Source organism: Misgurnus anguillicaudatus, chromosome 6 (assembly GCF_027580225.2).
Source record: "Misgurnus anguillicaudatus chromosome 6, ASM2758022v2, whole genome shotgun sequence".
Classification (NCBI taxonomy): Eukaryota; Metazoa; Chordata; class Actinopteri; order Cypriniformes; family Cobitidae; genus Misgurnus; species Misgurnus anguillicaudatus.
Genome location: NC_073342.2, coordinates 18,376,852 through 18,492,207, shown reverse-complemented (window position 1 = coordinate 18,492,207; position 115,356 = coordinate 18,376,852). Strand labels below are relative to the sequence as shown.

The 115,356-nt window shown below is 38.1% G+C and overlaps 3 protein-coding genes across 3 annotated transcripts; all 3 read left to right on the top strand.

Moving 5' to 3' along the window:
• Positions 1-25,761: 25,761 nt before the first annotated feature.
• Positions 25,762-48,075, top strand: LOC141364316 (probable polypeptide N-acetylgalactosaminyltransferase 8). The gene is made up of 11 exons (XM_073868647.1): positions 25,762-26,040; positions 26,550-26,784; positions 29,262-29,428; positions 30,028-30,211; positions 30,304-30,501; positions 31,072-31,186; positions 35,251-35,436; positions 35,532-35,669; positions 40,824-40,919; positions 42,685-42,852; positions 46,805-48,075. Exons 1-11 carry the CDS (start codon positions 25,869-25,871, stop codon positions 46,937-46,939), a joined length of 1,794 nt encoding a protein of 597 aa, XP_073724748.1. The 5' UTR covers positions 25,762-25,868; the 3' UTR covers positions 46,940-48,075.
• A 16,746-nt stretch (positions 48,076-64,821) lies between these two features.
• LOC141364317 (probable polypeptide N-acetylgalactosaminyltransferase 8) lies at positions 64,822-81,055 on the top strand. Its single transcript, XM_073868648.1, has 11 exons — positions 64,822-65,039; positions 65,337-65,571; positions 72,178-72,344; positions 72,819-73,002; positions 73,079-73,276; positions 75,888-76,002; positions 76,134-76,319; positions 76,415-76,552; positions 78,159-78,254; positions 78,604-78,771; positions 78,896-81,055. The coding sequence occupies exons 1-11, from the start codon at positions 64,868-64,870 to the stop codon at positions 79,028-79,030; spliced, it is 1,794 nt and encodes a 597-aa protein (XP_073724749.1). The 5' UTR covers positions 64,822-64,867; the 3' UTR covers positions 79,031-81,055.
• A 5,570-nt stretch (positions 81,056-86,625) lies between these two features.
• Positions 86,626-102,551, top strand: LOC129434016 (probable polypeptide N-acetylgalactosaminyltransferase 8). Its single transcript, XM_073868649.1, has 11 exons — positions 86,626-86,805; positions 87,109-87,343; positions 91,353-91,519; positions 95,768-95,951; positions 96,027-96,224; positions 97,870-97,984; positions 98,327-98,512; positions 98,608-98,745; positions 100,956-101,051; positions 101,428-101,595; positions 101,736-102,551. The coding sequence occupies exons 1-11, from the start codon at positions 86,634-86,636 to the stop codon at positions 101,868-101,870; spliced, it is 1,794 nt and encodes a 597-aa protein (XP_073724750.1). The 5' UTR covers positions 86,626-86,633; the 3' UTR covers positions 101,871-102,551.
• The last annotated feature ends 12,805 nt before the right edge of the window (positions 102,552-115,356 follow it).

The following is a 115,356-nucleotide window of genomic DNA, read 5'->3' as shown; positions in this document are numbered from 1 at the left end:
ATAACAACAAGGTTCAGAGTTCATGTAGGTAGTATGTAGCACATTATTGTCTTAAATATTCATTTCTAGGAGAAGGAAATTTGTATTTCCTTTTTATCCAAATCAATTATGAAATAAAAATCACAAGAACTTATTTATAAAATTTTGTATATAAACATCTTTAATACATAGTATTCACCACACATTAGTGTAACAACAACATGTGTAGATGTGTTGACAACGAAACTGTTTTTTTTCCCTGATTTTTATATCTAAATATCAATACATTTTGACAACAACAGACCTTCAAGAATAAGACAAACTAAAGTGTTAAACAAAATGTATAGAATAACTTTCTATGATGACAAATACTGTATTGATATGTATAATGGCATGTTTTTAAACAGACATACTACTGTACAGCATCCTCAGACACCCAGGAACTTCTTGCCACTATAAAGGAAAAAAAAACAATTTAGTTGTACACAGTGTTGTTTAAAAAAACAGAGTGCCGCAGGGGTGACCTACTTTTGTAGGCTAACCCGGAAGTTAGCAGTACAATGTTTCCCTTTCTAAAAAGCCCATTTATTATCCCATAGACTTTTGATTCAAATATGAATAGGCTTTTTATTGAGGGAACCAGTGTTCCGCTAATTTCTGTGTTAGGCTACAAAATAAGCCATACCTGCAGCACACTATTAAAAAGATTCTGTCATCACTCGCTCTCATGTTGTTACAAACCTGTTTAAACTTATTTGTTCCGATGAACACAAAGAAAGATATTTTGAGAAATGTTTGTAACCAAACCATTCATGGACATTTACTTTCATGGTATTCTTTTGTCCTACCATGGAAGTGAATGGGGTCCATGAAGGTTTAAGGGCACACTCACACTATCCAAACCAAACTGCGCTCGGGCGCGTTTGACCCCCAAAGCCTGGTTTGTTTGAAAAGTGTGATTGCTCTGTTCCGCGCCCGGGCACGGATTGGTTAATCGCGCCACGGCCGGGTTGCAGAGGTGGGCCAGAGCCCGGTTCACTTGGGCTCAGGCGCGGAAGGCTGTGGTGTGAGCGCATTCGCGCCTTAACGCGATTCAAAAGGTGAAGACGTCAGCTGCGCGACCACACTCACCTTCATCTGCCGCCGTAAAAACCTTCTGATGCGCGCAGCGGGGTTACGTCAATGTCCGAGCTGCGCACCTGACAGATCAACTAAGGAATATGATGACATGTGAGAAGGCTGTCTGTAATCGCGCACCAAACGACTCCGAATAAAAAACACAGACTTATTATTATGGTGGGTTCCAGTGTTAAGGGAGAGCTTTACTTCCTGCTTTTTTCAAAACAATCGCATTTTAATGACGAAAGCGCACCCGGTCGGACTCGGATCGACAAAAAGTACAGTGTGAGCGCGTGCACCTGGGGGAGTAGGGAGGGGTGACAATCGTGCTGGGGCATGGTTTGGTTTGGTTTGGATAATGTGAGTGCGCCCTAAATAACCAATAACCAGTAAACTCGAGTGGATTTAATTTAGCAACTATCAATATTAAAATAAAAGTAATTTACCACAGCTGTGGTCTCTGGCCGCAGTTGCGGGGTTGCTGACAGTAGTCGCAGGGCCTCTGATGGTAGTGGTGGACTCTCTGGCCACAGTTGCGGAAACGCTGACTGTAGTGACAGGGTGGTTGATTGTAGTGGTGGGGCCTATGATGGTAATGGCAGGGTCTCTGGCCACAGTGGTGGGGTCGCTGACTGGAGAGGCGGGGTCTTCGGCTGCAGCGGTGGGGTCTCTGACCATAGTGGTGGGGCAACTGACTCTAGAGGGGCAACCTGTAGAAAATTGCAGAGAACCATTAGACATATCAATTACAAAAATAGTGTATAATGAAAAAGTCAGATTAGTGTTACATTGAGTTATGACGTCCACATTGCCATGAGTTAAACCATATAATTAATAAACAATAACTAAAACATCATACAACCAACATTTTCTGGAGGGTCAAGGGCAAACATGTAGGTAAACAAGTTAATAGGTGGTCAAATGTATAAATACATTGGCCAACCTCCAAAAACAGCCTCATATAGTCGCATGATAGGTATTAAAAGATGGCTCTGAATACGTTTTTTACCTTAAATTTTGGTAGAGTGGTGCAGGATTCTCTGCAAAGTTATAAATAACATTGGTAAGACACCAAGTATTTCCAACTTGTGGAGCTGAGAAGAGAAAACAAAATAGACTAAACCAGAGTATCCAGTCAAACAAACATAATAAGAAAACAAATATAAGTATGTAGTGCAAATATGAGTATCTATTTATTAATATTGAAATAAATGAAACTTACCAGCAAGTCTATAGAATTAATCATTTTGCAGAAATTGCCATCTTTTTTATTTGGTTGCCCACTGTCCATCAAATGACTGATATGGAGTAACTGCAAGACAAAAACAATGATTGGACATGAAAGGTATTAAAAGATAGGTAAGTGTTGTGATAGCGCTGCTTTTATTACAAATTAAAAGGCTAAACTACAGTGACTGTGTTTAAACCATGGCAATGGTTTGTGTTACTGTGCTTTAACTGAATACAACACATTAGTACAGTTACTGTGCTAAAAGCATATATGCAATGCTTACTGTACCATATACCACAGTAGACCTACCATTGTAAGGTTTGTGTTTACTAAAAAAAAGGGTTTGGTACTATGCATTAAGCACATGTACCACAACAGAAATAACTTTACTATGGTAGCAGCACGATACAGGTTGTGTTTTCTAGACTTTAACTAAAAATAACACACTAAATCTACAGTTACTGTGGTAAATGCATGGTAAATGCAATGCTTATCAGGCTTTAACTTCAAACATCGCAGTAAATACACCCACCTAAAGGATTAGGAACACCATACTTATACTGTGTTTGACCCTCTTTTGCCTTCAGAACTGCCTTAATACTACGTGGCATTGATTCAACAAGGTGCTGAAAGCATTCTTTAAAAATGTTAACCCATATTGATAGGATAGCATCTTGCAGTTGATGGAGATTTGTGGGATGCATATCCAGGGCACGAAGCTCCCGTTCCACCACATCCCAAAGATGCTCTATTGGGTTGAGATCTGGTTACTGTGGGGGCCATTTTAGTACATCGAACTCATTGTCATGTTCAAGAAACCAATTTGAAATGATTTAAGCTTTGTGACATGGTGCATTATCCTGCTGGAAGTAGCCATCAGAGGATGAGTACATGGTGGTCATAAAGGGATGGTCATGGTCAGAAACAATGCTCAGATAGGATGTGGCATTTGAATGATGCCCAATTGGCACTAAGGTGCCAAGGAAACATCCCCCACACCATTACACGACCAGCCTGCACAGTGGTAACAAGGCATGATGAATCCATGTTCTCATTCTGTTTACGCCAAATTCTGACTCTACCATCTGAATGTCTCAACAGAGACTCATCAGACCAGGCAACATTTTTCAACAATTTTGGTGAGCTTGTGCAAATTGTAGCCTCTTTTTCCTATTTGTAGTGGAGATAAGTAGTACCCGGTGGGGTCTACTGCTGTTGTAGCCCATCCACCTCGAGGTTGTGCGTGTTGTGGCTTCACAAATGCTTTGCGGCATACCTCGGTTGTAACGAGTGGTTATTTCAGTCACAGTTGCTCTTCTGTCAGGTTGAATCAGTCCATACCACACTCAAAATTGCTTAAATCCTTAAAACCTTTCTGTGGCGTTTAATCAGACCCAAAAGTCGCGCGCACAAAAACCATGCGCGAGGGTGAGATACATGGCGCAGAAAACTATTCGCACGCGGAAAAAGCATCCTCGCGAGAGCGCCCCTCCGCTCAGCGCGCACAAATGCAGTCACGTGAGCAAGGGTTTGGATGAGCACTTGCTCGACTCTCTCTATGGTCTCACAGCTGCACCACACGCGCTCGCTCGTGATTACTTTCGCGACTTTGGGGGCGGGACATTGACTGATGTCTCTGCATCTGTGATTGGTTGTTTGATTTGATTAGTGACATGCATGATCTCTTGGTCCATAATCCATCTCCAGTCAATCTAGGTAGAGAAAACATGTTTTAATATGATCATCATTATGTCGAAGTAGGTAATCTATGTTAAAACATTAGTCTTGTTTAAACCATGCAAACATAACCAAACAATATGCCCCTTTTTAAGGTATGTATTTTGTTTGTTGTTTAATATGTAGATAATTTAACAACCATATTATGGCAAATGAAATGAAACTCAAATACAACAACAGAGTAAAATTAAATGCTATTTTAACCCTGAAAAGATACAGAATGGCTACAAAAACTAATATATATATATATTGGAGTATATATATTTGGAGTTCAAATTTAGTTTGTTTATATATATGTACAGGACTATACTAAAGTTTGCTAATGCTAAGTCTGAACCAACTCTGTAACCTGACAATGTCAATATGTAGCCTATAGTATATATTGCAGGATGATAAACAGTAAACAAAATATATAATAAAATTGGCATTATTGTTTGGTTTGCAGCCTATTGTATGGATCAAACAAGACAACGAATCACTGATTAAATCAACCAACCAATCATAGGCACGAAGACATCAGTCAATGTCCCGCCCCCAAAGACCCAAAAGTCATATTGATCGAGCGAGCGTGTGTGGTACAGCTGTGAGAGCATAGAGAGAGTCAGAGTCGTGCAAAAGCTCATCCAAGCCCTTGCTCGCGTGACTGCATTTGTGCGTGCTGAGCGGAGGTGCGCTCTCGCAAGGATGCTTTACACAATTGTGTTCTGCTTTTTAGCGCTCGAATAGTGTTCGCGTGCTCGTATCTCTCACTCGCGCGTGGTTTCCGTGCGTGCTGGGTCCGATCAAACGCCATACCTTTCTTTCCCATTCTGACATTCAGTTTGGAGTTCAGGAGATTGTCTTGACCAGGACCACACCCCTAAATGCATTGAAGCAACTGCCATGTGATTGGTTGATTAGATAACTGCATAAATGAGAAATTGAACAGGTGTTCCTAATAATCCTTTAGGTCAGTTCCCAACTTCAGTCCTCAAGGTCCCCCTCCCAAAATGTTTCAAATGTCTCCCTATATGAAACACCCGATTCCACTCATCAGTCTTGTTCCAGAATGTTTAAAACGTTCCTTAATTAACACACTAACAAGCTAATGAACTGAATCAGCCCTTACAAAATTTAACCATGGTTTTTACTACAATAAAAAAAAACATGGTTACTGCAGTAACTACAATAACCATGGTTTAACTATGGTTTTTGAAAACCTTGGTGGTCAAAACCACGGTTATTTTGTCGTTACCATGGTTTTCAAAAACCATAGTTAAACCATGGTTATTGTAGTTACAGTAACCATGTTGTTTTTGTTTTTTTTTTAATTGGAATAAAACCATGGTTAAATTTTGTAAGGGCTGATTCAGTTCATTAGCTTGTTAGTGTGTTAATTAAGGAACGTTTTAAACATTCTGGAACAAGACTGATGAGTGGAATCAGGTGTTTGTCAAAACCATGGTTGTTTTGTAGTTACCATGGTTTTCAAAAACCATAGTTTAACCATGCTTATTGTAGTAAAACCACGGTTTTGCTCATAGTAATCAATACACAAAAAACATGGTTACTACACTTTTACCACAATAAAACCATGGTTAGTTTTCGTAAGGGAGGTGTTATATATGAAGACATCTAAAACATTCTGGGAGCGGGGGCCCCGAGGTGAGAGTATACACTGCTACCGTGGTAAAGCATGGTAAATTCGACGCGAATCGGATTTTAGCACGCAGTAGCCGAAATATACTGTTACCGTGGTAAAGCATGGTAAATTCGACGCGAATCGGATTTTAGCACGCAGTAGCCGAAACTGTTACCGTGGTAAAGCATGGTAAATTCGACGCGAATCGGATTTTAGCACGCAGTAGCCGAAATATACTGTTACCGTGGTAAAGCATGGTAAACTCGACGCGTATCGCGTTACCTTTATCCTAATATGACTATTATAAACTGGTCGAATCTGCATCACGTCACGTAAAAGCTGAAGATGGCATTTAATCGCTTTAGTTACGATGTGCTGGTTTAAAATCATTTTGAGATACAATAAACCTAAGCAGAACTGACAGATATAAAACAGCGATTGAATTGAACACGTATAACCTGATTTATATAGAGTAATAAACATTATATCAAATTAAAGAGACTTAACTTACCAACATGCGTTGTTAAATCTCGCGATGTAATGTAATGCAACTCCTAATTATGTCACATGGAGTTCTTCTCTTTAGCGACCCCAGTGGACGTTTATTTTTCAAAACTGTAGCAATACGTACCTGTTAGTACATATTTGTGGTCCTGCAAAAAAGTGTACAGAGGTACGTATTTCCCATGAGACCAGGTTGGTTAATGCTCATTGGGTGAATTAACACACATCATGATTTTCAACGTGCCACCTATTGTCTACACAAGCACCACCCTTCTGAATGATGGTAACCACAAAACTCAAAGAAGAAACAGAAACTCTTCTGCAAGACATTTTTGATTGGGAATGTATTTAAAGCAGCTCTTCCCAGGTCAAAAAGACATAGGCCTAGTATTAAAAATATACTTAAAATACAAATCGTATGTTTAAAATACGTTTGTATTTCCAACATACTTATTTGAAGAATATTGAGAATATGTTTAATTGCATTTTTACATATTTTTTAAAAGTGTACTAGAAGTACACTGATAATAAATATATCCTTAATTGCATTTTAAAGAAATATGCTAAACTTAAGCATATTTTAATGTTAATATTTAGTGTACTAACTGACTTCTGAAAGAAGTCATTGATGTATTTGTTGTAGTGGTACATGACAGCACAAATAGGATATTCTTCCAGATAACTGTATAGGGGGCGACTAATCTACACTAAACCCAAAGTGTTGCAAGTTTGATCCCAGTACATTATCTTGTATCTAGTGTATTATAATTGCAGTGTTTCCCATACATTGATTTATTTGTGGTGGCCCACCACAGAATCAACACTGGCCCTCACAAATAGAATTTTCTTGATTACCATTTACATTTTTATTTCACTATTTAAAACAGCTTAATTCGGCTTAAAATATAATTTGATATATAATACAGATCAAATACAGATACAGATCAAAGAGTAGAAGTGAAACATATTTCAGGTGCCAGAACTAGATCAAACGCAAACACGACATGATGACGTCACATATATGCTAATTAGCGGGTGACGTCATCACCACCACAGTCTCCTCAAAATCCTGTGGGAAACACTGTAATTGTCTTTCTTCAGACATGCGTTGGTTTGGTAAAGCTGTACCTCTGATTTTAATGGCCAAAAAGACAGTCAAACAGCCTGTTCATTTAAGTCCATTTCACTAATATGTCTCAAATGTAATAGTTAATAATTTTTCTTTATTTTTACCCATTTAACACTTAGTGGTTATATTTACTACCTTACAGCCTTGATGTCCATTTTAAACAAATTTACCTTGATGTACTTAAAGGTGGTGGATGTGGCCAAAGCCATTGTCAATGCCATCAAAGACAATGATGCTAATGACAAAATGTGTTGTTCTGCCCTCACAATGGCGTCACTCTTCCCAAAGTTACACAGACAGATAAACTCTTTCCAAGCTTGTGGGAGAATGCTGCTTTATTCCACACCACGATGTATATGTTGAAAAACAGAGTGAAACTACAGAAAGGAGATGTAAATAGTACTTAGTTATGAATAGGGTAGCTTTCCATTAATGTATGGTTTGTTACATGTAGGATAGGACAATATTTGGCTGAGATGCAACTATTTGAAATTCTGCAAATCTCCTTTTTAAGTTGTCCAAATAAAGTCCTTAGCAACACATATTACTAATTATAAATACATTATATTTACAATACAAAATGTGTCACTGGAATGGTACCCTTTCAAAAAGTGGTACATATTAGTACCACACAGGTTCATATCTTTTTTAAAGGGTATACATTTTCTGTAGAAATTACAGTATTACTGGCAGTTGTTTGTATACCTACTGAAGTTACTGAAGGGAAAAAACAGAAAAAGGTTGATGAGGATTCCCATTCTGGGAACCAGAAATCCTCATCAACCTTTTTCTGTTTTTTTTTTTTTGCATGAGGCTGTTATTTTATAGATTTATTCTGTAAAGATAAAGACTTGTTAATGTTTAATGTTCATTTAACTTTGAACAAACAGCAACACACATTTAAGTAAGTTACTTGCAAACAGGTGCATAATTAGTAAGGTTATAATCGTTAACGAAAACGAACGAATAGGAGGGAAAAACATGGTCATTAACTGAAATAAAAATTAAAACAAGCCATTACAAAAACGATAACTAACCAAAACTGTAGGTGTGTTTGGCAAAACTAAAGCAAGTTCACGAAAGGTTAATATCTTGTGAACACCTTTACACAAGCACACATTAAAAAGTGGTACAAAAATATTTTTAATTCTGAGTATAATTTTGTCAGTCATGTCGACCCGAGAAGCGTTACTTTAGAAAGTTAACTAGTTGCAAGTTTGAGGTAAACTGCACTTGGGTATTGGGTTGTCGATGTTAAAACACTATTATTTAAATATTAAATAATGTTATGTCATTTGTTTACTCGAACGTTTGCTGCTTCAATCCAGATGAGTAGGCTTTTGTATAGAATAAATTTAGTACAGGGTGGGAAAAAAACCGCCTTGGTATTTTATAGGGTGTGTATTCTGTAAATATTTTGAATACATGCGGTTGATCATGTATGTCTTATTTAGTCTGTTGGCTCTTTATGTTTTTACTGGCACCCGTCACTTACACATTTTGTAGTTAGCCTACTTCGGAGTGTTGAGACTGTTTACATATTGTATTTATGCGCTTATGTACATTTTATGTACCGGTTTTATTTTTTAATTAATATTTTCTAAAATTGTATGATGTTTTTGTTTGAGTTATTATTACACAATACTTTTCTGATCTTTTTAAATCTTGCCCCTGACAAATAACCAAAGTTACAAAAAAGACTAAAACTAAACTAGCAAACCCACTTTAAAAACGAATTAAAACTAAACTGAATTTAAAAACAAAAAGTAAAAAAATGCCATATAATAACCTTGCCGTGCAATAAAAACTTTTGTACCTTTTTTCTGAGACTGCAATGTAATTTCTTTTCCATTTTATTTGTGTTGCTAAATTTAAGCTACATTCGTATAGTTTCCTATGTAAAATACCATAAAATTATATTTAAACTCGGTTCCGTTGTCATACTTTTACCTATACGCACAAAACGGGACTGGAAACGTGCGTAAGACCCACGCAAAGGGGAAGACATGATCAAAAACCCAATCATTATATAACTGCACAACACTGTATAAAACAAAATGTTTTCCTGTGCATATATTACTGTGCATATAATCAAAAAGTCATTTAGCTCTCGGACAATCGTTACTCTCTTTCATTGTTATCAGACCTATAATGGTATTTATAACAAAATCGACATGAAGAAACATTTACATCTTTAAATTTGATCTCGGGTGGAGGACACCACTAATTCATGCTGTGATTTTGGCAAGGTGTTAACGATTCATCAACGGTTCAGCTGCATTCATGAGGTGTTTGACTATTTATGGTTAAAAACAGGCGTGTACAGGGCAGGATAAGAGGCTGATCTACGTACGCACACTTGCAGGTTTTTAAACTGAACATTGCTTACAAGTGTGCATGCCCAGAGTTTTTTTTTTGTAATATCTGTGTGACTACTATGTGAGCTTTTAGGTTCATCATTGTCAATAACTATTCTGGCTATTCTGGTCTATTTAATTAATAAATTGAATAAATCCACTGCCCTGGCCCACCACTGCCGAGGCCACACATCTTGATGTATCTAAAGTTTCTCTAAAGACAAAGAATCAGACATTTAACAAATGTACTGGGTTTACAACCATCTGATTTAATTCCTGGCTGGGAAGATGCTGGGTTTGTCTACCCATCCAAAAGAACAAATTACATTAATGTCTGTGTTGATGCAGATTATATGTCTAGCTGTGTTAGCTATCCCTATAGCTAGCTTTTCAATAATGTGTTTTATTCTAATTACATTTTTAATTGTCCCTTTAGTTGCAATGAAAGGTTTGCAAATCCTTTTTATTAAAAAAATAAAAAGTGTTAGAATTTAACTTCTAATCAGGTCTAGGAATATGTTTCGTAGTCTGAAGATCTGAGCAGAGCAGCAGAGAGTTCTGATATATATCAGGGGCTATAAAAGATACTGACACCAAATCAGTTCAAACATAGACCAAAGTTTATTAGACAGACTTCACATTATAGGGTACAGAAAGGTTATGTTTAAGATAATCGCGTGAGCAGCTATTTGGCAGAGAACAATCGCGTGATCGGTACCTTGCCAAGCAAGTCTGGATACAGATATAAAAATAATCATTTATAGACAGCTATACAATGCGAACGAGGAAGTGGAGATTGGAACTGGGAAGTCTGGTCAAACTTCATGACTTCGACTGATCAGTCTCAACTTAGTAAGCAAGTTAAGACAAAAGTTATCATTGGTTGTCATGATTCTGCCCTCTTGTCCTTGTTTTAGTATTAGTCACGAGGCAGGATCATGACAGGCCCACCATGTTTTGTGTGAAAGCACTGGCCTTGTTAATTTAAGCCATGTGCTTTCTGTCTCGTCTCCTGACCCCGCCCACTTGTTTCCTCATTAATTATCCCATTATTGTTTGATTCATGTCACCTGTTCCCCTTTGATTTGCTTCCGTATTTAATACTCTTGTGTTTGCTGTCCTGTGCTCGTTCGTTTTGTACCTTTCATGTGAGAAGTTTGTTCTGTTGTCAAGTCCAAGTCGAGTGAAGTTTATTGTCATGGTCTTGTCTTGTCTAGTTTATATTGAAGTTTAGGTAGTGATGGGGAAATGAAGCTTCAAATGAAGCACCGATACTTCTCTTACTGTTTCGACCCATGATTGGAAGCCTCAATGAGGGTGTCGAAAACAGCGCCATCTTTTGGTTAATAAAACATATAGCAGTTGCTTCTGGAAAAAGCTCCGTCAATGAAGCAACAAGCTGATAAAAATTCAGCTGAATCTATTATGTGTACAAATAAAGCTTAGACAACATGTGTCTGAATGGTCAATATACAGTTGTGTTCAAAATTATTCAACCCCAACTGAAATTGATTGTTTTGGCCGGTTTGACATTGATTTTGATCATTCAGTGATTTGATCAATTCCTGCTTACAATTACATCAAAGAGGCATGTGTAGGTCAGACAAATATAACATAACATTTATAATGAAATAACCACAAATGTCTTTTCTGTGCTCACATCATTATCAGTTTTATTCAACCCCCAAGTGACATTCAATCTTAGTACTTAGTACAACATCCTTTTACAGTTAAAACAGCTTTTAAACGTGAAGCATAGCTTGACACAAGTGTCTTGCAGCGATCTACGGGTATCTTCGCCCATTCATCATGGGCAAAAGCCTCCAGTTCAGTCACATTCTTAGGCTTGCGCACTGCAACTGCTTTCTTTAAGTCCCACCAGAGGTTCTCAATCGGATTTAAGTCTGGTGACTGCGATGGCCACTTCAAAATGTTCCAGCCTTTTTTCTGCAACCATGCTCTAGTGGATTTGGAGGTATGCTTGGGATCCTTGTCCTGTTGAAAGGTCCAACGTCTCCCAAGCCTCAGGTTTGTGACGGACTGCAACACATTGTCATCCAATATCTCCTGGTACTGAAGAGAATTCATGGTACCTTGCACACGCTGAAGTTTCCCTGTACCTGCAAAAGCAAAACAGCCCCAAAGCATGATTGACCCCCCACCATGCTTCACAGTAGGCAAGGTGTTCTTTTCTTCATAGGCCTTGTTTTTCCTCCTCCAAACATAGCGTTGATCCATGGGCCCAAACAGTTCTAATTATCCCAAAACTTCTGTGGTTTGTCCACATGACTTTTGGCATACTGCCGTCGACTCTTCTTATTCTTTGGAGACAGCAAGGGGGTGCGCCTGGGAGTTCTGGCATGGAGGCCTTCAGTACGCAGGGTGTGCCGTATTGTCTGAGCAGAAACTTCAGTACCCACATCTGACAAATCTTTTCTCAGTTCCTCAGCAGTCACACGGGGACTTTTTTCCACTCTACGCTTCAGATAGCGCACAGCAGTCGCAGTTAGCATCTTTTTTCTGCCACGACCAGGAAGCGTTTCAACAGTGCCCTTTGCCTTGAATTTGCGAATGATGCTTCCTATGGTGTCTCTTGGTATGTTTAACATCTTTGCAATCTTCTTATAGCCATTGCCCTTCCTGTGAAGATTAATCACCTCTTCTCTTGTCTTCCTGGACCATTCTTTTGACTTCACCATGTTTGTAACCACACCAGTAAATGTTTAGAAGGAGTTGAGTATCACAGTCATTTTAAAGCTGCCTAATTGGTGCTTATTAGGCTTTATTGCTGTTCCCTGACATCCACAGGATGCATCCACAATACCTGATTGAAAACACTTCAATGAACCTCTGTTCTTCAGAGTGGTAGTTCTTTAAGGGGTTGAATAATTGTGTCAATGAAGAATTCACAAAAGAAACATTTACTACTATATTACAAAACCAATTGATGTCATTTTAGTTGCATATGGTTCTTTAAGAAGTCATTGTAGGATTTCATTCTGAATACAATTACAAATGTACACTAAATTCCCTAAAACCCTTAACAGCATTGGGGGGTTGAATAATTTTGAACACAACTGTATATATAAATTCCAGTATGAGTTAATATTCATATGATTCAATACTGTATTGTACAGAATAATGTTCACGCGCACATAATAACACACGTGCACACAAGTATAAGTAAATACAATACTATATATACAGTATTATGTGGGACCAAGATGTGAATGAGGCAAATAACTCTAGGGTTCGAACCTTCTGAAACGCAAAGCGAAGCGCGCACGTGACTGAGCAGAAAGTGAAGCGTCGTTTGTCATTGGTCACGTGATTATAACGTTAGATGTGTTCGACTTCATGCGGCGCTGCGCAGACCGATCGGTGGGTGACTTGAAGCAGTGCATTCCGGTTAGTATTTTTGTCCGACTTCAGCTGGCGCTGCAGGCACGTGATTGTGTCATATGGTTTTTAAGTACCGCGAGAGCGGTTCGAGATCAGCCGCTGGAGTCAGCCAGCGCAGCTCGTGAAGAGGAGCTGCACGGGCTGTAATGACGACACAGCTGTTTCACGATTGGTCGGATTCACCACATGACAAAAATCACGTGTATTTCGTGTTTATTTTCACGCCCTCAGTTCCACAAATTATCACAAATCTGTATTTTTATAACAGTTAAAGCTATTTTCATGTAGTCACGATGTTATATTGTGTCATCTTAATCAAAATAAAATGGATAAAAAACATAGTCCCAACTACATTGGTATTTAAATAATATGTGCTTATGTTGAACTTTATTCTTGTAAAAACAGATGCTGTAAGCCTCTTCAGTTCCACTCATGCACGGACATTCAAAACAGTATAATTCACTTTTTATGTAGTTTACATCTACAAATCATGTTTAATGCGATTAAGCAAGCAAACGGCACGTGATCAGCCATGCCTGACGTAAATGCCGCAAACTACGGGAACCACTGCGCGTCCGACTTTACGTCTCCGTTTTCAGCTCCTCCCCGCCTGCACACGGCTAATCTCGCCGATTGGTTACATACAGCCACAGCCGATGTCGAACACACCTGTTACCAACACAAGCTTCGAATCAAAGCTTCATCTGGCACGCCCACTTTTGCTCGACACAAGCTCCGAAGCCTCGCTTCAAATGTAACATCACTTAGTTTAGGGTTTGATCTGTCTAGTGTTAAGTATCTTGTTTATGTTGTTTGCCCCTCGTGGGTTTTTGTTTTCCTGTTTTGTTTGTTAATAAAAGTGTCTTTTGTGAAACTGCTGTCTGCATTTGGGTTCTGTCCACCATTCCTGACATTGGTTCATTAGTCATATGAGGATAACAATAAAGTGTGTATATATATATATATATATATATATATATATATATATATATATATATATATATATATATATATATATATATATATATATATATATATAGGGTTATATAAAAATATACAAATATGGGGTGTGGGGGAACAAGCTTTAAATTCAAACAATGGCCCCTTTGAGACACATCCGTGGATCACACCTGTTCACACCCATATCAAAAGAAAATAAATGCATTCACTTCGTGTTTGAAAATCACAATTTGCATCACAGGTTGTTCGGGTTCACCTTCTTTACACTCTTAAGAAAAATGGTTCTATATAGTACCAAAAAAGAGTTCTTCAGCTTGTAACAATAGCAGCACCCTTTTTGGTGCTATAGAACGCTTTTTTGGATGGTTCTATATAGAACATTGCCTTGAAAAGCCTTGAACACCCCTGACCACTCGGTGAGTTTCACGTCTTTGTAAACGAAAGTTTAATGCATTTTAGGAAGGATTGTTCCAGTGCACCTATATTGTAGAGGTGGGAGGTGAAACAACAAATGTGCATCGCATATGTCGAAATTTCATTAAAAACGTTCTATTTCATCATAAACAATCTGAAAACAGGGCTTTAAGTGTACCGAACTTGTCCTGTGATATTAGCCTGCATGGAGTTTGCTTAGATACTGTATGTAAAACATAATTTGACAGAAGTTTTAATATGATTCAAGCGACCTGTTTTGTCAGTAAATTAGGCTAATGCTTGGTAAAAGATTTATTCATGAATTTCCCTGACGTCTCTCTTACCCGTGAATGTGTCACCTGGACTCACTTTCCTATCTTCACCTCATCAACACTGTCACAGCTGTTCTCCATTTGCTCCTCCCTACATTTGATAATGCATTGTCTCTTGTCTTCTGGTTGTCGTGACAGTCGGCGGCATGTGTGTATGAAATCAATCTGAACGTGTTGAAAAAGGTGTCTCAGGATATGGCAGCGCGTCATGTTTTGTTTGTCGGTGCGGGTTCACTTTTGCACACGTAAGACATGAGTCCAAAATTAATTTGGTAGTTTCGTGTACATCTGCAATAAAACAATCAAATGAATTATTGCTTGCATCACTTTTGCACTACATGTGATATTACCATGGTTTATCTTATTAAGATAACCAATCCCAATTTTGGAAATGCTACTCTCTCTTTTACGTCTCTCACGATTCCCCTTTCATCCGGTGCAAATTCATGCTTGCTCCAGCATTTGAGATCAGTAGGTGTCGGTTGACTCGGACTGCCCTGTTTTGTCTTAGTGTTTTCATTGCATTGATGCTGTCACATACAACAGGCATTCCACTATGTTCACAATGTTGAAAGATTAAAGGGCGTATTGCAGGATTAATTTTTCAATGAACTGCAATTTGCTTGTTGGTAATAAACAGTGTTGGGCAAGTTACTTCCAAAGTGTAATACATTATATATTACAAATTACTGTCATTTGAAAGTAATTAGTTACATTACAATATTACTGTCTCTGAACTGTAATGAGTTACACTACGTTTGCATTACTTTTGAGTTACTTTCATCAAAAGAACAGAAGTATGACTAGGCATTATAAAATGTTAAAATGTAGTTTGTTGCTGCTTATAAATCTAGAAGTTATGTGTTGGCCCTCGAGCTTTGAATAGGCAAAGTGAAGATTTATGGCAAAATACAGTAACAATCACTGTCAGAATCAAAAACATAGACAAATGATCTCGTAAAAGTCTGGTAAATTATGGTACACATACCAAACACAATAGAGCCCACTATAATGCAACCTATAGCCTAATAACATGGCAAGACACGCAACCTCTTTTCATTTCTATTCTTAAAGGAATAGTCTACTCATTTTCAATATTAAAATATGTTATTACCTTAACTAAGAATTGTTGATACATCCCTCTATCATCTGTGTGCGTGCACGTAAGCGCTGGAGCGCGCTGTGACGCTTCGATAGCATTTAGCTTAGCCCCATTCATTCAATGGTACCCTTTAGAGATAAAGTTAGAAGTGACCAAACACATCAACGTTTTTCCTATTTAAGACGAGTAGTTATACGAGCAAGTTTGGTGGTACAAAATAAAACGTAGCGCTTTTCTAAGCGGATTTAAAAGAGGAGCTACATTTTAAGGCGTAATAGCACTTTTGGGAGTACTTTGACTCGGCGCAGTAACACCCTCCCTCTCCCATTATGAGAGTGAGAAGGGGAGCGGACTTTTCAGGCGAGTCGAAGTACTCCCAAAAGTGCTATTACGCCATAAAATATAGTTCCTCTTTTAAATCCGCTTAGAAAAGCGCTACGTTTTATTTTGTACCACCAAACTTGCTTGTATAACTACTCGTCTTAAATAGGAAAAACGTTGATGTGTTTGGTCACTTCTAACTTTATCTCTAAATGGTACCATTGAATGAATGGGGCTAAGCTAAATGCTATCGAAGCGTCGCAGAGCGCTCCATCGCTTACGTGCACGCACACAGATGATAGAGGGATGTATCAACAATTCTTAGTTAAGGTAATAACATATTTTAATATTGAAAATGAGTAGACTATTCCTTTAAGTGATCACTCTTAATTCAGATTCACAGCACAAACCTGGCATGCACTGGATTGACACAATTTATCAAAAAGTGCTATTGGAGGATCAGGCCTCAAGAAATACAGCTCATTTCAGTACAATATAAAGATAACATGTAGGCTAACATATAATTGCTTAATAAAACACAGACAAACAGAGTAACACTGCTTTTTGCCAAACAATGAATATAGGCTCCCATACAAAGGCTGGTAAAACTTTAAACAGTGATGTTTAAATGTACTAAATTATATTTAGATAACCATGTTTAAGTCTTCACTAATGTTATGTTGTAGTTTAGATTGCTGTTAATAAAACTGTAGATAGCATAGGAATAGCCTAGCACTGTAATTATAGCAAAGCTTACCTTGTCATTGCTGGTGTGATATGGATTTTACTGGCAACATTTCTAAAAGTCTCTTTAATTATGAGGTTCAAGCAGCACAGGAGACCGATAGAAACTATCTGTTGCTTTTACTTAGTGCTCTTATTCGCAAAGTATGCGTGTGCGGCGCTACCGGACCTGATTGCGACCACTTTAGTCAATGCTTACGGCCGCGGACTTTCACATGTCTATATTTGACGCGCACCGCGTCCAAATCGCATTTCAAATACAAAGTTAAAGTAAAAATTAACATGTTGCATACAGCACGTGGAAAGACATACGCTGCGTCCCAAACCACCTACCTCCATACTATATAGTAGGTAAAGAGTGCGAGACGTAGTGCTTTTCGCCCACTATATGGAAGTATGCGGTTTGGGACGCAGCCATAACTATTTTACACGCAGCCTTTTCATGTGTGGATGCTGGTCGCGCGCATTGGTCAAAAATAAAAAAATTAAAATAACACAGTCTAATTTTGAAATGCATTGTTGTAACGCGCTCGTTACTAAGACTGTAAGGAGTAAAATATTACCAAAATGTTATTAGTAATGCGTTATATTACTGTGTTACAGCAAAAACTAATATATTACTGTAATATATTATATTTTGTAATGCGTTACTCCCAACACTGGTAATAAACATTTAAACTGTTATCCATTGTATTTTATGTTGTTGGGTATCACAAAACGGAATATAATACGAAAAAGTTCAATTAATTTCCTTTCCCCCCACAACGCACTGCATTACGTCACATTGGGGAGAGAATTTAACAATTAACATACTCGTGCTTGCAGGCTTGAGGGGGACCATGATCGTGCCTAAAATGGGTGTATGCTATCTTCAGCACAAACGGATTCAGGCAGCATGCCTCAAATGCTGGAAGCGGAGTGAGACACGTCAGGTCGCAGGGTAAGCTCCTCGACCAGCGTCCAAAACGCACACACGTCCTTACAACCAGTAGCGGAGTAGCAATTGGGAGAATCGGGACTTTCCCGTTGGGCCGGTCTGAGAATTCGTTATACATTGCAAGTTATATTAGCAACACCGTCCGGGGGCCTGGTCAAACTGTGCAGCCTCTCTGCTCAAAAAAGTATATAAAAGTGCTCAACCCGTTCGGCATATCCAACCATGTCAAGGATTTATAAAAATACGAGGATCAGTGAGCGGTCCCTCCCAAAATGGCATAGCCTGTCGTCCTTTCATGTAAAATGCCGCCGAACACCTGTTTATTGCAGAATGTATGTAGTCGGATCCGAGTGCGCTGCAGCTGCTGACCGGTGCTTTTGCATATAAAATGATCATGTGATTCGTTATGATCGCATAAACAATATATGAAAGCATCCTTTTATTTCACAAAACTATATTTTAGATTTTATTTGATAGACTAGTAAGTGTGGATTAAGGATCTCTACACTGTAAAAAAAATCTGTAGAAATTACAATGTTGTTGCAGCTGGGTTGCCGGTATTTTACCGTAGATTTAAATTTATGTTATTTACTGGCAAGAGTTTGCTCAAAGTCAAATACATTTTAAACATCAACAAGTCCTTATCTTTACAGAACAAAACCATACAATAACAGCCTCATGCAAAGCATTCTGGGAACCAGAAATCATCATCAACCTTTTCTGTTTTTTGCTTCAGATTTTGTTTCCCAGAATGTTTTGCTTTATGCTGTTTTTTTGTTTTACTCTGTAAAGACAAAGTCTTAAATGTTAAATGTTCATTTAACTTTGAACAAAATGTTGCCAGTAAATAACATAAATTTAAATCTACAGTAAATTACTGGCAACCCAGCTGCAATTTCTACGGATTTTTTTTCAGTGTACACTGTAAAAAAAAATCAAAAGAAATTACAGTATTACTGGGTATTACTGGCAACTAGCTGCCAGTAACTTACTGTAGATTTTACATTTATGTTATTTACTGAAAACAGATTGTTCAAAGTTAAATGAACATGAAACATTTTCAGTTTTTATCTTCTACAGTAAGTTACTGGCAACCAGCTGCATAATTACAGCAATTTTTTTACAGTATCATAAACTCCAAAAAATGAGAGTTAACTTGAGTGACAGCTAAAAGTCATAAAAATAGAATGTCAACTGATTAACAACTCATAAAAATGGCTGTTAAACATGATTGACAGTTAAAATGATGCCCAAAACTGTCTGATATGCACTCAAAAAAACTTTAACTTTTGCCAATTTTACTTAATCCTTGCGATTACTTAAAAAAATGTTTTTTAACAAAGTGAATTTAATTTAATCTAGTTCATTCAACAAAAAAGTGTGTCTTGTCAGCTTTACTTAAAAATTATTTGTTCAGCCAACTTAACATTGTTGCATAAAAGTAACATGTTAATAAAAACATGTTTATTTCACAAAACAATATATGTTATATCTTATTTGATAGACTAGTAAGTTTGGATTAAGGATGTTTAAAATCTCTAGCCTGGTGGTCAGGACATGCAAATCAGCAGATTTGCAAAGGTTTATTTATCTCCACATATATCATAAATAATAATTAGCATGGTAACTTTGGAGTATACCACATTTTATATATCCTACAGTGTATACAGTCATTTCTGTATTATATACATAAGTATTAAATGGCAATATGTCTCATCTATCTCTATGGCTCTGGCTGAGGGAGGCTTTCATCCACTTCTCCCCAACGTGACGTCATTGCCAAATTACGTAAAAAAACGTTAATACCAAAAAAATGGTCTTTAAAAATGATATACATTTCTTGAGTGATTCCAACAATGGTTAACCTGCAACACGCCCTTTGTTGAGTTAAGTCTAAACAATCTGTGTTATGTTGGCAAAAGATAAAAACAAAAGATTGTCTAAACAAATAGAGCTAAGATCACCTAAGGCTTAGTTAAAGAATTCAAATTGTTGATGATCAGGGTTTGTTTGCATAACAAGTGATGTTTAAATCAGTGTGGTAACAAAACAAATCAATTAATCAAATAAAAACTGTCGGAAATAATGTTTGAAGATTCAATGTTGCCTTCTGTGTCAGCAAAAAATTTAAGATGTTAACAGCACTTCTTAGCAAACAAATGTATTTCAGTTTACCATTGTTTAGATATTATTAGCTTATGTAAACATGAAGCCAAAACACTGCCTGGAAATGTAAATTGTGTAAACTGATTGAAAGTTAATGTTAAATTCATGCCTATTTTGTAAATAAATTAAAGTTTGTTAAAAATTTTCTTAAAATCATCTCGGTGAGTTAAAAGTCTTAGGCAAAAATGTTGGCATGATTCGGTTTTTAATGTGACAATCACAATTAAGATCAGGTTATGTATGTGGATTTAGCTTTTCATATTAATGCAGGTCCCCTTTATTTTTACAACACAGAAAGACATAAGATAAAGACAAATTACATTTCTAAAAATGTTTTACGGTTCTCTGTGAATAATCGAGAAAAGATGTAAAAAGATCAAAAACATGAATAGAGTCACACTTTGTCTGAACAAGACGTCAAAATGACTGAATCTATGGCATCTATCTTTTTTTAGAGCTGAAACCAAAACATAATAAATAAACCGCATTGACGTAAACATGTAAAAAGAAAATGAAACTATTATGTACTTGTTTTCTTGTTCTGTGGCTTTAAAGGTGTACTGTAAAAAAACTAAATGTTTTCAGGTGTAAGGTGTGTCCCCAGATATTACAACACACACATTTAAAGTAACCTAATTTACAAAAGGTGTTAAAATCATTATTTTTTAAAACAGCTTGGGCCCCTCAAGAACATGTATTGTGGGGGCATGGATGCTTTTAATGAGGGTTCAAGGGTTCAAGAAACCCTAAATCTAAGATCAAGCTTTAATTTTGTCAGAAGTGTGACTCTGGAGAAAGGACAAGTTGGGTATTTTACACTTAAAGCCCTGTTTTCAGATTGTTTATGATGAAGTGGAGCGGTTTTGACTGGGATTTCGACGTGTGGTGCTGGCCCGAGAATTTTCGGGTGTTTCTTGTATCACCTCCCACATCTATAGTGGCTGTAGGTGCACGGGAACAATCCTTCCTAAAATGCATTAAACTTTCATTTACAAAGACGTGAAACTCACCGAGTGGTCAGGGGTGTTCACTGGTATGCTCACACAAAAATCGCTGCAAAAGATTCCAACAGGTTTTATTGTAGTTTTTGCCAACTCCATTGACTTGTATTAGATGTGCTGTGAGGGTATTACTCCGCGCCGAGAACGTTGTTTCTATTCTTGCTTTTGGCAAAGGCGGATTATTGCCACCAACTGGGCTGGAGTGTCTATTATTCAAGCTCTCAACGGAAGAATATACGGGTGTGAGGCGTTTGAAAAAATAGGTCCACAAGTTTACAAGGAATGCTAAAACACCTGTTGGAGGGCATCTTTTGCAGCGATTTTTGTGTGAGCATATCAGTGAACACCCCTGACCACTCGATGAGTTTCACGTCTTTGTAAACGAAAGTTTAATGCATTTTAGGGAGGATTGTTCCAGTGCACCTATACATCCATTCTAGAGGTGGGAGGTGAAACACAAACACCCGAAAATTCTCGGGGCAGCCGCATATGTCGAAATTTCAGTAAAAACCGTTTTAACATTTATTTTATCCATCAAGGCTGTAGAAACAGTCACACAAAGAGCCCATGATGAGTTGTAAGAGCTCTGCTACAGTACTTCACATTTTCAAAAAACATCATTCTGTTTGATTTATAAGCTTGTTTCCTCATGGGGACTTCAAAATGTCACCACAAGGTCACAAAACACTGGTATTCCTATCTTTGTGAGGACAATTGGTCCTCACAACGTGATAATTACCAGGTACACACACACACACACACACACACACACACACACACACACGCACGCACACGCACGCACACACTAGCTGCCAGTAACTTACTGTAGAATTTACATTTATGTTATTTACTGGCAAAATTCATACTAATGCAGGTCCCCTTTATGTTTACAACACAGAAAGACATAAGACAAAGACAAATTAAATTTCTATGAATGTTTTAAGTAGGGCTGCACGATTTGGGTAATTTCCCCATTGCGGTTATTGAAGCTAATATTGCGATGTGCAATTACGATTATACTAAATGGTATCATGAGTCAACTTGATGAGTTTTAAGGAAAATCCACACACAGTTTAGCTTAAATTTGTATTTGTAAAACTGGAAATGTTTTCGTATTGCCACGTGATGTAGCAACTGCTCAGTGTCAGTAATCCTAAATCCAAAATACCGCCATTCAACAGACGTTGAGTTATTTTTTAGCTACCAGATCACTGTCAACCTCCTCTGCATCCATCTTCGCTCTGGTATAAGTGATGACGCACACCACACACGTGCATGTTACACGTGCACTGCCTTTTTTTGTTCTTTTTTCTTTCTTTTTTTAAACAGCAAGGGAAATCATCAAACTGTTATCAGAAAGTTTGTGTAAACAAGTCCACACATTTATTTATTTAATATAATAGCAACATTTTGCTGTCATATAATCGCACAGGCTGACATCGCGATTGCGATTGCAATGCGATTAATTGTGCAGCACTAGTTTTAAGGTTCTCTGTGAGTAATCGAGAAAAGATGTAAAAAGATCAAAAACATGAACACTGTCACACTTTGTCTGAACAAGACATCAAAATGACTGAACCTATGGTACAGTATCTATCTTTTTTTATAGCTGAAACCAAAACTTAATAAATAAACCGCATTGACATAAACACGTTAAAAGAAAATGAAACTATTATGTGCTTGTTTTCTTGTTCTGATGTAGGCTTTAGATGTATGCTGTGAAAAAACCAAATGTTTTCAGGTGTAAGGTGTGTCCCCAGATATTACAACACACAAATTTTAAAGTAACCTAATTTACAAAAGGTGTTAAAATCATTATTATAAAGATAAAGCTTTAATTTTGTCTGAAGTGTGACTCTGGAGAAACTCAATCTTAAACATTTATTTTAAACAGTCACACAAAGACCCCATGATGAGTTGTAAGGAAGGTGGCTGTGGAGAGCGCACGCACGCACGCACGCACGCACGCACGCACGCACGCACGCACGCACACACACACACACACACACACACACACACACACACACACACACACAGGGAAAGACCATAAAAATTACAGACAAAGACAACCCCCCAAAAATACCAAACAACTTCACTACACTGTAAAAAAAATCTGTAGAAATTACAATATTACTGGGTATGACTGATCCCTGTCAATAACTTACTGTAGATTTTACATTTGTGTTATTTACTGGCAACAGTTTGTTTAAAGTTATATGAACATGAAACATTTTCAGTCTTTATCTTCTACAGTAAGTTACTGGCAACCAGCTGCATATTTACAGCAATTTTTTTACAGTGAACTCCAAATAATGAGAGTTAACTTGAGTGACAGCTAAACGTCATAAAAATAGAATGTCAACTGATTAACAACTGATTAAATGACTGTTAAACCGGATTGACAGTTAAAATGACTGACGTGCACTCAAATAAACTTTTACTTTTGCCAATTTTACCTAATCCTTTCATGTCGCGATTACTTAAAAAAAAATATTTAACAATGTGAACTTACAGTACAGTTTTTTTCTATTGCTAAACGCCAGTGGGCACAACTGGAGTCACATGTGCAAAACTCTAACTAGTCTGCACAGCAGCAGTTCATGTGGACCAAACTCTAGTTCGTTTTTCATTGCTTGAACACAGTTTTCAAAACTCTACACACTTATCCCGTGACTTTAAACACAGCCTGCACAACACTGTAGATTTACAGCACTTTGTTCAAATGCTAACACACTGCTGTCAAAAGCATGCACAAAAAATTCACTAACACAACAAAACGCACTGACAAACTAAAATAGTATATGATATATTATGACCCACTGTAAAAAACAACAACAACAACATAGTAATTATAACTTAAGTGTTTTTTTTTTTGCAACATGAACTTCAATGTTTAATTTGTGTGACTTTACCAAAGCATTTGATTTATATTCATATCTATTCCTTTTGCAAGCCGTTTCAGGGCAGAGCACGTGAGCGGAGCGTTGAGCGGTGCGGTAATACCATCAGAGCGCCTTTTTCCGACAATTCCGCTCGCTCAGCACCGCTCGTTGAACCCAGAACGCACTTTGATAATTTGCTAGTTCGAGAATCTGAAAAAAAAAACGTCTAAGTTATGGAATTCAAGCCTTATACATAAATGTAAAGTACAAATCAAAGTTAAGATTGGACAGGAATAAAACATTGAAAAGGAATGCAAGTGCGGAGAGTCTGTAAAAGTTAGCAAATATTCATCCTGGTTAAATAAAATAGTTTTAACTCAATCCAGTGTTAAATTAACTCAGCACTCTTTATATTTCCATAAACGCCGTCATTTTAACTCTGCTAAATTTGCTGTGTACCCTGTAGTTATGAAATACTTAAAGAAAAATGTTCCATATATTCTTACCCCCTTATTACCCCAAACTTAAAATATAACTACAAGTACGTACTGTAAAGGTACTCTGTTGTTACAAATAGGTACGCTGTAAATTCGGTTTAATTGCGCTGTACTTTGCGTGTCGTAAAGTAAAGTGTTACCGAATTATTATTATAATATTTCGTAATTACTATTACAATTATTATTACTTCAAATTATGAATTAGCCTAGTAAAACATGTGGATGTCGTGGAAACAAATTGTTAATTTGAATTATATCCGAAGCTCCGTATCAAACTGGATCTTAGCTAACAAACAACTATTTATAAATACAGAACAACACACTACAGGAGAAGTAACTACATCATTTTAAAATATTATTTAAAAAAAACTTAACCGAACCATTAAGCAGACATAGAATTTAGATGTAGACAACAGTAAATAATAATAATAATAATAATAAATAATTATTCTTCTAAATATCAATAAGCGTCATTAATAATAAAAATAATAATACATATATTACAAATTGTCATGCAATTATTAATGTGCCTTTAATCCCACTCTTTAAACTCCCAAATAAAAAAAAATATTTCTTTCCATTTCCCCGGTTTCTCTTTGGCGTCTTCCATGTGTCAATGGCGTAAAATGAGGGCATGGGGGAAGCAGAGACTTGAATTTATATGAGCATGTTATTCTAATGACGATTGTTTTCAGCCGCGGCATTTATGAAGAAAAGGGAATTGCTTACACCTGAAGTTCAAAGTTACGCACAGTTTCATAAGACTTTCATCTCATTTGATTTTGCAGTTGTGGTTATTGTTGTTCTGTCACCCTTTTGCAGAAGTGTAGCACCATTAGATAGGTGTGTGTATGTGTGTGTGTGTGATAAGTGGCCAAGTAGGAGTCAATGAACTTGTTCTGACATATTTTAGAACAAAACAAACAAAGAAACTGTTTAGTTTGGAATGTACACTGCATGTCAAATATGTTTGTGATATGTAAACTGTAATTAAGAAAAGGTCTGTACGAGTTTTATAGAGCAGCTGCACTCTGTATTATGGACTTATTAAATCCTGATTAAAGGCGGTGGAGTTTATAAAATGGCACTATATACATTTATTGTCATCACATTTGTTTACATTTTTCATGTACAGTTAACTCAGTTGTTCTTTGTTGACTCAAACTGCTAACTTAATATCTTATGTAAAATGAACTAAATTCTGGTTTGTTGAGATTACTTTAACAAATTGCGGGGTCCATAAATCATATTTGAGACACAGTCTGTGATACAACTCAAATGTGTCAACTTTGACAATACAATTTATTGTAAACCACTCCCAGGTCTCATATCAGATATTCATATTAACAGTCAACTGCACCTGTGGACAGACACCCTTATCTACAGGCACTCTTACATTAAGAGTGAATCACAAACATCAGGAGAGATTTAAAATGCGGATTGTTGCAAGGGTCGGTGTTTTAGTTTTATGTCTCACAGTCTACTCTTTAATGTATTTAGCATTTTTTAGACATCAAGAGGGGTCTAATGATAAGATACAAAGGCCAGAAGATCTGGAAGTCCTTACAAGACTGAAGAGAATAGAAAATCAAGTTTATAAAATAGGTGAGTTTATGACACTTCACTGACTGTATACTACTACACTACAAAAAATACTTTTTTGTTGAATCAATTTGGATTTACAAGTCATTTCAACTTACTATTATTTATCTTGACTAGCGATGAGTTGTTATAACTACAGGTGAGTTGTTATAACTTATAAAATATAGTTGAGAAAAGTCAACTTAAAAAAGTTGTGACAACTCCTCTCTGTTGACATGACTTGTAAATGTGAGTTGATTTAACAAAAAAAATTAAGGCAGCAAAGTTTTTTTTACAGTGTATGCAATATGTTGACTAAATTACATAGCCTACCATTTACTAAAATGTCCTCTAAATTTATATTGCAAACATTCTTAATATTTTATTGTATTTGTGATCTTAAAGTTGAATGTTGTTTTATGATATTTGTTTAAGTCTGGTATGACTAGATTTTGAGAAATATTGATAAATATTATTCCTGTTAAAATGTAAAGACTTCTCATTTGTAAACCTTATTTGTTTTTTTATTTTAGTCGAATCTATAGAGGTTAAAAATGAACAATTAAAAAAATCTCATGTGGAGCAGAAAACAGCAATGAAAGTTAAAAAGTTGTATCCACAATCACAACTCTTCAGTTCGTGGGGAAATGAACTTTCAGAGGAAGAACAGATACAAGCAGAAAAGCTCTTTCAGGATTATGGATACAATGTGTTCTTGAGTAACAGATTACCATTAAACCGAACAATCCCTGACACTCGAGACCACAGGTAACTTATTTCTGTTTATTAATGCCCAGATTTATGTAACACTGCCTGGCATGCACCTGGATTAAAAGGCGTTAAATATAAATAAGTAAAAAGCGAAAATTGGATCTACTTCAAAATAACTTGCTTAAATTACATAAAATGACTTCAATTGGTAACACTTAAAATATTTAAGTTTTATCAACTTAAATTGTGCTACCTTAAGTGTAACAATCTTCATTTTTTCATTCAATTGGTAAAACTTAAATATTTTAAGTGTTACCAATTGAAGTCATTTTACAATTCCTAACACCTACAAAATGTACGCTTTTGCACTTTAAGTAAAAAATTTAAGTTATGTGTTACCAATTGAAGTCTTTTTTAAGTCAATTCAACTTTAACTTTTACGAGTGTTATATGTAAAGTATTGTGTGAACTACTTTATATAATTATTTATTTAAAAAATGGAGTCTAGTTATCAAAGTGTGAAGAGTCATCTAGTGCAAACCCATCTAGGGCCCTATTTTAACGATCTGAAACGCAAGTCCGAAGCGCAAAGCGCAAGTGACTTTGTGGGCGGATCTTGGGCGCTGTTGCTATTTTCCCGGCGGGAGAAATAAGTCTTGCGCCGGGCGCAAATCAATAAGGGGTTGGTCTGAAGTAGGTTCATTATTCATAGGTATGGTTTGGGCGTAACGTCAAATAAACCAATCAGAACGCTATCCAACATTCCCTTTAAACGCAAGGGCGCAAGTTCCATGGCGGGTTGCTATTATTATGACGGATTTGACATGCGCACGCCAGGAGCAGTTCACAGCCGAGGAGACCCACATTCTTGTGCTACACAGAGCAGTCAAAGACAGAGAAGTTGTTTTGTATGGGAGAAACCCGCCCAAATCAGCGTCGGTTAAACAACGTGAGAGGAAATAGCCGCAATTGTCTCATCAGCTGCGCCAAGCACTACAATGATGTCAGGAGACGGGGGGATCCCAAGCTTGCCAGCATAAATCGGGCACGCCGGGCACACAGGAGGACATCCGTGCGTCCACCCTCACCGCTGAAAGGGTTTGGGGGCTTTGAAATCGGACACAAGAAAAGCAAGCAAGGTCCAACCCAAAGTACACTTACAAATCAAGATCACATACATGAAGGTTTCTTATGAAAACATTTTAATTATTATTTAGATAAAATAAACGTAATACAGCCACACAACAAACTTATGAAAATATTTTAATCATTATTTGCATGATAATTGTTTAACGCTGCCACATAAAATAAATAAAAACTATCACCACAATGCTCACCACAATGATTTCCCTTATCTCATGTCTTAATATTTTTTATTTATTTTATAACAATTTATGATTTAATGATTTCCCTTATCTTATATTTTTTATTGTAACAATTTATGATTTGCAAAAATAGCTGTTGCATCTGTGTAGATTAGATAAGCAATGCGCGTTGTGCACGCTATACATTATGGTCAAGCATGCGCTCTTAAAATAGCATAATGAACCACGCGCAACGCGCCACTGACTTTAGACTAGTTTTTTTTGGTTAGTAGCGCAATTGTTTTTTGAAACTGCAAAATAGCATAAGAGATGGTTTGCGCCGGAGCACGCCTCCTTTTTTGCGCTGAACCGCCCAGGGAGCGCAAGTTCATTCCCTAGTTTGCCAACGTGCGTCTGTGGAGGGAAAAACCCGCTGTGCGCCAGTGCAAAATACGAAATGATACATGCGTCACTGACAAAGTCAATTGCGCTGGGTGCAAGATAGGGCCCATAGTCTTTAATATTAACTTTTGCATAAAATCATGTAAACAACATTCTGTGAAATAACCTTAATATATTAACCAAATAAGATCATGCCAAAGGTTGCAATCAATGTATAATTGACAATTGAAATCAAACTTTGATCTCTTCATTAAATTATGAGACTTTAGTCTGATTTTATTTACATTTAGGAATTTTGACATTTTGGCATTTTATCCAAAGCGACTTACAAAGATAGGAAATCAATCAAGGGATTTGGCATAAGGAGGCAATAATACAAAAGATGTTTATACCAAGTTACAAGCTTTCACAATTCTGAAACAATACCTTTTTTTATATAAAAGAGGTGTGTCTACAGTTGGAAGGAGTGAGACAGGTCTATAGTTGTTTGTGAAAGAGGGGTTGAGTGTGGCTTTTTTAAGCAGGGGCGTGACCAGGGCCTGTTTAAACGTGGATGGAAATGTACCAGGGAATATGGAGGTGTTGATGATGTGTGTGAGTGTCGATGCAAATGTATCCGAAATGGCCTGTAAGAGATGGGTGGGAATTGGGTCTACGTGCCGGGTTGGAGAAAACTTTAGAAACTTTAGTGTCGGTAAAAGAGAAAGAGGAGAAACAGATGTGAGATGTTAGTGGTTCACAGACAACCTGGATTTTTTCAGATTGTATCCTTAAAAGTTAAATATTGCAACTGACATCCTAACTCATTTCAAATGTACAAAAATGCAGGTGTGCTAAGAAGATCTACCCTAAAGACTTACCTACCATCAGTGTGGTTTTGGTTTATTTAAATGAGGCTTTGTCAATCATACAGAGGGCTGTCTGCAGCATCATTGACAGAACGCCTTCTCATCTACTAAAGGACATCATCTTGGTTGATGACTACAGCTCCAATGGTTTGTTATTAGGCGTATAATCCTCATTTTCAATAGCTATTTTCTATCATCAACATGTGATTTGTGTTCGGCCTATTAACGTGTATTACCGTAGACCATTTCAGATTCATGAATATGTACCAAATTGCCTTAGCCCTAAATGTCTTTTATGGAATTCATAACATTATTTTATGCTTATTGGTAGCTTTTGACAAAAGGTTTGTCTCTTTATTAAGATACAAAAGAAAATACAGTAAATGTTTTCAGAACAAAGTATTTTCTTCAGGTAAAAATTTGTATTTACCTCTCTTGGTACTAAACACATCTTGAACTCTTTTGAGGTGACTGATGTCCTTAGATCGGAAATTAGGGTTTCATTTCATTTAGGTTTAAGAGATCCTGCAGGTTTCTGATATTGCTCAAGTGTAATACTTGACACAAATGCTTGACACTTAAAATTTTATTTAGTTTTTAATACTTTTCTGGTTGTATTCTAATAAAGAGACTCAGAAATAATTACGGTCACTATACCATTTCAAAAACAACAAATCTAATGGTGGCATGATGACCTAAGACTTTGCACAATACTGTATGTAGTCTAATTATATTTTTCCTGACAGTTGATCTGCAGTTGGCTCTGGATGAATATATTGATCAAATTAATAAAGATAAGCCTGGTTTACTTAAGAAGGTGAGACACACAAGGCAGATGGGTCTTTCGAAGTCGAGAATCTCAGGCTGGGAGGCGGCAACAGGCCAAGTGGTAGCCATTTTGGATGCCCACATTGAGGTTCATGAGCAATGGTAAGCAATACCATGACACGATGGAGTATTATATACCATTATTTTTTTAAATAAACATTGCTATTACATTGGATCACTTTGTTGCTCTATAGGGCAGAGCCGCTCCTTGCAAGAATCAAAGCAGACAGGACAATAGTGTTGTCACCAGTGTTTGATAAAGTACAATTTGACACCCTAGAAGTTGTTCAGTATCTGCCATCGACTCATGCGTTTGACTGGGCCCTTTGGTGCATGTATGAAACCTTCCGGCCGGAATGGTATAAACTTAATGACCCATCAGAACCTGGAAAGTAAGTGATGTAGACATAAACACTCCTTCTTTTTGACTTTAAGGTCTCCCCATGTCCACTGGTTTAATACGGGTTAACACTGTGATCATAGGCAGAGTTTTGCGTTTGTGCTTGGGGGGCAAACAAGCGTACTGCAATACTTTGAGATTAGCGAGAGAGTTTTTAAATATGTTTTAAAAGAATTAAAACTATTTTAGCCACAAGTTACTCAGTCTACCTAAAATATTAAGATTAGAGAAATAAAATATCATTTTTTATACACTGAAAAAATTTTTTTTAAGGTAAGTGGTCGCAATCAATTTATTTAAGCTACATTTAAACAAAACAATTAGAAAAAAAACACTTTTGTTTAAATGTAGCTTAAATAAATTGATTGCGACCACTTACCTTAAAAAATTGAGTGTGCTTGGGGGCCCCCTACCCCCCAAACTCTGCCTATGACTGTGATATACATTACATTGACATTAAAGGTGGTGAAACATGTAAAATCATTAAATATACACAGGTTTTTATTATTCAACAAAATCGGGATCCACATCAGATTGCAGTTTTGTTTCTCTGCATTGTTAGGAGTCCCTCTGTAATGGGTATCCTTGTCGCCGATCGTCAATTCTTGGGAGAAATTGGTGTTTTGGATGAAGGAATGGAGATTTATGGGGGAGAGAATGTTGAACTAGGAATACGTGTAAGTTATATTTCACATTGTGGAACTGAAACAGTAATATGTGTGAAGGGTTAATATATGAAATGCCACTCTGTTTGTGAATTTTTTTATTGTTTTTGTGTGGTTTTCTACATAAAATCATCCTACACCAGAGGTGTAAAGAGTAGCTGAAAGCCATACTTGAGTAAAAGTACAAATTCCTTACTGTAAAAATTACTCCACTACAAGTTACAAGTCACCAATTTAAATACGACTTGAGTAAAAGTATTAAAGTAACCCAATTTAAAAGTACTCAAGTATTTTTACTCGTCCTGAATGTTGGCTCAAAGATGCACTAGTCATCAACACAAAGAGAAATTGTAGGTCAGTGAAAACTAAGAAATTTTATTTATGAGGTTTTATTTCCTAATATAGAAAAGAAATCAAACACCTCAAAATTTTGACCTGGCAGAACAAACACAGATTAAACATAGTCATAGTCTTTTGATTAAAATTTAATTTAGTTTTAGTCATATTTTTGTCATCTGAATTGATTTAGTTTTAGTCTAATTTTATTCAACATTACATTTTATTTAAACCCATTTAATTTTAGTCTAGTGTCATTGTGTATTTGAATGTGCCATGCTGAAAAATATATAGCCTAACTTTGTGATATAAATATATGGTAACACTTTACAATAAGGTTCATTAGTTAACATTAGTTAGCTACATTAGTTAACATTAACTAAAAATAAACTGCACTTAGCATTTATTAATCTTTGTTCATTTTAATTTCAACAATTACTTATACTTCATTAAAATCTTGTTAACATTAGTTAATGCACTCTGATCTAACATGAACAAACAATTAAAGCTTACATTTTTGTTAACTATTAACAAAGATGAATAAACAATGTAACAAAGGTATTGCTCATGGTTTGTTCAAGTTAGTTAATACATTAACTACTGTTAACTAATGAACCTTATTGTAAAGTGTTACCAAATATTCTTATAGGCCTAAAGATATAAAAAGATATAATTTTAATATTTAAAAAATTCCAGTAAACTAAAATTACACTAACAGAAATATGATAATGCATATTAAAAACAGGAAGTTGTTCATTCGAAAGATTAATTGAAAACACATGTAGTGCGTAACACCACTATCTCACATTAAGTGCACATTTAGTCATGCATCCCTCTTTGCAGTAAATACATTACAGCATACTTGGTTAAATTTGAGAACAGTGAAATTGTACACTTGTTATCAATCTTATAATGTACTTAAGTTACTTGAGCAATCAGTACAGGACATCGCTGGTTTATTTTGGCTTATATAGTAAGTTATATCAAGTTATGTAACTTACCAGCTTAGGTTAGCTGATAAAGTAGCATCAGAGTATATAAAACATTGTGCTTGCCTTTGAGTTGCGGGATGACCCAATCGCGCTTCACTTTTGTTTGATTGTAGCATCACATGTTTAACAAAGGGTCCCTTGACAGAAGCAAATGTGATATGCATCCATATGTTTGCGCTTTATCTCTTCTCTCAGATAAGACGCTAACTTTTCTCTACAGTTTATGACATACGCAGCACGCAGATGTCCCGCTACGGTGGCTCAACGCAAGCCATTCAGTGTTTGACATCAAAATACCGCGAGACCAGACTTCTCCATATGCATTTGATTCGCTCTCGCAGTACTTTGATTTCATACGATTGCCCTGCATAGCGCCAATGAAGTCCCTCAGTTGTGTGTGTCCGTCTAACCTCGCGACCACAGATTCTATCCATACGCACAACCGGCGCAACGTCATAGAATGTCTCTGAACAGGTTCACGCCCACTTTTGGCGGAAATCGCACTAGACGTTCCATTGGCTTCCATTCAAAATAGCGGAACAAAGCAACCTTCGTACACAGCCGGCAGGCGTAAATAACTTTTGAAATCACTCAGATTAAAAATGTTGAGTAATTATCTGTCCACCCTGCCGGCCATAGAGCGCGAAAGATAAATTAACATATTTAATTTGGTCATTATAAAAACATGTCTCTTTCATTCTCCCAGCATCAAATTTGTGTAAGCTTTATATTGACCAAATTAAATGTGTTAATGTACCTTTCGCGCTCTGTGGCGGGCGGGATGGACAGATGGGTACTCGGCATGTTTGGTCTGAGTGATTTCGTGGGTTATTTGCGCCTGCCGGCTGTGTGGGAACGTTGCTTTGTTCCGCTGTTTTGAGTGGAAGCCAATGGACGCGCTGCTTTTTTATCCCCCGAAAAGGGGCGGTGACGAAATTTACAGTCAAGTTCCCGGATGTGCCGGTTGTCCGTATCATCACTCTCTGACACTTTCGTTTCGTTTTTATTTGGCGAATAAACAATGTAGCGAGTAACGTTAAGTGTCATTTCAAATGTAGTGGAGTAAAGAGTACAAATACCCAATCAAAAATGTAATTGAGTAGAGAGTAAAAGTTGCTTATATTTTTGATACTCAGTACAAGTACAAAGTAGCCCAAAAAATACTTAAGTACAGTAACGAAGTACATTTACTCGAGTACTTTACACCTCTGTCCTACACAATGTAAAAACATTTGGTGAAAAAATCCTCAAAAAAAGAGAAGCCTTCTCTGGGGCTGTAACCTTTCATAAACTAAACCTTTGCATCTAAAGAATGCATATGAGTACATCTAATTGGTACCAAATGTATACATATCTCGACCTTAATGGTCTTTATTAGAACCGTTTAAATGGTACATCTGAAACGGTTTCCCACAGAACATTTGTTAGTTAACTCTTTCGCCGCCAGCATTTTTCATGATTTCTACAAAAGTTTAATGCCAAATGCTCCTTTTTAAATATATAAACATACAATATATTATATTGTTAATGAATTAAAAGAACAGACCCTCTGCTTTCAAACAAAAAAATCAGTTTCATCCTACCTTCATGTGTTCTGTTTTTATCACCTCTCAAATATGTGTAGGTTTCATCAAAAACACCAAATTTTGAGCAAAAAGCTGAGATAATTCAATTTTTGTGAAGGACTTTTGATAGAGATCAGATGCAGAGCGATCTTTGAAACATAGACGGACATACAGCTGTTTGCCCTAGGGCAATACTTCCTGGTTTTATAAGTTGCTATATCCAGCCACCTGGTGGATAATAGCGGTATTGTAGATTGACGAGATAACTCGTCAATGGCGGTGGAAAGAGTTAAGGTAGTAGGGTTGGGCAGGGGTGTGGCAATCAAAGGGGCGGGATGTACGCGTTATGATGAAAATTAAAATATTTTAATTTAAAACACTCAAATAAAACTTAATTTTGAAAAAACTATGACAGAAAATGAACACATACTAGATTATTAATGAATTACATGTTTTTACCTCTAACGGGAATAGCAGCGTGATAAAGTGAAACTAAAGGGTTAATAAACACAAACTAAAGCAGATGTTGTAGAACGTCTTGTGAACAATGATAGATTTCCCAATATTAATTACACTATCTTAAAGGAGTGTAACTACTGTAGCATGTAAAAAATGCACATAAATAACATGAGCAGAGCACTCAACAATTGTATCTAATCAACAGGCACGTGAAACCTAGCTATCAGGTTGCTAAACTATAGACTAAAACAATAACAGGCTTAAATAAACCCAAAACATAAGTCCAGTTCTCACGGACACTTGTTTTATCAACTGGCTATCCTCCAGACATGACAGACCACGTCTTTATCTCATTTCGGCCATGTGGCGTGCATGCACGCTTGCGGTGTGAAGCGTGTCCACGTTATTCTCCGAGATGTTTTATCAACTCCAGACAGTGACGTAGTTAAGGCGGTAGGGTTTCCCAGCTTAGGCGGGCCACCCAAACTGAAGAGTGCTGCGGGAAACCTTGGTACATCCTCAGTGACAGCTTGGGACCATTTTTATTTCTGACAGTGCATCTTTAATATTGACTGAGTAAGGTCATGTCATATTGAAATTAAAATGAAATCAATGATTGAAATCAAAATTTGATTCATATTTAGATAGACATTAGCCTAGATTTTATAGACCGGGTCACAATTGGTTCAATATTTGATATTAAATACCTTTGATATTATATCAGGTCTGGCTTTGTGGTGGGAGTATTGAAGTGGTGCCGTGTTCCAAGATAGCGCACTTAGAAAGAGCACATAAGCCTTATTCACGAGATCTCAGACCGCACATGATTCGAAATGCCCTGAGGGTGGCTGAAATATGGATGGATGAATATAAATCAAATGTGAATATTGCCTGGAATCTACCATTGAAGGTTAGTAAAAGACAGAGGCAAAGCAGCATTTATTTAAGCAAAGATAAGTCCACCCTAAACCTGGATTGAGAAATTAATTATTTTCTTGTCTCTAGGATCATGGGATTGACATTGGAGATGTGACAGAGAGAAAAAAGTTACGAGAGAAACTCAAATGTAAACCCTTTAAATGGTACCTGGAAAATGTTTATCCACAGCTGGACACCTGGGAGGACGTAGTGGGTTATGGTGCGGTAAGCATCAAACTTACATTTGCATTTAACGCAGACACTTTAAAGGAGCATTTCACCCGTAGAAACATTAATCTTTATTGAAACTGCGTCATATTTTTAGTCGAAATGTAACGTACATTTAAAATTTGGTGCCTATTTGACAGAGAAAAGGGGTGTTTGTAGTCTCACCCCCTCAACAAAAATATTGGACTTCCTGCTTTCAATGATGCAAAATGATGATTTTTACATCATTGAAAGAAGGAAGTGCAACACTGAAATCTGTATTTCTCCTGTCTCAGCGGAAACTGAGGAAATCTGGGGTTCTAACCATACAAAGCTTAATGCAAATGGGTGAAGTGTCCCTTTAATCCAATTTAACATTTTGTCAGTGAGCTAACAGTAAGTGTACCAGGCTAGAGCTGAAGTTAGGAAAGATAAACAACATGGAAGAACATTGAATTCTGAAAAGTTTCTTGAAGGTTGTGATGGACTCTGGGTGGAGGCTGAAAGCTAATTCCACTAGAGAGGAACAAGATGGGTAAACATTTTTTAAGTGATTTGGTCCCTTTTTGTGCTATAACAACCAGGCAATTTGCTTCCAAGCATAAATGGCGAGAGGGGATGTTTGACTGTAGGAGTAAGTTGAGGTTAAAGAGCCCCTATTACATTTCTAAAAAGAACTGCAGTTTGTGTATTTGGTGTAATGCAATGTTGTCACACGGTTTAAGGTTCAAAAAAAATATTTTTCACATATCATACATTATTGTTGCTCCTCTTTGACTGATGAATCAACTTTGCCAGCGTGGCTTGAGCAGAACATAAGCGATTGGTAAGGTAAGAATACTAAAACCTACAACCACATTCTGTGTTGGTGATTATAGAAATGACAAACAAAAAGCGTTACTCTGCACTGCTCAAAACTCGTGTTTGAATAGTCACTAGTATTTTTTTTAAATATGAAAACACAGGCTGCTTACAGGCTGTGAGTCAGAAGCGGAAAGAATTATGATAATGTGCATCAAGTCCACGTCAACTCGCTGCGGAAGTAAACTGGTGCCTACAATCCTTGCGTTCATTGTAGTCTAAGAAAATAGATTTTAGTTGGAGACCATAATTCGCGTTGTCGTAGACTTGTGATTTGTAACTTTGCAGATTATTAGTGGTGCTTGCATTTATGCAAGGCATCACTATTACTATTGCTCATACTTATTATATCTTTATTTATTCTTATATCTGGACACTTTTTCGGCGCGTAACTCGTCCCACACGGTTTGTCGTAGACCAATGAAACAGGGCTCAAAATGACCGGCTTATTGAGGACACGTCTGCTATGACTTTTATAAGGGATCGGGTGCAGGATTTCCGAAAGGGGGGCGAAAAACCACCCGAAAATTCCCATTGACTTAACATTGGGCCCAACTTTGATGGGTCATAGCTCCGCTCGAGGATTTTGTAGAAACATGTGGGTTTCAACATTTGAAGAGGGTGGTAGGCTCTGTAAGAACATGCATCACAATGGGGTGTAAGTTGTACCCCTGGGGTGTAAGAGGCACCCGAAATTTCCCATTGACTTATAATGGGGCAGGGAACACGCCTAGCAACCGAATAAACAAATTGTTATATCTCCGCATCAGAAAATCGTAGAGACACGGGGGTTGGACTGTTTTACTCCAGACTCTGAGGGTAATCACTAGTGGATGCCAAGAGGTATTAAGCCACGCCCCTAGCAACCAAATATGAGCACCCTAGCAACGGAATAAACAAATCGTTATATCTCTGGATCAGAAAATCGTAGAAACACGGGGTTGGACCGTTTGACTCGTGAATCGGAGTGTAATCACTAGTGGATGCCAATTTTCTCCCTAGCAACCAAATACAGTACCCTAGCAACCGAATAAACAAAGCCTTATATCTCCGCATCAGAACATCGTAGAAACACGGGGGTTGGACCGTTTGACTCGTGACTCAAAGTGTAATCACTATTGGATGTCAAATTTTTCCCTAGCAACCAAATACACTTCCCTAGCAACCGAATAAACAAATCGTTATATCTCCGCATCAGAAAATCGTAGAGACACGGGGGTTGGACTGTTTTACTCCAGACTCTGAGGGTAATCACTAGTGGATGCCAAGAGGTATGAAGCCACGCCCCTAGCAACCAAATATGAGCACCCTAGCAACGGAATAAACAAATCGTTATATCTCTGGATCAGAAAATCGTAGAAACACGGGGGTTGGACCGTTTGACTCGTGAATCGGAGTGTAATCACTAGTGGATGCCAATTTTCTCCCTAGCAACCAAATACAGTACCCTAGCAACCGAATAAACAAAGCCTTATATCTCAGCATCAGAACCTCATAGAGACACGGGGGTTGGATCGTTTGACTCGTGACTCGGATGGTAATCACTATTGGATGTCAAATTTTTCCCTAGCAACCAAATACACTTCCCTAGCAACCGAATAAACAAATCGTTATATCTCCGCATCAGAAAATCGTAGAGACACGGGGGTTGGACTGTTTTACTCCAGACTCTGAGGGTAATCACTAGTGGATGCCAAGAGGTATGAAGCCACGCCCCTAGCAACCAAATATGAGCACCCTAGCAACGGAATAAACAAATCGTTATATCTCTGGATCAGAAAATCGTAGAAACACGGGGGTTGGACCGTTTGACTCGTGAATCAGACTGTAATCACTAGTGGATGCCAATTTTCTCCCTAGCAACCAAATACAGTACCCTAGCAACCGAATAAACAAAGCCTTATATCTCCGCATCAGAACACCATAGAGACACGGGGGTTGGACCGTTTGACTCGTGACTCGGAGTGTAATCACTATTGGATGTCAAATTTTCCCTAGCAACCAAATAGAGTACCCTAGCAACCGAATAAACAAAGCCTTATATCTCAGCATCAGAACCTCATAGAGACATGTGGGTTGGATCGTTTTACTCGTGACTCGGATGGTAATCACTATTGGATGTCAAATTTTTCCCTAGCAACCAAATACAGTACCCTAGCAACTGAATAAACAAAGCCTTATATCTCCGCATCAGAACATCGTAGAGACACGGGGTTTGGATCATTTGACTGGTAACTGGGAGTATAATCATTCTTAGAAGATTTTGTCTCCCGAAATTTGCCACGGCAAGCACCACTTCACATTTTCTTCAGGAAATGTACCTATCTAGTTCACATTTACTATCACACATTTACAAACAAGTAAAATAATAAAAAGAAAATAGGGGCTCTTTAAAGACCTAAAAGCCAGTGTTAAAGACTTAAATTTGAAGCAGGCTGCTACAGCAAGTGGAGTGAAGATATGTACAGTGCATTGCAACAGTATGAGAAGAAATGTGCCTTATTGTTTGGAAGTAGAAAAGTTGTGTATGTTATAGAGAAGAGAAGGGGACCAAGAACCGAACCCTGGGGAACCCCAGTGTTCAGCTGTTGTGACCTGGATGCCACTCCTCTCGATTATACTTTGAATGATCTGTCTGTGAGATATGAGTTAAACTAACTGCAACACTAAAGTACAATCCCAGTGAATGCTGACTATCCAATATGTAGTTTTGTAAAAGATTAGCAGATTGAAGTAATGGTAAGAGTGAGTCTGGTCTACAGTTGTTAAATGCTGAAGTGTATAGGGTTGGTTTGAAAATCGGGGTTTCCCAAGCCTGCTTGAATAAGGTGGGGATGCTTCCTGTAGTAATGGATGTGTTTACAATGTGTGTGAGTTGCAGCAGAGCTACAGCTTTTAGCAGAAGAGGGGGTTGGTTCAAGAGGACAGGTGGTGGGCCTGGGTATAAGGAAGAGTTTTGGAGACCTCAGTCTCTGTAAGAAAAGTGGTGAGAATAGTTGTCAGGTGTTTGAAGTGTTGTTGATCTTGTTTTGAACATAAGTTGAAAGTTTTTTTACACATGTGTACTCTAAATAAAACTAAGAAATAAATACAAAAAATTAAATTGGTGAAATGATAAACAATGAGGTATGTTTATTACTACAAGTAATAGTTATCCACCCCAATTTATGCAAAGCAGGTGGAAGAGAGAGAGCCAATGTTGAATAGAAAAGAAGATTATGAGAAGGTAGTGATGGTACAAGGAGAATTACAGTACACTGAAATGAATAAAGAATTGATCAGAGATATCCAAATGGATAACCATTTATTTGTGGTAGAGTTGCGAACGACGCCCTAGTTGTTGTTCTCCTTTGCAAGAGGGAGTGGTGTTGGTTTTAAATAGCTCAAACAAGGACAGAGGAGCTGAGGTTTGACTAAGTCGTCTAGCGCTAGAACAGTGATCACCAACCCTGTTTCTGGAAATTTTGTTAATTTCCAACCCCAGTCAAACACACCTGAACCTGCTATTCAAGCTTTTTATGGCATCCCAAAAATTAGAGGCAGGTATGGGTGGTGAAGCATGGTTGGCAGGAGGGCAGATTTCCAGAAATAGGGTGGGTGATCACTGCCTAGAAAAACCTGAATGAAGATAGAATGCCATCTTCAATATTTTGATGTTATTTCAGGGTGCATATAGTCTAGATCAGTGCTTCTCAAATAGTGGGGCGGGACCCCCAGGGGGGGCTCGAAGCGACACCAGGGGGGGCGCGGGAGACCCAGAGGAAAATACTTTTTCAGGAAGTGATTTTTTGCACCGTCACTTAAAGACATTACACCCCAATCACGCTGATAAGCCGCTTGAGTTTGTTATTATTAATGTTTGATTAAATTTAATTTAATTTTTCAGTATCAAATGGTCAAAAATGTTATACTTTAAATAAGGATTGATTTTTTTTTTATTTCAGGCAAATTTATGCGTTTTAAGTCTTTTCTGTTACAGACTAAAAAACAATGTTAATAAAGTTATTTTTTGTTGTAAGTTGATCAATATTTCTTTTTTTGTGTTTTCTTTTTGTGTTTCTCAATCTTAATAAGGATACAATGTTTTGCAGATGTGTAATTTTATAGATAAATTATACTATGTACAGTCGCGGCAGAGAGTTGGGGGGGGGGGGCGCAAAATGTTTTACTTCTTCCTAGGGGGGGGGGGGGCGTGACAGAAAATAATTGAGAAGCACTGGTCTAGATAAATATCATGTTATAGCATGTTAGTTCATTCGTTTTTATTAATATCTTAACTTCCCCTTTTTCAATCTCTAAATCACATAACAGTTAAAGAATGACATAAAAGAAGACCTCTGCATTGATCAAGGACCTGTACCTGGAAGTGTACCAATTATTTATGGTTGTCATTATCATAGAACTCAGGTAACGTATGAAGGATTATAATGAAACAGTCGTTTAATATGTCACCCTTTATGTGAAATCCAAGCTAAAGTCTCATCATCTAAATAAGAGATTAAGGGGCATTAAAGTTTAATTTCACTGATTGATTTCACATCGATTTCAATCTTTGACATAACCTTACTCGGTCAATATTAAAGCAGAAGTCCACCCTAAAACAACATTATGCTCCAAAAATATATTTCAGCACATGTAGTTGATTGTGCTGCCATCAAATGTACTAACTCCATATAAAAAATTAAAGCTTTTAACTCTTTCCCCGCCATTGACGAGATATCTCGTCAATTAAGAGAAAACGCTTCCCAGCCAATGACGAGATTTTCCGTCTTTCCGTAATACTGCTATCATCCACCAGGTGGCGCACTTCCGCAACTTTTTAAACCCGGAAGTATTGCCCTATGGCAAGCTGCTGCATGTCCGTGTCTGTGTTAAAGATCGCTCTGAATGGGATCTCTATGAAAAGTCCATCACAAAAATGGAATTATCTCTGCTTTTTGCTCAAAATGTGGTGTTTTTGCAGAAACCTACCCATATTCAAAAGCTGATTACAAAAGAACCACTGAAAGTAGGAAGAAACGTTTTTTTTTGTTTGAAAGCAGAGGGTCTGTTCTTTCATTTGGTATATTGTATGTTTATATATTCAAAGAAGAACATTTTCTGGAAGGCATTAAACTTTGGTGAAATCATGAAAAACGCTGGCGTTGAAAGAGTTAACTGCTACAGTAACGACCCGTCAAATCACCGGAAGAAAAATGCACGACTACATATTCTGAGCGTTCTAAATGGGTGCGGGTCTTGAGGCGAGATGATTGACAGTAGATAACGTTCAGAATATGTAGTCGTGCAATATTACATTTTTCGAGTAATCTGTTAGCACTGTGTCAGTTGAGGGTTGGGTTGATGTAAACAATAAAAACTCCCAGTGGCCTGAATTTGTTGTCCTTACATCCACATACTGCACAGGTTCTAGTCATCTTTTATCAAGGGTTTTGGTGATTTCCCCTTCAGAGACGGTAAAATGGAGATACTCTTTGGTTGGGTTTGTCTGCCGGCTAACTTCAAGTTGACTTGAATTGATTTGAGAGCAGGTTGAGCGGTAAAAGAAGTTATTAGACTTCATGCGGCGCGACAAGAATCGACAGCCGGATGATGTCAAAGTACCGCAAGAGCGATTTGCGAAATCATACGGAGGAGCTTGCTTTTAAATCGCTCTTGTGGAACCTTGACGTCATCCGGCTGTCGGTTCATGCGGCCGCTCATGAAGTCGAACAAACCTGAAGACTGCATCGATCAGTGGTTAGTGGGTGGAGCTAATGACTCAGTTTCGCGCAGTGCATGCTGGTTAATTGAGTCCATCAAAGACCGTTATGAAAATTATCAATCTAATCATCAAAATCGTGCAAATTAATTTTTTTCTCATGTAAAATGCAAAATGGACACAAATTACTTGTGATAACAGGCTAAAATGTCTAGGGTTCAATTCTGTTTTAAAGATATCAAGGTTATGTTTTCAAAGAAAATAAAAAAAAATTCTATTTGTTTTTACATTAGGATGAGTTATGTAGAATTAAATGACTTTAGCTGGGTTTTCACAGACTGGATCACATCATAATATGGTTTAATAGCTTTTCTAAGAATCTCATGCTATGTACATGTACATTTAAGCTGAATCATTATTCAATAAGTGCATTAAGAGTGAGTGAAGCATTCATTTTATTGTCTCTTACAGCTTTGTCACTACAGACTTAATGGGGAAATTTATGTTGGAGGCATCAAATCTCACATTTACAATTCTAACCGGTGTATACTGGATTCTGGCTCTGGAAACAAGCCAACATTACTTGACTGTAAACAAGCCAAAGAGGAAGGACTTCATATAGAGTGGAGCTTTTCCCAGGTACGGTGATTTTTTATATTTGTTTATTTATCAATCTTATCCCCAGTTTTACAGACAAGGCTTAAGGCTAGTCCAAGACTAAGACACATGTTCGAACTGTCAAAATAACTTGCATTGACGGATCTTAAAATATGTCAGTGCCATTGGGTTGTCTCAAAATGCACACCATGTTTTTTTTTTTTTTTTTTTTTTTTTTATTAATCACTTCACAGTAATAAAAATATTACATCAATGTATTCAAATATAAATTATATGAAAATGAACAAAAAAAAAAACATAAAATTAAATAATTTAAAATTAAAATAAAGACATTGTTGCTAGGGGGGGAAACAAAATATTATATAAAAATATGAAAATAATTACATGCCTTAAGAATCTGACAGGCTTTCTGTTTTTTTGAGGGTAATATTAGATCAACATAGTGCACAATTTCTTCTTTAAATACTTTAAAGCATGGTTTTCGCCCAGAAAATTTACATTTATGTATATGGAATTTTGCCATTAAGATGATAAAATTAATCATGTATGTGTGAATTTGTTTGTCCTTCTGATTTACAAATAGACCTAATAATACATTTTTCCAAAGTAAAGCAACATTTTTGTCAATATTTTTTAACAATGAAGTCAAGTATATGTTGCCAGAAAACTGCAACTACATTATAATACCAAAACAAATGAATGGCTGTCTCTTTAGAAGAATCTCAAAAGCTACAATTGACATCTATATTCCTCTTATATCTGACAAGAAAACATTTAACAGGGTATATTCTATGGATAAGTTTAAAGGTCACCTCTTTTAATCTTGTTTGTGACAAAAAACGATTAGGCAAAAGCCAAACTTTTTTCCAATTAACATCATTCACAAACCTCACACCATGTTTTTCCTACACTGTAAAAATGATTGTTGACATAACTAGACTAAGCCATGTCATATTATTGCTTTGACTCAGTAAAGTTGGGATGCATGAAGTGTAATGTTATCTCAACTTAAATTTAGCAGTAAATTATGTGAACTTTATACAGTAAATGTCTTTGGATGTCACCTTTAAAGAGAATATTTCAAACAGTACCTTCATTAAACAAAAACAACATAACATACAAGCCAAGGTCCTTCTTCACTAACACATTGCAGGTCCAACATTGACACTCAAAAATGTTCAACCTAAATGAACCACACTCTCAATTTAATGACTCATGCATTAACAAAACAGTAAGGCGGAAGCTTAACACAAAAACAAAACCATTTCTATAAATGAAGTCTATTAAAAAAACAACAACATTACATAGGCGGTGTCCCATCTTTCCAAACAGTCTTGTATGTTTTTAGACATTTGAAATTTCAAGGTGAGCACTAGCCAATCAGATTACCGCTTGCATGCTAGGTCCGCCCACTTCCACAGAAATCCGCTGGAGGGTATGTTTCCACATTGTCTTAAAAACCTCAGCAACAACAATATAAACAAACTGCTTTTGTGCGCCAAACTTCACTTCTGTTAGACTTTCAATAGAATCAATAACAACGTAGTAAACCTTTGTACTGTAGGTGTTCTGATGTAAAAACCTGATTAGGGTGTGATACAATGACGAAGAAATAAAGGCTTGAAATATTTCACTCTATGGGTATGGATAATGAATATAACATATGGGTTTCACTTTCTGAAATAAGTGACCAAAAATTTACCTTTTATATTTTTTTAGATGTACCTGTTTTTATTTTATTGTAGTGAGGTTATGAACTCTTACTTAAGTTATGTGTTGAAAGCCCGCCTCTCTTTCGCGAGAGTTTTTTGGCACACGTCAGTGTGACATCAGAGCAAGTCGGACGTAACTCGGAAACTTTTCTGACTGGCATGCATCTTGCAGCGATCACCGGTGATTGATTATGCGCAGAATTTTATAAGATAAACAAAGGTTTTAGCACCCTGAAACACTAAGTATTGAATATGTTGTGTGATGCTTTATTTTTCATAAAAACAAAATCATTTACAGATAAGCATATTAAATAGCAGCAAAAAACTTGCACATGCGCTTTACACAAAAAGTTGAGAAACATATTTTTTTGTGGTTATATGAACGTGTTATGGCAAGCCATTTTGACTTTAATTCGTTGAGTTCTTGATATCAACAATTAAATTTTCTCTAGTTAAATTTTTAATTCTTAATATCAGAAATTACATTTCCACTAGTAACAATTTAAATTCTTGATATCAACAATTGAATTCTTGATATCAACAATTAAGTTCTGGATATCAACAATTCAGTTCTTGATATCAAGAATTGAATTGTTGATATAATGATTTCATTTACACTAGTAACAATAATAATTCTTGATTAATGTAATTGTATTATTATGGCAAGCCGTTTTATTTTTTATTCATAGAGTTCTTGATATCATCAATATCAAGTTAACATTTTAATTCTTGATATCAGAAATTACATTTCTACTAATGGCTGTTGTTGATATCAATAATCACATTTCCACTAGTAACAATGATAATTCTTGATATCAACAATTCAATTTTTCATATCAAGAATTACATTTCCACTAATGTTAATCCTTTATATCAACAATAAATTCTTGATATCAACAATTCAGTTATTGATATCAAAAATTGAATTGTTGATATCAAGAATTACATTTCCACTAGTAACGATGATAATTCTTGATATCTGTAATTGTATTTTCACTAGTGAAATGTCACCATAGGCTGCCATTCAAATTCAATTGTTGATATCATTGTTGATTCACATTTTTACTAGTAACAATATAATTATTCAAAAATAAAGAGTTTTACTAGTAAGAGTTGTATTTCTGATATAAGAATTTTTAATGTCAGATATCAGAAATATAATATTTGATATCAAAAATGTAATTTGAATGGTGGGTTATGGTGACATTTAATAATAAAAAATTAATTGTTGATATCAACAATTTGAGTTTTTACTAGTGGAAATTTAATTATTGATATCATTATTGTTACTAGTAGAAATTGAATTCCTGATATTAAGAATTAAAATTTTAACTAGTGAAAATTTAATTGTTGATATCAAGAACTCAATGAATAAAAGTCAAAACGGCTTGCCATAAACGTGACATATAAAGTTGTCTATTCTGCTCAAGTTGAGGTTGTTGTAACCAGTGTTGGGGGTAACGCATTACAAGTAACTTGAGTTACGTAATAATATTACTTTCTGAAGTAACGAGTAAAGTAACGCATTACTTTTTAAATGTACACATTAATATTTAAGTTACTTTTTCAAAAAAGTAACTCAAGTTACTTTTTTAGTTTAATTAATTTGATTAAAAAATATGTACTGAAATAAACTAAACGTATGCACTCTCTGTGCCTGTGTGGAAACAGTTTGAGTCAGAAACTGAGATGGCATCCAGAGCTAAACATTCTTGTGATGAAATATGCAATTTCTGAATGCAGAACTTTTCAGTCATAAAAACACCTGCAAGGCCTGAAAGAGATCAAGCTTTAGCCAAGAAAAAGTAACGCAAAAGTAACTAAAAGTAACGTAAGCATTACTTTCCATGAAAAGTTACTAAGTAATGCAATTAGTTACTTTTTTTGGGAGTAACTTAATATTGTAATGCATTACTTTTAAAAGTAACTTTCCCCAACACTGGTTGTAACTCATCTCATTGACTGGTGAGGCTGCAGTTTTACTGAACATGACTTCACTCATCCATCTGACTAAAACACAGAGAGGCGGTTTCCCGGACAGGGATTAGACTAGTCCTAGACTAAAATAATTGTAAGAGCTGTCCAAACTGAAAACAACTTGCACTGACTTATCTTAAAATACATCAGTGCCCTTTGTTTTACCTCAAAATGCACACAAGTAATGTTTTTAGCCAGGTATGTTTGTTATATTTCCTAATTAAACTAAGGCTTAGTCCTGGTTTAAGCTAATCCCTAAAATCTATCTATCTTTTGTATTTTAGGGCCAAGAAATAAGGAATAAAAATACAAGCCGATGTCTTGAGGTTGCACAAGGAGAGGATTCACTCTACCATCTTGTTATCCAAAAATGCACAGGTCAAAATTGGAAAATACAAAATGTTGTCAAAGAATTTTAATGAACAGAATTTGAAACATACGGTATCAGAAGAAATGGCCAAACGTTCCCAGGCTTTATAAAGGTCCTAATATGAACAATTTAAATACATCTGGTACCAATATGCACCTTTGAGGTAATTTAAAAACTGTTAAGCGTCGCCGTCCCGAATACGGGACACCTAAGTTTGCATTAATATTGTTGATGTAAATTTTAATCTATCACTACAAACTATATATCGTTGGAAAGCTCCAAGAGTGTAGACTTAACTGAATAGGGTGGGGTGACGCTTAAAGGGTTAAGCTCCTTAGGTGTAAAGGTGCACTTTTTTAAAAAGGTACTGTCCCAGTGACAGCTATAGGGACCATTTTTAACCATTTTCTGTTACTGTGTAGGGGTCAAGTGAGAATTTTTTTACTCTTATTCATTTAACCTCTGTATATTTCTGTTCTGTTTTTGAACCATACATTGGTGGTTTGCAGAACCATTACATTATATTTGCTATAATTATGTATTCATATTTCAACTCTTGCTGTATAGATCTTAAAACTACAGAGTTTTTATAAATTATTATCCGATACATTTAATTGTGTCCATTTGTTTGTGCTTTAATACATTTGTTAATTCATAGTGGTTTATCACACTGTTACATATAACTTGACTTTATAAGCTGTTATTAATATCATACCATTTTTGTTTATGTCTCTTATAATAGATAACAGATACTTTCAATGAACTCAATGAATTTCTGTTGGTGGTGCCCTGTCAAGTCAAAACATTAATAAACACTTTTCTTTTGTACATTTACAGAGTTGTAAATGATCCAAAATCTAAAATAATTGTAATACCTTTCTTATTGCTGTTGTTGACTGTGTGTTTAAAGGGTTTTTTACGGTAACTGAGAAAACATTTTGTCATAAAACAAATTATCATATAACCTGGACTCCTTTATTAGAGGAATTTATAGCAAGCAAATGTTTGTGTACTTGCAGTATGATCTCTTTCAAAGCCTGTTGCATTTGATTTCACTGCCAAATATTTTTTTACAGCATAGACAAAATAATGATCAAGAAAATGTGACGCTGCCTGTGAAAACCCAGCTGAAGTCTTTCTTTTGTAAATTACTGTTTTCTACATTAAATCATCCAATACAATGTAAAGAACCTTCTGTGAAACATAATCTTGATATTTTTAATATTGATGAGTAAGGTCATTTAATCAATGTAAAATAAATTATTTAAATAATTTTTTGATGCTGTCAATCTCAATATTAGGTTATAAGACTGGATTTCACAGACATGTACACTCTCAGAAATAAAGGTACAAAAGTTGTCACTGGGACAGTACCCTTTCAAAAAGGTACACCTTTGTACCCAAAGAGTGCATATTAGAACTTTGAACTGCCAAAATGTACCTTTTAAAGGTACATATTTGTACCTAAATGGTACATATTAGGACCCTTTTTAAAAGGTACTGCCCCAGTGACAGCTTCGTACCTTTATTTTTGACAGTGTAACATATGAAAGTTTGTACACAGTTGTCTCCTCTTTCATCAGTATTTGTAATTTGAAATCTGTAAATAATATTATCTACACCATCTCTAGGTACACATATTTATATTCTCTAATATAACATGATGGGTCCTATTTTAACGATCTAAGCGCATTGTGTAAGGCGTACAGCGCAACGTCTAAATGGGCGTGTCCGAATCCACTTTTGCTAATTTAACAACGGGAAAAATGGTTTGTGCACCAAGCGCATGGTCGAAAAGGGTTGGTCCTATTGTTTTAATGAGTAATGGGAGTGTTTTGGGCGTAACGTGCAATAAACCAATGAGAGTCTTATCTCTCGTCCCTTTTAAAAGCCAGTTGCGCTGACGCTATGTCTAATCCCTATTTAAATGATGGACTTTGTAAACTGAAAAACTAAGCGGAGGAAGAAGACCACCAGTTTAAGATTAATGTTAAATAATTGTGTTGTTTTTCACTTGTATTGAAATGTTATTTTTTATCAAAATCTTTAAAACATGTTTTCTTTTAGTCATGGAAGTAAAAAAGCAGGCTTTTAATTGCTTTAAATGTATGGCTATCCAATATCATCAAAAAATAATTTACAAGTATGTAAGAAAAGGTTTGTACTGTAAAAATTCTTTATTTGTAACAAACAGGAGATAAAGAATTTACAAACGGCTCTCCGATTGTTTCAGCACTTGGACAGCGTTTTTTTAAGCAAAGAGTTTTTTTAAGCATTACTTTAAAATGTTTCTCATCTCACCATATCCACAGGTACAGAGGTATTATATACAATAAATCCGTGAGGTAGCATTTAAAAAAAAACATTTAAAAACAGATGCATTTGTTTAAAGCAAAGCATTTAATTACTACAGGTGAAGCAGCTTTTTTTGTGCCTTAACGTCTCATAATCGGTCCTCATTTGTGTCCAAGAGACTCAATAATAATCTTTTACATTTCAATCCTTTAATCTTTTTATATTTGAAAAGCGTTTTGGGGCTGCTGAGCATTCATATGTGATAAGCAAACCTGCGTTTTCGTCCCGTTTATATAGCGCATATTTCTAACGCTCTTTTAAGAACAAAAAAACACTATTGCGCCATTGACTTTAGACTTTAGACCAGGTTTTTGTTGGTCAATGGCGTAGTCTATTTTAGTTGCCTCAAAATAGCAACCCACCAACAATGCGCCTGAACACACCTCGTTTTTAGATCAGAACACCCATGGGCGCAAACATGGGCGCAAATGCATTTGCTATTTAAACAACGTGGTGCTAAACGTGAAAATTATAATTGCGCCGGGTCGAAACTAGCAAAATACATTTGCGTTGCGCTTTGCGCTGCATTGCGCCGGGTGTAAGATAGAGCCCGATATCTCTTATGTGAATAAACGTCTCGGTTACGTATGTAACCCTTGTTCCCTGAAGGAAGGGAACGGAGACGTCACGTCGTGACCGACGAATTGGGAACCGCTTCGCGGGTGACCTATCTACTTCGAGAACTATCAAAAACGCCAATGAACTTGGCATGCAGGTATTTGCATAATGCCGGCGCCGCCCCGCCAGGTGCGTATATAAGGCGCAGGTGCATAATACCAAATCAGCTATATTATTGCTGAGAAGCCGAGCAACAGTGCCCGGCCTGAAAACAGCAATGGAACAGCAAACTGTGGCGACGGGACGTGACGTCTCCGTTACCTTCCTTCAGGGAACGAGGGTTACATACGTAACCGAGACGTTCCCTTTCAGTCGGTCACTACGACGTCACGTCGTGACCGACGAATTGGGAATCCCTACCAAAACGCCACTGCAGCTGAACCCTTCCAGTGCCTGCAAAAGCCCTCCGCCCTCCACATAAAGGGGCGGAACCTAAGGCAAAATGCAGAAGGCCGGTCACTACCTGTTCCTTAACCCACGATAGTGAAGCAGCGAACTGGGGGAAGCGTCTAAACTGAGCGGAGCTAGAACACTGCGGAAGCCATCCCCTAAGGAGGTTAAATGGATGACATAAAAATATATGAAACAACCGACAGGTTGCTCAAAATAAAGTCTCTGAACAATACATGGTATGTTGAGAGGTGCAGAGCAGGCTCTGCTAAGGAAAAACGTGGAGGATTAGAACCCCACGGACTTTACACACAAATGAACCCCACGTAGGGGACAAATGTGGACGCCTAGCCTACACAGGTTTACAGAGAATACATCAGTGATAGGTTGACAGCGGATGCTCCGCAACACCAGCTATCAGGGCGGTGGAGGAGAGGCAAAAACAGTTTTTGTGACGTTTTTGCCCCGATTGCCTTCCATATTGGTGCAACTGTACAGCACCAAAATAGAGGCTCCAAGCCGACACACGAGCCGACCCTCGGCATTCTTAACTAGTTAGTAGAAAGAACCCGAGTGGAAACCAGTTCGACACGAACACTATAGAATCTTGTGAACGTATTAGGTGTCGCCCAGCCTGCAGCTCTACAAATATCTGTTAGCGAGGAACCGCGAGCCAGTGCCCAAGATGATGCCACACTGCGTGTAGAGTGGGCACGTAAATTAAATGGACAAGGCACATTCTGCTTTTGATATGCAAGGGCTATAGTATCCACAATCCAATGGGACATCCTCTGCTTGGTGACAGCTTTTCCTTTCTGCTGACCACCGTAACAAACAAAGAGCTGATCTGAGGTCCTAAAACTTTGCGTCCTGTCTATATACACACGTAGTGCACGAACAGGGCATAACAAAGCCATGGCTGGGTCTGCCTCCTCCAAAGGCAGTGCTTGGAGATTCACCACTTGATCTCTAAAAGGAGTGGTGGGAACTTTGGGCACAAAGCCGGGCCGGGGTCTCAGAGTTACGCTGGATGCAGCCGGCCCGAACTGAAGGCACGATTCATCGACCGAAAATGCATGAATATCCCCTATCCTCTTAACAGAAGCCAAAGCAAGGAGAGTTAATGTTTTCATTGTAAGAAATTTAACACTCACACTATGCAGAGGCTCAAATGGGGCTTCCTGGAGTGATTTCAGCACCAAGGACAGGTCCCAAGGAGGAATAGAGGGAGGACGCGAAGGATTCAGTCTTCGAGCGCCTCTGAGAAATCTAATGACTAGGTCGTGCTGACCCACTGTTCTACCGTTTACGGGTGAATGGTGAGCTGATATCGCAGCGATATTGACCTTAATAGTGGGTGGTGACAGCCTATTCTCCAAACGACGCTGGAGATATAAAAGCACAACACTAATCGGGCATTCTCGGGGGTTTTCACTTCGGGAAGAACACCAGTCGACAAACAGGTTCCATTTAAGCGCGTAAGCCTGTCTCGTAGACGGCGCTCGCGCAGCAGCAATAGTGTTAGATACCTCTTGCGGTAAATCACTCATATCCTCCGTGCCCCGTCCAGAGACCACACATGGAGGTTCTACAGGTCGGGGCCATAATGTGCCCTCTTGTTGAGAAAGAAGGTCCTTCCTCAGGGGAATCTTCCACGGAGGGGCTGTCGCGAGGAGAGAGAGTTCTGGAAACCAACTCCTGGTTGTCCAATACGGTGCCACCAACAGCACGCTCTCCTCGTCCTCCCGGATTTTGCATAAGGTTTGCGCAATGAGGCTCACCGAAGGGAACGCGTATTTGCGCATGTTTCGCGGCCAGCTGTGTGCCAATGCATCCACGCCGAGCGAGTCGTCGGCTAGTGAATAGAACAGGCGACAATGGGTCGTCTCTGGGGAAGCAAACAGATCTATCTGCGCTTTGCCGAAACGTCTCCAAATTTGCTGAACCGCAATGGGGTGGAGCCGCCATTCGCCGGGACGCGCGCAGCCCGAGAGAGCGCATCCGCCTCTACATTGAGCGTGCCCGGGATGTAAATGGCACGAAGAGACCTCAAATTCTTCTGACTCCAAGTGAGGAGGTGACGGGCGAGATGCGACAGGTGACGCGAGCGTAAACCGCCTTGACGATTGATGTACGCCACGGTCGCAGTGTTGTCTGTTCGAACTAATACATCTTTGCCTCGTAACTCGTTGCTGAAACGGACGAGCGCAAGATATACAGCCCACATTTCCCGGCAGTTTATGTGCCAATGCAGCTGGGGTGTCGTCCAGACCCCCGAAGCCGCAAGCCCATCGTACGTGGCCCCCCACCCCGTGTCTGACGCATCTGTGCATACTATCGCATGCCTGGAGACCTGTCTCAGAGGCACATCGGCTCGGAGAAACGCACGGTCTAACCACGGAGTGAAAGTGCGACGACACGGTGAATGCCGCGCAGCCACGCTCTCCTCGGGACTCGATCGTGAAGCCAATGCTGAAGCGGCCGCATATGAAGCAGTCCGAGCGGAGTTACAGCTGCGGCTGCTGCCATATGCCCCAAAAGCTTCTGAAATTGTTTCAGCGGGACCGCGCTCTTGCTCTTGAATGTATTCAGGCAAGTCAGAATCGACTGTACACGCGCTTCTGTTAGACGAGCTGTCAAATCGATCGAGTCCAGTTCCATACCGAGAAAAGAGATTCTCTGCACGGGGCAAAGCTTGCTCTTTTCCCAGTTGACCCGAAGACCCAAACGAGCGAGGTGTTTTAAAGTTAAATCTCTGTGATCGCACAGCGTCTGACGTGTTTGAGCTATTATTAGCCAATCGTCCAGATACGCGAGAATGCGCACACCTCTCTCTCTCAGGGGTTTTAAAGCCCCCTCCACTACTTTGGTGAATACACGGGGCGACAGAGAGAGCCCGAATGGGAGGACTTTGTACTGGTATGCTCGCCCCTCGAACGCAAAGCGGAGAAACGGCCTGTGCCGGGGGAGAATCGATACATGAAAGTACGTGTCCTTCAGGTCGATAGATGCAAACCAATCGTTTGGACAAATGCATGGAAATATGCGTTTGGGGGTCAGCATTTTGAACGGCATTCTGTGAAGTGCACGGTTCAGCAAACGCAGGTCCAGGATCGGTCGCAAGCCGCCGCTTTTCTTGGGTACAATAAAGTAAGGGCTGTAAAACCCCGACCTCATCTTGGCTGGAGGGACCGGCTGGATTGCGTCTTTCGCCAATAAGACAGCGATCTCCGCACGGAGGACGTGCGCATCGGCAGCTCTCACCGAAGTGAAACGAACGCCGGAGAATTTGGGGGGACGCCGGGCAAATTGGATCGCATAGCCGAGACGAATCGTGCGTAAAAGCCAACGCGACGGGCTGGGAAGCTGTTCCCACGCCCCCAGATACCGTGCGAGGGGGACTAAAGGCACGATCTGTGTACCCGCGGCGGGCGCAACGGAGGTGATCGCCGGTGTGTGCGTAACGGCCGCACCGACAGCAGTGTTGTGTGTGATAACACTCACCTGAGTCCGTTGCTGGGTGGTTGAGTAAGGGAGGCTCTGCTGAAGACACCTCACACCACTCGATGCACCCTCTGGCGAAGGAGGAGGGAGACGATGGGTTATGAGCCCGTAGCTGTCTCCTACCGCCTGAGAAGTTGGAGAGCGCGGTGGGGTTATGAGCCCGTGCGTCGCTCTCGTACTCCTCTGATGAGTCGGAGAACGAAGGGGGGGTTATGAGCCCGCTCGTGTCTCCAGCGCTCATCTGAAGACCTAGAGATGAAAGTGGAATTCGCTCTTTCTGTGTCTGTGTGGGTGCCGACTGAAAAATCGGCGGAACAGAAAAAATGAAACAAAGGATTCCCCAACCGGCCCTCCTCCGGTGGGGGGAGTGGTGCCTTCACCATCTCCCGAAGAGCGATCCTCTCCATCTCTAAGTCGCCCCTCTCAGGGCCGCTTCGACTTCCTTTTCCACCCTTTGAAGCGGGCTGAGCGGGCGGAGCGGACTGCTGACGACCGGTTCCTCGCTTCTTAGAAGAGCCCCGGGGAGGAACGGAGGCGGCCGCCACAGGACGCCCTCGGCGAGGAGCAGGCTGAGACGCCGACGTGGATGGGGCAGGCGCAGGACGCTTCCGACGTGGCATGATCTGCTTCTTGGCCGCGGAGAATTGCTGGGCAAACTCATCGACCGTCTCGCCAAAGAGGCCGGCCTGGGAAACCGGAGCATTCAAGAGCCGGTTTTTATCAGCGTCCTTCATGTCCGTCAGGCACAGCCAGAGATGTCGTTCCTGAACTACCAGGGTAGACATCGCACGACCAACGGCACGTGCGGTGACCTTGGTCGGACGAAGCGCCAGATCAGTAACCGCACGGAGCTCGGAAAACTCCGCCGAATCGTGACCTCCCTCGTGCAGATCCCTCAGAGCCTTAGCCTGGTGAACCTGCAGCAATGCCATGGCATGCAGGGCAGAGGCTGCCTCCCCACAAGCCTTGTAAGCAGCACCGGACAGCGCCGAAGACTGCCTACAGGCCCGTGAGGGGAGAATAGGCTGGTCCCGCCAGGAGGAAGCGACACCGGCCGGACACAACTGCATCGCGACCGGGCGCTCCACTGACGGGATACCAGTATACCCCCTGGCATCTCCACCCTCGAGAGAAGTGAGAGGAGAAGGCTGAAACGGCCGGTTCCGGGCGGAAAACGGGGTTTTCCATGACCGCGTCAGCTCTTCATGCACCTCGGGGAAGAAGGGCACCGGGGGCGTGGACTGAGAAGCCCTGGCACCCCCGAAGTGCCAATCTTCGAGGCGGGACGGTTCAGGTGGGGGAGGTTCAGTCCACTCCAAGCCGACCGCCGCCGCCGCCCGAGCGAGCATGGCTGCCATCTCGGGGTCGAACGCAGAACCCGTAACCTGGCCCGAAGGCGGGAGCGGAACCGGATCGACGTCCGAGGGTGACAACCCCCCCTCCGACGTTACGGTGGACATCGCGTCAGGTGGAGGCTCGACAGAGCGCGAGGACACCGTAGAACACGGGCCGCTCGTCTCCGTCGGCACCTCCGCTGGCAACGGATCAGGGCGCTGGGAGCTACTGGACGAACCAGCAGACCGACCCAGCACCGTTATACGGAGATCATCCTTCGCAAGTCTGGTAACTGCACCCCTAGCAGCACCAGACTTGGAAGGCGGGGGGGGGAGCCCCAGACACGAAAGACAACGCTCATGGCCATCCCGGGGAGCGATGAACACACCGCATCCAGCAACGGAGCACGGACGGAATTCCATCTTTAAAAAGACGAACCCGACCGTGACACGAATGAGTGGCTGTCTTTAAAAAGACACAAAGCTCAAACGTGCTGCTCTTTTAGGGAAATCACTCTTTTGTGCGAGCTGGTGAAACACACAGGGAGAGGCAACGCACTCACTCGAACTCAAGTCCTAAATTAAAGAGACAGAGAGAGAGAGAGAAAGGGTGGAGAAAACACTGCGAGCCTTCGCTGAGGTGTCTTTGCCCAACCAACTTCAGCAATCTGAGATTTTTTCCTTTTCCTCCAAAAGAACAGGGATCTACAAAGATCAGTTTAAACAGCTTCTCGAGAGCAGATGTCTGCCGGCTTCGAAGCAATAAAGCTGATTTGGTATTATGCACCTGCGCCTTATATACGCACCTGGCGGGGCGGCGCCGGCATTATGCAAATACCTGCATGCCAAGTTCATTGGCGTTTTTGATAGTTCTCGAAGTAGATAGGTCACCCGCGAGGCGGTTCCCAATTCGTCGGTCACGACGTGACGTCGTAGTGACCGACTGAAAGGGAACAAATGTTAGCATTTAGCTGTTTTCTCTAAATAAATTTTTTAAAAAACATTTAATAAAATTCAAAGTTTTACAGTTATTATCTTCAGATTTTATTCGAAACATGTTCAGACCTGTGGCTTTATAGCTGCAGTGCATTTCTAGATTAATTTAAGGCCAATTTCACTTATATTATCATAAATATAATGGATTTTGTAAAGTTAATAGAAATGTACTTTTAATCCCTTCATAACTACTTATTTTAGTATCACAAAACAATTCTGTCTTTACAATAAACTTCCAAGTGTCTGCTTTAAATAAGACCAAACTTATGTTTTTAGAGCAAAGGTGTCATGAACTGTATCTATTTTAGTTTGGGTGAATATTCAAAAGGAGTGTGAATGCAGAAGAGGTTAATATTTTCTTCAAAATGTTTAACACTAAACTATACTTTTGTTGGAAAATGGGTTTTACTGTGATTAAAATTGTATTTTATAGAAGGCAGAGTATAGGAAATGTCGTGTCAGGACCCCTTTATGCACAAATTTTACTATTTAGATATTGCTAATGTTTAAAATTAATATGTCTTTCAGTGTCTTTTAGGTTTCTCCAGTTTGTTTTGTAAACTGTCATATTGCAACAATAAATGTTACAATTATAAAAGCAATTACTCCTACAAGCATAATAAGTTAAGGCAGTACAACCGCATATGCGCTATCCCTGCAAGGTAAATTCCTTCACCGCCCTAGACCTATTGTAATTTCGGAATGCATAAACAGAAATACAAAAGAACAGAAATTCTACACTGTTCTCTGCACGTAAGTCAATATATTTGCCATCTCCTTATTTTGTTTTTTGTACATTCTGCCACAACAAAAGTAGCATCCTCAATGGTGCAAAGATGCGTCATGTGTGACTGCCTCTGAATAATTTTCACATAAACTCACTTGCGATGTGCACTGAAAAAATGTTTGCCCTCAAATTTACTTAGAAAAACTAATTTAAATAAAAAAACAATAATTACAATTTACATAAGTTTACTAAGTAAAGTTAAATTACACTGTAAAAATATGTGATTTTACTTAAAAATATGTATAATATTGTTATCAAAACATTTTAAGTATTTTTAAAGTTACTTCTTTAATCTTCCTGATTTAATCACGTAAAATTTCTTCTTTCCTTTACATTTATTATTACATATAACACATTGGGCTCTATCTTACACCCGGCACAATGCAGCACAATGCGTGACGCAAGTGTCATTTGCTAGTTCCACCCTGCGCAATTATAATTTTCATGTTTAGCGCCGCGTTGTTTAAATAGCAAATGCTTTTGCGCCCCCTTTTGTGCCCATGGGCGTTCTGGTCTGAAAACGAGGTGTGTTCAGGCGCATTGTTGGCGCGTTGCTATTTAGAGGCAACTAAAATAGATTCACCATTGACCAACAAAAACCTGGTCTAAAGTCTAAAGTCAATGGCGCAATATGTTTTTTTGTTATATAAAGAGCGCATTAGTAATATGCGCCTAAACGTGACGACAATGCAGGTTTGCTTATCACATACATAAAAACGCTTTTAAATATGAAAAATTTAAGGATTGACTGTAAAAGATTATTATTGAGTCTCTTGGACATATATGAGGACTAATTATGAGACGTAAGAAGGCGCAAAGAGCTGCTTCACCTGTAGCCTGGTAAGTAAATAAATGCTTTGCTTTAAACAAATGCGCTTTAGACAATGCGCTTAGATCGTTAAAATAGGGCCCTTTATGTTGAGGAGCAGTTATGATAATGACTGTTGCTGGCAGATGGAGGAGCGGTGATGATGATGACTGTTGCTGGTAGATGGAGGAGCAGGGATGATTGCAGACTGTTGTGGATAGATGGAGGAGCAGGGATGATAGCGACTGTTGCTAGATGGAGGAGTAGGGATGATGGTGGACTGTTGCTGGTAGATGGAGGAGCAGGGATGATGGTGACTGTTGCTAGATGGAGGTGCGGTTATGATGATGATGACTGTTGCTGGTAGATGGAGGAGCGGTGATGATGGTGACTATTGCTGTTAGATGGAGGAGCTGTGATGATGATGACTGTTGCTGGTAGATGGAGGAGCGGTGATGATGATGACTGTTGTTGGTAGATGGAGGAGCGGTGATGATGATGATGACTGTTGCTGGCAGATAAAGGAGTAGGGATGATGATGACTGTTGCTGGTAGATGGAGGAGCGGTGATGATGGTGACTGTTGTTGGTAGATGGAGGAGCAGGGATCATGGTGACTGTTGCTAGATGGAGGAGCGGTGATGATGATGATGACTGTTGCTGGTAGATGGAGGATCGGTGATGATGGTGACTGTTGCTGTTAGATGGAGGAGCTGTGATGATAATGACTGTTGCTGGTAGATGGAGGAGCGGTGATGATGATGACTGTTGCTGGTAGATGGAGGAGCAGTGATGAGGATGACTGTTGCTGGTAGATGGAGCGGTGATGATGGTTACTGTTGCTGATAGATGGAGGAGCAGTGATGATGGTGACTGTTGCTAGAAGATGGAGGAGCAGTGATGATGGTGACTGTTGCTAGAAGATGGAGGAGCAGTGATGATGGTGACTGTTGCTAGAAGATGGAGGAGCAGTGATGATGGTGACTGTTGCTGGTAGAGCAGTGATGATGGTGACTTTTACTGGTAGATGGAGGAGCGGTGATGATGGTGACCTTTGCTAGATTGAGGAGCGGTGATGATGTTGACTGTTGCTGGTAGATGAAGGAGCGGTGATGATGATGACTATTGCTGGAAGATGGAGGAGCGGTGATGATGTTGACTGTTGCTGTTAGATGAAGGAGCGGTGATGATGGTGACTGTTGCTGGTAGATGGAGGAGCAGTGATGATGATGACTATTGCTGGAAGATGGAGGAGCGGTGATGTTGACTGTTGCTGTTAGATGAAGGAGCGGTGATGATGGTGACTGTTGCTGGTAGATGGAGGAGCGGTGATGATGATGACTGTTGCTGGTAGATGGAGGAGCGGTGATAATGATGATGATGACCGTTGCTTGCAGATGAAGGAGTAGGCATGATGGTGACTGTTGCTGGTAGATGGAGGAGCGTTGATGATGATGACTGTTGCTGGTAGATGGAGGAGCGGTGATGATGATGACTTTTGCTGGTAGATGGAGGAGCAGGGATGATGGTGGACTGTGCTGGTAGGTGTAGGAGCAATGAGGTTGGCTGGCTGTTGGCAGTGAGGTTGGCTGGTGTAGGAGCAATAATGTTGGCAGGCTGCTGGTAGGTGCAGGATTAGTGAAGATGGGTGGCTACTGGTAGATGTAGGTAACAGTGAGTTTGGCTGGCTTAGTCCAAGTGTTTCCATTGCAAGAATGAATGGGCTTGATAGCACCTTCGGAGCTGTTAGCCGGCTGCTGGCTGTTGAGGTTTGGCTACTGGTCCTTTTAATCTTTTTGTTTTGGCTCTTGCTTCCAAGATGACAATCTTTTAGATGTAGTTTTTTCTGTCATTTTTTTGCCTCAATTCTTAATCTCCGTCTCATGAATCTTTTCATCATTTTTTCTTGTACTCCAAGGAAGCCTGCTGGAAAGTGACTGAGCTTCTTTCTCCAAGACATCCACTGCGTTGGGGAGCTCCATGAGGGAGGAACCAGTCTTGGTCCTAAATAGTTGTTCAGTTTGTTGTATGAAGTCATAGGCTTCCTGGGACGGACGACAAAGAGCACCTGCCTTAAACTCTTTTAAGTTTAATAAAATGCTGTTTTCTCCAGCAGGAATGTAATTGTGTTGTGTTGCAGTTTTGCATTGTTCACAGATGCTTGCACACTTGATGATTCTGTTGACAATGTATCCTGCAAGATGGAAGAGAATACACTTACGATTTTTCTTGCTGCACCATGTACTTCATCCTAGCACTTGTTGCCTTACAGAATACATTAAGAGTACCAACCTTAATTTTTTCGAAGTGACTTGGTTTAATAGCTGCAGCTGATAGATGGGGAGCAGTTTTTAATGCCATCCCCTCTTGAAAAGCAAACAAGTTTTTAACTGGGACGAACGAAACCTTGCTGGAATTTGAACAAATGCACTTTTAAGATTTTTCACCAAATGTGGGACATCAGGCATAAAATAGAGATGCCTGTCTTGTGTTGCTGGATGTGGCACTGATGTTTTGGTGTGGTCGACCCCAAAGGATTTCCACATGGCCTGGTTAGGGCTACCCATGTCAGTGGTAATATTAAGCACATGTAGGCCTATGGATGCTGCCCTCTGTATTATTTCAATAATAATTGGTTTGTAGTGTGCTCCATTAGATGAATTACCACTATAATGATATGCCACTACTTGCTTCCACCGTGTTGTGTTTCCAGCCAACATAAACACACAAACATGTGTTGCTGCTCCTGTATGACCTGGTAAAGTGACATCACCATACAGTTTGCCTGTGAGCATGTTCAACTCCACACTTGGAGTAATTGCCATTTCATCCAGGGTCAACACGCACTCCCTTCTTGAAACATTTGTCCTTAATTTTCATTGTCTTCTTTTAAATTTTTTCTTGTTTCCAAGTCCCAAACTTAAATGCATGTTTGAGCTGGCTCAGTAAAAACATCTTGCATCTTAACATACATTAGTGCCATTGTTTTGTCTCCAAATGCACACGAGTAATGTTTGTTAAAACTACTTAAATGTCATAAAATAACTAACACCTAGTCCTGGATTAATCTTAATCCTGTCTGGGAAACTGTCCCTAAGAGTTCATACTTCTGTGTCACCTGTAGCACTAACCGGGATGCATCGTGGTGTAGGGGTCCTCCTCTTTTTGACCACAGGACGATGCAGAAAGATTGTGGGTATAGCATCTGGTTTCAGCCTAGTCTTGCCCTTTTTTTGTCCTGACAAACTGATCTGCCTCAAAATGTGCCTGCAGAGTGAACCAAGTTTATTTCCTACTCACAACCCCTTTTTGTCAACCCACATAATGTGCATATCCCTCCCTATATATTGGAAATACATGGAATAATATATTGATGGTACATATGTTATATATTCATGTAATATGCTACAGTATATTGCAAAATATACAAATGATTGCCGCTTTTCATATTTTACACATCAATATATATGTGTTTATATGTCTCAAAATATATGCAATATTATATTTATAAATATCCCCCATATTGTATTCTGATTTATATGGGAAAATGTATTAACAATATATGCACATATGTGTCACATGTATGTTTACCATATATTCAATTTATTGTGGAATACATTTTAAATAATATATGTAAAATTAGACGGAAATATATGTACATATATATTGTAAATGTATGCACAATATGTGTACATATATGGGAACATGCACATACAATGTACATGTAACATCTAAAATATATGAAAACTTGCAATATATGCGAAAACCTTTATACTACATATTTACACAGACTAATAGGTAATCTATCAAAAACCACCTTTATTTTCTTTTAATCAAGTACAACTACTAAACACAATTTGAGGTAGAGAGCTGCACACGCCTATTAAAACAATTTTTTTTTGCATATGATATGGTCAAACAAAGGAAATGTGATTGATTTTACATTACATTTACATAATTACATTTTTAAAGAGTGCCATTAAACAGAAAATATACAAAATATGAATTCAAGCAATTTAAATGACCAATGTCTATTTCAAACTTTTAGCAGTGCTGTTATACAATATAAATAAAATGTCTATAAACAAAATGCACAGACAATAGTGAATACATAAATAATAAACAAACTTTCAAGGAACTTTGGGAACCGTGCAAAAGCAAATAAATAAATTGCCAAAAGACCAGTCTGTTATCCTGGTTAGGATTCCATCTTGGTTCTACATTGATTTAAACGACTTATATAACACCACGCTTTTGAGCTTCACCTGGTGTCTCAAAGCTCACAGATTCTACTATTGATGGATTTTCTGATATCAGCTTCCTTGGCTGTCGGAAACTGGTTTACAACAGCATCTGTGGAACAAGAAGAATTTTGGCTTACAGAGGAATGTCAACATTGTTTTTGTTTTTTAAACATTTATGTTGTTGACATACAAAACACATCATTCAATTCCACCTGTCAAGTTCAATAAAATACAAGAGTGTTTTAAAAACAAGAAGTTATTGTGCATTGTGAATGTCTACATATTGTTTTAAAATTATTCTGTCCTTAAACCTCATCACAATTAGTACTGAGCTTCAAATCCTCAATGTTATTGCGAACAGCCTTTGAATAAAGTATAAAGGTTCTGCACGCAGTACAAGCCAATTTAAGGAATTACAATTCATTTCCTCATATCAAACACACATATAATAGTCTTTACAATCCTGTATGTGCATATATTTGATTTAAAACAACAGAGTAAACAACACTCTTAGTTCAGTGTTAAAATTGTGTAAAAAAGACCTCTAATCCACAGTCTGTGGATTCTGCTAACAAACCACTATTTCTTATTGGCCTGAGGTGGGGAAGTGGATTTGAAGTGAAGGTATTTAATAAACATAATATATGTAGAGAGCATTCTGCCAATATTATTATCTCATTTTTGACAGAGGTGGCGTTTAGCGGCTCTTGCATCTGAGCTCCTCATACGTTTATCAGATTCTTCTTTCTTCAGAATGTCAAGAAGAAAATAAAGAATTAGTTAGGGGACGTGTCCTACCCCCAGCAAATTCCCGTGTTGACACTGGATATTTGGCCACTCGGTTTTTGAAGGCAGACACCCCGCTTTCAAATAATGCTGTCCGAAGTCGCTTATCTATCGTGCCCCACAAAGACAGGTTATTCATATTTCCATGGGTTGTGCTTGGGCTGGTGGCACTAACATCTAGGACCGTGTCACATACATGTAGCACTGCTTGCTCCAGGTGGTGGCGAGAGACTCTCCGGCAGCACACGCTCGGAAGCGGGATTAACATTAACAGATGAACTTGCACTAGCAACAGGTGCCTCCTCTGACGAGCAACTAGCAACTTACTTTTGAAAAAGCTGTCAAAAGAAGGCACACTTGAAAAAGAGCTGCTCCTCTCGCTTTTTTCCTCCTTTTTTGCTTTCGCTTAATGTACCCGCTAGGAGTGCGTCAATCCATTGTTTTTCTGGTTTTGCATATTATCACGAATTTCTGTGTTTTTTCGTGATCATATAATGAATTCCTGTTTTCGTATTGGTTACTCAACTGCTTTTCCTATTTCCAAACCATTGTCGCTTTGGTTTAGGGTTAGATTTGGTGCTTGAATTAGAATGTCACTTTATGTATTGGTTTATACTATTTTTTAAGTCTTTATCTTTACAGAATAAAGCTATACAATAACAGCCTCATGAAAAGCATTCTGGGAACCAGAAATCATCATCAACCTTTTTCTGTTTTTTTTTTTTTTTGCTTCAGATTTTGTTTCCCAGAATGTTTTGCTTGATGCTGTTTTTTTAGTTTTACTCTGTAAAGACAAAGACTTGTAAATGTTTAATGTTCATTTAACTTTGAACAAAATTTTGCCAGTAAAAAACATACATTTAAATCTACAGTAAGTTACCGGCAACCCAGCTGCAATTTCTACTGATTTTTTTACAGTGTAGGACAAGCCCTGTCTTTTTGAACTGAGCTTTAAAAGTGAGTTTTGAGTCAATTAGAAATGCAAGGTATTTAAATTGAAAGATTACCTGTAACATAAAAAGATCCGGCTCTTTACCAATACTATTTGACTTGGAACAACATGCATACTGTTTTGGACACATTAAGTTGCAAACAATTGTCTTTTAGCCATTCGGATACATTGACCATAGAAGATGTGAGATCTTTAGCAAATTGTGTAGCACTATTACCACATAAATAAATGACAGTGTCATCCGCATACATTTGTATATTAGCGCTAGAACATACAGAGTGAAGATCATTTATATATAAATCAAAAAATAAAAGACCTAAAAGTGTAACCCACTTCCAAACACTTGGAAATTTGTCATGAGAAAGCAACAGATTAATAATTTTAGTAACAGGTTTAGTTATTATCGAACTTAAAGGGGCCATGGCACAAGACTTTTTTAAGAAGTCAAATACATCTTTGGTGTCCCCAGAGCACATATGTGAAGTTTTAGCTCAAAACACCATATAAATAATTTATTATAGCATGTTTAACTTGCCACTTTGTAGGTGTGTGCAAAAATTTTTTTTTGGATGTGTCCTTTAAAAAGAAAATGAGCTGATGAAATTCTCTGATCATTCTCATAATATCAGTCTGTGACTGACTGTATACTAAAAACAGGCTCCTTTGCAGTAATTGGACAAACAGTTATAATCAGGTGAGAGTCAATAAAGTGATCATTAAAAATGTCATGTAAAAATTATTATTCACCAACCTTCCCTCAACATTCCCAATTATATTGGCCTGTTTTGAGCTGGTTCCAAATAATTCCTGGATTACCTCTTGCCCTTTCAACTATGGTCAGGAAAAAGTCTGCCCTAGCTTTCCTCAATTTCCTAACCACACGATTCCTCAACATAGTAAATCTATATCTAAAGTGCCTCAATTTGCTTCTAAGTGAAATTTTAAGGGCAATTTTATATCCATGGGATCATATTCTTCTTTCTATTGTTTACAAGTGTGCGTGTGCAAAGATTTATAAGTCTGGTTATTTGTTCAAATGTGTCAACTTTGACTTCTAGTCCTCCTGACAATATCATTGATTGTGTAAACCACTCCCAGGTCTCATATCAGATATTCATATTAACAGACATCTGCACCTGTGGATAGACACCTAACAGGTGCTCTTACATTAAGAGTGAATAACAAACATCAGGACAAATTTAAAATGCGGATTGTTGCAAGGGTCAGTGTTTTAGTTTTCTGTCTCACAGTCTACTCTCTAATGTACTTATCATTTTTTAGACATCAGGAGGGGTCTAATGATAAGATACAAAGACCAGAAGATCTCGAATTCCTTACGAGACTGAAGAGAATAGAAGATCAAGTTTATAAAATAGGTGAGTTTGTGACACTTTACTGACTGTATACTACTATGCTGTACATAGTCTAACATTTATTAAAATGGTTTCTAAATTGGTTTTTATAGTAACCAAACATGCTTAATATTTGTTGTATTTGTGACCTTAAAGTTTTTTTCTTGTGCATGTTATTTAATGAATGACTTTACTATTTAATATTGTGTTATGATACTAAATTCTTGACAGAAATTTGTTTTAGAAATTAGGCTTTGAGAAATATTATTCCTGTTAAAATTACTTTTTATCTGGAAACTTTATTTGATCTTTTCTTTTTAGCCAAATCCATAGAGGGTAAAAATGATCAAGTGAAAGAATCTCATGAGGAGCAGGAAAAAATAATGAAAGTTAAGAAGTTGTATCCACAATCGTTTCTCTTCAGTTCGTGGGGAAATGAACTTTCAGAGGAAGAACAGACACAAGCAGAAAAGCTCTATCAGGAATATGGATACAATGTGTTCTTGAGTAACAGATTACCATTAAACCGAACAATCCCTGACACTCGAGACCACAGGTTATTTTAATTTCTATTTATTTATGCCCAGATTTGTGTAACACTGCCTGTCATGCACCTGGATTACAAGCATTGAAATATAAATAAGGGCAGATGACTAATGCAGTGGAAAACTGTGAGCAGTGATGTAGTAGAGCGAATAAACATTTGTCATCAAAATAATGAAAAAGTTACATGAGATCTGGCCCTTAAATCAGTCTGAAGATACATCTGAAGAGACAAATAAGTAGGCTGACCATTAGGACATTAAACTTAAATTATTACTCTACATAATTTTCCTTAAGTCTCTATCTTGAGAAAAAGGCTACATTATGTAAGCGGCATAACCGTAATTCATCCCTACATTTGTTGAGTGCACTTAAACGCGCACACACTTAGATGGAGGATGAATTCCAAACTGTGTTTGGGGAATAAGCTGCACAAAAAGTGACGTTGTTTTTCAGTGCTTTATTCGCCAATAATGGACTACAGTATGAGTCACAGTAGTAGCACAACTCTCTCTAGAGTTTAATTGGAGTTGGACCGGACACATTCAACCGCATGTGCGGCTCTGCGTACAGAAAATTGCTCACTTTAGCGCCTCTTGCAGTTAAATTGTTTAAAATCACTTAAGCAGAGGTGTAAAGTACTTGAGTAATTTTACTTGATTAGTGTACTTAATTATTTTTCTTGGAGATTTTAACTTTACTTGAGCACAATTTAACTTTTACTTTTACTTAATAAAATTTTTTAAGTAAAAGACACACTATGTCTTAAGTTCTAAACTTTGGTACACTTATAGAAATTAGACCTTTTTAACCATCGCACCATGACCTTTAAAATGATACTACACATGAATATAAAATTGCAATCTCAGAACAACATAACATAATATATATATATTATATATATTCAGCAGATACCCAATGATGTGAGCCTGAAGGTTAAGAAGACCGTTCAGGGTAAAAACCTTTGTGATGAAGAGATTAGGAGAACAAAAGAGTTGTAGGTCTGTAACAGCTCCACCTGGGGGTCAAATTTAGGTTAACAGCATCACCTGAGGTTTTATTGTTTTACAGTGTCTCTTCATAGATAAACTTAAAGTTGATTGTATACCAGCTGTCCTACACAACTGTTCAGATCCGGTCTGTGTGTCCTGTAGCATTTTGATGTTTTCTGGATTATCTGCACTGTTTCTATGGTCGCACTGGCATTACAATCTATCTCGACGTCTGCCATGTTTACATTTTACGTGACGCAACAGCACGGCGTAACCAAAAAGCTACACAAATGCGATCAGTCGATCAGGGCAGTCAGACTAAAATGGATTTCCGGAAATGCGATTTCACCTCTGAAAAGGATAAAAAAACTGATTTCATGTGGTTTTTGGCCATTCACACGTTCTAAATGTGATTGGATTCCTATCGGATACGCACAAAATCGGATTTGTACTGACAGTGTGAACAAGGTCTAATAAACCTCTTCCTGCATTGGCTGCCTGTGAGAGGCTTGATAGATCTTGAATTTTAGGTTAAATTCGAGGTTTTAAAACTTTGAAGAGCATGTTGCATACTGAAATTAGGTAGTAGTCTTATAGTTTGATAAATAAATACAATTAAATACAAACAGTTGTAAAGCAGGATAAAACCTTGTATGTGGTTCATTCACTTCATGTTTTTAGCTTAAACATGAATCTCTTTTCATTCTTCCTGGTACTTTTACTTTTTAAATACTCAAGTACAATTTTAATGTGGTACTTTTTACTTTTACCCAAGTATTATTCTGGACAGAAACTTTTACTTTTAATTGAGTAAAATTTACACTCAGTACTTGTACTTTCACTTGAGTAACATTTTTTAGTACTGTTTAGACCTCTGCACTTAAGTGTTAACATTTGCAAGCCTTTGAAACACATGCAAATGATCAACTTTTACCCTAATTAAATTGGCATATTAATCTGCGAATCGCAAGTGAGCCAAAACGTGCGTGATCTGTACAGATCACGGATCAACTGTGATCCATTACACACCACTAATTAGTATTAAAATAACAAATATCTTGAGATACTACAATATTTACATCTTATGATTGAGGATTAGAGACTTGGGCTTCATTCAGTAGGCTACTTGCTGGTGGCAAGCTTCTCATTTCTCAGATGAGTCAACGACGACTGGAAGTGAACTTCACCAATATTGCACAGAAATCTTCAAAGAACAAAAAAAATAATGGTATTAACTAGTTACCATTATTTTAAATAAACGTTTCTTTTCCAGAACATATATTATTTTAAAGTTTCTTGTTTCGTTTTCGTTCCCTGAACCGGTTCAAAGCCTTGATTACTGGGTGTTACTGGCAACTAGCTGCCAGTAACTTACTGTAGATTTTACATTTATGTCATTTACTGGCAACAGTTTGTTCAAAATTAAATAAACATTAAACATTTTCAGTCTTTGTCTTCTACAGTAAGTTACTGGCAACCAGCTGCATACACTGTAGAGTTCTTCTCGGGTCCAAATAAGTGTACCTGCCCCGAAATGACCCGAATCACTTCATACCCGAACCCGACGTGCATAAATAAAACATTTTAAAAGAAAGACCGACCCGAGACAAACCCGAGAAAATTAGACCCGAGTCCGACCCGAACTAGTGAAAAATTTTTTTTAACCCGACTGGAACCGAATGTAAACGGCACTGACGTGTGTGCATTCTGCAGACCCACGCGCAGCAGTCAGACAGAAAGAAACTCCGGTGGCCTTGCAACCAATTTGGCGAGCTGCTCCATTCGTTTTACTTTGTTATTTGACGACGACACCAACGTAACCGCTAAAATGTACATTTATAATTGACTGACATGTTTGTCTCAACGAAAATGAACCTTCCGACAACCACACAATGTCGCAAGCACTCTTGGCAAACAGATGAGAGGTTTGAAAAGGACATTGACGCACACAGGTGAGAGAGTTCGGGTCTTCTCGGGTCCGTTCAGAAAAAACACATTCATTTTTAAATTACCCGAGACCCGATGCCGCTATTATTGTACCCGACCCCTGTCCGAGGCACATGTGAAACTTTTAGACCCGAACCCGATCGGGTCTCGGGTCGGACCTCGGGTTTTCGGATCTAAGTGGACCCGTGAAGACCTCTAATTACAGCAAATATTTTAGTGAAAAGTGGGTTCAACTTTAAAAGTCACTTTAATTGGTAACACCTAAAAAAATTAAGTTTATTGAAGTGAAACTAAAGTGAAATTTTAAGTTGCATAAACGTTACCAATTTAAGCATGCACTGTAAAAAGTGAAAGTTTAAATAAAATTACTTCAGTTGGTATTAAATTGTGTCACTTTAAGTAAAAACTTGAAAAAAATACTTAAAGTGGTAGCACCTAAAAATGTAAACTTTTTCCATGTATGTTAAAAAGTGTAATTTTTAATTAATCCAAATTTAACTTTTTACAGTGTGACTGTTTCCACCCTTTCTTTTATTGTATGTTGTTTGTTACTGTACCTTTAAGACCACCACTATACTGTATGTAACATATTTGAAATGTGTGACAATGCTTCCAACAACTCATAAGTGAGTAGTGCTAAAACACCCATGGAGTTTGGTTTTCAAAAGTGTGACCAAAAAACCTCACTAATCTTTTTAAATTTACTGTTAAATAAAATTATCTTACATAATGTAAACAACATTCTGTAAAAATATAACCTTGATATCTTTCATGTTGACTGAGTAAAGTGTACTTTATAGTTGTGTGTAAAATCTGTAGGTAGGTTGTAGGTTCCCTTTCAGTCGGTCACTACTACGTCACGTCTTGACCGACGAATTGGGAACTGCTCCGCGGCGACCTATCTACTTTGAGAAACTATAAAAACGCCAATGAACTTGGCATGCAGGTATTTGCATAATGCAGGCGCCGCCTCGTCAGGTGCGTATATAAGCCGCAGGTGCACAATACCAAATTAGCTTTTATTGCTTCGAAGCCGGCAGACATCTGCTCCCGAGAAGCGAAACTGATCTTCGTAGATCCTATCCTAGAGAAAATAATCACTGCTTGCTGAAGTTGGTCGGACCAAGGCACCTCAGCGGAGGCTTGCAGCTTCGACACCCCAGCTGCATTGGCACATAAACTGCCAAGAAATGTCGGCTGTATATCTTGCGCTCGTCCGTTCCAGCATGAGTTACGGGGCAAAGACGTATTAGTTGGTACAGACAATACTGCGACTGTTGCGTACATCAATCACCAAGGCGGTTTACGCTCGCGTCACCTGTCGCATCTCGCCCGTCACCTCCTCACCTGGAGTCAGAAGAATCTGAGGTCTCTTTGTGCCATTTACATTCCGGGCGACTCCACCCCATAGCGGTTCAGCAGATTTGGAGACGTTTTGGCAGAGCACAGATAGATCTGTTTGCTTCCCCAGAGACGGCCCATTGTCGCCTGTTTTATTCACTAGCCGACGACTTGCTCGGCATGGATGCTTTGGCACACAGCTGGCAGTGAAACATGCGCAAGTATGCGTTCCCTCCAGTGAGCCTCATTGCGCAGCCTCTGTGCAAAATCCGCGAGGACGAGGAGAGCGTGCTTTTAGTTGCACTGTATTGGACAACCAGGAGTTGGCTTCCAGAACTCTCTCTCCTCGCGACAGTCCCTCCCTGGAAGATTCCCCTGAGGAAGGACTTTCTTTCTCAAGAAGAGGGCACATTATGGCACCTGCGCCCAAATCTCTGGAGCCTTCATGTGTGGTCTCTGGACGGGGCACGGAGGTTCTGAGTGATTTACCGCAAGACATATCTAACACTATCGCTGCATAAATGGAACCTGTTTGTCGACTGGTGTTCTTCCCAACGTGAAAAACCCAGAGAATGCCCGATCAGGGTCGTGCTTTCATATCTCCAGCGTCGTTTGGAGAATAGGCTGTCACCATCCACTATTAAGGTCGATATCGCTGCAATATCAGCTCACCATTCACCCGTAAACGATAGGACAGTGGTCATTAGATTTCTCAGAGGCGCAAGAAGGCTGAATCCTTCGCTTCCTCCCTCTATTCCTCCTTGGGACCTGTCCTTGGTGCTGAAGTCACTCCAGGAAGCTCCCTTTGAGCCTCTGCATACTGTATTAAATTTCTCACAATGAAAACTCTAACTCTCCTCGCATTGGCTTCTGTTAAGAGGATAGGGGATCTTCATGCATTTTTGCTCAACGATTCGTGCCTTCAGTTCGGGCCCGCTGCATCCAGCGTAACACTGAGACCCCGGCCTGGCTTTGTGCCCAAAGTTCCCACCACTCCTTTCAGAGATCAGGTGGTGAACCTGCAAGCGCTGCCTTTGGAGGAGGCAGACCCAGCCATGGCTTTGTTGTGCCCTGTCCAAGCACTACGTGTGTATATAGACAGAACGCAAAGCTTTAGAACCTCAGACCAGCTTTTTGTCTGTTACGGTGATCAGCAGAAAGGGAAAGCTGTCACCAAGCAAATGATGTCCCATTGGATTGTGGATACTATAGCCCTTACATACCAAAATTACGTGCTCACTCTACACGTAGTGGGCACTGGCTCGTGGTTCCTCGCTAAAGGACATTTGTAGAGCTGCAGGCTGGGCGACACCTAATACGTTCACTAGATTCTATAGTGTTCGTATCGAGCCGGTATCCACTCAGGTTCTCTCTTTAAACCAGTAAGAAACGCCGAGGGTTAGCTCGTGTGTCGGCTTGGAGCCTCTATTTTGGTGCTGCACATTTGCACCATTATGGAAGGCTGTTAAGGCAAAAACGTCACAAAAACAGTTTTTTGCTCTCCTACACCGCCCTGATGACCTATGTTGCTGAGCCTATCACGGATGTATTCTCTGTAAACCTGTGTAGGCTAGGATCCCACATTGTGTCCCCTACGTGGGATTCTATGTGTGTATAGTCTGTGGGGTTAAAATCCTCCACGTTTTCCCTTAGCAGAGCCTGCTCTGCATCTCTCTGCATACCATGTACTGTTCAGAGACTTCTATATGAGCAGCCCGTCGGGTGTTTCATATTTTCTTATGTCATCCAGTCAACCATCTAGGGGATGGCTTCCGCAGTGTTCCTAGCTCCGCCCAGTTTAGGTCACTTCCCCAGTTCACTGGTTCACTATCGTGGGTTAAGGAACAGGTAGTGACTAGTCTTCTGCACTTTGCCTCAGGTTCCGTCCCCTACGTGGAGGGCGGAGGGCTTTTGCAGGCACTGGAAGGGTTCAGCTGCAGTGGCGTTTTGGTAGGGCTTCCCAATTCGTCGGTCACGACGTGACATCGTATGTAACCCTCAGTCCCTGAAGGAATGGAACAGAGATGTCACGTCCCGTCGCCACAGTTTGCTGTTCCATTGCTGTTTCCAGGCCGGGCACTGCTATCGGCTTTCTCAGCAATAATATAGCTAATTTGGTATTGTGCACCTGCGGCTTATATACGCATTTGGCGAGGCGGCGCCTGCATTATGCAAATACCTGCATGCCAAGTTCATTGGCGTTTTTATAGTTTCTCGAAGTAGGTCGCCACGGAGCGGTTCCCAATTCGTCGGTCACGACGTGACATCTCCGTTCCCTTCCTTCAGGGAACTAGGGTTACATACATTCCACTTGTGATTTCAAATGTTCAAAAATGCAGGTGTGCTGAGAAGATCTACCCTAAGGACTTACCTACCATCAGTGTGGTTTTGATTTATTTTAATGAGGCTCTGTCAATCATACAGAGGGCTGTCTGCAGCATCATTGACAGAACGCCTTCTCATCTACTAAAGGACGTCATCTTGGTTGATGACTACAGCTCCAATGGTTTGTTATTATGCTTATGATCTTCACTTACAATGGCTATTTTCTATCATCAACCAGTGCTTTGTGTTTGGCCTATTAACTTGTATTACTAAATGTCTTTCATGTAATTCATAAGATTATTTTATGCTTATTGGTATGCTTATTTTGACAAAAGATTTTGTCTTTTGAGGAGACTGAAATCCTGAAGTCATTGGATTAGAATTAGTAATTAGGGTTTCATTTCATTCAGGTTTAAGACACCCTGCATTTGCCTGTTACTGCTAAAGTATAAGGGGAGCTCACACTAAATACTTGACACTGCTTAAAATTTTATTCAGTTTTATTCAAACTTTTCTGGTTGTATTCTACTAAAAAGACTTAGAAATAATTACGGTCACTATACCATTGCAGAAACAACTAATCTTAAGGTGGCATGATGGCCTAAGACTTTTGCACAGTACTGTAAATGTAGTCTAATTATATTTTTTCTGACAGTTGATCTGCAGTTGGCTCTGGATGAATATATTGATCAAATTAATAAAGATAAGCCTAGTTTACTTAAGAAGGTGAGACACACAAGGCAGATGGGTCTTGCAAAGGCAAGAATCTCAGGCTGGGAGGCGGCAACAGGCCAAGTGGTAGCCATTTTGGATGCCCACATTGAGGTTCATAAGCAATGGTAAGCAATAGACATGATGGATTTGATTTTTTTAATAAACATTGTCATTACATGGGATCGCTTTGTTGCTCTATAGGGCAGAGCCGCTCCTTGCAAGAATCAAAGCAGACAGGACAACAGTGTTGTCGCCAGTGTTTGATAATGTCAAATTTGACACCCTGGATGTTGTTCAGTATGGGCCAGCGGCTCATGCGTTTGACTGGGCCCTTTGGTGCATGTATGAGTACTTCCGTCCAGAATGGTATGAAGTTAATGACCCATCAGAACCTGGAAAGTAAGTGATGTAGACATAAACACTCCTTCTAAACCACTGGATATCAAACGTTTTTTACTTTAAGGTCCCCCCATTGTCCACAGTTTAAAAACTGTGACCATAGGCAGAGTTTTGCATTTGTGCTTGGGGGGCAGACAAGCATAATGCAATAATTTGAGATTAGTGAGAGAGTTCCCTTTCAGTCGGTCACTACGAAGTCACGTCATGACCAACGAATTGGGAACGCGCTTTGTGGGACCAATTTGCTTTGAGAAGCTACTAAAGCACCAATGAACTTGGCATGCAGGTATTTGCATCTGCTGGCACCGTGTGAGTATAAAACGAGCTTCAGGTGCAATACCAAATCAGCTTCATTTGCTTCAAATAATGAAGCAAATTTGGCGTCACATCACTCTACTTTTCTTACCACTTGCTGAAGAGCTTTGCGGTTAAAAGAAGAGCAGTTGCCGTACCATACAGTCAAGCAGCCAGTCAGAATGTTCTCTATAGTGCAGCGGTAGAAATTTGACATGATGTTAGAGAAGACGCCAAACTCTTCAACCTTAGAAAATAGAGACGTTGACGGGCCGGGCTGTTCTCACTGTGGTCCCTGAGTGTAAGCTTCAGGATAGATCCTCAAGGGAATGCCAAGGAACTTGTAGCTCTTAACTGTCTCTACTATCTCTCCATTGATGTAAATAGGAACATAACCCTTTCTCTATGACTTCCTAAAGTCCACGATCATCTCCTTGGTCTTGCTGATGTTTAGGGAGAGAGTGTTTTAGCACACCATACTGTGAGCCTTCTTGCACAGACACTGTGCAATGTCAGGGAGAACGAAGAGAGCATTTCACTGGCTGCGCCGGTTTGGACCACCAGAATTCATGCTCCTTGCGACAGATGGCAGATTCCCCTGAGGAAGGACTTTCTTTCTCAGACTGGGGCACATTATGGCACCCGCGCCCTGACCTGTGGAATCTCCACATATGGTTGAACGGAGGTTCTAAGTGATTTACCGCAAGAGGTATTGCTGCTGCGCGAGCGCCGTCCATGAGACAGGCTTACACGCTGAAATGAAACCTGTTTGTTGACTGGGGTTTTTCTTATCAAGAAAACCCCCGAGAATGCCCTGTCAGCGTCGTGCTTTTATATCTCCAGCATAGGTTAGAGCCTACACCATTAAAGTAGTCATTGCTGTGATATTTGCATACTACACTTCAATAAACTGTATTAGGTTATTAGGTTTTTAAGAGGTGCACGGAGACTAAATCCTCCGCGCCCTACCTTTATTCCTCCTTGGCACCTGTCCGTTGTGCTGAAAGCTTTACAAAACGCTCCTTTTAAGCCTCTGCAGTCTGTAAATGTCAAGTTTCTAACAATGAAAACTTTGACTCTCCTTGCATTGGCCTCTGTTAAAAGGATATTATATTAAACCTGTGATTTACTCCCCCACAAGCCACCTGAGAAGAAGTTAAATGTAAGTCACAGGGTCCACTCCTTCAAGTCCAAAAAATGTGCATCCATCCTTCACAAAATAAATCCAAACAGCTCCACAATGATAAACAAAGGCCTTCTGAGGGTAATCTGTGCCGTTTTGTTGTAGAAATATCCATATTTAAAACTTTATAAACAAAAATAACTAGCTTCCAGTAATGCCGCCATCTTAGACTCCTCTGTATTCAGGAGAGAGCATCAACGTAGTGACGCAGTTTTCTTAGTGGCGTATGACAAACACGGAGGGCGGGGGCACAAAGCAGCAGCACAGAACCCTCCATAAACTGCTTACGCTCTCATCTTGAATGCGGACCCGACTAAGATGGGAGCATTACCAGAAGCTAGTTATCTTCATTTGGAAAGTTTTAAATATAGGTATTTCTACAATCGGCTCGATACACCTGCATGGCTTCATGTCCTATACACGCACTGCAAAAGCTTTAGGACCTCAGACCAGCTTTTTGTCTGTTACGGTGGTCAGCAGAAACGGAAAGTTGTCACCAAGCATAGGATGTCCTAAAGTTGTCACCAAGCAGGAACAGAGCATCTCATGCCCTTTTAATTTGAGAGCTCACTCTACAAGAAGTGTTGCATCATCTTGGGCATTAGCTTGTGGTTACTCGCTGACAGACAATACTAGCTGATTTGGTATTGCACCTGAAGCTTGTTTTGTAACAGCACGGCAGAGCGGGCCAGCAGAGGCAAATGCCTGTATGCCAAGTTTCTTGCCGCTTTAGTAGCTTCTCAAAGTAGATTGGTTCTGCAAAGCGCGTTTCCAATTCATCAGTCACGATGTGATGTCCCCGTTCCCTTCCTTCAGGGAACGTGGGTTACATCCATAACAGAGACATTCTTATATGCTTTAAAAGAATTAAACTACTTTAGCCATAAGTTACACAGTCTACCTAAAATATTAAGATTAGACAAATGAAATATAATTTCTTATATTTGGATTTCATTAATAGCTGGGACAAAATCATAATTGGCTCTAGTCAAACTCTGCCTATGACTGTGATATACATAATAAAGACATAAAAGGTGCTGAAACATGTAAAATCATTAAATATACACCGATTTTTATTATTTGACAAATTCAGGATCCACATCTGATTGCAATTTTGTTTCTCTGCATTGTTAGGAGTCCCTCTGTAATGGGTATCCTTGTCGCCGATCATCAGTTCTTAGGAGAAATTGGTGTTTTGGATGAAGGAATGGAGATTTATGGCGGAGAGAATGTTGAATTAGGAATACGTGTAAGTACATAATGTGAAAAAATTCATTAAAATGGTCTCTAGCCATCTCTGGGCTGGTTTCAAAAAAGTAAACCTTAGAGTTCATATTAGTACCTATACTAAATATTTGTTATATTAAATAAATATATCAGGTCTGGCTTTGTGGTGGGAGTATTGAAGTGGTGCCGTGTTCCAAGATAGCGCACATAGAAAGAGCGCATAAGCCCTATTCACCAGATCCCACCAAGCCCATGATGCGAAAGGCCCTGAGGGTGGCTGAAATATGGATGGATGAATATAAATCAAATGTGAATATTGCCTGGAATCTACCATTGAAGGTTAGTAAAAGACGGAGGCAAAGCACCATTTATTTAAGCAAAGATAAGTCCTCCCTAAACCTGGATTGAGAAATTAATTAATTTCTTCCCTCTAGGATCATGGGATTGACATTGGAGATGTGACAGAGAGAAAAAAGTTACGAGAGAAACTCAAATGTAAACCCTTTAAATGGTACCTGGAAAATGTTTATCCACAGCTGGACACCTGGGAGGACGTAGTGGGTTATGGTGCGGTAAGCATCAAGCTTACATTTGCATTTATTAATTTAGCAGACACTTTGATACAATTTAACATTTTGATAAACAACATGGAAGAATGGTTTTTAAGATATATATATATATATATATATATATATATATATATATATGTAAACACGAGTTAGACTATGGAAAATTTGACAATTAAGAATTAGTCAGGTGAATGCTGAAAAGGTTCTCAGTTGTTTCTTGAAGGTTGTGATGGACTCTGGGTGGAGGCTGAAAGCTAACTCCACTAGAGAGGAACAGAATGGGTACTAAAACCTAAAACCATATCTGTATTTGTGATCGTAGAAAGGACAAACAACAAGCGCTACTGTATACTGTTGCCTACAATCCTTGCATTCATTGTAGTCCAAGAAAAGAGTTTTCAGTTGAAGATGATAACTTGCGTCATCGTAGACTTTGGGATTTGTAACTTTGCAGATGTTTAACACACACTTACAGACAAGTAAAATCATAAAAAGAAAAATTGGGCCTCTTTTAAGACCTAAAAGCCAGTGTCAAAGACTTCAATTTGATGCATGCTGCTACAGGCAGAAAGTGGAGTGAGGTATAGCAACAGTATGAGAAGAAATGTGCCTTAATGTTTGGAAGTAGAGAATTTGTGTATATTATAGAGAAGAGGAGGGGACCAAGAACAGAACCCTGGGGAACCCCAGTGGTCAGCTGGTATGACATTGATGCCACTCTTCTCCATTATACCTTGAATGATCTGTCTGTGAGATATGAGTTAAACTAGCTGCAATACTAAAGTGCAATACCAGTGAATGCTAACTATCCAATAGGTAGTTTTGTGAAAGATTAGCAGATTGAAGGAATGGTAAGAGTGAGACTGGTTTACAGTTGCTAAATGCTGAAGTTTCAAGTGTTGGTTTTGAAAAGTGGGGTTACCCAAGCCTGTTTAAATAAGGTAAGGACACTTTCTGTAGTAATGGATGTGTTTACAATGTACTATATGTAAATTGCGGCAGACTTGTAGTTAGTAGCAGAAGTGGGGGGGGGGTCAAGAGGAATTTTAGAGAGTTTTGGAGACCTCAGTCTCTGTAAGTGGAGAAAAAGAGGAGAGTTGAGGATGGCGTGGAGTTAATAAGGGGTTTTTGATGCTTGGTGCAGAGAATACCAAGGTGGGGGGACAGAGAACAGATGAGAATGTTGAGAATAGTTGTCAAGTGTTTGAAGTATCATTGATCTTATTTTGAAAATAATTGACTTTGGCCTCCGAGATGTTAGCAAAAGAGAGATTCAAGGACACAGGAGCTGAGCCATAGAACAGTGGTCACCAACCGTGTTCCTGAAGATCTACTTTCCTGCAGAGTTAAACCTCCAACCTGAATAACCATCGGAATGTCATCTTCAATATTAGACGACTGATATTTGCTAACGTTGCTTATATTTGCTCTCAGTATTTACATTTCGGACTGCATATTTGCCTTCCCATGGCTAAACAAGTTGATCCTTTTTGATGTTATTTTAGGGGGCATATTTTCTAGATGCATATCATACGAAGGCATGTCAGTTCATTAATATGTATTAATATCTTAACTTCTCCTTTTTAATCTCTACATTTTTATTTTACAGTTAAAGAACGACCTACAAAAAGACCTCTGCATTGATCAAGGACCTGTACCTGGAAGTGTACCAATTCTTTATAAATGTCATTATTTAGATCCTCAGGTAATGTAGGATTATAATATGTGACCCTATATGTAAAAACCAGGCTAGAGTCTAATTATTTTAATATGAGATCAAGGGGCATTAAATATTGATTTCACTCGATTGTAATCTTTGACATGACCTTACCCTGTCAATATGAAAGATATTAAGGTTAGATTTCACACAGAATGTTCTTATATACGAGTTGTAGATAACTGTAAATCACAATAAAATGACTTTAGCTGGGATTTCATACACTGGGTCACATCATAATATGGTTTAATAGTCTTTCTAAGAACCTCATGCTATGTACATACATTTAAGCAGAATCATTCAATACGTGAAGCATTCATTTTATTGTCTCTTACAGCATTGTTATTACAGACGTAATGCGGAAATTTATGTTGGAGGCATCAAATCTCAAATTTATGATTCTAACCGGTGTCTTTTGGATTCTGGCTCTGGAAACACACCAACATTACTTGACTGTAAACAAGCCAAAGAGAAAGGACTTCATATAGAGTGGAGCTTTACCCAGGTACGGTCCTGTGATTTTTTTTATTAATCTTAAGGCTAGCAAGACTAAGACACATGTTTGAAGTCCTATTCCTAGTGTTAAGTATGTGGATTAACAATTAGTGATCTTTATGTTGTATTTTTAGGGCCAAGAAATAAGAAATAAAAATACAAACCGATGTCTTGAGATTGCACAAGGAGAGGATTCACTCTACAGTCTTGTTATCAAAAACTGCACCGGTCAAAATTGGAAAATACAACATGTTGTCAAAGAATTTTAATGAACAGAATTTAAAAACATACAGGTTTAGAAGAAATGTTTAAAAGATCCCAAGCTGTCACCCCTTATAAGGTCTTAATATGAATAATTTAGATACAGATATACTATACATCTGGTACCAATATGCACCTTTGAGGTACTAATATAAGCTCTTTAGATGTAAAGGGGCACTTTTTGAAAAGGTACTGTCCCAGTGACAGCTAGTTACCATTTTGTTACCATTTTTTTCCGGATCAAGTGAGAATTTTTTTTACTCTTATTCATTTAACTTTTGTGTATTTCTGCTCTGTTTAATGTTAAACAATACCTTGGTGCTTTACAGAACATTTTATTAATTCATCTTTTTACTCATGCATGAATTGCTCATCTTCAAAAAAAATCTTTCAGCAGTAATCCTACATGAAATGAAAACTTGGGGTCTTGGCATTAAATGTGTATAGTTTTTACTTTTAGAATGTATTGTAACAGGAAGTAATTAACCATCAAAGACACTATGAATGGTTGTCAAGGGGTATGGGTTTGGTTGTCCCTATAGTTGTTCAATGGGTTTTCAGTGATAAATTGGGATCTGAAAAGATAATGTGTAACTTTTTAGTTTTTTAAGCTAGAAACTGCAAATAAGTTTTAATATGAATACCACCCCTATGATAGTTGTCATCAACGCCCCTTATGTTTAAACAATGAGATTAAAGTGGGTGATCAGTTACTTAAATTGTCTACTGTGTTGAGAAATAAAATGAAATCATTTTTAGTGTTAAGATCTCTTAATTATCGTTTCATTATGTAAGTTGCTTAACAGCAAACAAAAACAAACAAGCAAACAGACCAACAGTTTTAAAATGTCTACATGTCCAATATTCTTATGTGACAACCATCCCCAACTGACTTCTTGACAAACACGCTAAGCTAGCTGCCACATGGCTTTAACTTGATAACTAAAACATGACTCAAAATTAAACCACTACTTATGGCTTTTTAATGAGTTTTTTGTTTTCGAATTACTAATATCCTACCTCAACACAAAAACAACACCAACAGGAAAATTTACTCTGACCCATGAAAATAAAAAATTGTCTCCTCAACTTAATGTTTTGTGTCTGCTCAGCAAAATGACAAGTGCAAATGATTAAGCTATCAAAGGCTAACAAATTTGTATCAAAACTGTACCACAGCGCCATGTAGTGTGTCTGAAATAAGCAATGTGACAACCAACCCGTGAGACAACCAGCCCCGGTCTCCCCTATAGATCTTAAAAGTACAGCATACAGAGCGTGTCTTCTTGCGTTATAAACTTTGGACGTTAAGAAAACACCAATTTTCTATTTATTTTTCTGTTTACATAACACTGTGTTATGTATTGATAAATGTTATTGTTTTCATTTGTTTGTCTACCAATAATTAATTGTGGTTTATTAAACTGTTACATGTTACTTGACATTATTAGCTGTTGTTAATATCAATAACAGCTAATATTAGTTGTGATTAATGTCTCTTATAACAGATGACAGATTGCTCTCACCACTAATGAACTGCAGAGGAGGTTAATCTTTTCTTTAACATGTTTAACACTAAACAATACTTTTGTTGGAAAATGTATTTAGGTTTTACTGTGATTAAAATGTTATTTTAAGGCAGAGTAGAAAATGTTCTTGTTACACACCAATATTACTATTTAATGCTAGACATTGCTACTAATATCGAATATTATGTAATATTGTATACTGTCTAATCAAATCTAAAACTAAACTATCAATGCTTTCTTTTAGTGGCTTTTAGGTTTCTCCAATTAAAATAAGACTTAAATTGTAATGACTATGACTGTATGACTATGCTGACATAAAGCATTTAACCAATAAAGGGAAAATAAATATTTGAATTGTAAATATTGTATTATATTGTATATTGGTTTACAGATACTGTTTCAGAATATACAACATATTTAAAACTTGTTATAAGCACTTCTTGTATAATACAATAAATAAGTTGTATATTTGTCTCACTATGACAAATCTCTTTATTGTTTCCTACGCTTTGGACAAAATCATCTGCTAAATGTCTAAATTTAATCCAGACCCGCGGCCACTTCATATTGCAATTGCATTAATTTCTATTTGATTGATGAAATGTGTGCATTTGCTACTTTAAAAATGCATATTAAACTTGTAAACCATTCGTTTAGTTTCTTTTCTTTTTAGTTTTAAGAGTATTCCTGGTCTGAAAATAAAACGAGTAATTTAAAAATGTCCTGTGTGACGCTGTAGCCATCACACCCAGATATTATGCACGGCTATTTCATGTACTACGGCTTTTTTTCAGTAACTCCTTACATGCAATTTAAAAGAGCAACACTCGTCAAACATAATCATTATACATATTCTTTATTATCATGAAAATACCTGAAAAGGTTTGAAGAACAGCAATATCATTAAGCCATTTCCTGGAGCTGCGTGTCATACTCATAGATGCGTGTGTATGATTCTTCTGCATGAGAGCGCCCTTTGGCTTTTGGATGAAGGGCATTCCAACGTATTTCATTGAAAAGCATAGCAAGTACCATCGGCCAATTTATAGGTGCACCCCTAATTTAGGTCAGTGTCTCTGTCTAATGTCTGGTCTTACTGGATGTGGCACTGATGTTTTGGTGTGGTCGACCCCAAAGGATTTCCACATGGCCTGGTTAGGGCTACCCATGTCAGTGGTAATATTAAGTACATGTAGCCCTATGGATGCTGCCCTCTGTATTATTTCAATAATGATTTGTTTTTTTACTTTGCTCTATTAAATGAATTGCCATTATAATGATATGCTACTTGCTTTCATCGTGTTGCGTTTCCAGCCAACATAAACACACAAACATGTGTTGCTGCTCCTGTGTGATCTGGTAAAGTGACATCACCATACAGTGGGCCTGTGAGCATGTGCAACTCCACGCTTGGAGTAATTGCCATTTCATTCAGTAAACACGCATTCCCTTTGAGGTGTGTCAATCCATCTACCTTAAGTTTAAAAAAATCCAAAATCTGTCAACACACCTGGCTCAAATTTAATACACTATTTTGCCCCTCTCATCAACCGCCAACCCCTCCTTAAAATTCCAATAATCCACTTTGTTTTTTTCCGGCCGCTCCGGTGCATCTTTCACACAATCTGTGTCCGGTCTTTGGAGAGTGGAGACGACAGTACATTACCTCAGTTGTTAAATACACTGTCAAAAACAAAGGTACGAAGCTGTCACTGGGGCAGTACCCTTTAAAAAAGGTCCTAATATGTACCATTTAGGTACAAATATGTACCTTTAAAGGTACATTTTGGCAGTTCAAAGTACTAATATGCACTCTTTGGGTACAAAGATGTACCTTTTTGAAAGGGTACTGTCCCAGTGACAACTTTTGCACCTCTATTTCTGAGAGTGTAGGTTGAATTAGTAATTTGGTAGCTTGTTTTTGTATTTCATTCGGTAATGCACTGAAAAAAATTATTCATTGAATTTAATAAAAAAAATTTAAGGTAAGTGGTTGCAATCAATTTCTTTAAGCTACATTTAAACAAAAGTTTTATATTTTATTTTACGTTACTAATATATTTTTGTTTAAATGTAGCTTAAATAAATTGATTGCAACCACTTACCTTAAAAAAATTGATTAAATTCAATGAATCATTTTTTTCAGTGTGATTTGCTCTCTGTCTAACAACTTAACAAGCAAGTACGTCTGTAAGATGTCTGATAAAGAGCTGTTTTACACACATTCTTAATCAAAAACTTCTTCAATATGTCTATATGACATCTTTTAGGAAACATGGTATTGCAGATGAGCAAACAATCAAAAAAACGACATCTTGCAGATGTAAATGCAGACATCAAATAGACATCTCATAGATGTGCTATCAGTAACAACCAAAAATTTACATTCTTTGAATGCTTGTCTTATCAAATTAAAATACCCAATCATAAATAATCCCCAAATTTGTGATATTTGGCACACTTTGTAGACAAAAAATAAAAAAAATCAATGCCTTCGCAAAAAAGAAGACATTGCAAACATGGATTCAAAGCTTATAGAATATTTAGCACTTTAATTCTTGTTATTAAGTATATTATAATAACTTGTCTTAGTTGCTAGTAGTAATCTATATTAATAATAATATTTTATTAAAGCATATTAATAGTACCATAGGACCCTTAGTGCCCCCTTTTTTGGTTTGCCCCTCAAAATGTCTGTGCTCGGCCCTGGAGCTGCGCAGGGCTTTGGACAACACCAACACACTCGGCTGGCCCAGGACCACAACGCTCAGTGAGTGACTATAAGCCTGCATTACTAAATTTGTGAATGATTTTAAAATGCTGGTTTGAAGTAGTAAGTGATGCACCATTATTTCTATTTTTGCACCCACCTGTGTCTAGTTTATCTAAAAGCATTGCCTGAATTCTACATAGACATAGCTTTTAGGAATTATCGTTACATGTAAAATGAAACTTCTGTGTTTGTTTTTACACACAGAAACATCTTCAGGACGTTTACACCATTATTTCCAATGATCGCTATTTTGCCCAGTTTAAAAGCAGGAAGAGATAAGAATGACCATCAGAGCAATACAGGACAATAAAACATTTTACATACATTTGGCTTTGTTTAAATGGACGGGGTCTCCATTTTAATTTTGGCATACAGACGAATGTCAACATTGTTTTTGTTTTTTAAACATTTATGTTGTTGACATACAAATCACATGTTTATTCAATTCCATCTGTCAAGTTCAATAAAATACAAGAGTGTTTTAAAAACAAGAACAGATTGTACATTGTGAATATTTAAACATAGTGTTATAATTCTGTCCTGAAACCTCATCACAATTAGTACTGAGCTTCAAGTCCTCCATTTTTTGCGAACAGCCTTTGAATAAAGTATAAAGGTTCTGCACCAGATGGCAGTACAAGCCAATTTAAGGAATTACAATTCATTTCCTCACATCAAACACACATATAATAGTCTTTACAATTGAAGTCATTATGCAATAAAAAAAGAAAAAAAGGAAATGCACATTACATGACATGTCATCAGGGGCCCTTGGTGGCCGGGGGGCCCTTGGTGGCCGGAGGCCCCTGGGCAACTGCCCCAATTGCCCGTACAGTAATCTGGCCATGTATACAATGTATTGCTAGCTATTGCAACAAAAATACCCATGTGACTTATGACTGATTTTTTAATTTAATTTTATTTATTTAGTTATCAGGGACATTGCACATTAATAAAACATTTCTGTAGATGCACCAGCTATAGCCAAAGGCTATTTTTCATCCGTTGTCCCTGGACAGAATGTTATAAGTCACCCTGAAAGGAAATACAGAATACAAAGTTAAAACACAAATAATTAAAAGTAAATAAAACCATCACAGAAACCATTTAATACACTTAAAAATAATTCATAGCAGATTAATAGCGGTACCCCTAGCAAACATCTAAAATTTTAATGTGGACAAAGCTGATAGTTAACCATTTCTTTAACTGAACCTTAAATGAATCATAAGACTTTAGATCTCCTATAGACGGTTTCAGCAGTAACAACATAAACAAGCACCTTTCGTGGTCCACACGTAACTTCCGATAAACTGCGCTAAGAATAAATAACAACAAAGACCGTTTAACGTAGTTTATTTATATAACAAACAAAATAAACAACACGTAGATTACCTAGGAAACCAAAACATTTGTTTTTCGACGAGGTATTTGTTCAAGAGTTCAGTTTAGCAACTAGTCAGACCATTAAACAAACAGAAACCAGACGTAAAGTTTTGACCAGACGGGTAATCGCTTCACTGCACGTACGTCTGATGAAACCGTCTATATTCACTGGAATTGCATTCCATTGTCGTGCGGCTTTAACAGAAAAGGCCTACCCAGTCTCACAAAGTTGTGTGATATAGTCACGTTAATTTTTGATTCTGTTTTCGTGATATTATATATTTTAGAATATATATTAAAGAATTCTTGTTTTCGTGTGATTATCACGTATTGGTTACTCAATTGTTTTTTTCCTATATTTAAACCATTGTCGCTTCAGTTTAGGGATAGATTTGGTGCTTGCATTAGAATGTCACTTTATGTATTGGTTTATACTATTTTTTCAGATAAATTTTTTTTATGTCGCCTGGCGTTAGGGTAAGAGTTGGGTTTGATTAGGGATGTCATTTTATGTAAATCTTACCCTAAACCGAAGTGACAATGGTTTGAACATAGGACACAGGAATAATCACAGGAAAACAGGAATTCGTTATACGATCACAAAAAACTTGTAAATTTGTGATAATCACGAAAAAAGCATCAGAAATTTACGTTACTATATAACGAAATTTCGTGAGAATGGGCTGAAAAGGCAGACTGACAAAAAATTACTCAAAGGTATAATGCAATCACCTCTTAATATACCTCTTGTAGGATGATGGGCAGATCGATGGGCAGATGACTAAAAGGGGGAGAAGTTAAACCATGAATGATCTTATACATGAGGCAAACATTTTCGAACTTAATCCTATTTTCCCAACTCAAAAAGTTATATTTGAAGAGTTTGGTTTCAAAACGCAATAAACACAATTTTTGAAAAAAATTTGTTACTGCCAAAATCAGTATTGGTTTATACTATTTTTTCAGATTTATTTTTTTATATGAGATCAGATTCAGAGCCTGATCAAAACTTAGTTACACGCTGTTTTTAGTGTTGAGTGAATGCGTCAGTGTTTAAGTTGGGTAAGATCGCCACCCAGTGGATAGCGGAAATATGAATTTAAGATAGAAACTCCTGAGGGAACGTTTTCTCTTTATTGACGAGATGACTCAACAATATTTATTGGGATACCGCTATTAATTGTGCAAATGTCGACAAATAAAAAATATGATAAAAGACTGTGGTGTTTATTTTCATAAATCAGTACGCAGCAACAGTGCCGCAGTGATACTTGTGTAATGCGGTCTGAACCTTGGGGTTACAGGGGTATTTTATCACGGCTTAGAACGCGTTTCAACCAATCAGAATGAAGAACCAGAACGAGCCGTTTTAAAACATGCATTTTAGTCTGGGACTAGGATAAGCCCTGTCTGGGAAACTTAACCTGTTTACAAACATTTTTTACCTGAGCTTTAAAAGGTGAAAAAAACAGCATCAAACCAGTATGGTAATTATGCTGGTCTATGCTGGTTTGATGCTGGTTTAGCTTGTGGTCACCAGCATTCCAGCTAAAAACACAACATATGCTGGTCTTGCTGGTATGACCAGCATGGGATGCTGGTGCTAATGCTGGTTTGGTGCTGGTTTAGCTGGTGCTAATGCTGGTTTGGTGCTGGTTTAGCTGGTGTTCACTAGCAAAACCTGTACCAAAACACAACATATGCTGGTCTTGCTGGTATGCGTTTTTTTTCAGCAGGGTGGTTATTTGTTCAAATGTGTCAACTTTGACTTCTAGTCCTCCTGACAATATCATTGATTGTGTAAACCACTCCCAGGTCTCATATCAGATATTAATATTAACAGTCAACTGCTGTGGACAGACACCATTATTAACAGGTGTTCATACATTAAGAGTGAATAACAAACATCAGGACAAATTTAAAATGCGGATTGTTGCAAGGGTCAGTGTTTTAGTTTTCTGTCTCACAGTCTACTCTCTAATGTACTTATCATTTTTTAGACATCAGGAGGGGTCTAATGATAAGATAGAAAGACCAGAAGATCTCGAATTCCTTACGAGACTGAAGAGAATAGAAGATCAAGTTTATAAAATAGGTGAGTTTACAACACTTTACTGACTGTATACTACTATGCTGTACATATTCTAACATTTATTAAAATGGTTTCTTAATTGGTTTTTATAGTAACCAAACATGCTTAATATTTGTTGTATTTGTGACCTTAAAGTTTGTTTTTTTAATTTATTGTGTTTGTTAATTAATTAATGACTTTACCATTTAATATTTTGTTAAGATATTGAATTCTTGCCAGAAATTTGTTTTAGAAATTAGGCTTTGAGAAATATTATTCCTGTTAAAATGAATTTGTATCTGGAAACTTTTGATCTTTTCTTTTTAGCTAAATCCATAGAGGGTAAAAATGATCAAGTGAAAGAATCTCATGTGGAGCAGAAAAAAATTATGAAAGTTAAGAAGTTGTATCCACAATCGTTTCTCTTCAGTTCGTGGGGAAATGAACTTTCAGAGGAAGAACAGATACAAGCAGAAAAGCTCTATCAGGATTATGGATACAATGTGTTCTTGAGTAACAGATTACCATTAAACCGAACAATCCCTGACACTCGAGACAGCAGGTTATTTTTATTTCTGTTTATTTATGCCAGATTTGTGTAACACTGCCTGTCATGCACCTGGATTAAAAGCATTGAAATATAAATAAGGGCAGATGACTAATGCAGGCGAAAACTATGTGCAGTGATGTAGTAGAGCGAATAAACATTTGTCATCAAAATAATGAAAAAGTTACATGAGATCTGGCCCTTAAATCAGTCTGAAGATACTGAAGAGACACACAAGCTATGCTTGTGCATATGACTTATGCAAATTGTGCATAATTTCCAAGAAATGAGGGCAGGTCTTAGGACCAATGTGTTAAAAACAACACAACCAGTGTTAGTTTTGGGACAACACAGGGTTGTCCCAGAATACACACATTTTGTGTTATTTTAAACACAAAAAGAGACATAATGTGTTAGCATACTTTCTTAGAATGTATACAACTGTTATTTAATGTACGATATTTAATGTACACAGAAAATTAAGATCACATTAATGTTTGTCAAGGGTTTTCTTTGTTTTCGCAAAACTTTTATATGCACTGTAAATACACTGTAAAATATTTCTGTAGAAATTACAGTATTACTGGGAGGGCTTTAAACCAGACTTTTTTCCCAATTGGTTTGTTCCAAACAGAAACAGTATTTTAACATTTCCGGTTTTCGGTTCAACCCTAAAATTGACGTTCCTGAACCGGTTAGAACAAAAAAAATAAGTTCCTGAACCGGTTAATAACGTTCCATGTCAGCTGTGGGACATACAAATAAGTACGCTTATCATTAGGACATTAAACTTAACTCTTTCCCCGCCATTGACGAGATATCTTTCCGCAATACCTTTATTATCCACTAGGTGGCAACTTTTTAAAACCGGAAGTATTGCCCTATGGCAAGCTGCTGCATGTCCGTAGCCGTTTCTCAATACCAAGTACGCCAAGTTCGGACTTGTGTCCTTCCTAGTTCGGACTTGCAAGTTCAGACTCGGAAGAACGAACTTCTGACGCGAAATGCATTCTGGGAAACTTCACTGTCATATGTCCACACAAGTCTCCTCTGATGCATCCTCGATAAAATGGGCGGATCAAGAACACATCCGGGGATTTTATGTGAACTTGGGCTTGATGCGAACTTTGAATTGGAACAGTACTTGGGCCGCGACTGATGACGTTTCACAAGTCCACAAGAACACAAGTACAGACAAGAACGCATATTGAGAAACGGCTCGTGTCTGTTTTAAAGATCGCTCTGAATGGGATCTCTATGAAAAGTCCGTCACAAAAATGGAATTATCTTTTTGCTCAAAATGTGGTGTTTTTGCAGAAACCTACCCATATTCAAAAGCTGATTACAAAAGAACTGCTGAAGGTAGGATGAAACGTTTTTTTTGTTTGAAAGCAGAGGGTCTGATCTTTCATTTGGTATATTGTATGTTTATATATTTGAAGAAGAACATTTTCTGGAAGGCATTAAACTTTTGTGAAAATCATGAAAAACGCTGGCGCTGGCTTTCAACTTTTTTAAAAAAGGCTGGCGGTGAAAGAGTTAAATTATTAGTCTACATAATTTTCCTTAAGTCTCTATCTTGAGAAAAAGGCTACATTGTGTAAGCAGCATAACTGTAATTCTGACATGCCTACATTTTGAGTGCACTTAAACACGCGCAGCGCACACTTAGATGGAGGACGAATTCCAAACTGCGCTTCGGGAAGAAGATGCAGCATAAACAGTCGCTCCACATAAAGTGAAAATGACGTTGTTTTTCAGTGCTTCATTCGCCAATAATGGACTACAGTATGAGACACAGTAGCGCAACTCTCTCTCAAGTTTATGAAGCGTTCTGATCTTTGGGGTATAGGGATAATCACGTTTAATTGGAGTTGGACCGGACACATTCAACCGCATGTGCGGATGTGCTTCCCGAAAATTGCTCACTTTGGTGCCTTTTTTGCAGTTAAATTATTTAAAATCACTTAAGCAGAGGTGTAAAGTACTTGAGTAATTTTACTTGATTACTGTACTTAATTATTTTTCTTGGAGATTTTTACTTTACTTGAGTACAATTTAAAAACAATACTTTTACTTAATTACTTTTTTTATTTTTTCATCTGTAATCTAGATCTCCTCATGAGGTGACACCCTCGTAGGAGTACACACTGTCCTAAGTTCTAAACTTTGGTAAACTTATAGAAATTAGACCTTTTTAACCATCGCACCATGACCTTCAAAATGAGACTACACATGAATATAAAATTGCAATCTCAGAACAATATATGGTTAACAGCATCACCTGAGGGTTTATTGTTTTAGAGTTTGTCTTAGATAAACTTAAAGGCGGAGTCCACGATGTTTGAAAAACGCTTTGGAAAATTAGACGGGCCGTCTACCAAAACACACTTATAGCCAATCAAATCAAATAAAATGCCGGGTTGCGTATGTGTGGGGCGGGTCTATCAACAGAAGGTCGAGATTCTATTGGGGTAGGGGCGTGTTTGTTTAGGTGATTTCAAATATCAACATTGGCTTTCATACATCATGGACTCCGCCTTTAAAGTTTATTGTATAACAGCTGTCCTACACAACTGTTCAGATCCGGTCTGTGCGTCCTGTAGCGTTCAGACGTTTTCCGGATTATCTGCACTGATTCTATGGCAATGACTGGCATGACAATCTTTCTCGACGTCTAACATGTTTATGTTTTACGTGACGCAACAGCATGACGTAACCAAAAAGCTACACAAATGCGATCAGTCGATTGTCAGACTGAAATGGATTTCCGGAAATGCGATTTCACCTCTGGGTGTAGCCTGAAACGGATTAAAAAAACCCATTTTCACTTCAATTGGTAACACATAAAAAAATTAAGTTTATTGAAGTAAAACTAAAGTGAAATTTTAAGTTGAATAACGTTACCATCTTTAAGCATGCACTGTAAAAAGTGAAAGTTTAAATTACATAAAATTACTTCAGTTGGTATTAAATTGTGTCACTTTAAGTGAAAACTTGAAAAAATTACTTTGATTGGTAGCACCTAAAAATGTGAGTTTTTTATGCATGTTAAAAAAAGTGTAATTTTTAATTAATCCAAATTAATTACAGTGTGACTGTTTCCAACCTTTCTTTGATCGTATGTTGTTTGTTACTGTACCTTTAAGACCACCACTATACTGTATGTAACATATTTGAAATGTGTGACAATGCTTCCAGCAATTCATAACTTTCTAAAGTATTTCTAAAACACCCATGCAGTTTAGTTTTTAAAAGTGTGACCAAAAAACCTCACTAATCTTTTTTAATTTACTGTTAAATAAAATTATCCTACATAATGTAAACAACATTCTGTAAAAATATAACCATGATATCTTTCATGTTGACTGAGTAAAGTGTAATGTATAGTTGTGTGTAGGATCCTTAGGTACCGTACGTTGTAGTTTATGCGTAGGGCTGTGCGTAGCCTGACACGCACCTCACCAAAATTTTAACAACGCGTCTGTTCTATGCGGACCACAAGCATTACGATTGGTCCACTAAAACCCCTACCATCAGGTAAAAATAAATTCTTAATTGGAATTTCCACTTGTGATGGTAAGAACAAAGATGGGCCACGTTGAGGAGTGATTTTATTCAAAATTCAAACAGCAACAAAAGTCGCTGGTCTTCGCAAATCATACACAAGCTGCTGCTTCTTTGCTTGTGGGTTTACTGGCCAAGCTGCTTATTTTTTGCTATTGCACTGCTACTATGGGTTACACTGGCGGTCTGCATACGTTATTGCACGTTGACGCGGACGAAGACGCAAAAGTAACCGACACGTAGCCTACAGCATCAGGGCTATGCTGTAGGACCTACGCACAACTAATGAGCCCCAAAGGCCATGTCAAAAACTTAACTCTATGTGAAATCTATGATTGAAATCAAACTTTGATGCTCCTTGATCTCATCATTAGATTATTTTTTAGATTGTATTCTTAAAAGTTAAATATTGCGACTCATATAATCCTAAACTCATTTCAAATGTACAAAAATGCAGGTGTGCTGAGAAGATCTACCCTAAGGACTTACCTACCATCAGTGTGGTTTTGATTTATTTTAATGAGGCTCTGTCAATCATACAGAGGGCTGTCTGCAGCATCATTAACAGAACACCTTCTCATCTACTAAAGGACATCATCTTGGTTGATGACTACAGCTCCAATGGTTTGTTATTATGCTTACAATCTTCACTTAGAATAGCTATTTTCTATCATAAACATATGATTTGTTATGGGCCTATTAACTTGTATTACTAAATGTCTTTCATGTAATTCATAAGATTATTTTATGCTTATTGGTATGCTTATTTTAACAAAAGAATTGTGTCTTTTCAGGAGACTGAAGTCCTGAAGACATTAATTTTAAATTAGGAATTAGGGTTTCATTTCAATTAGGTTTAAGGCACCCTGCAGTTGCCTGTTACTGCTAAAGTATAAGGGGAGCTCACACTAAATACTTGACACTGCTTAAAATTTTATTCAGTTTTTTTTTTACTTTTCTGGTGGTATTCTAATAAAGAGACTGAGAAATAATTACGGTCACTATACCATTGCAAAAACAACTAATCTTAAGGTGGCATGATGGCCTAAGACTTTTGGGCTGCGTTCCCCGAAACCTTCTTAGCTCTACGTCGTTCTTAAGTTGTACCTTAAGCTGTACCTTATCGTTAATACGTGTTTCCCGAAACGTTCTTAGTTATGTATACCTTCTGTAAGTCATACGTTCGGAAGGTTGGTCTGGAGCACTCTTAGCTTTACCTTATCCCACTTGACTCCGCTAGGGGCCATGACTGTGATAAAAGCTTGTGTAGATTGCAGTCTATATAACTAAATATTTGTAAAAAAAAAAAAAATTGAAGTACACTCCATGTTAAATTGGGCTTTTTTTATTGTCCAAGGTTGTTCGTTTACCGGCTATTTTAGCTGCAAATAAAACAAATCAAGTAAAAAATCGCATGCCACGGGGGCACATTCATCACAAAATCATAATTGTTGATTTCCCTAAATATTATTATTGATGTTAATTCGACTTTGCATCAAAGTTTTTTTAATGTTTTATAACTTTGAGGCAACTGCATGCCATATTTTTTATAAACACTCAAAAGAAACTGCTCCACTTGATTATTGCTTGTATAAGGGAATACAAGTGCACTGTTGAGCGTGGCGATTGCTGATTGGGCAATTCAGTGAAGAGGAGACATATAAATAGAGCATTAGAAACACAGGAAGAGGCGGTGTTATTCTAGCAGTTATTGTGGGTGCAACGGAGCGGAAGAGATGGTTGTAAGAGACGAGTGTATAGTGAACTGTGGAGTTTGGGCAAAAGGAGACACACACACGGGCTGAGTATACCGATAATCTTTATTGGAGCATTGTGTTTATATGCATCGTGTTGTGGGAAGCGGACACATATCGAAGATCTGCTAGGATTGCAGTGAAGAGATTGTGCTGCCAGCCGTGTCTGTTGTCAGATACCTGGAAAAGAAGTGGAAAGATGCAGTGTTAATCAGAGTGTGAGTACACAGAAATATTCATCGTGTCAAAAGTTGACATTGAAAGTGTGGAATATTCATATGCCTCTTGTGAGTTGTGACCAGTGTGCAGGAGGCCCCACTGTAAGGAGATTGGTGGGTGAGCCGGAAACAGCTGAGGAAGGAGTCCGTTGCCTTTGTCGTGGCTGTGACGTTTCATCTGCCCGTCCGCTGCATCAGTGCCTCAAACGTCCAGGAACTAATCCCCGGCCCTACGTGGTACTGACCTTAATCCACTGTGAGTGTGTGGAGTGCCGTGGGTGAGTCCTTTCCTTTGCTGTGTACACTTGAAGTCTGCAGTGTTGTGCTGTGTCATGTTGTCAGTGATCACCCCCTAGGCCGGGAGAGGAATCCTGTGGAAGAAGAACGTGTACTGGTGCTGTGGGACGACCGCTTTTCATATATCTGCCCGCTTGTGGCTCTGGACCCCTGTCCCACCGAGTGGTGGCGTGCCAGCGATAGCAAGTAAGGAACCGTGTGCATATTGTGGGGAACGTCGACAGAGGGAAGTATTGGCTGCTATAAGAACACCCAGCCGTGTAGCTCTTGTGTATGATAACCTGTTATGGAGTGATTTCAGAGGTTCGCCCCTGTCTAGATCTCTGGTCCGTTATCTGGAAGAGAGGAGAGGGAAGCGTTCGATTCATTCCTGAGGTTTATCCCTGGTGGAACAAACCTACCTGAATTCACCCGGTGTGGTGGTGCCAGTTGAGGCAGTGGTAGGCCCAACGTGCAGCAACTCCTATCTGTATTCCTATCTACCCCTGTTTCCAACTCAAGAGGTGGTATGTTTTCCCCATATTTGCACTGAAGCTAAGTAAAGTTGTGAAGGAACTCTGTCTGTTTGTTACCAGTTTTACAGGGCGGAGTTAAGGCTCTGTGCCGTCATGGGAGTGTTTCCACGGTTGGAGGTAACCGTGTTGAGTGTTGGTCTAGGAAGTCTGCCCCGGCAAAGAAGACTACAGGTGTTGTGACAGATACATCCTCTCCAGCCTCCCAAGCTCAAAAGGGCTAAAGCCTGCCGTCCACCCTCTTGAGAGTCTGTGAGTTGTACCTATCCCAGTTACCCTTGGAGGTGACCGTGTTGAGTGTTGGTCTAGGAAGTCTGCCCCGGCAAAGAAGACTACAGGAGTCGTGACAAATACATCCTCTCCAGCCTCCCGAGCTCAAAAGGGCTAAAGCCTGCCGTCCACCCTCTTGAGAGTCTGTGAGTTGTACCTATCCCAGTTACCCTTGGAGGTGACCGTGTTGAGTGTTGGTCTAGGAAGTCTGCTCCGGCAAAGAAGACTACAGGTGTCGTGACAAATACATCCTCTCCAGCCTCCCGAGCTCAAAAGGGCTAAAGCTTGCCGTCCACCCTCTTGAGAGTCTGTGAGTTGTACCTATCCCAGTTACCCTTGTATACCCTTCTGTATGCCTAAAGCTAAGAGCCAGCATATAGTCTTTGCATACTTACCTGCATGTCCAAAGTCAAGCCCCAGTTGCCCCTGGTGAACCCTCACCCAGAGCCAAGAGTTAGCGCATAGCCCTTATATATTTACCTACACACCCCGTACAAAGCACCAATGTACTGGCCCTGTAGACCCATCTGGAAGACTTACCTGGACAAAGTGGAGTAGTGACAGTGTGTATTCTTGCCCGCATATTTACCTACCCATCGAAGGCCAAGACCCTCATTATATCCCTCTGCACGCCCATTGGTCGTCTCGTCTGTACTTACCTGAGGATCTTCTAGGAGTCTCCAACAGTGGGCCCTGGAACACGTGGCGAACAACGACAGGTACGCACCCCATACACTTCCTTAGTGGTACTTACCTCCTCGCTTCACGTGCAGGAACCAGAAGGATCTTACTGCCAGTTCCCCTGTGGGACAAGCACAAAGGGCACCAGCGTGAATAACCCGTTTGAGTCACGTGAGGGAAAAGACACGAGTCGTTTAAGGACCCACCTGAAGAGCCCCCGTGACAGAGTCAGAAGTGACTCGGACTGACATTCTCTGGACCCAATAGTAGATTTTAGATTCCCTTTCCCTGAATAACTTTTAATTAATTTAAATAAAGTTTGTTTTAATTATACTTACCTCCTCTCGTGTGTCTGGTCATTGGGGTGTTCTTGGAACCTCCTCGAGGTGGAAACTAGGGAGGGGCGAGACTCACGACATCTGTGGTCCGCTCCGACCTGTGACACGCGGCTCCAGAAATGCGTCCATTAAGCGTTATCCGCATTGTAAACGCGCTGCTTGCGCATCCAGTGTCCAAGCACATAAACGCGTGAACTAATGAACAACAATTTGTTTTTATATATTTTAAGTGTAATGCCAAGCCAGGTGACTTGCACGACCCACCTTATTCCCCTGTGCAACGCATTTATTGGGAACCCCTAATATAAATTATCCTTTAAAGTAAAGGAATAATAGATGCATTGGAGCAGCTTATGCATGATACTTTTGGACATGAAGTTGCGGGTTTTACATGGGTTTGATATAAAATATACAAGGTTTATATTTAGTTGTTTGCAATTTAAAATATTTTACCAGATATTCCTAATAAATGAACTATTTCTGAAATGTTTCTTTAATAAATAACACCGCTCTCTCATAACGCAGCGAAGTACATAAAGTGAACAATTGATTGTCGAGCAATCCATATCAACCTATTCAGCACCATCGCCATGGACAGCACCTGGTAACGTCATACGTACTGTAAGAAAGTATACCTTAAGAAACCCGCTAAGGTACAGTTCGGAAAACACGCCTAGAAAGGGTAAACCTGTAGTTAAGGTTTAACTTAAGAGTCTTCGTAGCGCGCTATGAGACAACGTTATCGGGAAACGCAGCCTTGCACAATACTGTAAGTGTAGTCTAATTATATTTTTTCTGACAGTTGATCTGCAGTTGGCTCTGGATGAATATATTGATCAAATGAATAAAGATAAGCCTGGTTTACTTAAGAAGGTGAGACACACAAGGCAGATGGGTCTTGCGAAGGCGAGAATCTCAGGCTGGGAGGCGGCAACAGGCCAAGTGGTCGCCATTTTGGATGCCCACATTGAGGTTCATGAACAATGGTAAGCAATAGACATGATGGGTTTGATTTTTTTAAATAAACATTGTCCTTACATGGGATCGCTTTGTTGCTCTAGGGCAGAGCCGCTCCTTGCAAGAATCAAAGCAGACAGGACAACAGTGTTGTCGCCAGTGTTCGATAATGTCAAATTTGACACCCTGGATGTTGTTCGTTATGGACCAGCGGCTCATGCGTTTGACTGGGCCCTTTGGTGCATGTATGAGTCCTTCCGGCCAGAATGGTTCAAACTTAATGACCCATCAGAACCTGGAAAGTAAGTGACGCAGACATAAATACTCCTTCTAAACCACTGGATATCAAACGTTTTTTACTTTATGGTCCCCCCATTGTCCACTGGTTTAATACCGGTTAAAACTGTGATCATAGGCAGAGTTTCGCATTTGTGCTTGGGGGGCAGACAAGCGTACTGCAATAATTTGAGATTAGTGAGAGAGTTCCCTTTCAGTCCGTCACTACAACGTCACGTCATGACAGACGAATTGGGAACGCACTTTGTGGGACTTCTATCGTGCTTTTATATCTCCAGCATAGGTTGGAGCCTCCACCATTACAGTAGTCATTGCTGTGATATCTGCATACCACGCTCCAATAAACGGTAGGTCAGTGGGTCAGAACTACCTGGTTATTAGGTTTTTAAGAGGTGCATGGAGACTAAATGCTCCATGCCCTCCCTTTATTCCTCCTTGGGACCTGTCCGTTGTGCTGAAAACTTTACAGGATGCTCCCTTTGAGCCTCTGCAGTCTGTAAATGTCAAGTTTCTAACAATGAAAACTTTGACTCTCCTTGGATTGGCCTCTGTTAAAAGGATATTATATTAAACCTGTGATTTACTCACCCCCAAGCCATCTGAGATGCATACTGTATGTCCATCATTTTCAGACGAACACATTTTCTGTTATTTTAGAAAATGTCTTAAGATGTTTAAGTTAATCAAATGTAAGTTACAGGGTCCACTCCTTCAAGTCCAAAAAATTTGAATCCATCCTTCACAAAACAAATCCACACGGCTCCACGGTGATAAAAAAGGCCTTCTGAGGGTAATCTGTGCCGCTTTGTTGTAGAAATATCCATATTTAAAACTTTATAAACAAAAATAAAGCTTCCATTAAGGCCGCCATCTTAGACTCCTCTGCATTCAGTGACCCAGTGACCATGTCCTGTACGCGCACTGCAAAAGCTTTAGGACCTCAGACCAGCTTTTTGACCGTTACGGTGGTCAGCAGAAATGGAAAGTTGTCACCAAGCAGAGGACGTCCCATTGGATTGTGGACACAATCGCCCTTGCCTATCAGGAGCAGGGCATCTCATGCCCTTTTAATTTGAGAGCTCACTCTACAAGAAGTGTTGCATCATCTTGGGCATTAGCTTGTGGTTCCTTGCTGACAGACAATAATAGCTGATTTGGTATTGCACCTGAAGCTTGTTTTGTAACAGCACAGCAGAGCGGGGCCAGCAGATGCAAATACCTGCATGCCAAGTTCCTTGCCGCTTTAGTAGCTTCTCAAAGGAGATTGGTCCGCAAAGCACGTTCCCAATTCATCAGTCACAACGTGATGTCCCTGTTCCCTTCCTTCAGGGAACGAGGGTTACATCCATAACAGAGACGTTCTTAAATATGCTTTAAAAGAATTAAAACTATTTTAGCCATAAGTTACACAGTCTACCTAAAATATTAAGATTAGACAAATAAAATATAATTTCTTATACTTGGATTTCATTAATAGCTGGGACAAAATCATAATTGGCTCTAGTCAAACTCTGCCTATGACTGTGTTATACATAATACAGATATAAAAGGTGCTGAAACATGTAAAATCATTAAATATACACAGGTTTTTATTATTTGACAAATTCAGGATTCACATCAGATTGCAGTTTTGTTTCTCTGCATTGTTAGGAGTCCCTCTGTAATGGGTATTCTTGTCGCCAATCGTCAGTTCTTGGGAGAAATTGGTGTTTTGGATGAAGGAATGGAGATTTATGGGGGAGAGAATGTTGAACTAGGAATACGTGTAAGTACATAATGTGAAAAAATCCTTAAAAATGGTCCCTAGTCATCTCTGGGCTGGTTTAAAAAAAAGTAAACCTTTGGACCTAAAGAGTTCATATTAGTACCTCTGATTGGTACCAAATGGTATACATATCTGTACCTAAATGGTCCATATTAGAACCATTTAAAAGGCTAGTTCCCCAGTGACAACCATTTTAAAAAATTCTGACAGTGTACATTTAATATTGACTGAGTAAGGTCAATTTGAGGCTCCTAATCTTATATTTAGATAAGACTTTAGCCTGGATTTCATAGGCAGGGTCACAATTGGTTAAATATTTGTTATATTAAATAAATATATCAGGTCTGGCTTTGTGGTGGGAGTATTGAAGTGGTGCCGTGTTCCAAGATAGCGCACATAGAAAGAGCACATAAGCCCTATTCACGAGATCTCAGCAAGCCCATGATGCGAAATGCCCTGAGGGTGGCTGAAATATGGATGGATGAATATAAATCAAATGTGAATATTGCCTGGAATCTACCATTTAAGGTTAGTAAAAGACAGAGGCAAAGCACCATTTATTTAAGCAAAGATAAGTCCACCCTAAACCTTTATTGAGAAATTTATTAATTTCTTCCCTATAGGATCATGGGATTGACATTGGAGATGTGACAGAGAGAAGAAAGTTACGAGAGAAACTCAAATGCAAACCCTTTAAGTGGTACCTGGAAAATGTTTACCCACTGCTAGACACCTGGGAGAACCTAGTGGGTTATGGTGCGGTAAGCATCAAGCTTAATTTAGCAGACACTTTGATCCAATTTAACATTTTGATAAACAACATGGAAGAACGTTTATATATATATATATATATATATATATATATATATATATATATATATATATATATATATATATATATATATATATATATATATATATATATATATATATATATATATATATTATAAACACGATTTAGACTATGGAAAATTTGACGGTTGAGAATTAGTCAGGTGAATGCTGAAAAGGTTGTCAGTTGTTTCTTGAAGGTTGTGATGGACTCTGGGTGGAGGCTGAAAGCTAACTCCACTAGAGAGGAACAGAATGGGTAAACATTTTTAAGTGATTTGGTGCCTCTTTCTGATGGAACAGCCAGGCAATTTACCAAACTTCCAGGCATATATGGCGAGAGGGGATGTTTCACTGTAGTAGTAAGTGGAGGTTAAAGAGCCCCTATTACATTGCAAAAAAGAAAATTTATTTTGTGTTATTTGGTGTAATCTGCTTTATGGTAAAAACATTATTTTCCACATACCATACTCTGTGCACCACCTTTCTAAAACGTGTCGATTTCTACAAAGATCATCATTCTGAGAAACATGGTGTGGTTCAATTGGCCAGCTATCCAGTGCATTGGGATTGGCCGAATCACTTAAGCTTTCAGCTCCCAACAGGAGATAATGTTGTCCTTTCTACCTTATCAATACAAGCCTGACTCTGATCCAGAAAATGCAGATGACCAAGCTGATTGATTAACTTTGCCAACGTGGCTTGATCAGAACCTAAAACCATATCTGTATTTGTGATCGCAGAAAGGACAAACAACAATTGCTACTGTATACTGTTGCCTACAATCCTTGCATTCATTGTAGTCCAAGAAAAGAGTTTTCAGTTGAAGATGATAACTTGCTTCATCGTAGACTTTGGGATTTGTAACTTTGCAGATGTTTAACAAACACTTACAGACAAGTAAAATCATAAAAAATAGGGGCTCTTTAAAGACCTAAAAGCCAGTGTCAAAGACTTCAATTTGATGCAGGCTGCTACAGGCAGAAAGTGGAGTGAGGTATAGCAACAGTATGAGAAGAAATGTGCCTTAATGTTTGGAAGTAGAGAAGTTGTGTATATTATAGAGAAGAGGAGGGGACCAAGAACGGAACCCTGGGGAACCCCAATGGTCAGCTGGTATGACATGGATGCCACTCTTCTCCATTATACCTTGAATGATCTGTCTGTGAGATATGAGTTAAACTAACTGCAATACTAAAGTGCAATACCAGTGAATGCTGACTATCCAACAGGTAGTTTTGTGAAAGATTAGCAGATTGAAGGAATGGGAAGAGTGAGACTGGTTTACAGTTGCTAAATGCTGAAGTCTCAAGTGTTGGTTTTGTGGGGTTACCCAAGCCTGTTTCAATAAGGTAAGGACACTTTCTGCAGTAAAGGATGTGTTTACAATATACTCTATGTAAATTGCGGCAGACCTGTAGTTAGTAGCAGAAGTGGGGGGGGTCAAGAGGAATTTTAGAGAGTTTTGGATACCTTAGTCTCTGTAAGTGGAGAAAAAGAGGAAAGTTGAGGATGGCGTGGAGTTAGTAAGGGGATGTTGATGCTTGGTGCAGAGAATACCCAGGTGGGGGGACAGAGAACAGAGGAGAATGTTGAGAATAGTTGTCAATTGTTTGAAGTATCATTGATCTTGTTTTGAAAATAGTTGACGTTGGCCTCCAAGATGTTAGCAAAAAGAGATTTAAGGACACAGGAGCTGAGCCATAGAACAGTGGTCACCAACCGTGTTCCTAAAGATCTACTTTCCTGGAGAGTTAAACCTCCAACCTTAATCAAATACACCTGAACCTGCTAATCAAGCTTTACATGGCTACCCAAAAATTAAAGTCAGGTATGGGGAAGCAAGGTTGGATCTAAAGTAGGCAGGAGGATAGATCTCCATGAACCACTGAATAACCATCGGAATGTCATCTTCAATATTAGATGAATCTGATATTTGCTAATGGTGCTCATATGTGCTTTCAGTATTTACATTTCTGACTGTATATTTGCCTTCCCATGGCTAAACAAGTTTATCCTTTTGGATGTTATTTTAGGGGGCATATTTTCTCGATGCATATCATAGGAAGGCATGTCAGTTCATTAATATGTATTAATATCTTAACTTCTCTCTTTCAATCTCTACATTTTTATTTTACAGTTAAAGAATGACCTACAAGAAGACCTCTGCATTGATCAAGGACCTGTACCTGGAAGTGTACCAATTCTTTATAACTGTCATTATTATAATCCTCAGGTAATGCATAAAGGTTTATAATATGTGACCCTATATGTAAAAACCAGGCTAGAGTCTCATCATTTTAATATGAGATCAAGGGGCATTAAATATTGATTTCACTCTATTTTAATCATTGACATGACCTTACTCTGTCAATATTAAAGATATTAAAGTTACATTTCACAGAATGTATATAATATTATGTAGGATGAGTTATGTAGATAACTGTAAATCACAATAAAATAACTTTAGCTGGGTTTTCATAGACTGGGTCACATCATAATATGGTTTAATCGTTTTTCTAAGAATCTCATGCTATGTACATTTAAGCAGAATCATTATTCAATAAGTGCATAAAGAGTGAGTGAACCATTCATTTTATTGTCTCTGACAGCATTGTCACTACAGCCGTAATGGGGAAATTTATGTTGGAGGCATCAAATCTCACATTTACAATTCTAACCGGTGTCTTTTGGATTCTGGCTCTGGAAACACACCAACATTACTTGACTGTAAACAAGCCAAAGAGAAAGGACTTAATATAGAATGGAGCTTTACCCAGGTACGGTACTGTGATTTTTTTTATTTTTTTTATTAATCTTAAGGTTTAAGGCTAGCAAGACTAAGACACATGTTTGAAGTCCTATTCCTAGTGTTAAGTATGTGGATTAACAATTAGTGATCTTTATGTTGTATTTTTAGGGCCAAGAAATAAGAAATAAAAATACAAACCGATGTCTTGAGATTGCACAAGGAGAAGATTCATACTACCACCTTGTTATGCAAAACTGCACAGGTCAAAATTGGAAAATACAACATGTTGTCAAAGAATTTTAATGAACAGAATTAAAAAAAACATACAGGTTCAGAACAAATGGTTAAAATATCCCAAGCTGTCACCCCTTAAAAAGGTCTCAATATGAATCTATTAGATACAGATATACTATACATCTGGTACCAATTATGCACCTTTGAGGTACTAATATAAGCTTTATTGAAAAGGTACTCTTCCAGTGACAGCTAGGGACCATTTTGTTCCCATTTTTTTCTGGGTCAAGTAAGAAAACTTTTTTACTTTTATTCATTTAACTTTTGTGTATTTCTGCTCTGTTTTATGTTAAACCATACCTTGGTGCTTTACAGAACATTTTATTCATTCATCTTTCAACTTTTGGTGTATAGATCTTAAAAGTACAGCATACAGAGCGTGTTTTGCTTCATAAACTTTGGACGTTTGCAAACTGTTTTTACTGTTGGATAAATGTTATTGTTTTTATTTGTTTGTCTACCAATAATTCATTGTGGTTTATCACACTGTTATATGTGACTTGATTTTATTAGCTCTAATTAATATCAATAACAGCTAATATTAATATTAGTTGTTATTAATGTCTCTTATAATAGATAACAGATTGCTTTCACCACTAATGAACTCTGTATCAAAAAGTTTATTTGTATTGAATGTTACTGTTGGGAGTGCCCTGTCAACCTAAACCATTAATAAACACTATGCAGCATGCATGGTGATATTTCTTTTCTACATTTACAGAGATGTAAATGATCCTAGATTTTAAATACTTAAACGTCATCAATAAACAAACTTTTACACTTTTTTTATTGATGTTTTTAAATGTGTGTTCAAAGGGTTTTTTACGGTAAGTGAGAAAACATTTTGTCATAAAACAAATTATCATATAACCTGGATTCCCTTGAGGAATTTATAGTGAGCAAATGTTTGTGCACTTGCAGTAATAAAAAGTTTAGTAAGTTGCATTTGATTTCACTGCCAAATAATTTACAGCATAGACAAAATAATTCTCAAGAAAATGTGACACTGCCTGTGAAAACCCAGCTGAAGTCTTTATTTTGTGATTTACTGTTTTCTACATAAAACCTTCTGTGAAAACATAATCTTGATATCTTTAATATTGATGAGTAAGACCATTAAATCAATGTAAAATCAATGATTGAAAAAGATTTTTGATGCTGCCAATCTCATTATTAGGTTATGTGTCTTTAGGCCCTGTTTACATTGGAGCATTTGTGTTTTAAAACTGCATTTTAAAATGAAAACAATCCTCGTTTATACTGGCATTTTAAAAAGAAGTTCATATAGTCCATTTGGAAATTTTTCGTACGAACTGACTGTATTCTCCAGAAAAACACCAAATAACTTATCTTCCCGCTGTTCAGTGCGTGTGTGTGTTACGCGTTCTCCGACAAAAAAGCTTGGCCGGATAAAGTATTAAAAATGTATATGACGTTAATTTATAAAAGTGTGCAAGGTCCGTGCACGTCCTCCGCTAGCAACACAGAAATAGCAAAAAGCGCAATCGGCTAAACGAGCATATGACGTTAATTTTATTGTTTTTATTAATTTATATTAACAAAACTTATCAACAAAACATCGATTCAAATTAAGAGACAAATTATATGAAACGAAATTTATTTTAAAGTAGCAAACAAAACTTAAATTAAACTCGGAAATAATGTCTGACCCATTACAATTCTCCCTTCATATTGGCCTTTACAACGCCCTATATGGCTAAAAATTACAGTCTATCTTTCGTAATAAGGTAACTAAATTTACAACAATATTCAAACCCAACAATAACAGACATTATCTATAAGGACACGTTAAAACAATCTGATATAGCGTTTATAATAGCTGGTTGGTAGATGCTTCTTTTTGGCAAAACCTCCGTTGCAAACCTCAATTTACCTGAATAAAAATTATTTTTACTTTGAAAATGATGCGCTGTCACGTTTACATTAGCTGTTTGTTTACATAAGACTCCGTCTAAGTTCATTTACACTGCAACCCCCGAGTTCTCAAACTAAAACAGGGTCTGCAGCGAACGACTCCGGTTATGAAACCGGTGGCATCGTGTAAATGAAAGGCGTAAACGTGGCAAAAGTAATGCGTTTTAAAAGGTAACCGCATTAATGTAAACATAGCCTTAGTCTGGATTTCACAGACAGGGTCAAACACATACAACATGAAAGTTTGTGCACAGTTGTCTCCTAATCCTGCCAAGGCATATCTCTTTCATCAGTGTATATGTCATTTCTGTAAATAATATTATCTACACAATCTCTAGGTACACATATATTCTCTAAATACATTCACATGACATGTTTTTAAAAAACATTTTATAAAATTCAAAGTTTTAAATGTTTTATCTTCAAAACAAAACTTTATAGCTGCAGTGCATTTCTAGATTAATTTAAGGCCAATTTAGTTATATTATCATAATTATATATTAAATGTAGTTTGTAAAGTTATTAGAAATGTTAATAGAAAAGTCTTTACAATAAACTTCCAAGTGTCTGCTTTCAGATGAGACCAAACTTTTTAGAGCAAAGGCGTCATGAACTGTACTTATTTTAGTTTTTCAAAAGGAGGGTAAATCCCGAGGAGGTTAATCTTTTCTTTAACATGCTTAACTCTAAACAATACTTTTGTGGGAAAATGTATTTAGGTTTTACTGTGATTAAAATTTGATCTGGTTTTACTATTTAATGCTAGATATTGCTAATATCTAATATTATGTAATATTGTATATTGTCTAATCAAATTTAAAACTAAACTATCAATGCTTTCTTTTAGTGGCTTTTAGGTTTCTCCAATTAAAATAAGACTTAAATTGTAATGATTATGACTTTATGACTATGCTGATATAAAGCATTTAACAAATTAAGGGCAAATAAATATCTGAATTATAAATATATTGGTTATTGGTTAACAGGTACTGTTTCAGAATATTTAAAACTTGTTATAAGCAGGCGCGGAGCTATGGGCGGGCCTGGGCGGGCCTGGGCCCGCCCAGATTGACAGCTGGCCCGCCCAATCAGAAATGTAAAAAATACTACTCTGTATAGTTAGACATGTATACTACTTTATGTGGTGTAATTTATCTATTGCATGTTATGTTAAAAACAGTAAAATTATAAGCAAGCCTGATAACTATTTAAAAACTATTAAAGCAGTTGAATGTTGCGTTATAATGAAATATTCCCGAGCAGCTTTCAGCCATGATCACTTTGAGAACTTTTTTTGCAAGCAAGTAGAAAACATTTTGAATAACAACACGTTATAAATATGTGCTGCGCGCTTTCCTCTCAATAACATAAACACACAACAAATATGACAGCGGGGTAAAAAATAGAAAGAAAACATCTGATCATAGTGATGTTGTTTGATATAGCGATATAGCAGCACTATATAAGTCACGCCACGTTTATTGCTACACTTTATACAATATAGCCTATTGCTTTTAAGCAACAAATAGCCTATCATAACAACCTATAAGCCTACTGTGTAATTGAGACATTAATTTAAGAAATGCATTAAAGCAGAAAGACGTAGGCTGCGGAAATATAGTGGGTTCACTTCAATCCACACCACAGACGTTCTTGGTTTGCTTCTTATTTATTAAATCGAGGCAATTGTTTGATCAAACATTGATTAATATTAAGATACAATTTATACAAAACGAAATTCACTTTAAAGAAAGTCTTTCTACAAAACAAACCTCGCAAAATCGCTTGCCCGACGTCCATTACAGGCTATGGCGAATTCCTGTCGGGCTAAAAAAAATGATGCGCCTTGGCCATCGGGCGGAGAAAAAAATATTGTAATGTGTTTGCATTCTCTCAGATTTAGTTAGGTAATTATGTTGTATGTAATTCGGCGTCATCTTGTTAGCCATTACTATCCTCACTAACAAGTGAAACTGTCAGGAAATGAAGTGAAAGCATTAAATCCATTATTCCTTTCGTTCACGTCTGATATGCGCGCTTCTCGGCTCCGCTCTTCACGAGTAGGCTTGCTCTTGTGCTCATCAAAAAGTATATTAAATTTTTATTTATTTGTCATTTCGTTTAACCCCAGAGTCTAACATTATTCTAGCAATTCCCTTTTTCTTTCTTTATTTAGTAAGTTAACTTAAATTTGTGAGAACGAAAATATATTTTTAGTGATTTGCATGAAGAGAATATGATGTTAGAAGCTTCATTTTAAGCATTTAGTAGCCGTATTTATTTAAACACTTTAATAGGTTATTTAAAAAAGTATAGGGTTTTTATTGGGTTCATTTATATTTCCTGTCACTGTGTGCAGGTTCTTTTTTGTAGGCTATGAGAGCCCAATATTTTTTTTACCAAAAAGGCTTAATAAATGTCAGGTTGCATTACAATTTAAAGTATCAATAATGTCAAAAATGTGACGTGCAGTTCGGGTGTGTGTGTATGCTGTTTAAATTAGTGTTCTGAAGTTTTGACGAATTTTATAGACTTGTTATAGTTTCTTATTCAAAAGTGACACCCATAGATTCAGGCCCACCCGGACTTAATCCATGCCCACCCATATGTCACGTTCTGCATATTTGTCTCACTATGACAAATCGCTTTATTGATTCCTACACTTTGGACAAAATCATCTGCTAAATGTTATAAAATAAAAACATGTTCTTTGTATACCCAATTGTGTCCTTTGTATAACTGTCTAAATTATATATGATATGAATCATAATATCTACTTGAATTATGACTGGGGCGGCACAATGGCGTTGCACTATTGCCTCACAAAGCAAGAAGGTCCCTGGTTCTAGGTCCAGTGGCCGTTATGTGTAGAGTTTGCATATTCTCACTGTGTCAGCGTGGGTTTACTCTGGGTACTTCGGTTTCCTCCACAGAACAACAACATGCAGGTTAAGGGAACTGGAGATACCAAATTGCCCCACCGGACGCAGGACACAGCCTAAAGTAATGCCCCCTCACGCCAAAACATCACGTTGCATAAAAACTCTAATTAAAACGTATGTTTACAGAAATAGGTTAGCGACTAACACAAGTGTCTATTTTAATGCTTCACAAGGTTTAAGATGTTTCCTTTCCTGTAAAAATCGTGCAATACATATACACTTTGGCGTGTATATGATTCGTCAGTCCTTCCCATTTCCTTAAACGATGCATCTTTTTTGTCGTTTTATTTATTGGTTTCTCAATTTTTTTGCTATTTTTTTACCATTTCGCTTGGGTTTAGGGTTAGAACAACTTTGTGTTATATAAAATGACATCCTAACTCAAACCCCAACTCTAACCCCAACTCCAAGCGACCATGGCTTAAATATGGACAAAAACATGGAGAAACCTGTATATTAAATAACCTCATTAAGCAAATCTAAAATCTAACCCTAAACCCAAGCGAAAATGGTTTAAAAAATTGAGAAACCAATAAATAAAACGACAAAAAAGATGCCCGTTTAAGTGAATGGGAAGGACTGGCGCATCACATGCACGCCAAAGCGGAATCTGGCGTATATACTGCACGATTTTCACACTTCGTGCTATTTATACGCATCCTCACTGAGTAGTCTCACCAGAGGGCTTTAATTAAGGATTACAGTAATACTGCTTACCCAGGCAGTCTCTCTGGGTACCCTCCTCACCACAAAATAAACTCAGCACTATATGCCAATGCGCTTGGCCTGAGAGCGGGCGTTCTATAGTTGTCATGGTTTCCAAATATATGAGGTCATAGAATGGCCCTTTGGGAAGCTTGTAAAATAAAAAGCTGCAGTACCCAATTTGAGCTTGGCGTGGTGCGAATTCTGATGTTCGGAACAATGTGAGCTCTCGCACACGTCACGGACGCAGTCACACACGACAAGATTTTACTGTACGACTTAACAAATTCTGACGTAAGCATTTTCGCACCAGTGAGGATAAAGTGTGCTACTTTTCGTTGTGGCAGAATGTACAAAAAACAAAAGGAGATGGCAAAGATATTGGCTTACGTGCAGAGAACATCATGGATTTCTGTTCTTTGTATTTCTGTTTATGCATTACGAAATTACAATAGGGCTGTGGCGGTGAATTTGAGTGGCTACTAGCTTTTATGCGGTTTTACTGGCTTCATCTGTCATGATTGTAGTGCCAAGTAAATATCTAAATTGCTATTATAAATGTAACATATATTGTTGCTTTTGTAAAAATATCACGGTTTAAAAACAAATTAATGGGAGTATTTATTTATTTGTAAATGCACAAGGAGGAGCAATGAGGTAAAACTCAATGTAGGCTAATGTAACATGTTTTTCCCCTTTATGATTAAACTATAAAGACAAGATACAGCATACACAAATAAATACACATTTTTAAAATAATTTAATTTAAAGCACATTGTTTAGGCTTGTTAAGTGCAAATCTACGGAACCTCGGTCAATGCGGTGTCTTAACGCGATAAACTGAGCCCGTACTTGTGCATCTGTAATTGCATAAAACAAATATTAATGATATATTAAAATAGGGCATTTTTCATAGTATGTAAATTAATACATAGCTATAAAAATATAGTATAAAAAACAAATTAATCATTATTTTAATGACGTTTTAGGTACAAGTGCCACATTTGTCTTTCTTCTTCTGTGTTTTGTCACCTTCTGATTGGTCAACTTCAAGTGCATCGCCAAATTGTCTCGATCACCCGCACCAACACTATGAATTTATGATGACAGCTACCGCACTTTTTTGACATGTTTAAAAATTATCGGCAGATTGTGAGGTGCTTGTAACCTGCTAAGCTCGTAATTCCTCTCATACAGTGCGAGCCACGACCATACAAGCATCAACGATTTGCTCCCAAGCAAACATTGCAAGGTGGGGCCCACGTGGGCCCAAAATGGGCTTTATATTTGGGGGCCTATATTTTGTCCACTGGTTCCACTATGGCCCCACCTTGATTAGCCCACAAGAATTTGATATAGAATCTGAGTGTGGCTTAAGTGGGGCCCAGCTGGACATAGGACCCATATTGCCCCCACTTAATGAAGCCCATGTTATATACCAGGGCCCAGTATGGGTTTTTAATGGGTACTGGACAGGTCCCTCATTATGTAATAAGTATACTTTTAATTCTTAATTGTAATTTACCTACTATATTAATTTAAATAATCGCATGTGAGCTCATACGACAGCAAAAATTGTACCGTGTACGCCCGCCTACGGGACATGTGAGTAGTCTTTAGATATTTCTCAAATACAGCATAATCTTCTTGTTCAGCAATCTTTTTTCAACAACTAATTTGAAGAGAAACTATACTTCAATTTGCTATATCACATATGAAACGGTCAAAAGCTTTGTGTTCTTCCTGTTCGTCAGAACTTATATTCTGTCCTTCAATAACTTTTCAAGAATGACATCACTGAACATCCACAGTAAGAAGAAATATAAACCAAATTAATATAACACAGAACAGTAATTAACTCATTAACAAAACAATTATTTTTTAACAAAAACAATAGAGCCATGCTAAAGTAGCCTAACATGTACATTATGCATCACGTTAAAAACAATTAGTGTCTATTATCTATTTTCTGTAATATCCAAAGTCTTTGTAAGGCAGAGAAACACTCCTTAATATTTGAGGAGTGTTAACAGTCCATTTCACAGATAAGGCACAACTTGCAGGCCTTATCAAGGTATTGGTCTTAGTTTCAACCAACACACGACTTACCAGTCCTTTTTTTCCGCTTTCATAATTCTTCCACAGACCCATGACTTTCTTGGAAACGAGTCACTAATCATTAAAGGTATCGCTACCTGCTCTTAAAGCTGTTGGATAAATTTTAGGATATTCATCTCCTTAGCCAAGAGAGCTATATCCTAATTTAGTCTTTAGTGTCTTACTAAACATTCGCTGGACGAGTGTTGGCCAGACACCCAAGACCTTTATTTGATCCACATACTTATAATGGCTTACAACCCATTGTAAGTACTTTACATTTGAGCGTATGTTTGTTTCCCTTAATTGGGATGGTGAAGAATGTTTTTAAAATATTAATAATTAATATTATTAATTATTATTTATCATTAAGCCCCTCCTTTAAAATCGCTACACATACATGTCTTCCTTTTAGAAAAGTCCAGGAGGTAAGACTTTTGCCCTTTCATTAATAACAGGTGATAAGGTGTTAATGGTACTGTATCCGTGGGATCATCTGTTGAAATGGTAGGTGGTCTGTTGTTTATTATTGCTTCCACTTCACACAGGAATGTATGCAAGCTCTCATTCAGCACAGATCTCATGATTTTTCTAACAGACCATATGGGTGATTCTCACGAAACCATTGAAACACTACGGCACTAATGATTTTAGCTTTAAAATGTGTAATATAGTAACATTAAAAAGCATCAGAATTAACACAATACTGTGTTCTTCCTTGCACAATGTGTGATTTCAATATAAGAATTTATAATTGTAATTTTTTTTCTCATTTTCTGCTGAAATTCTCATTACCGCAATGTGTCCGGCTGTGTTTGAACATGCGTTATGTTGTAATTTAATCAAATGAACACAAAAATATTAAGAAAAAAATAAATGGATGTTTTGCTAGACTACTTTAGATGACAGAAAAAATATTTACTGAATATTCATGTATAATAATAATAATGAAGAAAAATTAGGAAAATGATGTATCCATGCCTGATGTTCTCATCCTCCGCAACACTTTTTGAGAACAGTTTAAGCACACATACAGAATTTTAATAAAGTTTGATTTTGAGTGACCAAGCACATGGACCAGTTACTTCAAGATGGCTACCAGGTAAGATCATTTTTTTACAGTTAATTTGAAATATTGTCTTGTCAGAATGCTTACACGACATTTTGATTATCATTACCGCAACAGATGCTTATTAAATGTTAATTTAATTAATAGAAGCACAATACGTTGATTTTAAATGCATGTGCAGAATCTCCAAATTATGTTCTTTCAGGTTTGTCATGTCATTTTGAAAATATGTCAGTGTTGATGTTTTCTGACTGTTGCGGTAATGAGATTTTTTAGGACTAATTTTTTTAATTATGTTACAAAAAGTGTTACATGATAAGTAAAAGTTTTAAAATTAATGGTCCCATTTACTCCAGACTTTGTTTTTCAATGTCTGGTGGGAAAAAAGTAAATTTAAGCAATTTTTACATTTTCATGCTTGACATTTTTAAAACCAAGTTTTCGTGAGAATCACCCAATTCTCGCATGAATGTCTCTTAAGATTAAAGTTGTGACATGTGAGACTTTAGGTATAATGATGGGATCATTTTTTACATGCTTGCAGATCAGGGCCGGATTAACCATATGGGCAACTGGGCAATTGCCCAGGGGCCCAAGACCTCCAAAGGGCCCAGGGCAGCAAGGGCATGAGCAAAATACTGTATCTGGTAATATCCCGCTGGCCGCTTTATATTAAACAATCTGTCAACGCGGGATTTTGCGCTGCAAAGAGAGACGCTGCGCTGCCTATTACTTTAAAGTGAGTTGAGAGCGGTTGAGTCTCATGCGGCCTGACCAATGAAGAGAGGGCCTCAGGTTAAGACCCTCTCCTCATTGGTCAGTCCGCATGAGGTGGGTGAGTCAAAGGTTCGCCGAGCATTACGTGACGCAAGGCGTTAGTAAAATTAAAAAAGGAAAAGGACATCAGAAACGCAGAAAATGTAAAGTATAAACAGTGGTGTAGTCTACGTGATACGCAGGTATCTGCGCGATCCTATCGGCGTATGAAATCAAATTACTATAGCGGCGCAGAGTGACTGGGGAGCAGAGAACCTACAGGCGAGTGACAGCTAAGTAGCGCGAGAGCGATTCCAGTTATCACATGGAGAAATCTGCTTTGAATCGCTCTCGCGGTACTTTGACATCACCAATAGGTCTGCTTAGCGCCAAATGAAGTCAAACCTGCAGTGTAGCTGCTCACGCGACACTGTAAACAAACCAACCATGAGGAGTAGTGAACGAGTGGAGCAGTGCACAACATAAAATCCGGAGAGTTAACAACCCACATGTGAGTAAACAACATTTAAATCATCAATCCAGTTTGTTACTTTATCTGGAGGTAAGGCTCCAATAAAATAAAATAAGCCAGTGTTTATGTCCTGATGGTTTTTAGCTGCCTTCCAGCATGTTTGCTTGTGCTTCACAGTGTTAAACTTACTTACCCTGTGTTAATTTATATATCTACGTTCAAGATGTAGCCTATATATGATCTTAAACTTCTGTGAGAGAAATCATGTCTGGGTTGATGTTCAGTTCAGACTTGCAAATTAAAGAGCAGTTTCTTCACTTTGGTTTGGGTGTCTAATATTAGGCTATATGATGGTCTTGTAATAGTAATTAATAAAAGCCTATTTTCATTTTTAGACAATGCTTGTATATGCAAAAAATAAGCTTTTTATATCAATGACTATGCAAATTAGAGTTAATCCATTATCATCTTAAATGTGTATTAATTAAAAAGTTCTGTCAAGTGAGCTTCGGTCAACGACGAGGACAACTCAGCTAAGTTAGCCAGGACTTTTCTACACCGCCAGCTTACTTTTACAGCCCGGAGATTATACAGATGCTGATGTGTTTAGTTTTCATAGCATCATATGTGAGTGAATGTCTTTGATAGGGGACATAGTAGTGCATTTGTATGAGCATTTAAATATTTGTAAATCAAAATACACCTGATGACAGTTAGAATTTGAAGTATTGAGTATATTTACTGTATATTACAGTAATATATTCTGTATATGACCATATTATGGTGATCCTGGGGTCGTGATGATGGGGCCCTTGAATATTGTTGCCCAGGGTATAACAAAGTGTTAATCTGGCCCTGTTGCAGATCTACCAAGATGACATCCAACTATGAGCAATCCATCCTGAAGTGTAGGATCCGTTTTAGAAAGGCAGCTGTTGTTTTTCACAAATGGATTATCATTTTTTAACGGACATTTCTTCTTTGAATTTTGATTTTGAGTGAACTTGATGATCTTATTTTCAGCCCTTGTTTAAGCAACACTATGTAGTTTTTTTACCTTTTAAATAATGTCTCTAAAATTATTTCAGTGATAGAACAACTCTTAACTGGATGAATTGTACTGTTGCTGCAACCTGATCAGCCTCCTAGCTGCTACAAGCACACTCTGAAAGTGGCAGTGGAGGGTAGAGCACACAGCCCCGCCCCTCCCCCTGCCTACAGAAGAGTGTCTGATACCAGGCAAGGTTGCACTTTTCAACCACATGGGGGAGCTGTAAGTCATTTTGTACATGAAAACTACATAGCGTTGCTTTAAGTTCTGCATTGTTAGAGCTTTGCAGTTTTCTGCTGTGGAATTTGTTTTACAACTCAGAACATTTCTGTTTTTGCTGTGCTGTATAACCATGTCTTTGAAACAAATGATCCATCCCACGTCTCTCTTTAATTTTTTACCAAATGGAGTAATAATTGCTGTGCCATCAACTGATCACTTGCTACGATTGTCTTCTGTGTTTTCCTAAGGGAAAATTACACTTGGAGAAGACTTAGCTCCAGACAACCATCTTGTATTCATACAAGTTCTGATTTACATCTCCATTTGGTAACTATAGGAAACAAAGCATGTCACTGTCCTCTTCAGGAACTTTCACCTGGTGGTAGGCTACATAGCTTCAATATCTGCAAACATGTGATCTCGTCGAGGATAATGAAATAAAACAACCAATTACTTTGTTATTGAACTCAATCATATAATCATCGATAATCATCGTCAGATTTTACCTAAAGTTTAAATGACCTCAGAATACTTCCAACTGCTGTTCTTCTGACAACCATCTTTTTGTTATAGTATAACTTAACTAAAAACTAGACGAGAAGTGACCTTTCTGCCCTTACGACACGACAACTGGTTGAATCTAGTTGCTCATTAGCCTTACCAAAATTAACTATGGTTTTACTACAGAGTTAAACCATGCTTAGGGTAGTTAACATGGTTAGCGTGGTTACTACACTTTTACCACAATAAAACCATGGTTAATTTTCTTAAGGGATAACAATGAGCTATCATTGCTGACACGTATTGTTTTACTTAAAACACATTATAACAACAAAAAAATAATGCAAATTAATCCCTATTAATTAATCCACAGGCATTTTAGCAAAAATGCCTTAAATCTGAATAGCACTGCTGCTACAGTACCAAGGTTCAGCACCAGATGACAGTACAAGCCAATTTTAGGCATTTCCTCAAATAAAACACACACAGTGTATTATAGTCTTCACACTCCTGTATGTGCACATGTTTGATTAAAAACAACAGAGTAAACGATACTCTTAGTCCAGTGTTAAAATTGTCATGGTTTAAATAAACTCTTCAGGACAAATGTGTTAGTGAGTTCGGGCCGAGTTCGGGTAAAAAATATAAGGGTCATTCTTTGGATTCGGTAATATTTCAACTTGGACTTTTTTAATTTTTGAACTACAAATGATTACAGGCGAGCGCTTTAGACACGGCGCGTCCTGCTTTTTACATGCATATGTGAATATTTTAGATATAGGCCTACATTAAGTTTGCCTTGCAGATAAATATTTCATGTTTAGCCCTTCACAATATAAGTATGACGACAACATATATCAGAATCTGCTATCCACCCCCATCCACACAACAAACATAAAGTCCTCTGTTGAGCAGAAGGTCATTGAAACGTTACGTCGCCATCACCGTTATCATTTTCTGGAGGCTGAACTCGGAGAGACCAAGCCTGCCAAAACAGTCAGCTATTAATCTGGTGATGGATCCTGTTCCTGGTCAGCTCTCTGCTGCTCCTCACACGTTGTCTAATTTGAGTTTTTTTTTTGTACATAAATTATATTAAACTAATGGTTTTGGTTTGGGCCAAATGCTTGGTTTGAGGAATGCTTTATATATGTGACCCTGCCTGTTTAAACTCAGCTGAAGTCATTTTTGTGATATACTGTTTAACATAAAATCAGCCTACATTAAATGTAAAATATAATCTTGATATCTGTAATATTGGCTGATGTCATGTCAAAAACCCTGGACCACAAAAACAGTCATGAGTCAATTTCTTTATTAAGAATTTTGAACCTTACAATGTATTGTTAGCTATTGCATTAAATATACCCATGCTACTTATGGCTGGTTTTGTGGTCAAGGGACCCAATGTTTATGATTTTATACTTTAAAATTAATACATTTATTTGAAATAATGTGTGCATACTAGGCCGTCAGTAATTATTACAGATGAAATACTGGGTTAATAAAAATAAGCATAAGATCAATGCAAACTAAATGTTGTTTTGAGGTAAAGGTCATACTTTTTGGTTTCTGGGGCTTAAGCCCCGGATGTTTTGCCAAAAGCCCAGAATCTTTTTAGATTTGTAATATGAATTCATCCAGTACGCTAGATGGCGGCATTTAGCTTTAAACACTCTGGTATAAACAAATGAAAGATTGAAGTTGAAACGAAAGTTTGTAAATAATCAGGTCTTCCGTCCATT

Bases quoted from the DNA above. Each gene is read 5' to 3' on its own strand.
- LOC141364316 (XM_073868647.1), top strand. From the start codon at position 25,869: ATGCGGATTGTTGCAAGGGTCGGTGTTTTAGTTTTATGTCTCACAGTC. The intron at 40,920-42,684 runs GTAACGTATGAA...TGTCTCTTACAG, and splicing joins GTCATTATCATAGAACTCAG to CTTTGTCACTACAGACTTAA. The intron at 42,853-46,804 runs GTACGGTGATTT...TTTGTATTTTAG, and splicing joins TAGAGTGGAGCTTTTCCCAG to GGCCAAGAAATAAGGAATAA.
- LOC141364317 (XM_073868648.1), top strand. From the start codon at position 64,868: ATGCGGATTGTTGCAAGGGTCAGTGTTTTAGTTTTCTGTCTCACAGTC. The intron at 73,003-73,078 runs GTAAGCAATAGA...GTTGCTCTATAG, and splicing joins ATTGAGGTTCATAAGCAATG to GGCAGAGCCGCTCCTTGCAA. The intron at 78,255-78,603 runs GTAATGTAGGAT...TGTCTCTTACAG, and splicing joins GTCATTATTTAGATCCTCAG to CATTGTTATTACAGACGTAA.
- LOC129434016 (XM_073868649.1), top strand. From the start codon at position 86,634: ATGCGGATTGTTGCAAGGGTCAGTGTTTTAGTTTTCTGTCTCACAGTC. The intron at 86,806-87,108 runs GTGAGTTTACAA...TTTTCTTTTTAG, and splicing joins AGATCAAGTTTATAAAATAG to CTAAATCCATAGAGGGTAAA. The intron at 97,985-98,326 runs GTAAGTACATAA...TAAATATATCAG, and splicing joins ATGTTGAACTAGGAATACGT to GTCTGGCTTTGTGGTGGGAG.